Source organism: Adiantum capillus-veneris, chromosome 19, assembly GCF_014529385.1.
Source record: "Adiantum capillus-veneris isolate H3 chromosome 19, ASM1452938v2, whole genome shotgun sequence".
Taxonomy (NCBI): domain Eukaryota; kingdom Viridiplantae; phylum Streptophyta; class Polypodiopsida; order Polypodiales; family Pteridaceae; genus Adiantum; species Adiantum capillus-veneris.
Genome location: NC_140949.1, coordinates 56,158,549 through 56,302,727, shown reverse-complemented (window position 1 = coordinate 56,302,727; position 144,179 = coordinate 56,158,549). Strand labels below are relative to the sequence as shown.

The 144,179-nt window shown below is 44.5% G+C and overlaps 1 protein-coding gene across 1 annotated transcript; it reads left to right on the top strand.

Annotated features, from left to right (window-relative positions):
- The first annotated feature begins 43,783 nt into the window (after positions 1-43,783).
- LOC147434061 (nucleolar-like protein) lies at positions 43,784-120,882 on the top strand. The gene is made up of 4 exons (XM_086490678.1): positions 43,784-43,972; positions 93,612-93,793; positions 120,169-120,290; positions 120,371-120,882. Exons 1-4 carry the CDS (start codon positions 43,851-43,853, stop codon positions 120,482-120,484), a joined length of 540 nt encoding a protein of 179 aa, XP_086346804.1. The 5' UTR covers positions 43,784-43,850; the 3' UTR covers positions 120,485-120,882.
- The last annotated feature ends 23,297 nt before the right edge of the window (positions 120,883-144,179 follow it).

Genomic DNA, 144,179 nt, shown 5'->3' with positions numbered 1-144,179 from the left:
TGGTTTTGCATCATTAATTTAGATGCATCCTTTCTATGGCAATTCCAGCATATATTCACACTCAAGGACACTAGAAAAGGTGAAATCAATTATGAAATGAAGTTTCTAGCACACTATCACCTGCTTTAGCTCTACCTAGTACACCCCTGCACCAAAAAGTCCAATTACATTGGACATTTGAAAAATCCAAATTAATGTTGCATAGACACTTGGTTTCACAATATGTTTTTTTTTTTTAAATCCTAAAGGGAATTCAAAGCTTGAAATGGCCAAAAAAGGGTGTCCACAAGGATCCATGTAAAATAATGTTGCAAAACCAATAGGTTTTAGTAAAGTTGTGCTTCTTAAGTACCCTTGGGGGTAGATAAGCCTACAAGGGGCAAAAAAAAGCCTGGCCACAAGGGCGCGCAAATGGCCCATCCAAAACTGATGGATGGGCCATTTGTGCCCCCTTGTGGCCAGGCTTTTTATTGCCCCTTATAGGCTTATCTACCCCCAAGGGTGCTTAAAAAGCACAAATTTACTGAAATTACATACAAAACTTGAAATTACAAAGTCATTTCATTACAAAGATAGTAGACACAGTAGACACAACTGTTGATCATATTGTCATTGGAAAGTTCAATCATTACAAAGATAAGGGTGTGCAATACAAAAAGAGGGGTAACTTCGGCTAATGCTCGAAGTCTCGTCGCAGTCGACGTGCAAGCTGCATATCTTTTGGCTGTATTGTCACTCGCTTTGCATGTATGGCGCATAGGTTGGTATCTTCCAACACCGAAATGATGTGGGCCTCTGCAGCTTCTTGAATAGCCTCTAGCGCTATTGCTTGCATTCTATACTGATTTCCATAGCTTTGAAGCACCTCCTTCACAGTGCGAGCAAAGGGGGCGCGTCCAATCAAAAGCTCCGATGTCTTCTGGTAGTGGCGGATTTCTGCAAATGCCCTTGCTATTTTTCGGCGCCGCTGCGGTTGTCTTGGGGGCACTTGCACATTTCCTGGCGGGCGGCGTTTAGGCTTCTTGAAAAACTTAGACTTGCGCCTGTTTACATGCTTAGGGGCTGGTTCTGCAGCCTCTTCTGATTCTTCCTCTTCCCTTGGCTGTAGATCTTGTTGTGTGGGGAGAGCTCCCTGGCCTCCAGGCAATGTCTTCCCCCCAACGCCCACCCGATGTGTGCGCGGTATTTTTTCTCGCAGCCATGGTGGCTCACTCTCTGATTCAGTGTCTGTATGGACCACTCGAGTCCTGGATGGTCCTGCTTGTGATTGGTGGCATGACGGCTGCTCCCTATCGGACTCTGTAGTTTGCTGGCCCTCTTCCTCTCTCCAGCGCTGGGCACGTTGCTTCATTCTCCTTCTAGGTGTTATATCTTGAGGAGGTGGAGATTCAACAGTCCTCTATGACTCTCGTGCCCTACCACCATGCCCACTACCAGATGAGTTCCTGGAACGGCCAGGCGTTCGTGGCTGTTTTCTTGTTGTTAACCCTCACGGCTCACGGACACCCCATCACCTAGGACGGACGTGTATTATGTATTTGGTAGAGTCAGGTACCGGGCTTGTCGAACCAATAGGAAAAGGGTAAGAGTGATCGCGGATGAGAGGCGCACTCTAACTGGGACATTCAAGGGATTAGTTGGCTAAGCATGGACGCCCAAGTGTGAATGGGGTGAGCTCATATAAAAGCCAACTAAACCTAAAATTCACTCATTCTCTCATTTGTGCAAGAGAAGAGTGCTCTTGCTCCACCTCCATCTCCATCTCCATCTCCATCTCCATCTTCTTCTTCTTCACCTCCTTGTGTGTGTGTGTGTATGTGTGTGTGTGTGTGTGTGTGTGTGTGTGTGTGTGTGTGTGTGAGAGAGAGAGAGAGAGAGAGAGAGAGAGCGATCGAGCATTGCGGCGGCACGATGGCGGTGAAGCGGTTGAGCGTGACGTAGCGGCGTCTCCTTCTTCTTCGCGACGAGGAATCCTCCACGGCAGGAGCATAGAGCGGTGAGTGACACACCAATGCCCTCTTTTGAGCTTACTAGTTAAGCTAGTTGTGTGCTTGGAGCCGTCTGTGGCTCGCACACAGTGTTAGGCAAGTCCCTTGCTTCGACAGTGCGGTAAGGAGTGCACATTTTTGGCGCCGCTGCCGGGGAATCGCCCTGCACTAAGCCCAAGAGGCACTTTGTGCTTCTCCTATGAGTTGTTTGTAGTAGGAAAGAAGAGGAAGAGGAAGAGGAATGAGTTATTTTTCTGCAAGTTGTTAATTTTTGTATTGTCTGCAAGTTCTGTGATTTCTGCATAATGTTGTGTTTTCTGTTTGCACACAGTCTTTGCACAATTAGTAGTCGTTAGCTTGTTCGCAGTGAATGAATAAGTAGGTAGGCAGTTAGCAATTTTTGTTTGCACACAGTCTGTACACAGTTTTCTATCAAGGTTTGGCTGCACACAGTCTTTGCACAGGAAGGTAGTTAGAGAGGAAGTAGGTGGACAGTTAGCCCACTGTCAGTAAGCAGGTAGATTAGTTAGTGGTTAGCAGCACTGTTAGTAAGTAGAAAAGGTAGTGAACTGTCTGTGAGCTGTTGACAGAGAGGTTAGGTAGGTGTTGACAGTGTGTGTGGCCAAGAAAGGGTCATCTAAACCGCGCGCGATTGTCGCCTCAAAAAAAAAAAAAAAAAACCGAAAATGTTTAAGCGTGAGTGACTGGGGGGCTACACTAAAATTTTGATCGAGATCGGGATCATTTCCCCAAGTCCAAGCCCAAGCCCAAGCCCAGGCCGAGGCCTCAGTCCTCAGTCTTCTGAGGCCTCAGTATTATGATATATACTAGACTCACTCTTATATATATACCCTACCCCCTCAAGAGGGAATGAGAGCATGTGGGGCAAGTCCTCCACTCTCCTCCCTTCTCTTCCCACTTACACACTTAGACTTTCTAATTTGGGCCTAGTTCCCTACTAGAAATTGACGGTTTTAGGGATTCTGAGGGCATAAAGTGACCAAACAGAGGGTTGTAAAGCACGGCACGTCCCTCTGACCGAGACGCTCGTTTTGAGCTATCATACATTCTATTCTATAGCTGGGGCAGAAAAAAAGGACCAAAAAATCAAAAAATCAAAAAAAATTAAGAAAAGACTTGGGTTGCAAAAAACCCAAAAATACTAGGTGAGCAGCCTTCACGGGCACTCACTGACACTTCTAGGGGATCTAAGTCATATGAACCTACGCTCTGGACGAGTGTTAGAGCACGAGCATATTGTTAGTGCCTCCATTTACGTGGGCACCTATTATTCCTCCACCCTAGGTTCTGGACCTTCGGTCGGGACTCAAGGTAGCGCGACCCAAGATGCTCATATCGCGTCTATTGATTCTTCCTCTAACTACGAAGTCATGGAGGGGTATCCTACACCAAACCCTGATAGTTCAAGTCAAGACATGCATGCCATGGGCCCACGGCCCGGGTCCAACGTGTTTAACCGCTTAAAAGAGACCCTTAGTAGAGCTACTCGCTCCGAACATGCGGTTAATGAAATAAATGAAGGGAGTGGGAAAGTAAATTCGTCATTCATGCCTAAAATAGAACCTATGCTCCTTGAGAGTGTGCATGTGAATGTTCCATCCACAGCACCTCCTGATCCTTTAGGACTATCTCCCTCTGAGGTTCTACTACCCGATGGTAGGAATCTTGCCGAAGTACAAGAGATCGAACGCTATATGCAAGCAACAAGGGAGAGGGAAATTGAGAACCTATGAAGGCTAGAACAAAGTCGAGCCCTGAAAGCAAAGGCTCCTATGACAACAATCATGCCAGCCGAGCAACCGAGTGCTCCCAAGGTAGCAGTCACGGAGGGGCAAACGATGGGGAGCAATAATGCTTCCACTTCGAGGGAAACCTCCAGCACGCCAGGCCTAGATGGGATATTCCTAAACGAAAATTGGGAGTATGACCTACAAGCAGAAGCTTTAACTGATCGGTACACAGGACACACCTATCATGTGGGTTGGTTAGATGTTCTACAATCCACATCGGGTGCTACTAGCATAGATGAGCAACAACAAAAAGTCTGTGATGTCCTCCATAGGTTTGTCGAGTTAGAAAGACAGAACACAAGGATCAACATGCCTTCAACAGGCCTAATGAGATTCTTGGATACGGGAAAGGCCAACCAACCAACCCTATCACAAATGGAGACTCCCTCAGTGAGCCCCATTGATCCTCCATATGTTGTTTCGCCAGGAGCCTCAGTACAATCTGAGCCCACAAGTGGCAGCTTTACCTTCCCAGATCTAGCTCATCTTTCTCTTAATGACACTACGGCTACCATGCATATCCCAGTGGTGAGCATGACAAGAAGTACACCATGGAGTTCATTTGTTAACACTGCGCCGATGCCTAGTAGCACAGTGCCCCCAACTATACCTACATGTATGTATCAATCATGTGCACCTGTCGTACCTCAGCCTCATGTAGCTCCTACACCTCCGATTATTCCAAGAGCTTACAATCCACAATGGCATTATCCAAGCTCTTATACAAGTGGAGCCATGCCATTTAGTAATAACATGCAATATCAGGCACCCCCTATGCCTAGGGCCACGACTGTAAACTTTGGACCACCGTCTGGTACACCACCATACGAAATATGGGACCCAAGAGCCGCGCGTATGCCAAGGCCAAGGCCAACTCCCATCTCACATGTGGTTCCAGGAGCACATACACCCATTATATCTGCTCAAATAGGATATTTGGCAGCATTTGCTCAAACTATCGGTCGCTCTATTGCGGAAAACATGCGTAGTACACCTGATAGAGAGCCTAGGAGCAAGGCAGTTTAAGTAGCTAAGCTCACACAGAAATTCAGTGGAGACGGAGATGCTAGAAAGCATATGGAAGTCTTTGAACATGTGTGCGATTCCTTGGAAGAGCACAATGAGCTACATAAGTGTAAGGCTTTGAGTTTGACCCTAAGCGGAAAGGCTGGAGATTGGTATAGAACCTTAAGAGTAGAAGAGAAAACGATCTACTCTACTCTTAGGAGACTGGTCTTAAAAGAATACATACGAGAGGGAGTACTTTGGGGTGTAGCCTCTCAGCTCCAGAAAGCCCAACGAGAAGAAGGTGAATCCGTGAGTGACTTCATTAGTCGCCTAAAGAATTTGAATTCTCGATGCAATCCAAATGAGCGATTCAACAACAACCAATTGCTCGATAGATTCATTAGGGGACTACGACATGAAAGTATCTATAATGGCCTAGTCATTAGAGGTATCACTACTTGGGAAGCAGTCACCATGAATGCAATCCAATTGGAGGATAATTTAATGATTGCAGGAGAAAGAGTGTCCGCCGAGCCGAAGTCTAGTAGCTCGCAAGCGTCAGGGCATGAGCCAATGAAGATAAAGCCAATCGTGAAAGAGCAAACGATATCTGAGATGACTTTGGCAGATCTCACCAAGGCCATCCAAGAAATCCTTAGGGGTAATCGTGCTCCACAAAACACTCATATGTATCCAAGAAGGGAGCAACAATGGTGCTCAATTTTCTTGGGCCCACATACTACGAGTGAATGCCCTACTTTCAGAGTAAAGTTTAACGGGACTTGTAACGCGTGTGGTAGGTATGGCCATCAAGCGAAGGATTACCTAATGCTTAAACGCATCATGAAAAATAGACCACCTATAGCTTGGGCAGACTCACCTCGAGTTCCTGCATTGATGCCTACCCCACCCATGGAGCAATAGTTGTCATTACAACACATGGTCCCTAGAACCCAAAATGTGGTCCAAACCACACAGTTGCCACCTCCAGTGCTAGGACCGCAACCCCCTCATCCAAGAGTTACACCTATGAACCAAATAGGTTGCGAGTCATCTAGTACTTATGTAGATTGCGAAGAGGACATAGACTCTAGTATCACCTATGGAGTCGACATGCTTGAGGAGTGTCCCATGTACTATATGGAAGACCATTGGGGACAAATCAAACCGGTATATCAAGCTACTGCGCTAGCAGCAAGAGGCCAAAACATTAATAGTTTTGCAAGGAGACCACCTCTTCAGTGCTACGAATGTGGTGGACCACATCGAGTAGCTGAGTGCCCCATTAGAATGCAAAAGAATTCCGCACTAATGCAAAAAAGTCAAGGGAGTGCATTGGCAATGCCAATACTCACTTGTAATCGTTGTGGCATAGATCATTTGATCGCACAGTGTCCTAACAATCCAAACGCACCGAAAATCACACCATTGAACTTAATAGAGATTGTTGATGGGACACCACCAACTATAAACATAGCACCAGTGAATGCACTCACACGGTCGATGCTCCAAAAGCAAAATTACATCCATGAAGAGAGATATGCTGCATCCATTGGCCGAGCGAGAAAGAAGAAAACACAAAGAAAGAAATCCCTTAATGCTTCTAGCTCAAAACCTAGCTCAAAGAATAACATAGGGACAGGAGAGGATCCCGTGTATATGAATGACCCTGAGGATGACTCAGATTCGATAGAGACCACGGAGACCAAAACTGTTACTACAAAGGAAAGAGCCAGTGAGGAGGATCACGACAGGGAATTACGACGAACACCAAAAGAGTATTCAAAGTTAAACTACCCAGTTGCGAACCCCCAAGATAAGCCACGAGAGACAAAAAATGAGGATTGCAAGAGAAAGATTGGAACCTATCCAAACCCAATAGTGGAAATTGAACGAGTCCAACAACTGAGGGGTTTGGTGGAAGAAACTCAACGAACATTAGAACCTGAACCCAAACATATCCAGATGTCGGACACAGTGTTTCCCACACAAGTTCAACCTCACAAGAACTACAGGCCGTTAGCTATACCCAGTATCATTCGGGAAGAGAGTGAGGGTAGGACATCTGAAAGTGGACACACACCTTTCCTACTAGAGAGAATGTTTGGTGAGGGAATGCCCGACCCCCTTGAGGAAGTGGAGATTCCATCTTCACCATTCTTTTGTCAGGGTCCTACGTCCCACAAGATGCCATTAAATGTTGCCAAATTGATGGATTTCATGTCTTCAGAAGTTAGAACCACCATCATGTCCAAACTATATAAAGACCCCGAGCTAGTCTCAGGTCTTCGAGCCTTCCTCAATGGATAATTACAGGCCAGATTACCACAGTTTGCACATATGAACAAACCTGACTCGGTAATGAATTATGAGGAACATTTAGCACCACCATCTGACCTAGCGGGACATGAATCTGTAATTGAAGTACCCATTAACAAGTTGGGGCAATACTTTGAAGGTGATGAATCTAATGCTACTCTACCAATCACTAATAAAGGATTAACTATAAAGGGGGTCCTTGACGGTGGTGCCGGAGTCAGCATGGTGACAAAGAGTTGTTAGGAGTCTATGGGGCGACCTCACCTTGAAGCCACAAGCGTAGTGGTAAAAATGGCTAATGGATCTATTGTTACGCCTATTGGAATGCTAAAGGATCTCAGAATCAAGGTCTTGGGACACAAGGTAAGGCAGACTTTCATTGTTATGGATTTTTCCAAGCATCCTATGTCATTTGAGATGATCTTAGGGCGTCCATTCATGAGGGAAGCAAAAATGGTGCATGACTGGTCCGAAAACCACGTCTACTTACAGTTCCAAGACTCTGTCATTCGAGTTGATCTTTTAAGTGGTCGAACGCATCCTCTAGGAAATAAATTCATCATTGATAATCGATCAGACACAACAATTCACTCAGCATTACAGTATTGTTACATGTGTAACGAAGACACGGATATTGGGGAGAACTCTCCTTATATGGATATCATACCCGGAATGGCTGAGTCAGACAATGTCGATTGGGTGCACCTAGCGGCAACTATAGATACATGGGGAGCTAGAGGAACAACCTGGGTAACACCAGATGGGGAAGAGATACCACACATTGCACCAGTAAACATGTTAGGTGTAGCGCATGTAACATCCGATGATAAGAAAGATGCACACCTACCTGAGAGTGAAACCGATGATTCCTCAAAGGCTTCAGGCCAATACACATCAGAAACGGAATCTCAGGGAGAAATGGATTCAGAACCTAAGGAAACATCGAGTGAACCAAGTATAGAAACTGAACACTCAAGGCGTAGTACGACCATCTATGGTAATTTATATGAGAGTGAAGAAGATACAAGCGAAGACCTATCAAGCGAGTCGAGTTCAAACATTTACCAAAATCAAAACCTTAACAAGAAACAAAGGTCATATAAGAGACGACGATATCGAGCAAATGTGAGAGCTAGGATAAACAAGGAAAGATCTACTGCAGAATGGCTTAGCTATCTAGGGGCATGTGATGCTCATCGAAAGCTAGTAGACAATTGGGGTGAACATCTCCGGAGTGTCATGTGGTGCAGCCCGCGACCCATTGACCTCGCTCAATTGGAGGTTACAGAGCCGAAATTGAGTCGAACTATAAGAAGACGTCAAAACTGAGAGTTAGCTCAACAACAAAAGGAGGCAGAACTAAAAGAAAGGTCTATGTCAGGACAAGAGCGTGCTGACTTACATACGGCTCCTGAACATTTTAAATCTTATACCACGGGGGAGCGAAAGGTTGTGTATGCCAAAGCCCAACGAATACCTACCAATGGAAGCAGTGGAGTCTATGATGGTCCAGCGGTAGTTAAAGAGATAGAATTAGCAGAACCAAGTGAGGAGTCTAAACCAGTCTTTATTGCTCAAGACCTTACCGAAACTGAAGAGGCTGTACTTAAGGAGCTCCTCAAGGAATACAAGGATATCTTTGCTTGGACATATCATGACATGAAGGGCGTTCCACCTTCTGTGGTGCAACATACAATTCCCATGATCAACACTGCTAAACTCGTCCAGCAACGACCATATCCAATGAATCCTAAGTACGCCAAAATTGTACAAGAGGAGATTGAAAAACTTATCCAATGTGGATTCATATACCCTATTGAGCACTCAGAATGGGTTTCTCCAATAGTCATTGTGCCAAAAAATAATGGGAAACTAAGAGTGTGCGTGGACCTCAAGAAAGTTAATGCAGCCACTAGGAGAGATCATTATCCCTTGCCATATTCAGAACATGTGCTTGAAAGAGTTGCGGGCAAGGAAGCTTATAGCTTTTTAGATGGGTACTCTGGTTACAATCAAATCACAATTGCATTAGAGGACCAAGCTAAAACTGCTTTTATCACAGAGTTTGGAGTGTTTACATTTCGTGTTATGGCTTTTGGCTTAACGAATGCCCCTGCTACATTCCAACGATTAATAAACACTGCGTTTAAAGAATTTCTAAGGGAGTTTTGTGAAGCTTTCCTAGACGACCTTTGTGTTTATTCTTCTTGGGAGAAGCATTTGTTATATCTATGAAAAATATTTGAAAGGTGCAGATTTTATCGCATCTCATTGAACCCTTTCAAATGCCAATTTTGGGTTAAGCATGGAGTCATTCTAGGGCATATAGTGTCCAAGAACAGGATATCCACAGATGAGAGTAAGATTAAAGCCATTGCCGATTTGCCACCACCTACTAACTATAAAGGAGTTCAAAGATTTATGGGCCATGTTGGTTATTATCGAAGGTTTATTTTAAACTTTGCCGAGATAGCGCGTCCATTGTACAAGCTTCTTATCGAGTTTCACTGGACAGAAGAATGTCATCAATCTTATGAGTTATTAAAGAAGGCCCTAATAAGTGCTCCAATCCTGCGAACACCGAATGTACCTTTTCATGTGCATATTGATGCATCAAATTTTTCTATTGGGTGTGTTCTAACTCAACCAAGAGAACATAAATTGGACTACCCTATTAGCTTTGCAAGTCACCAATTAAATGATGCCGAGATGAACTACACTACTACAGAGCATGAAGGTCTAGCTATGATTTACGTAGTAAAGAAATTTCACTATTACCTTCTTGCTACCAAGTTTGTGTTTTATGTTGATCATCAAGCATTGCTATATTTGGTAAACAAGCCGTGTTCCACAGGTCAAATTACACGATGGTTGTTAATTCTTCTTGAGTATGACATCACCGTTGTTGTGAGGCCTGGGAGGAAACATGTCATGGCAGATCAGTTATCTCGTATCCCTAATGGCGAAGCTTCTACGGGGGTTGATGATGAATTGCCTGATACTCCTTTGTTCATTGTTGAGACAATGCCTGAATGGAGTGAAAAGATTGTTAACTTCTTAGTTAATGGTTTTCCACCCAAAGAGCTGCGAAAAGATATAGCTCGAAAAGTAATCAAGGAATGCGAACCCTATTGCTTACTGGCGGGAACTCTCTATAAGAGAGGAAAAGATGATGTTCTTAGACGCTGCGTCCGCGAGGATGAGTATTTATATATTCTACAAGAGGCACACATGGGCGTAGCTGGTGGTCACTTTTCAGGAAAGTTGACTGCCCAAAAGATCTTACAGTCAGGCTATTGGTGGCCCACTCTGTTTAAGGATGCATCACTTTTTGCAAAGGGATGTGATGAATGCCAACGCTTCAACAAGCCACAAAGAAGGGATAGGATGCCTCTACATCCCATCAAGGTAACCCAACCATTTGAAAAGTGGGGCTTAGACTTTGTAGGACCGATTAGTCCGGCTGCACGTAACACGCAATCACGATATATCATTGTGGCTACCGACTATGTAACCAAATGGGCTGAAGCAAAAGCAACACGAAAAGTGGATGCAAAAACAACAGCTAAGTTCCTCTTTGAGAACATTATCACACGTTTTGGATGCCCCTTTGAACTTGTGAGTGACAATGGAACTCATTTTATAAATGAATTAATAAAAGAACTCACATCAAACTTCATGATATCTCACCACAAGTCTACACCCTATTATCCCCAAGCAAATGGCCAAGCTGAGAGTACCAACAAAACTCTCATCTCCATTTTGACAAAGACAGTTGAGGCTCATCGCACTGATTGGGACCTAAAGCTTACATCAGCTTTATGGGCTTATCGTACTGCGTATAAAGTTGCTATTAATTGCACACCGTTTAAGATGGTGTATGGCCAAGAAGCAGTTATGCCATGGGAGTTTGTCATTCCTAGTCTTCGAGTAGCTTCTCAAGAAGGTTGGGATGGTAACCCCTTAGTGGAGCGATTATATATCCTGGAAAGGCTAGATGAAGAGAGGCAATTAGCTGTGCGAAATGCTCTAGTGGAGAAGGATAGGAGAAAGAAGTGGTTTGATAGCGTTTTAAAGGATAAAGACATCAAGGTTGGTGATAAAGTTCTTATGTACGGGGTACGTAATGAAAAGAAGAAATTGAAATACGCTGGTAAGGGACCATATCGAGTGTGTGAAATTACCCCGCAAGGTACCATTCGTGTGGAGACTCTAGATGGAGTTGAAACCATTGGATTCCTTAATGGGAGTAAATTCAAAAGATATTATGATCCTCTAAGCCAGGAAGAGTTGCAAGCATTCCATCAAAAGAAGGCTGCCAAGGAACAAGCAGAGCTTAGAAAAATCCAAGCAAGAGTTGAGGCTCGAGAACGACAACAACGTCTTAGACGCCAACGAGAGGCTAATCTGGGAATCACGCAAGCATTTTTTGAGGACACAGATGACGACTCATTAGAATCCGAGCCATCGCTACGATACCCAATTGAGCTAAATAGCCCCTATGGGAAAGTACTATACAATGCCGTATTAGATACGGGAGCTAAACACAATTTGTTATCCTATGGATTTTGGTGTCAATTAGGGAAACCAACCCTTCCCCGAGTACGATGCAAGTCAAGGGCATTAATAAAAAGAAAACTGCTATTCTTAGAGTCCTTCAGACCCCTGTTGTCTATGACAATGGAAGCATAGTGCAGAGGTTTCTAGTCATGCCCGCGGGAGCTATGGAAGGTAACGTAAACCTGGGACGCACGTGGATGTTGGCAACCAAATGCACTATTGATTGGGATATTGGTAGTGTCACAACGCGACCACCAACTCTTACCCCTATCATTCAAGCAAAGTCACCTACGTTGCAAACTCTAGCAAAGTTGAAGGATAGCCAACATTCACAAGCCAAGGTGGTTAACTCGTCTTTGCCGGCTACCCATGAATCTAGCACTTCAACACTTGTAGTTGCAGCAAGCAGTAATATTGCAAGTACTCAACCTGCACGACCTAAGAGTACATATCAATGGGTCCCCAAGGCCTTACTTCCAACTACCTCAACCCTCCCATCCATTTCAAGAAAAAATTTCCCTGGAGAACCAAGAGCGCGCTTAAGGAGATTCAAGACCAAATCACGATGGATTCCAAAACGACTATTAGAAGCCCAAGGCTACTATGATGGAAATGAGCAAATTTGGGTACCTAAACGTAAAATGTGTCCTTCCCTATCGACAACAAACCCATATGAGTCAAACCGTGTAACACTAAAGCCAATGGCAGACCGTGGAAAGGGAAAGATCACAGAATGCTACACACCTAGTCCAGAGCTAGTTTGGGCTCCAATTTATTCCACCTAGCTCAGGAAGGGGGGAGTTCCATGAAGCTTCTAGCTCCTCATGTAATACATCCATAGAGGTAAAAGCTTCTACACAGCCTCCGCCTACAATAGTGGACCTCTATGAAGCTACAAAGGAATCCACACCTTCCAGTGTTCAAGAATCACCTAATGAACCACTTCAAGTTCAATCCTGGGAGAGTACCTTACCACCCTTGCAACTCGACGAGGAACCTAAGGTAATAGAAAACTACTGGCAAAAATCTTCACCTATAACAACTTGGAACAACTAGTTTCAAAGGGTGACGACATCATTTCAAACGATATGATCTACCCAAGGAAGGGGGGAGTGTTTATGGACATCCATTATTCACTTGCTTCCCTCTCAACCTTTCTCCCTGACCTCTTAATCTCCAATCTTAGGGAATGTATATATAAAGCCTTATACTCACAAAAACAAGATAAAAAAGTAAAAGAGCAAGAGCCATAACACAAATCATAAAAAAAAATTATGCACAAGAACACGACCCTTGTAATATTTGCACTCTAACCATCATCTATTTGCGTGTACAGATATGGCTAGTACGCTAGAGTCATCCACTCCAACCTTGGGTGAGAGGTACCCTCGTTACTTTTCCCAAATATTTCACATGGTCTTTCCAGTGCTTGCATGTGAATGGGATTTGATAGGTACGCTAGCATGTGAGAGGAATTTTGAGGAGTTAGAATGGCTGATACGTCTCTTGACCACGTATGATCCATACTTAGTAGAGAGCTTTTCTCCCATTGCACAAGCCTACCCTTTTGACCAAGATGACTATAGGTGTCTAGTGACCTTCTTAGTAAACATGGGCACCTATGATGAAGAAGAAAATTTACAGTACTACACGAATGGCACATATGGTCTCATGGATGATGACTTTGTTTATCTCGACGACGAGGATAGGGGTTTAGCCTTAGGGTTTCCTCCCAACCTCTACAATATCCTATTCCCTTGACTCTCTAGGGGGAGTGCAAATAATTAGGTTAGGGTTCCTTATGTTTTTTGTTGTGTTCAATAAGTGTTGGTACCTTTTCCCACTAATGTGCCTCCTGGAGGTATTCCTTTTGTTTCCTAGTGTGTACAGGAGCGTGTTGCTATTGATAGGATTTGGACCTTCATGGAATCTTTATCTCGACTCACTCTTCAAATCAAGCACGACCATCGACACAAACAGGTGTTTCTTTTCCATTAGCATTGCCCCTTATCTTTTTTGCATCTATGATTGTCAGCTTTAATTGTGATTGGTAGGCTAATATTCACCGCATTTGCTTAGTATCAAACATTTAATTCAATGTAATTTTTTTTCATAATCACTTGTCTAGGTTTAAAAATCAAGCAGTCTGACTAAGCTAGTTTGACCAAGTTAGGTGTTAGAGATCTTCTCTTAATACCATGGGGAATGCCTTCCTAATAATCAATGGTTACTTAGGTTCTTAATCCGATTTAGGCAGCATTGTGTGAAATGTACTAGGGATTTCTAGTGGGCTTGACCCTATTGACCTTTAACTTAAGTATTATAAAGGGAGTTGACTAGTGTGATGAGCATGGGGAGGTGTATCAGTGTTATATGACCCCCCAAAGTTACAAAATTAAAATGCTGAAAATGAACAAACAAAAAATCAAAGTGCCACATTGTAAAATCTTAAGCTGGAAGAGAAATCTCAGCTTGATTTGGTACTTCACTCACATGTATTGCCTATGGTACTAGAGCCCTAGAGGTTTTTAGTGTGGGCGCTTTTCCTTGAAAAGCAAAAAACCCAAGGCATACAAAATAAGCACACACATCAAATTGAATCACTGTGAAAAGACTTTGGGGGGTCAAAGAAAAAGTAATCAGTCAGGCGATGATTTCATGAGAAATTCCTTTTATGGTAGCTTAACTACAAGGTCTTCTAGATATAGCCTCTAGTCAGCCCTCGAACATAAATACTTGGCTCTCGTGATTAAACAACTTAATTGACCACAGATAATTAAGAAGCTTACCCATGGTATTAATATTCGATCTCTAGTGCCTTTCGACCGTCAAATTAGCGACCCCATACTTGTTTAATTTTTTACCTTTACATGTGTTTATGCATTTGATTACATTGCAATTTAATGTTCATTGCTGACAAATTGTTTGAAATTCTTTTACCAATCAATTTGTCTACCTAAAACTGCATATTCTTTTTAATCACTTATGAGAATGCAATTACTGTGCCAATGTTGTTTGATTTTGCAGTGACTGAAGAAGGCTAAGAACATTCATCTCAAATGCTCTTCCACCTCGACGAACGAGCTTCAACTCAATAGCTTCCGAGGACGGAATCTACATCAGGAAGGGGGGCATGTTAACCCTCACGGCTCACGGACACCCCATCACCTACGACGGACATGTATTATGTATTTGGTAGAGTCGGGTACCGGGCTTGTCGGACCAATAGGAAAAGGGTAAGAGTGATCGTCGATGAGGCGCACTCTAACTGGGACATTCAAGGGATTAGTTGGCTAAGCATGGGCGCCCAAGTGTGAATGGGGTGAGCTCATATAAAAGCCAACTAAACCTAAAATTCACTCATTCTCTCATTTGTGCAAGAGAAGAGTGCTGTTGCTCCATCTCCATCTCCATCTTCTTCTTCTTCACCTCCTTGTGTGTGTGTGTATGTGAGAGAGAGAGAGAGAGAGAGAGAGAGAGAGAGAGAGAGCGATCGAGCATTGCGGCGGCACGACGGCGGTGAAGCGGTTGAGCGCGACGTAGCGGCGTCTCCTTCTTCTTCGCGACGAGGAATCCTCCACGGCAGGAGCATAGAGCGGTGAGTGACACACCATTGCCCTCTTTTGAGCTTACTAGTTAAGCTAGTTGTGTGCTTGGAGCCGTCTGTGGCTCGCACACAGTGTTAGGCAAGTCCCTTGCTTCGACAGTGCGGCAAGGAGTGCACACTTGTGCCTTTAAGACATGACAGCTTCTCACATCCTTGGAGGGTGTTTTTGTTGGCAGGCGGATACTCTTTCACGGTTTGTTTGGTGTGTGCCATTTCGTTGGTAAGAGCTCACCTATTCTTAAGAAATGAGTGGTTTATGAGAGCATGCAATATTTATAAGGGCCCATTTAAAAAGGGCCATGTTCACACTAAATTTTTTAAAAAAAAGTATTATTTTTTAAATAAACATGTCGCTAAGAGTTGGACCCTGCATTCATGTTTAGTGACGCGCAGTATCCACTTTGATCCTTATCGCACTCTGTATCGCCGCCATGCAGCATGCTTGGTGGGACCTTGCGACATTTGCCACTTGTTGCTATGCTCTTGACGACTCCATTTTCGCACTTCAATAGCAATCTTGGATTGTCGCGCACGCTCCATTGTGAGCTTACGAGCAAATGTTGTGCGAAAAAACCAATTGAACATCTCCTCCAAATAATTGGATTGCACCATTCGACCACCATGTCGAGTATTTTTGAAGTACACTCCCCTTGCTCGATAATGGGACTTCTCCATGCCTTGAGTGCTAAAAGTTTCAAGCGATCCATACTTGTGCATAAAAAATGCACCATGCGCAAACAATATATGTTGTTCACATGAGTAAACGATCCACATTATTAAATAAAAACAATCCCTTGTAATGAATACACCATATAAAATGACTTACCATGTAATGTGTGATGCTATTTTCACCCCAAGAAAGGGTGAAGACCTTGGTAAAATCCGCCAAGGCTTCTTGAAATGATTGAAGTTGTTCTTCTGTTGTGCTGTTAAGGCCCATAAGCTTGACCATTTTATCAAAATGTGCCCAAACTTGCTTGCGCTTGTTTGCAAGCTCGCCATTTGAATCATTGTCGGTAGTAGCTTTGCATAACTCCTTCCAAAGCTCCCAAAGGTTACCTGCCTGCTGGTTGGAGCTGTTTTGAGCATCATATCGACTTGGCTTTCCTTGGGAAACTTTCTTCAAAAAGTGTCTAGCTTTTTGTCCACTCATTGACACTTGTTGAGCAATTTCATGGGCCTCCCCTGTGTTCTTTGCAGCAATGATAGACACATTTCCACCGTGACAGCTAATGGAATTCAAGAGTACCTCCACTCTTTCGATCGCTTCCTGGGACTTTTCCAACGGTTTCATCGTAAAAGCATAGTCAATGTGGAGCTTCAATAGCCTATCAAAAATGCGCATGAATACGTGTAATGTACAAAAATGTACATTTGATAGAGGAAATCGAAAGATTGGATTCCAAGCGTGGTCCTTTTGATCACGGTCTGGGGCATTGAGCATGGGACATCTCAGAATAGACGCTTCCCATTCTCTACCTTCATCTCCGACATCACGACAATCTAACGCTTGTTCTGCATGCCCTTGCCATGGAAGCATGGATCCGGCCTTTGCGGTGCTCTTATGTGATTTTTTTCCATTAGGTTTGTACCCTCGAGTGCAAAATGGACAAGGGATGAGAGAAGAAGCCCCTTGTTTGCAGCCAAGCAAACACTTTATGGTCTTCAAATCCCCACCTAAGTGCCACTCCACATCATAACTACCAAAACCCTCAATCTCCAACTTCTGACCTGCAATTTGGGAGTGTATTACTTCTGTGATCCATGGAGTTCTCTCAAAAATCCATGAAAGTACTCCATTGGTCTCCTTGGGCACCTCAATAGCACCCAACCACCAAATGTCTTTCTCTGATTGCACGTTAAAAGATGGGGTGGGAGATGGCTCGACTGAATCCCTTCTCTTGGTTTGCAGAAGGGCCTCGTTCATTAGAGTGACACTTAGCCTCTCTAACCTTCGGCCTTTCACTATTTGACACTCATCGAGTTTCAGCACAAAAGCGACTTTTGTGCCAAGCACTACAAAATAAATAGTGCTAAGACGTTAAACTTTAGAGTCTATGATAAGAATAATACCAAAGAAAAAAGTAAAGTGTGTCACCTTCTTCAGGTAACTCGTAAAATCTAAGCATGGCTTCTTGAAGCCTTCTAAGATCCACGAAAATATTGTTCCACATTGTGTAAGGAAAGCCCTTCTCCGAAGGTCTTATGGATTGTTTCTTACCTTTTCCCCTTGTCTTTGTTGCGCACGAAGCATAAAGGGAAGTTGGCATTGTGTCCTCAATGTGTAGGTATGTCCCAATGCAGGAGAACACATCTTCGTTTGTGGCCTTCTCTGCGAGCTTGACCTTGTGAGGAACGGGAAATAGGTTTTCCACAATGCCATGTTCTTTGAGGGCATCCTTTAGGAGTTGGAAAATATCCTGATATGCTTTGGTGCTGATTCCAGCCTCATCACAAGCTTGTTGAACGTCATCATCACTAACCACATTTCTTAATTTATGCATAAGGTCCTTGGTGACTGCATCCTTAATGTGCTTACCTCCAGATGATTGTAAGATAGAAATCACGTCCTGGGTATTGAGACAACTAGTGAGAAGGTTGACTCGATCATCTTGGCTTGTTCCACCGCATGCCTCCTGGATGAAGTTTCTAGCAACAAATAAACATAAATGTTAGAAATAGTGTGAAGTAAGAATGCATCATGCAAGTGAAGACCAAATAACCTTGTGGCTGTAACTTGTCGTTTGCGTGCTCCTCCCGAATGTGCAAGAGTTTCAATGGATGAATACGTGCGTTTGCGTTCCCTTGCACCAAGGGGTGTTTCTTTCAAGTATGTGATGGTGTTGGTAAGCTTTTGGATGTGGAACTCCTTTTCTTGCATTTGTTGTTCAAGAGTTTTAACTACCCTCTCCAAAGAGGCAACACTCTCTTGTAATGTCGTCGTCTTGAGGTGAAGAGCTTGACATTCGTGCATCCACATATGCAAAGAAGCACCTGCACCCATACACAACCGCTTGCAATAGCCTAACAAACCTGCTTCTCCCCTCCCAAGAAATTGAAGAAATGTGGAAAGGCTATTAAACGGTGGATGGAAGCGGCTTATAGGATCGTAAGGGTACAAATGGCCATCCACCCAAATGTCAACATTGGTCTCACAAGCGGTGCGACGTTCCTGTGATGACCTTTGATCACCTTCACTAGTGGTCTTCGGTGCAAATGCCGTGGGTAAGCGAATATGTATGCTTTTGGTGTGCGGAGTACGTGGTGGTGGAAGCAAACCATTTGTGATGTCCGTGAGCACCATGGAAGCTGTTGCGTGAGGAAGCAAATGATGAAAAGATAGAGGGGGAAGGGTAGAGAGGTTGAGGAAGATGGGAGGAGAGAAGGAGGGAGGGGGGGGAGGGAGAGATTGGGGAGGAGGAGGAAGGTAGGGGCAGGGAGGGAGAGGAGAGGAGAGGGAGAGAGAGAGAGAGAGAGAGAGAGAGAGAGAGAGGAGGGAGGAGGGAGGAGGAGGAGAGAACAAAATGTTTATTACTTTTTGGGGGAAAAGAGTTTTGAAAAAATGGACTTTCTAAGCTTGTGGGTTAAAAAATGGGTCAAAACATGATTTTTGGATATGTATATATGTTGGGAGGGAGTTTTAAGTTAGAAACAAGTAAAAATGTTTTTTTTTTTTTAAAGTCAAATTTTGTCTCTTTGTGACCCACGTTTTTGCTGATGTGGACACACCCCTATGCTTCCTTCACTTTAAAAAAAGCTAGAGAGAGAAAGTAACCCTTTAGGTCCACATCCTACATTTGTCTAAAAAAAAGGCTAGAAAAGCCTACTCAAAACTACCTTCTTCAATGCCCTTGCCCCCTAAACCCCACACAACATTAGCCTTAATCCCTAAAAATTAGGATTCCTTACAAGGCCCATGCAAGGTTCATATTTCTCCTAATGACTGGACATGACCAATACTTTTGCAAGAGAGAGAGCTAGAGAACTTGACAACAGTTGAGGACCCGATATATGTGGATCCGGTCCCCCTACCAATAGGATTTTGTATTATAGATTCTCCCATCAAGAGAGACTTGGTACAATACAATCTTTGTGTTCCTTCTGACCTAGGTGATGCAATGAAGATGGAAAGCTCCATGCATCACGAGCGCCCCCCCTTGAGTAGGGATCGTGTTGACTTTTGAGAACACCTTGAACCCCTTGAGCACCTTGGCCATGGAGCCCCTTAGCACCTTAATCATTAAGCACCTTAGTCAGCAAGCACCTCAAGCACCTTAGTTAGCAAGCACGACAAGCACCTCAAGCTTGGGCAAGGTTCCACCTCAAGCACAACCCTAGATTCCTAAGTTCAAAGGACTTTTAACACTAACCTTTGGAGGTCTTTAATGAATCTAACCCTAAGGTCTTTAAGCTCCATTTGGTAGCCTTTCTCTTTGACATACCCTCTCTCATTTGGACCCCTTTAACCTTGGCCCCGTGTTGAGATAGATCCATAAGCACATGTCTATATTCTAATTCTTGTTCCCGTTTATTCTTCCACATTAAATGATTAGTTTAATATGAGAATATCATTTGGGTTGGTTAAATATTAGGTTTTATGACATTATCTCTCTCTTGAAATCATAGTCATCCTCAACCATGAGGTAGAAGAGATAAAGTCTTAGTCATTAGTCTATGTTTCTTAGCGAGTGGAGGGTCCCTTTTTACCCTACGACATCATTCCAAGATGGATGAATAATCCATTTGGGGCTTGAAAGACTCAGCTGCCGCAAGTGTGTCTGCTCTTTAGTCCATTTCATTCTCCCAAAGTAGAAAAATTATACTTGGTGTTTGAGAGAGGTCGTCACACAAACATGATTCTAAGCATGCATACTATTTAAATTTGTGCACAATAAAAAGAGAATTAGTCTTATAAGGCAAAACCATTGGTCATTTAAAAGAAAGATGCACATTTGCTTACTCTAATGTAGCATTGTAAGCATTGACAAGGTTCATACTATCCTTAAGCTTTATTACTTGTATCCATCTAGCATCTTCAAAAGGATAACTTTTTAACTTAATTACCATGCCGTAGAACCTTGTCTTCATGCCGGAGGATAGCTTCGGGTTGTAGCACCTCTTCTTGGTCTTTGATTTTTGGAGGGTCTTCAATAATTGGTTCTCTTGGTGGCTCTCCTTTGTAGGGCTTAAGTAGGCTCACATGAAAAGCATTGTGTATGAGCAAATGGTTGGGCAACTTGAGTTGATAAGCCATCTCATTGATTGGCTTCAAGATTTGAAAAGGACCATAGTATCTTTTTGCTAGTTTAGCATAATACTTTTGATGGCGGGTAGATTTTTGTCCGTCGTTTGCCTCAATCGAGCCTTTGGAAACGTAAGTAAGACCCAATCATTTTGTTTGAACGTCAAGGCCATTCTGTGCTTATCAGCACAACAGCCTTTTGCCTTTGTTGAGAGATGGATATAGCCTCCTTAATCTTTTGGAAAGATTCTTGTAGGTCACGGATATACTCATCAACAGCAAAGATCTTCCCGTGTACTTTAAGTAGCAAGGGACTTTTAGGTCTTCCCTCTATAATCTCAAAAGGTGCCTTTCCCGTAGTAGTATGGACCATATTATTGTACGCATACTCTACAAGGGGTAAGTAATTTTCCCATTGTGAGCATCGATCTAATTCTGTAACATAAGTCTTTAGTAGATCAAGAATCGTAAGATTGGCTATCTCCCTTTGGCCATCCGTTTGTGGGAGATTGGCCGAAGAGAAATTCAATCTTGTACCTAGATTTTCAAAGAGACCTTTCCAGAAATTATTGGTCATGCTAGGATCTCTATCTGACACGATAGATGTTGGTGCTTGAAAATCTGAGATATGAAGAGGGTTTCCATTTAGTGTGCATTAATAGTCTTTTTGATAGGAATAAAGTGTGCTTGCTTGCTAAACCTGTCAACTATTGTCCATATTTCCGTATTTCCATGGATAGACTTGCATAATCCAAAGATAAGATCCATGGATATTAATGAATTAGGGATTGGCAATGGCTGGAGTAATCCAGGTTGCTTCCCTCTATCATACTTGGTCTTTTGGAATACCACACATTTTGAAACATACTCTTGTATGCCTACTTTCATGGTAGGCCAATAGAAGTACTTTTCTACTCCTCGAAGAGTAGGTTGAATGCCTCTATGTCCCACATAGGGAGGAGCATGGGATTTATACACGACTTTCTCACAAAGAGAGTGGGTAACACATAACCTATTTCCATGGAGAAGATCACCTCCTGCAAGGTGAATGGTTCCTCTTTGTTCTCCAAAGCAAGGACTGACATTATGTCTTTAAAGTCACGGTCACTAGCATACTCATCTATCATAAAAGGTAGATCATTGTGAATTGCTATAGACACCGCATTGACTTTTGGTCGTCGTGAAAGTGCATCGGCCACTTGATTGTGCTTACCAGCAATGTGAGCAATATGAAAATAAAATTTCGAAAGAAAATGTGCCCACCTCATTTGTTTTTCAAAAAGCTTGGTTTGTGTCATGAAGTACTTGAGACTTTGTGGTCCGTTCGCAGAATAAATAGAGTCCCCATAAATAGTGCTTCCATGTGTCTAGGGCATGTATAGAAACTAAAAGCTCTTTTTCGTATATGCCTAGGACTTGTTCATTGGCATTGAGCCTTTGGCTCTCATATGCTATGGCATGCCCTTCTTGAACCAAAACTGCTCCAAGGCAATCACCCCAAGTATCACATTGGACCTCAAATGGCTTGGAGAGATCCAGAAGTATAAGGACTAGTTGGGAGGTAAGCTTTTCTTTGAGCTTGTCTAAAGAATTTTGCTCCTTAGTAGTCCATGGGTACTTAACGTTCTTCTTTGTTAAGTCATGTAATGGTCCTGCTATTTGAGAGAATTTTGCTATGAAGCATCTCTAGTATGCACACATACCAATAAAGCTTCTTAGCTCATGTAGATTCCTTGGATTAGGCCATGCTTTTATTACCTCCAACTTTGATGGATCCATACGGATACCATCTTGAGAGATAATATGACCTAAGTATTGAATCTCTTGAAGGAAAAATTCGCTCTTCTTTTGAATGATAAAAAGCTTGTTCTCCCTCAAAGCTTGAAAAATTACTTACGGAACACTCCGGTGAATTTGCGGTAGGGTCTAAAGATTTTCTTCATTAGACGATTAAATGTGGCTGGTGCATTACTCAGGCCAAAAGACATGATTAGATATTCATAAAGACCAAACGTTTGTACGAAACGTGATCTTTAGGATATCTTCATTCACTATCCTTATTTGATGATAGCCGCTTTTAAGGTCAATCCTACTGAAGTAGGTCAAACCTTGTAGCTTATCACACAGACCATCTACCTGCGGTACGAAAAAATTGTTTTTGATATTGATATGGTTTAGCACTTGATAGTCCACACACATGCAGTATGTACCATCTTTATTTTTCACTAAAAGGACTGGATAACAAAAGGGAGAGGAGCTAGGCCTCACCATCCCTTTTTCTACCAATTTTTATACTTGCCTCACGATCTCCTCTTGTTGAGCTTGGGAAACTCGATAAGGAGGCTTGTTAGCCGGTGAGCTTCTTGATAGGAGCTCAATTCGATGGTCATCATCCCCGCGGTTTGGAGGTACGTCCATAGGGATATCATCGATGAACACATCTTGGAATCCATTTAGAAAATTAGACAAGTCTATTCTTCTTGATTCCTAACACTTTGCTTTGTTAAAACATTATCCCCGTAGGTGAAGTAGCTTCCCTTTCAGGGAACTTCATGTTGGCAGCCATGTGGTTGAACCATGGTGCCCCTAGGATAACATCCTCATGTTGGAGAGGAGAGATGAAAAAGTCTTCTTTGTATATAGCTTTGGACATGAAGCCTCAAATTCCCAATCAAGGAGTAACAGAGGCTTGCTGTCCCTTGAAAGCTCCATCGGCAGTTACAGTATCTCCCATCTCGAAAGATTGAATGCCCAACTTAGGGGCCAAGTCCGTTGATATGAAGTTGTGAGTAGAGGAAGGGTCAAACAAGATGAAGTCATCATGCTCCCTTAACTTTTTCCAAGAATAGGAGAGAGGTGATCCTTTGCAATGAGTATCCTCTTTTGGAGCTTCGATTGTGGAAGCTCTAGGAGTCTCATTGCCGGCATTCCTCTTGGGGCAAGAACGATAGCCATGTCCTTGCTCCCCACACTTAAAACATTTGTGGTCCTTACAAAAAGCTTCAAGCTCTTTATGAGAGAGTTTATTTTTACCTTTGTAAACTCCTTGAACTGATTGTTGTTGTTGGAATTGCCTTGGGAAGAATTTTGGGCAGTTTTTTTCCCCTTTGCATCACTTTTGCCTTTGCTTTCCAAGGGCTTGGTATTCCTTCTAGCCCCTTGTTGGAAATTAATGCGCAAAGAAACCATAGTGTGGTGGATTACTTCAGTGATAGAACTGTTGGAATTAGGGTTGCAGAGAAACGCACACAGCTTGGAGAAGACGAAGGAAGCTCAAGGCACACAATAGAGAGTGTGTTACTTAGTGTGCAATGGAAAGATGGATAGCCCTAGAGTGATGGGCATATATACAATGCACAGGGGAAAAAACCTCCTAAAGAGGGAAAAAATGCCCCAACGGTCCTAGTGTGCTCACACACATCACTACCACATGTATATGGTAACAAATCCCCCCTGGAATGATGAGGTGAACGAGAGCTGGCACATGAGTAAAGGGAAGTGCCATGCCCTGAGGACATGATCAATCCACAAAGGGGAGTAAGCCCAAAGCTTTGTGGAAAGCTTCGAGTCTCTCATGAGACAATGCCTTTGTGAAAAGATCTGCAAGGTTGTCCTGTGTTGGCACATAAGCAAAGCTGATCTCTCCTGCTGAGAGCCTCTCCCTGACATAGTGGTAATGCACCTCAATGTGCTTTGTGCGTGCATGAAAAACTGGGTTCCTCGCAACTGCCAATGCGCTCTAACTGTTAGAGTAGATAGTGTTGGCAGTGTCCTGTCTAACACCCAAATCAGCCATAAGGCATCTGAGCCATACACACTCAACCATAGCTGTGAAGAATGCCTTGTACTCAGCCTCACAACTCAAAGTGGACACAATAGGTTGCTTCTTGCTCTACCATGATATACATGAACTGCCAAGCATGAAACAAAAACCACTTGTGGACACTCGCGTGTCAAAACAACCAGCCCAATCTAAGTCTGAAAAAGCATGTAAATCAAGTGGTAATGATCCCCCCTTGGGATAAAACACGCCAAGATGTAAAGTGCCACTAAGGTAGGGAAAAATCCTCTTGACATCCTGCCAATGCCTAATTAGACCCTTGGCTATGCATAAATTTGCTGACCTATGAGACTACAAACTGAATATTTGGCCTCGTGTTGCATACATAAATGAGGCATCCAACAACAGTTTGGTAAAGAGTGACATCAGCAGGATCACCAGCGTCATGAAGACTCAATTTCAAACTTGTTTCCATGGGAGTGGCAATAGGTTTGCAATCCTCAAGTCCAAACTTACATAGCAATGTCTCTATGTAACTTTTCAGACACAAGGCAATACCACCATCACACTGCTTAAATTGTATACCCAAGTAATGATGCAATAGCCCCAAGTCTTTCGTCTTGAAAGTAGCATTCAAATCAACGTTAAATTCAGGAATATGTCTTTCATTTGGTCCAATGATCAGCAAATCATTGACATAAAGAACCACAATGAGAAGTACATCACCCACGCTTTACATACAATGTGTTTTCTATTGGATTGTTACGAAAGCCTTGTTTGACCAAATGAGTGTCGGCTTTCTCATACCAAGCACGTGGAGATTGCTTCAACCCATACAAAGTCTTTTTACATCTTCACACTTTGTCCTCTTGTCTTTTCTTGACAAAACCGCAAGGCTGTGTTACATAAACTTCCTCAAATATGTCACCTTTCAAGAAAGGAGTAACAATGTCTGATTGATGTACATCCCAACCAAAATGAGCTGCCAATGCACATAGAAAACGCATAGTAGTCATACGACAAGTGGGAGCAAAGGTCTCTTCATAATCTATGCCTTTTTGTTGTGCATAACCCTTTGCAACAAGTCGAGCCTTATGGCGATCAATCTCACCATCCGCTTGCGTTTCAACTTGTAAACCCACTTCGTACCAATGGCTTTTTTGCCAGGAGGCAAATCACATAAAGTCCATGTGTCATTTTCTATTAGTGCATCATATTTTGATTGCATGGCAACTATCCAATTTTCTGAATTCTGTGCTTCATCAAAAGACAGGGGCTCCTCAACATCATGTAAGCTGGACACAGCCAAAGCATAACAATCTGATGCATAAGATGCATGGCAAGAGCTTGAACAGGTATGACTAGACAAAGGTGCATCCAATTTACTATCACGCAAAGTGTGCACCATCCATTTTGGCATACCTCTAGCCTGCTCATTTTCATCCCTTTCCTCATCAAGTACATCATGTACATCTGCATCAGTAATAGGCTGATCTGTAACATTTTCAGAAACCCCCATAGGCTATACATTTGCCTCATTGGAACTTACATTCGTATTTCCAACAGTGAAAAGAGGCAACAAAGTGTCATAAAATGTCCTATGAGCTTACGTTACTGTCCCTAGTACATGACAGCAACGACTGAACAGAATCTTCCACAAACACTACATCCCGTGAAACTAGAATTCGTTTTGTTTGCGGATGATACAACCTGTAACCTTTACTTTCAGCACTATAACCAACAAAAATACATTTGATAGCCTTATCATCCAATTGTCTACGCTATGTTTGTGGCACCAAAGCATATGCAAACGCATGTGCTCAAGAGAAGGCTTTCTATCATGCCATGCTTCATATGGAGTAATAGACTGCAAAGCTTTCGTAGGACACCTGTTTAGTACATAAGTGGCACACATGATGGCCTCAAGCCAAAAAGAATGCGGCAAAGCTTGACTTTTGACCATACATCGTGCCATTTTCGTAAGTGACCTATTTTTCCTCTTAGCAACACCATTTTGTTGAGGTGTATAAGGCACTGTACATTGGTGTTTTATCCCACGACTAGCCAGAAATGCATCGAATTCATGAGACATATACTCCCCCCCTCGATCGGAATGGAGGGTGCCCATAGTAAATTTCGAGACATTTTCAGCCATAGCCAGAAATTGTTTGAAGCACATAAAAACTTCGGACTTTGCTTTAAGCGGAAATACCCATGCATGCCTCGAGTAATCATCAATGAGAGTCACGAAGTAAAGGTAATTGCCCAAGGACAGAGTTTGCATGGGCCCACAAACATCACTATGCAAGGGCAACCTGCATGTGGCCCGAACTGAACCATCCTTTGGAAACTTTTAGAACGCTACATCTTTCCCAAAATACAGCCTTCACAAACATGTTTGACAGGTGCTTCAAGAGGCGGCAAAGAAGCAACCATAGCAGATTTCTGCAAATTGGCAAAATTCAGATGACCAAAACGTGCATGCCAAAGTTTTGCATATGAAATAGCCCTTGAATCTGCAACTGCATTTGCAAAATTTTGTCGACACTTGTCATACAAAGTGAGCTTATACAGCCCACGGCACAAAAGCCCAGATGCAACAATTTCATCACCAAAACTGAGATCATGAACTGTACATCTATCATCCACAAATTTTACTACAAGTCCAAGTCTAGCAAGTGCAGATACAAACAAAAGATTCTTGTTGATCCGAGGTACATAAAGTGCATCGACAAGTGTGAAGGAACTGCCATTTGCAGCAGTAAGCACGATCTTTCCAACTCCTGAACCGAATAAGAGGCATTGTTGGCACAAGTGACTGAATTCCCATGAGGGACAGACTCGAGAGAGGTGAACAATTCACGATGTGAGGTAATGTGCTTTGTAGCACCACTGCCGAAATACCACACATGTGAATCTGCAGCATCTGACAAGCATGCATCATGGATAGCGGGATTGTAAGTGCACTCTGCACTAAAAGCCCATTCTGCATCAACATCAGCATCACAATCTCCTTTCACAAAAGACTCAACAATGGCTGCATTTGTAGTGGAACCAGCATTTGCAGTGGAACCACCCTCTTTCTTCTTAGCCTCTTTGGCCTTCAACTTAGGACACTACTTGATCAAGTGATCATTAGCTTTAGAATAATGGCAACGCATCTTCTTTTTGCCCTTATCAGTAGAATTTCCATATGAATTGCTGCCAGCAGAAGCATTCATTAGGAAATTTCGGAGGTCATTTGGAGGGCCTTCTAAGAAAATGTATTTTTTGCACTCTCTCTCTAGAAAAAATGGCAAATAAAAGAGCTGGGTCTTTCATAGTAAAACTTCAAAAAGTGTACTTTAAGTAGATTCCTTACTCCTCTGAACATTCGTTCGTAGTGATTGAGGGATAATCCTCTTTTTAGTTGCATTGAATGAACAACGTCAATACGGAGGGAATGAGGCTAACATGGAGGGACGAATCCACAGCCGCTATTCACTTTCCATTAAACCTGCACATTTGGCTAATTGCGCACTCCTCAAATGGCACAAATGTTACCCACAAACGAGCCAAATATCACCTTCACATTGATTTGGACAATGAGTACCAACCATTGATTAAGCGCAGTAAAACAAACACACATATACCTCCCACCTCCATAGACACGCTCAGAGCTCAAGGAGCTAAACACATAGATATCTGGACGAGAGGCTCTCTCTACCCTAAGAATCCAATAACTAATGCGTCTCCACCGTTTGTCAATCCTACAAGCTTATTGACCTTTGCTGGTGATGGAGAAAACGGCCTTCTGGGTTATTGTAAATCACTTACAAGAGAAGCTGGAACTTACAAGAGCATTCTCCAAGCTCAACAATGTGAGATTGTTCGCCTTTCACATTTACATTCTACAGATCAGGTTACCATTTTGCAACATAAAACAGAGGTACAAGAACTGAAAGGAAAGGTGCGAAGTTGTCAAATGAAGGACACCATCTTGGGTGGTCGTATCCGAAAGAAGAAATTGCGCAATCTTGAAACATTGCAGGTTGCATCAGGAGGTCTCAAGAAAAGAATCCGAGCATTAAGGTGATGCTTCTTGGTTGGCTACATTGTCTTAGTTAAGTAATCTCTTTGTTTTTTCTTGTTATGCATTGTTTTCATGTGCCTAAATAGTGTTAGTGAAGCAAATTTTCTGTTATTTACTTATGCATTGTCTTCATGTAGAGACTCAATCTATCCTGACAAGGAAAACATTGACCCCAAAGCCAATATAGGAAAGAGATTGAAGCCACTTATAAGTAGAAGCCTGGCAGCAGATATAGTACATGACAAGAAGTTTAAGGTTCTACAAAGAAATGTAGTGGACCGCTTTATTTCAGAGAACTCAGTGCCTGCAAAAGAGATACAAGGCACACTTGATTCACTTGGTGTAAGCAAAAGAGGATATTCGGCTATCCAAAAGTCTGTCTCATCCATCTTTGTTAGGAAGGGTATAAAATCCAAACTTCTACCATCAGCCTCAAGTGTTTGGAAAGAGAGGCTTCAGCTTAACGAGGCACAGGGAGACTATCTTGGACAGCCCTTTCATATTAAAGCAACTTACAGTGGCCATGGAGCGAACATGGCATATGATGAGTTCAACAATATTTTTATGGACCTGCGGATACTACAGAAGAGAATGGTGGAGTTTTACAACATCACATTTGAAGAGTCACGTGGACTATTACATTTTGTGTTAAAACTGGATGAGTGTGAGCTTGTTAAAGAGAAAAAGCTAGAGCGTGTTACTATTACTTTAATGAATAGAGCCCTCTCAAAGTGTCCCAGTGATGATCCTTTATATTTTAGTGTTCAATCAGAATCTAACATATGGTGGCTTGGTGCGTTTGAGGTAAGCGATATTCTCAAGTAAGCTCAAATGTTCAGATCTACTTAAGTCTCATTTATTTTGTGTTACAGGTAAAGAAAGAAGATCATGAGATTCTATATTGGGTGTTCCATCGAACTAATATTCCGGAGCTGATTGATCGACAGACTAACCAGGGAGAGGTACTACGTCTAGATGGAAGGGGAGACTTTCAAGTTCAGTGGCATCTTGCAGGTGACCTTAAAACATTAAAGTGCATGTATAATTGTGGAATGGGTGCAATGGCAAAGTCACCGTGTTTGTTCTGCATGGAGCCTGCAAAGGTCATGGACCCAAAGTGGTGGAGAAAATCTCCAACACGTCACATTGAGGATCCTGCTTTTCGACCAGTTTTGAAAATACCACTTGTGAATGTCCACATTTGTACAATGCATGCCCTTTGTAGAATTGTAGAGAAATTGGTCTACTTATACATCGGGTTTGCTTGGAAGATTAAGAACTCTGCAGAACGACAAGTAGCCTTGCAGTGCTTAGAAATGGTACTGTCGGATATGGGGCTTCATGGTGGCAATGTGAAAATCCAGCGGGATGAAAAGAGATCAACTGCTGAGAAGGATGTCCCATGCAAACCATCCATCGGTGGGGTGAAGGCACGGAGGTTTTTATCTAAGCCCCAAGGTACAAGAGATCCAAAGCTAACAAAACATGGAAAAATATATAACACATCTTATGTTAGCAAGGTAGAGTATCAGAGCTGGAAAAAGCTACATATTGCAGCCAAAGACCACGAACCAACTACTCGTAACGCGAAGGCTGAGGTTTGGCGATCAATAGACATCCTATTTTTGATGTGCGACAAAGATGACTGGTCACAAGGTGATATGAACAAGTTCAAGGAAAATCTCAACCTTCTGAAAAAATCATTCAAGACAGCATGGACAGACACCCAGATTACTCACTACATGGTATTATAATGTATTCTTTCTCTCTTATGTGCAAATATGTGACTGTAAAACATTCTAACTAATTTGTTTTCATATCCAGCACATCATCTTCAATCATTTGCCATATTTTATACAGAAGTATGGGAACCTGGCAATATGGAATACCCAAGGGATGGAAAAGTCTCATTACATGGCGAGAAATGCTTATTTCAGGCACACACGACATGGTGGCTCTCGAATCAAGGCTAACAGTTTGAGAGAACTATTTGAATGGTTCTATCGTAGAATCATTCATCGAATGCAGGCAAAAGAAGTCTTGGCAAATTCAGCAACAGCACAAGCCATCAGACATTTACAACAACAAAAAGCTAAAAGATCAATGGCATACAACAACTCCGGAGCTCGTGAAAGTCAACGAAGGTGGAGAGAGACAATGGTGTATGTGAATCACAAGTGGAGAAAGATACTCTGAGTGGATGACATTGTACAAAATTTATGTAATACATGATCTTATACAATTGGTACTTGAGCTGTATCAAGATTTTGCAGGTTCAATTTTGTTTTTTGGCACGTCACCCTTGTAATGAATCATGAGATGTTTGCCATACTCTAAAAGTTCATCTGGGTTTTGTCTACCAAGAGCTAGTGCCATTGCTGTGTAGGTGTAGTAATACGCTGCCCGACCACCTGTATAGCCTGGGCAGTAACCAAAACAATCTCTAGCAAACACTTTGTCCACAAGAATGACTTTATATGCACTTTTGGGCAGCACCGGTCCACCCAAGAAGCGTGATAGTGTCTTGAATGTGTAAGTTGCTATTGAACCCTCTTGTGACATGGAATTGTGAAAAACTACTATCGGCGACTCGCAGAGCTTTGAAAGGTACTGTGCTAGGGCTGCATCCCTTCCTCGATACTCTCTTGTCCGGCGCCGAAGGAAGTCATCCTTGTCAGCAATCCAAGACTGCACATACAATGTCAGAAATGACACAAACAGAGAGAGAGAGAGAGAGAGAGAGAGAGAGAGAGAGAGAGAGAGAGAGTTACCATGAAGCTCTCATCCTGCAGAAAGAGGTTTTCTTGCCACAGGTCTACAGATGTAGTTGACCCCTGACCTGAATGGTTAAACCAATCCTCCACTTCTTTGTTACTTTTCGATGGTCTTAGGCTTTGTCTTATTGCTTGGAAGGTGGCTTCATCAGGTAGTGTCTCCTTGTATTTTTCAGCTTTCTCAAAGCATCTTCGAAGGCATTCCATTGGATTGCTGGATGTTTCCATTGCCTCATCATCACTACTATCCTCTGAAACAAATCCACTCCTCTCCTCTTGGACTCTGGAAATAATAGCTAGGGAGAAATCCTCCCTTAAATAAAACACACTTTGCACATCATGTAAGAAGATATAGGTCCTGTCTCCAATCCTGAAGTCAGGCACAGCTGGCAACATCATCTGAGCATGCTTCTCAGTGAAGTTACTGACATCCAATGGAAGTTTGATTTCTGTGGTTTTCACAGAGAGCATCTTACTTCTTTGTACTTCAATTGCCTCAACCTCAAGGTCGACTGTGTCTTCAACCTCCTCGACTTCTTGCATATGAGTTGTCTCCTCGCATTCCTCATCTGGTGCTGCATCCTGCTCCTCTAACACCTCATCAGGATTCTGCATGAGGAATCCAAACAGGCTGTTGAGGTAAATCATAAAGCCAAAGGCTTCCTGAATGAGTTTGCATTCTTTTTGGTGCAAAGGGCAAACTGAATGTCGGCAAGAGGGTGGTAATTCCCTATACTTCTTCACTCCCTGTCCCTTTCCACCACAGTCATTTAAATGCACAAGTGTCATAGTAGGCAGAACAACCCTTCCTACCTGCACCATCACTTCAAACTTATCTCTGTAGGACTGCAAGAAATTACTGTGCTGAGCTAACAGGTCTTCAATGTCAAACTTTGGATTAAACATAGAATGAACTAGATCATACTTGTCCCCAGCACCACAAGATGCTGCAAAATCAAACAGCCTCTCATCAGTTGCAGCTGGGTCTTCCAGAGAAGACACATCCTCCTTTTCTTTACATTTTGTACTTTCTAGCACATCTGCATCATCTGAGAAGTCTATATTTCTCTTTCTTGTATTTTTCTTGAGAAGTACTTTACAGGGCACCACACCCTTGTAGGGTGAGGGATCTTCTTGCCCTGGTGACCTCTCTGATTGATCTTCACCAAGCGACTTTTCCTCAGATATGTCCCGACAAAAGTCAACAGTTCTTTTGGCAGATACATTAAGCAACTGAGCCTGCAAAGTTTGAAATCCTGGCACAAGCTCTGGATCTGGTTTCAGCCTCTTCTGCCTACTGGACCTTAATCCTATTCATCAAGAAACATAACAAGTCAAAACCATGAGGAAACATGATAATTCTGCCAAAACCAATCCATCATGATCTCTCTCTCTCTCTCCTGATAGATATAAATATATCTATAAATATAAATAAATAAATAAATAAATATATATATATATATATATAGATATATATATTCATATATATATATACCTGTCTCTCACCAAAGCACAAACAGAAACACACCTAGTCTCTCTCTCTCTCTCTATCTCTCTCTCTTTGCATTTGTCTATTGGACTAAAGGCGCGCGAGGAAGGAAAAGTGGCTTTTGCAAACCTCTCCGCGCGCCTTAAGTACAACTGAGAGAGCAATAACAATACTAACGGCGCGCGGAGAGAGTTGCAAAAGGCACTTTCCCTTCCTCGCGCGCCTTTAGTCCAATAGACAAATGCAAAGAGAGAGAGAGAGAGAGAGAGAGAGAGAGAGAGAGAGAGAGAGAGAGAGAGAGAGAGAGAGAGAGAGAGAGGTTGTGTCTGTGTCTCTGTCTATGGAACTATGGGTATTGAGGTGTGTGTGTGTTGTTCAACACACACACACACACACACACACACACACAATTTGTACCAACTGCTGGAAATACAGAGAGAAAGAGTGAGAGATCACCTTTTTTTGGTGGGGTGTGCAGGAACTCAAAGAGAGGTGTCTCCTCCATTGCTTTTCTCTGTGTCAAGCGGACTCGGTCTTTCTCCCTCCCTCTCTCTCTCTCTCTCTCTCTCTCTCTCTCTCTGAGAGTAAGGACTCCCTCTTTCTATCTCTCTCTCAATCTGTGTCTCTCCCTCTCCCTATCTCTGTGACAATCTGATCACGCTTTCTCTCTCTCTGTCTCTCTGAGACTCTCTCTCTCTCTCTCTCTGTGACAATCTGATCACTCTCTCTCTCTCTCTGTCTCTCTAAGACTCTCTCTCTCTCTCTCTCTCTCTCTCTCTCTCTCTCTCTCTCTCTCTCTCTCTCTCTGGCTCTCTATCTCTCTCTCTCTCTCTCTCTCTCTCTCTCTCTCTCTCTCTATTCTTCTCTCTCTTTCTCTCTCTCAAAATCACACTTATAACGGATACACATGGCGGCGCCCCACGTGTCACTATAAATTAAAATATATTTGCATGCTGTCGCACGTGTAGTCATTATTGAGACCGTATACTTTTTGTACGCCATATAAAGCGGTCAAGAGAGAGAAAAAACACACCTCGTGAAAGAGAGTGAGTGAGTGAGAGAGTGAGAGAGAGAGTGTGCAAGAGCATCGCCTGCGTCTCCGACAGCAAGGCCACGCAGCGACATAACAAGAAGGTCTGCTTCTCCCTCTGCCTTTGCCTAAATCTCTCTATCTCTGTTTCTGTCACCCACACACAAACACACAGACGTACATCTTTAAAATACAAACACACACACACACACACACACATACACACCCACACACACACAGACACAGATACACACACACATACACACCCACACACTCACAAACACAGATACACACACACACACACACACACACTCACAAACACACACACACACACACACACACTGACAAACACACACACTTACACACAGACACACATCTCAAAAATACACACACACACACACACACACACACATTCTCTCTCTCTCTCTCTCTCTCTCTCTCTCTCTCTCTCTCTATCTCTATACCAAAGGCGCGCGTAGAGAGCCATACCGGTAGTGCATGTGTCTATGCGCGCCGTTAGTACTGTCCATTCAATAGAGACAGAGAGAGAGAGAGAGTATGGGTGTGTTATTTTACCCTATACTAACGGCGCGCGGACGTGCTTGTTGAGGTTAAAAAGGGGTCCGTGCGCGCCTTTAGTAATGTGGATTCTCTCTCTGTCTCTCTCTCTCTCTCTCTCTCTCTAGTTATATATGCTAAGCTATAGAAAGGAGAGAGAGAGAGAGAGAGAGAGAGAGAGAGAGTAAGAGAGAGAGAGAGAGAGAGAGAGAGAGAGAGAGAGAGATTCATAGAAAGAGAGAAGGGGATTGAGACTCTTCTTTTGGTGTATAGTAAGATGGCTAGAACAAAAGCCACCGCAAGGAAGGCAGGCAAGGGTCCAGGATTAGCATCGAAAGCAAGTGGTAGATCAACAACCCCAAAGAAAAGACTTGGAAAACCAAATAAAATTCTGAAAGGGCCAAGGATGAAGAAGCTCCAAACCTGCATGGGACTTTTCAGAGAAATCAGAAAGGCACAGAAATGTGTAGATTTATGCATACCAAAGCTGCCCTTCCAGAGGATGGTGAGGTCCATATGTGATGAAGCTACCTGGGGCACCAAAAGGTGGAAGGTGGTGGCATTAATGGCTCTACAGGAAGCAGCTGAGGACTTCCTACTGGAGTACTTCAGTGACATGACCATTGTTGCAGCCCATGCCCACAGGGTTACTATAATGGACAAAGATAGTGAGACATTGAAAAGAATAAGGTGGAGGTATGACAAACTGCTGGTCCCCAATGTCTGCAAGGATAAGAAAATGAGGGAAATTTTGTTATACCCCCCGGAGCTAGTGCCACAGCTCACAGTTGTAGATGTCACACATGATGTGAATACAAGGGCAAGGGCAGAGACTATTGCTCGCCAAACAGAGGAAATGAGGGAAGCAGAGCTTCAGGAGAAAGCAAAAGTAGCAGTGGAGTCCCAGAAACAAACAGAGTGCAATGTGACCCTGTCTATAGAGGCAATGAATCAAGAAACTCTACTTTCAATGAAGAATGGTTTGCTTGCAGAGATACCATTTGTAGATGGAACCAGAAAGCTAGCTCTGGAAAAGGTGGACATTGATTTATTGCAGAATCCAGATGCTCAGATTTCAAATACAATTATCTATGCTTGTCTTAAGTAAGTGTTACTATCTTGCTAGCTTTGAAAACTCAGATAATAGGTTTGCTAACTCAGGTAGAGTCTCTGCAGCCTGATCAAAAGTCAACTCCCATTGCACACTCACACAGAGGTGTTTCTCCTTGACCCACAAATGTCTGTAATTATTAGACAAAAGAATAGTCCATCTGGGACCTTTGAGAGCTGGTTTCGCCACTGTGCTATGCTGGAAGTTACTGTGATCATCTTCCCATATGAGAACAACCATCACTGGAGTCTCATATGCCTTGATGTTGACCAACCAGCAGTGTGGGTGTTCAATTCAATAAAAGGAACCCACCCTGAAATTAGGCTGTAAGTGTTTTGTGTCAGAAAGTGTTTATTATAGATATCCATGTAAATTTGAAGCCTCATGCTAACATCTTGAGATTGCTTTGTGCAGTTGTATAAAGAGGTTGTTGCTTGCCTATGGCAAGCTATGTGGAAGGTATGAACTATACAAGGCCCCAATCAAAGAAGTACCTGTCCCAAATCAAACCGATGGGAATTCTTGCGGCTGGAGATGTCTTCTCCGTGCAGAATATGTCCTGCAAAGCTACTTTGCATTAAAACCTTTCATGACTAAGGTACCCATTTGGCAATTCATTCAGTTAGTTTTGGTTTAGTCTATAAAAGAATTCTCATCATGTGGTCTTTCAATTTTGCAGAGTGCTTTAAAAAACTACACATATGATTATTTGCAAAGATACCGGGTAAGTTTAATACAACACCTGCTTACTATGTCTAGCCCTAGAGAGCTTGAAGATAGCGGCTTGGATGAGCGCACTATTGATCTTACAAAACATGACGTGCCACCACGACAAACCCCTACATCCGATACAGTGGAATCGCATCGGGCTGAGGGTGTCATATCAGCAGAAGATCAAAGAGTCGAGGATGAGGAAAGGACAAATGAGCATATGGAAGCTGCTAAGGTTCAACCGGAGGAGACAATGAAAGAGCCAAGTCAGCCAGTGGAACAGCCAAAAGAGCCTATGGCTGAAACCCAAGATGAGGAAAGCAGGCCTATAGATGAGCAAAAGGATATGGATGAGGAAAGCAGGCCTAGGGATGAGCAAAATGATATGGATCAGGGAAGGATGTATGAGGCAAGCCGATCAACCTTGAATCAGGCAGAAAGGGCCATGGGAGAGACCCCTGATGAAGATTTGAATGATGACTATGAAGATAAAGCGGAGGAGAGCAACAACGACATGAACACTACAGAGACCCAGTATGGACCCTTGCTACCTGTAGATACGGTTGTTCCGGTAATGTCTATTCAAGTATGGCAAAATATGTTCAGCTTCTAACTACTTATATGTACTTGTCAACTTTTACAGAGGTTGATTATCTTGGACGTCAATGGATTGCTGCTGATGAGGGTGCCTCTCGGTGACAGAGGACCCTTTGAGGATTTGCAAACGTTTCGGATGGGAACTTGTCGAGTCGTGGTTCGTCCAGGAACCAAGGAGTTTATTGAGTTTCTTCTTCCGCGCTTCAGAGTTGGCATATGGTCTTCAATGCAAAGGCAAAACTTATCGCCACTAGTTGCAATAGTTTGCAGTGTATGCCAAGCTCACACGTCAGATTTTGCCTTTTTGTATGATCAAAGAAAATGCGTTACCGTTGAGGGCCACTACCACCCTAAAAAACCAGGATTACCTCTTTTGTACAAACCGTTTAGCCAAATCGGTGTACCCTTTGATGCAACTAATACACTACTAATTGATGATACTCCCGAAAAGGGAGAACTAAATCCGCCGGGAACAACTATCTCACCACCTTCTTTCGAGGGGCATTCCTTCGATTTTTACCTTGAAGACATTCTGATTCCATACTTACAGAAATTGTATCTCAGTCCATTGTTCACGGACGAGTTTGTACTTTCTAATGAATTAAGATGATTCTTCTATCTGTCTTTGTCTTGTCTAACATATATATATATATATATATAGAGAGAGAGAGAGAGAGAGAGAGACAGAGAGAGACAGAGAGAGATTTGACGTGGTAAAGAAATGTATTTCAAGCACACTTTTTCACAGGGCACAATTGAAAAATGAGATCAATAAACTTCATGTCTTGAAAGTCATTTGTATACACTTGGGTTTACAAGAATATCTGTTACATTGACACTACTTCAACCCGACCATCCAACTCTTTGCACAAAATATCTTTTTCTCTTCGCCGCATCACCTTACGGCCAGCTAAGAAAAAGGAAAAATCTGATAGTTCCTTGTCCATTGACTCTTCAATGATGTCATTTCGCAAATGCTGAAGACTGCATAGCTCCCTTATTGTAACCACCAATAGTAGGCCATTCTCTTTATCAATCACTTCCACATCCATAGTAGGATTATCTTCCAAACCTGCAGAAACTTGGTCCATAGGAATGTACTTACCGTTTAGTATTTGTGATCGCATATACCAAAATGAGAGTAATAGTGATTGGCTTGCAATCATGTACTTGACAACTAGAGTATCAAGCGCGACCTCGCACCGTAAACCAATCTCTTCCTTTGCATACCATCCTTTGTCAAGAAGTTTGTCACAGGATGACTGCTGAAATGACTTGCACATGAACATAGTTTTTGTAACTCTGATGTTGTAGCTATGAAACATCTCTATGAAGAGTGCAACAGGACAAAAGTTTGCAATTCTAACCAGTTTGGTAGGAATAGAGCTATGTAGAGACCTTTGTATATCCTTGTAGAGCTTACTTCGCATTGCCTCCACCATTGTTTCCTCGGGAACTGGCCAGTCCACAGTGTTCCAATCGGTCGGTAGAGGCAGTTTCACCAACATGCCATTCTTATTCCCTGAGCTGAGTTGGTAAAAGTGGTCATAAAAAAAGATTCCCTCATCAGCCAATCTTTTGCTGCTCCTCTCTGAGTACTGTAGAGAACCAATATGGGCATGTACAACATGGAAGAGGCCTATTATGCACTCCACAGGCTCCCATTGCTCATAAGAAGAGGGATAAACATCTGCAATATATATAAGAAGAGTTAAACTAAGAGTATCAATAAGTACAAATGACAAATCTAATGTAATTGAGTTGTGAAGAGTAGAGACATTACTCATAACAAGCGGGAGAAACATTGCAAAATATATAAGAAAAGTTATAATGAGAGTATCAGTAAGTTCACATGTCAAGAGTACTTACAATTGCAACGTGGTTGATGTATATTTGATACATTTCCACCGTTTGCTATAACCTCCGGATGGGTAAACACATGCTGAACAAGAACTTCCTTTACAGATCTTTTGCCGATCTCAACTTTGAAATCCAACACCCTGGCCTTCCATGCTGAGCGGTAAACGTTGATACCACTAGACCTCTTGGGTCTTCTTGGTTGCATGAGGACCCATGAACCTTTGTTTATCCTTTGTCCAACCCATTGGTTGTCTGCACTTATTGAAGCTGGTATTGTAATTGAGGATATGCTACTACTTGGCATTCTAGGCAAAGTGCCGTTGTTGTTTGTTGGTGTGAGAGACAATAAACACCTTGAGGCTCTTGGGCGAGAAGACGTGGATGCCATAACTCTCAGAGAAAAGCTTTAGTGGAGGGAGATTCACTTTGAAAGCATTCTAATGGAGGGAAAGTGTTTTAAAATTCCAATATCTTGTGCGGGCTTAATGGTCACCCTCCAGTACGTTAATGACCATGAGAGAATATCAGAAGTGGGACCACACGCAAGCACCTAAAAGCTCGGTAAAAGGAAGGAAATTACTATCTAGTTTCGTGAAAGTTTTATGCTATTTTCCTATTTTTTGAGTCTTTCCAGGTACTTTCCTACGTAACGTAGCCTTCATGCTCATTGGACGCGCTCTATTTTTCTCTCTCTTCATATGGCCCTCCAAATGACCTCCAAAATTTCCTAATGAGGAACATAAGTTTTTCCACTCGTAGCAGCAGAACCATAAGAAGTGGCTGCATTGCTGTTACCACCCTTTCTTTGAGAAGCAATAAAAGCCTGTTTAGCTGCAAGCTGTCTAGTCCTCTTTTTTCTAGAAAGTGACTCTTGCAACAGCAATGTGCATAATGCATCAAACTTGACAACTTCTGGATTTCCTTGGGTCATAAGTCTCCAAGTACTAGCAAAAGTCTGGTAAGGCATCAAGAACAGTCTGCACAAGGGAACTGTCTGAAATGACTTCACCTGCAGAAATAAGTTGCTCATTGATATCCTTGACACTAGAAAGGAAAGTATCCATATCATCTTCCTTATGCATAATCTTCGACTCCAGCTCTTTACGCAGCAAAGCAATTTTAGCCTCCTTGCGACTTGCATAAAGACCAGCCAAAATATCCCAAGCATGTTTTGCAGATTTTGCTGAACGAATGTGAGGAACAATGGTGCGCTTCACAGACAACGCAATCGATGCATGAGCCTACGCATCCTTTACATCTCAACGAGCTTGTTCTGATGTAGGCAAAACAACTCTAATAGCAGCAATCCTTGCAGCAAGACCTGCAACATCCTCAACATCGCATACATCCTCGAAACCAGGACGTACATCAATGCCCTGCACAATGTTCCAGACGTCCTTTGACACAAGAATATGTTGCATCATATAAGCCCACATAGGGTAATTGTCCCCATCCAACATGTCCTTAGTAGCAAACATCTTGAACACATCTGTGTTGTTGTCAACCATGGTGAATGTTGCACCTGATGTGAAAACTGCCTGAAAATAGGATAAACGAAGCGGGAACAACACGTGCTATAGCACAAACTGTAGAAGACGGTAAGGCATCTGTTATGCAAATAACGGTACCGACAAAAATTCTTCAGAAAATGATAAAATTGCCTGTGCAGGCCTGCCTATTGTGGAAACGGAGGCCGAAATGAGCCCGAATCAGAAATATGAGCAGACTAAGCTCTACGAGTTATCCCAAAATATTTGTCGACCTGCGAATGCTTGCCAAACCTCACTGTAATCGGAGAAAGTGAGCAGGCGTGTGTTGGAGCAGCTGGCGACTACCCCCGGGAGGACGTAGCGTGCTCTGTTACCAATTATTGGAATCAGGGTTTCAGAGAAACGCACACAGCTTGGAGAAGACGAAGGAAGCTCAAGGCACACAATAGAGAGTGTGTTACTTAGTGTGCAATGGAAAGATGGATAGCCCTAGAGTGATGGGTGTATATACAATGCACGGTGGGGAAAAACCTCCTAAAGAGGGAAAAAATGCCCCGGCGGTCCTAGTGTGTTCACACACATCACTACCACATGTATATGGTAACAAGAACCAGGTTGTTGGGAGTTGATGTACTTGGCCATCTCTTCATGTAATTTTGCACAGAATTGTTGTTTTTGCTTGACAAAGTCTATCTTTTGAAAAACAATAGCCTTAATATGTGAATCCCAAAACTTGTCTACATATTTGTGGATAGACTCGTTGAAGAGCAGCTTCAAACTCCGCCATTCGGTAAGCACTTTGTCCTTTGCATCGCTTGCAAGGAATTGCTTCATGATGGAAACTCGTAGAGTTTTCCATGTGTTTGGGGCTTCTCCGTTGCCATGAAGGATAGCCCACCATTGACGAGTAGATTTCTGGAAGTGCATAGCTACATGGCGTAGCTTGAAGGACTCCATGAAGCCCTTGTCTCCAAAGGCCGCATCAAATTTGTGGATGAAGGCCAATACTTTGTCTGTAGCACCAAAGGTGCCATTATAGGTGAGAAAAGAGATACTCTTTCTTCCCTCTTTGAACTTCTTAAGCTTTTGGGACCTTCGCAATGCAGAGTAAGATTTACGATGTCCTCTCCTCTTGTATTCTCTAGAAGAATAGCTATTGCTTTCATCGGAGGAGGAGAAAGATGAAGAAGAAAGAGAAGAGGGTGACCTCTTTTTTGCCTTTTTCTTCCTTTGTTTCCTCTCTCCCCTTTTGGAGTGACGAGGAGAAGGACTATGAGTTGACCATTTCCTCTTGGGAGGAGTTGGCAACCGTCTAGACCGTCGTCTTCGTGGAGCCACATCTTTAGAGGAACTTAGGGATTCACTTCTTTCTCATTCTTTGGATTCCTCCTCTCTTACGGAGAGAGTGTTCTTTGGGAGTCTCATCAAGAGGCCTCCTAAGCTCTCTCTCCTCTTTAAGAGGAAGAAATCCCATAAGCATGAAGTTGCTGGGTAACTTCGGCTTGCAAAGCAGGGTTGCCCATAGCTTGATGCAACCTAGTAATGAGATAATCAACAAACATGGGGGCATCATCATTAGCACCTTCATGTGAAAAATAAAAGTTATCAATGTTCATTCTACTCTCTTGGTTATTGTCAGCCATGCTAATTACATTTATGTATAGAATTACTTTGTGCTTTGGTACCCTCAAAAACCTTAGTTGCTACTCTTCTTTACCTATGAAAATCAGTCCTCAAGCAGCCACACCCGTGGTTTAGACACTATTGATTTGCAAAGACTAGTGGAGAGGTTCTAACATTGCTCGGTTGATTATGGTTCCTGTTGAGCTTTCTCGTGGCTCAATAATGATTAAGCCAAAGGCAAGCCCCGAGAGACTCCACTATTAAGACTATAGTTTCCAACGGTTTACCTTGAACTAAGTCCTTCTCAACCAAGATAATAGATCCCTCTCCCACTTACCTATTGCAATGAACAGGTCCAACCTTTCATGGACAACTGCAGGACCTCCCTTCTTAAGCAAGAAAAGAGAAACCAATAGCTATGATACCAATGTAGTGGAAATGGCCAATGAACTTTGAGAATAGCGAAATTAAGAGAATTAGAGTGAGCATTTTCATGAGACTACTTTGAAAATTTAGAGGGTGAACTTAATTAGTTGTAGCAACATAGCCATAATACTTAATTAACTTGGCATGAACAATACTTTTGCAAGAGAGAGAGAGTTGGAGAACTTGACAAATAGTTGAGAACCAGATTTATGTGGAGCCGGTTCCCCTACCAATAGGCTTTTGTATTATAGATTCTTCCTTCAAGAGAGACTTGGTACAATACAATCTTTGTGTTCCTTGACTTAGGTGGTGCAATAAATATGGAAAGCTTCATGCATCACGAGCATAACATAATCTTTATAAAAGCATTAAACATCCCCGGCCTTAGTCCCAAGGCCTCAAACACCTTCAAAGGTGGAAAGAGCTAGCAGAGAATGAGGGTAGGGAAAAGGAAGAAGAAGCATTCATAGGAGAAAGAAATAGTTCCTCACTTATCATCACTCTTCTTGCTTAGCATAGCATAATAGCATAGTAATCAAGATGAATAGATGGCGAGCTTAAGCATTGAAGCATGGCTCTTGGTTGGATTTGCATTCCATAGCCATGAGTGTTGGTGTAGCTCTCCATATCAAGCAAAAGGAAAAGGCCCTCTCTACCTGTGAAATTGAAGAAGATGAAGGCATGAAGAGAAATCCATGGTAGTGGAGAGAAACAAAGGGCGTCCTCCGATTTGCTGTAGGGCCTCACGTCACCCCACATCACACTCTACACTCTCTAAACATGAAACTTGCCTATAGTAGACATTAGGCGCATAAACTCCCCAAGGATGCTAAGATGATACAAAGCAAGAAAATAATCCCTAAGCACATGAGGAGTTACATTCTAGAGAAAAATAGGAATTATGGACCCAAAATGATAAGCCTTACGCCTTCAATTCCCTCCACAGCTATTCTACCTACCCACACTATCTTTTTGGTTGATAAACTGAAAGCAGCTGCAATTCACGAGCACCACCACTTCAACTATCAAGTTTACCAATAATCAGTGACGTGGTTTTGTAAGCTGCCTTAAACAAAATCCACAAATTTTTTTCCTATTAATAGCAAAAAAAAGCGAACAAAACTTTTTGCACTTTCGACCCCCCCTCCCCTCCCCCCCTCGTAACTAAGTGACACGGATATGGGAGGGTGGGATCTACGATGGGAAGATTGTGAGCCATAGATTTGGAATGCAGGTACCCTATATTACTTTTTGTAATCTAGGGTACGCTAAATTACAAAAGTAATAGCTGCAATTCACGAGTTCCTATTTATAGCCAAAAAAAGCGAATAGAACTTTTTGTACTTTCGAACCCCCCCCCCCCCCCGCTCTTCCCCTCATAATTAAGTGACACGGATATAGGAGGGTGGGATCTACGATGGGAAGATTGTGAGCCATAGATTTGGAATGCAGGTACCCTATATTACTTTTTGTAATCTAGGGTACGCTAAATTACAAAAGTAATGTAGGGTACCTGCATTTCGAAAGTAATCTAAGATATCCCATTTTGTGAGCGAGAGGTCTGAACAGGTAACCTCTACCACAAGAGGCACATGCCCTAACCATTTCGCTTTGCATGCGCTTTTGAAACATGCGAACGTTAATTTACTTTAAACACGTGTGCAACGACGACAACCAAGGTACCTTAGATTACTTTCGACGCGCCCGACAAAATCACGGCCCACAATCTTCCCACCGTAGGTCCGAGTCACGAGCCCAAGGTAAACTCCTTTTGAAGTTTGGACAGCATTTCAATGGCGCGATCGAAGCGCACCTACAAGAAGTCGAAGCCTACAGTTAAAGTGGGCTTGCCAAGTCGGAAACCCTTCAAACCCAGGCCCGCCACTCCGCTACCAGCTAATGCAGTGCTCAACAGGTGAGAGAGAGAGAGAGAGAGAGAGAGAGAGAGAGAGAGATCTCTAGAAACATGAAACACTGCATCGAAAACGTTCTCTAATAGTTGAGGATAACTATTAGCTAAAAGTGGATCCACAGCAGTGTGCTAAGACCCTGCCAACGTGTGTGAGTGCATGCCAACTTACCAGGGAATTCTTTGGGCGGCCTTCCTTGATCCTTGAAGGATACTCCTCCTACATCAGTTGGCCAAGTTGTTGTAAAGGTTAAAGACTTTGTTGACGAGTTGGTGTGGACTCGGGCACATCGGGGGTATAGAACTCCATCACCTAGTTTTTTTCCTAGGGTAATGGATATCCCCCTTAGTGTGCAGAACTCTCCCAATGTATCTATTGTTGGTTTAGATATGAGTTGTATGTGATGTTATGACTTCATCATCAGCTTATAACATAAGTGTAATACGTAAGTTATCTAGAGGCAACCTCATGGGACATGACTCCTTCTTTGTTCCCAAAATCTGATGGCATCTAGATAGAGTCCACAGAGCATTAATATCACGGGCACACTAGTTGTATGCGCCATGTGTGTTGTCTTCTTGACTGATCATAGGAGGCTGGTACCTATAGGACACACTTATTTCCTTATTCATAGGTGGATTATTTCCTTTTCTGGGTAGAAACTAGTTGCAGACTTTTCGAGCATTCTTTTGAAATACACATGCATCTTATTGTGCACTTTCATTGGCTCTCTCTCTCTCTCTCTCTCTCTCATACACACACACACACACATCGTCATTTTACTATTGCTAGCATCTACTTCATCTAGCCATTACTTGAATTCTTAAGTTGCTTTTACGTGTGTTTTGTTTACATTCCATGGCTTGTTACAATAGCAGTGTGCTTCTGCCCGGAAATATAAAGATTGGGTTTCTTTAAGAGGCAAGTGCTCCACTAATGGATTATTCATAGCTTGTTGAATGTACACCTTCACAGTGGGCCCTGTGCTTTGATACTCTGCTTGACTTGGTATCTCCTTGTGGCTCACTATATCTATACTTGCAGTGTTTCTAACACTGATGCAGTGGCTTGACTTAATGGTTACATTTTTAGCAACTTTTTACCTGGTGTGGATTTGTTTCCTACGGGAAGATTGGATTATTTTCAAATTTGCACAGTATTGGAGAAATTAGACCCTCTTCATATTGGGTTTGTGGGCTTTAGTCTATGCCTTGGTTTATACCATCCCTAGTCTACTAGATGCTTAGGTGGTAGGAATCATGTGGTAGCATGTAAAAAAGGAACATTATAAGTGTATAAGCTACCCATAAGGGCATTTCTAGATGGTGTGGATTCACTTAGACTTAGTAAAAGGGTGCATAAAAGGGCCTAAACAAGTGCCTGCGAGTTCTCTAGTGGATCTGGGCTGATTTGGAGCCTCTTATGATGTCATGTATGATGCCAATTGAAATGCTTATTCTAGCTCTATATAATGAGCCTCTTTGTCCTAACTTTCAATCAAGTTAGTTACATTTTTGTGTCTACACTCTATTCTAATTTCCACGAAGTGATCAAGCTTGTGATCAGCATGTTATTACCATGGATGCAACACTCTCTAAACCTCCTCAACCTCTACATATGGTACTAGAGACATCAGAGGTGATTAGCATCTCTTATTCATCCCTAAGATCCCTATGCTAGATCACGTGGTATCTCTCTCCTCTTGCCATTATGATTGATTCCAGTTTCTTTTGCATTTACATGTAGGTTGCATTTTTCATTTCACTCTCACTAATTGCTTCTCTTTATGCGATATGTACACATTGTGTGCCACTACCCACATTAGGGTGTAAACTAGTGAGGGGGAATATAATAAAGTTTTATTTCTTTAGAGTTGCCTCATTGTTTTTACTCAACCTCCTTTAAACTAGCTCCCATTTGGGCCATCAAGCTCGGAAATTGGGCTTCATTCGCCTCCTTAATCATTTGATTATGTCACGTAACACATCCAACCCTATGTGTCCGTGGACAAGCTACAGCATGACCAGGGTTCAGTTCAGTCAAGTCAGTCTAGAACAGGAAGTGTTCTTGCACTTTTGTGAGTCTGTTCGCAGACCGTGCATGTCCAAACACTTAGATTAAATGCATATCCTCTGGTTGCACATAGCCAGTACCATCAGAATCCATTAGGAGCATTTTCCAGTGCATTAAACCTATTTTTCGTATTTTTGACATTTTTCACTTATTGTTTTTAAGTGACTTTTGTTGGGAACTAGGTAGGGCAAATTCAATAGCCAAGTATATAAGCAAACCTAGCGCTAGCACTTTCTCACAGAAGAGGCAGCAGGAACTTCGCCTTCAACAGGCACCTTCTCAACAAGATCCCCCACCGACGGTAAACCTAGCGTTTTCAACCATTAGAAGGCCTAGCGTTTTTGCATGCAATTCAGCCCCTGGCGTTTTTGCATTGCAGATCAACAAATCCACAGCAAGGCACAACAGATCCACAGCAAGACACAATAGACTCCCTAGCGCTAGCAGATTTCCACAGCAGAGCCCAAATCAGCCCTAGCGTTTTCGCATTAGCTTGACACCTCAGCGTTTTTGCAAATGTTCGCGACAAAATCAGCCCATAGACCAGCGTTTTCAGTTTTCAGCAGTTAGAACCCGTAGAAGAAGTCCCAAACCTCGCAAATCTCACCTTCCCGCAGGAGATCCTTGCCGCATGGTTAGATCCAACGTAGTTTGCAGTTTCAGCCCGGAAAACACAGATTTCAGCATCTTCGTTTTCAGCGCGTCGTCGTTGTATCGTCGTCATCGACGTCGTTACCGACATAGAGTTAGAATTCAGCAGATAAAGATTTGCAGATTTCAGCCATTAGCATTTTCAGATTTCAGCCGTCTCGTCGTCCTCCTTATCGTCGTCGACTTCGTCGGCAAGTCCAAGCATTGTAGAGATTTGTGCAATCGATAGTAGACCGCTTTTGCCATAGAGAGTGGGGCCTTCGGAGGAGGGTTTGACAACATTTTGGTGTCGTATTCTTCTCTCTATATCTCTCAGTCTTAGCACCTTCATTCACAGTGTTCATCACTTTGTTTGTGTCCATTGCACTCTCACATTAAAGGAACGGAAGGCTCTCCCTTCCGTAAGTAAAAGGTCCATCGAGCACAGTTCGGAGCACTCATCTTGAGCAAAGTTCAACATTCACTTCCGCTGCACCTTACATTGGTATCAGAGCTTTGACAGTGTTCTGTATCACTCAAGGAAAGAACCACATAATTTTTTTTGCTTGTTGCGGTCGCACGTAACCCAATTTCTCTTGGGTGCGTCGATTCCTAATCATGTTTTGGAAGAGTGACAGGAAACCCAAGAAAGAAGGGCTTGTCCAGCCTCCCCTTGTCTCTCTTTTCACTCATTGAGAGCGGACCGTGCACTTCGCGGCCGGCCAATCGACGTGAGGTGGGAAAAAGCAACCTTGGTGTGAGCGCAAGGCCGTCAAGGGGTGCGCCTCGCAGGAAAGAGAAGAGCTCGGGTGAAGAGAAGATCCTTCTTAAGAACTCGAAGACCCTCAAGACCCTCAAGAACCTAAGAACCCAAGAACCAAGAACCACAAGACCCCAAGTTCCTCGTGAACTTAAGAACCCAAGACTTCAGTGGATGGTCATCACCCGAAGCGGAATGGATACTTCGCATGGAGGTGGTGAGCATGGGTGTGGCAAAGAAGAGTTTTTCCCACCAAGAGGTTTTTCCGACCCTCCCCCTTCTCCATCTACGCCAAGGATTGCACTAACTCCTATGGAGGCTTTCGACAAGATGATGATGGACAGGAAGTTAGAACGCGGAGCACGAACAACAAAAAGAAAGGCCGACTTTGAGCGTGAGCGCGAGCAAGCACGCTTGGAGGCCGCAGAAAGAAAAGCAGAAATACAGCGTGAACACGAAGAAAGAATGGCAGCCATAGAGCATGAGCACAACGAAAGGAAAGCCGCCTTGTTCCGATTCTTTTCTCAAGTGCAGACACAGATGCAAGAGATTTGGGAAAAGGAGACTCTCTCAGTCTCTTCTTCTCCAAACCATGACACATAGGATTTGCATGATGATAAGCACGATGAATTGAATGATAATGATAAGCATGATGATTTGGATGACAATGACAAGCATGATGATTTGCATGATGATCAAGATGTGATTTCTCACAAGCATGATGATTTGCATGATCAAGATGTGATTACTCACAAGTAGGATGATTTGCATGACAAAGATGTGATTGTTCACAAGGATGATTGTTTAGTTGATGCTTTTTCTAGCGAAGCTAACCTCGTTGCAGATTTGATCAATCACAAAGAACCGATCTTGGCTTTCGAGTTGAGGTCCACAGAACCCCCACAGGAAGATTCGATCAATCACGAAGAACTGATCTTGGCTCTCGAGTCGAGGTCCAAAGAACCCCCACAGGAAGTTTTATGTGTACGAATGATTAGTCAACACGCATTGTTCGAGTGTTTCATTCGTGATGCTTTCCTGTATTTTAGTCACCGTCCTTATGTGATCCCTTTTCACAAGCATGACATATTGCACGATGAGCACGATTCACTCATGAATGAGCATGGATGTATGCGGATTTCTTATGAAAAGATGAAATGTTTGCATTCAAGGAATTCACATTCCATGTCTCTTCCTTGGCATGACACAGTTACAGAAAGAGCACAAGAAGGATTGAGCATCAAGCATCGGCATTTCCATTGTGATTTGACAGAGTTGATTGATTTAGATTAGAAAGACAAGTTTCGAATCCATTGTTTGCGTGTGTTTGATGAACGGTTTAGCACTCCGTCTATATGTTCATCTCCATTGCATGCACAATCTTTAAAGAAAAGTAGAATTTTTCCAGTCGCTTTACATGGAATGGGTATGTTCATGTTTTTGTATTGGAAGTGGTTTCAGGAATCTTCATCCTTGGAGATTCTTAAAGAAGGTAGACACATGACCATCGATGAAGTTGAAGCATTGAAGGAGCCACATAAGACTGTCGCTTTCGGCGCGGCCCAAAGCAGCAAGCGTTGCAGACCTTTATGAAGTTCAAGTATCGCATGACCCACGTATCAGAGTGGGCCGGCAAAGAGTCCTTTCCAGGATTTCGGATGCTATTGGCGATCTCCCTCGATGCCATACAGTTCAGTACCAGTACCTCACTTTGAAAAGGAGGGGATGCCACGTGACACATCCAACCCTATGTGTTCGTGGACAAGCTACAGCATGACCAGGGTTTAGTTCAGTCAAGTCAGTCTAGAATAGGAAGTGTTCTGGCACTTTTGTGAGTTTGTTCGTAGACTGTGCATGTCTAGACACTTAGATTAGATGCATACCCTCTGGTTGCACACATCATGATCATCATCAGTACCACCAGAATCCATCAGGAGCATTTTCTAGTGCATTAAACCTATTTTTCCTATTTTTGACATTTTTCACTTATTATTTTTAAGTGACTCTTGTTGGGAACTAGGTAGGGCAAATTCAATAGCCAAGTATATAAGCAAACCTAGCGCTAGCACTTTCTAGCAGAAGAGGCAGCAGGAACTTCGTGTTCAACAAGCATCTTCTCAACAAGATCCCCCATCGGCGGTAAACCTAGCGTTTTCAGCCATCAGAAGGCCCAGCGTTTTTGCATGCAATTCAGCCCTTGGCGTTTTTGCATTGCAGATCAACAGATCCACAGCAAGGCACAAAAGATCCACAGCAAGACACAATAGACTCCCTAGCATTAGCAGATTTCCACAGCAGAGCCCAAATCAGCCCTAACGTTTTGCATCAGCCTGACACCTCAGCGTTTTTGCAGATCTTCGCGACAGAATCAGCCCATAGACCAGCGTTTTCAGTTTTCAGCAATTAGAACCCGCAGAAGAAGTCCCAAACCTCGCAGATCTCACCTTCCCGCAACAGATCCTCGCCGCACGGTCAGATCCAACATAGTTTGCAGTTTCAGCCCGGAAAACGCAGATTTCAGCATCTGCGTTTTCAGCGCGTCATCGTTGCATCGTCGTCATCGACATAGAGTCAAAATTCAGCAGATAAAGATTTGTAGATTTCAGCCATTAGCGTTATCAGATTTCAACCGTCTCGTCGTCGTCCTCATCGTCGTCGACATTGTCGGCAAGTCCAAGCATTGTAGAGATTTGTGCAATCAATAGTAGACGGCTCTCGCCATAGAGAGTGGGGCCTTCGGAGGAGGGTTTGACAACATTTTGGTGTCGTATTCTTCTCTCTCTATCTCTGTCTCAGCACCTTCATTCACAGTGTTCATCACTTTGTTTGTGTCCATTGCACTCTCTCATTAAAGGAATGGAAGGCTCTCCCTTCCGTAAGTAAAAGGAACCCTTGAGCACAGTTCGGAGCACTCATCTTGAGCAAAGTTCAACAGTCACTTCCGCTGCACCTTACAGATTAAGTAGTAGTGTGTGTGTGTGTGTGTTTATACCCTTTAAAGCCGAGCATAATGCCATAAAGACAACTTTTTGAGTCTCCTCCACAAGAAACTCACGTGGGCCAAATGGTCTAGCTTACTAAAGGTAGAGTAGCAGACCTGGAGGTCGCGGGCTCAAATTGACGAACTTTTGGGTGAGGCAAGTGGGGCGGACTTGAATTTTGGCGGTGAATTGTATTGAAGTAGTTTTTGGATCTGCAAGGGTACTTCACGGGCAAAGCCGTTTGAGTCATACTTGGACGCGATAAGGCCTTCAAAGCAGCACATTTTCTTTTTGGGTCAGCCAACAATTGTTCCTGCACTTGGCTATTTAACTAAGGACTCCACCTAAGATGGATTCCCAAGGAGTCTCCAAGGAGTTAAAAACGCTGGTTGAAATCATTTTGGGAAGAGGAACCTCATGCTAAAATGCGCCTTGGAACAGGCAAAGCTTGAAGCTGTTGATACCATGTGAGAGTGCGCGTGTGCGGAAGCGTGAGAGAGGAGAAGAGAGAGAGAGACAGGAGACCACAAACGCAAGGTGTGAGAGGAGGGGGCGATCAACCTCCCATGACTACCATCAACCACAAGACCTGTCAGTACATCAGATGATGAAAGTGGGTACTCCCCTGGCCCCATAAATAGGTGGCCAAGGGGAGGTAGGGCAATGCCAAATAATATCCCCCACAACCCAACCAGAAAATGATATATGGAAATATATGAGGGCGCTCGGACAAAGGTGGGCGGGGGCGGCCTCAAACTCGAGCGGCCGGACCAAGTACAACCTAGACTATGGGTGGCCAGCCTGGAGACATACTAACCGTACAAGTATGTCCTAGACCTGTGAAGGAGCAGAGTGGTGTAAGTCAAACATCCGAGACTCTGCGTCTAGATGCTCTCTGAAGACTGGCCCTTTGAGCATTTATAAACAGTACAACTGTACAAGGGATCTCTCTCTCTCTCTCTCTCTCTCTCTCTCTCTCGCGCACTCTCACATGGTGTCAGACGCCAATTCACATGGTTCAGCAACTTCACGCTCTCCCATGAGCAGCTTCAGGCTCTCCATGGGACCAACGCTTCATCACCTGCAAAGGTCCTCTTCCCAAAGGATCACCATAGCCAACACTTTTGGAAAGCATCAACGTTTCTGCAAATCAGTCTGCAAGAAGGGGTGGGGCCAACATTTCGACAGCTTCCATCGCGAAGGAATGCTTTGTCACCTGCATTTTTGCAAGAAACATCAAATCTACTGATTTGCCTACTAGCGCTACCATTTCTAGACATCTTTGTCGCGGGAAACCCCTCCACATCCATGTGCGTTTTTTATCTTCATCTCCATTTTTGGGTTTTCAACCCATTTTCGGCGGTTTTATTGGACACTTTGTGTCGTTGACACCTTCCACAAGTTGTTGGGCACCTAGGGTACCGATCAAGCCTTTGTTTTTCAGCAAACAGAAGGTTTTTGTTGCCAACAACTGCAGCAAAAGTGGTTTGCAAATTGACCTACGTTTTTGTAGCAGGAGGGAAGTGCTCAGCTTCTGGACCCCGGATCTTGCACCACCTACCCGGCCTTGGCACTCGGTGCCTTGCCGACGAAGTTCCTCTTAAAATCTACAGATTTCAGCCATTACCCTTTGCTGTTCTCTCTGTTTTCAGCCCATTTGGGAATCAGTGACAATGATTCACCTCCCTTCCCATACTCCTCTGCACCGCTCCGGACCATGCCGAGAGCGTACAAGCACGCTGGAAATCACTAGAGAGCAGCATTTTCATCACCTCGCAGCTGCGTATTTGGGTGGACAGCAGGGACATGGCTTGTGTTTTTTACAGAGGATGAAGTCACCTCCTGCCAGGACACCATCTGATGGTATGCGGTCTCTCAGTGACTGCTGCAGTACACGGTATCTTCGACATCGGCTCGATCATCTACAAGAGTATGATCCTTGGGAGATCCATTCATTCCAACCATCATTTGGCGGTTGCGCACTCCAGAGGGGGTGGTGACTTATGGTTTGCTATGGACACACCTATGCACTCATCACAGGCGTTCACACGAGATATGGCCATGCTCATGGCATATGGGATTCCGACATTCCCAGAGAGAACACCACCATCTTGGGTGGACAGACACTTACCACTTGACCTCGACACGTCAGATCACTTGCTTACACAGGAGCATCTACATGGACTTAGGGAGAGGATCTTCAATCTCTTCTTCGACACGTTCATTGCTTGGATCTACAGACTAGAGTGGGACTTCAGTGCTTTGGACTCTCTTGGAGAGTTTACCTGCGAGATGCGGGAGATCAGGCATCATTACGCGACTACATCCGGAGTCACACAGAGCTTATAGCTTGGATGGTAGTGCAGTTGCTCTTCTACACCCCTCATCATTTGGATTGCTACCTTCAAAGTTGCTTACACTCACCCTCGGTAACCTTACAGCAGACTTAATCCCCCAACCTGGGCAGTAGGCCACTCCTAGCTCATTTACGTTGAGAACCACACCGAGTTGCGGTTTGGTGGCGTTGTTGGTGCGGATTCTGTTTTGGTTGACACTGGAGGATCGAAGGCAAGAGATACAAGCAAGAAGGCGCAGACAGATTAGTCTGGCCTTTCCTCTTCTCAGAGGATCTTCGCAGTGCACACTGCTCAGTCATACAGGATGATTACGGTGCAAACAGCTTGGTCTAACCACACCTCTTCTCAAAGGCCCTTCACAACGCAGACTCTTGAGTCTGGCTTTTCCCTCATCTTGGATTACCCTACCTACTGACAGGAAACCATCCGGTGGTGGTCCATGCGGTCGGTCGGTGACTGTTGCAACTTACAGTAGCTTCTACAATGCAGACTGCTTAGTCTGGCTGTTCTTGATTCGGAGGAGTTTATGGTGCAGATTACTACATCTCGCCTTCCTTGAGTTTTACACAGCTTAGCCACCTGGCCACACTAGGTTACAGGTTCATGCATTGACAGGCTCCAGTCATTCGCATGACGGTTCTTAGGCTTCTCCATTTTCTCTAGACAGTTTGACTACAGACACCACAGATCCTATTGGGCAGGACACTTGCACGTCTATTGGCACTCTTTTCACGACAAGGAGTTATTTTCACACTCAGTTCGGAACCTTCACGCAGTATCTTCACCCTGTATCGGCGGAGTACAGAAGTTTGCTACATTGCTCGTGACAGCACTTTACCACGGAGATTTCTTGGCGGTTGGGGCTCTAGACTGCTGCTACACTTGCGGAGTTGGTCGGAGTATTGTCTTTCAGTGGACATCGCACCAGACATCTTCATCATTTGCCTCACATCTTCGGCTTCATGTGGTTTGTTCAGCATTTAGTGCTGACAGGGGGCTTACACCACTCTACTGCTTCACAGGTCTAGGGCATACATGTACGGCTAGTATGTCTCCGGCTAGCCACCCATAGCCTAGGTTGCTCCTGGTCCCGGCCTCGCGAGTTTGGGGCCGGCCGCCCACTTTTGTCCGGCGTCCACATATATTTCCATATATCATTTTTCTGTTGGGTCGTGGGGATTTTTTTCAGGCCTTGCCCTACCTCCCCTTGGGCACCTATTTATAAGATCAAGGAGGTACCCACTTCCACATCTCACAGAGACCACACATCTGATTGTATTGGGTCTTCTACTCATGGTAGTCATGGGGGGCTGATCGCCCCCTCTTCACCATCTCTGGCGTTTGTGTCTACTCTCTCTCTCTCTCTCTCTCTCTCTCTCTCTCTCTCTCTCTCTCTCGTGCCATGGCACGTACATAGTGTGAAATAAAAACATTCACCTCACTCTTGACACTTCTCAATGTATGCAAATAAAAGCAATCATGTACATATTGTGATATATGTTGAAGCGTCTACTGCAGTCATTATCATGTGCATATCTATCCAGGGAGTCGTGGCCCTGGATGTGGCGCATTTGCATACATTTCCACTTGATAAGTTGGTTTGACAATGTACATAGTCCAAGTGTTTCATGGTGGAACACTCATCTCGCCTACAAAGACTGATGCGGGCAAAAACTACCAAAAATAGCAACTAACAAGCGCCGTTGCAAAATTGCATGGAAAGTGACCCAAAATGGTATATTGATGAAAAATGATGCTTTTTATGCTTATGCGAGTGATCCCAAAAATTTAGGGATTTTTTTGACTCTGTTTGGGATTTTTCGCATCAAAAATGGCATTTTTTGGGTCAAAAATGAGCTGAAAATGACCTAGTTTTGCTCCAAAGTGGCAAAATGGCCAAAAATTGACACATCAACTGAAAATGCCGTGGGTAAGAGAGAGAGGGCTGCTTTTTACAAAAAAGACCAGCAATTTTGCACTACTGTGCAATAGCTTCCATGGTTGCCCAATCTATGTGTGTTGCAGTCCCGTCTCTTCGCAATCTTGTATCTAAGCTTGCGAGGGAGTGAATTAGGGTTTCCCCTCATCAAAATGGTGTTTGGGCTTCAATATAGAAGCTCTTAAATCTGTGTAAAATTAGAAAATGGTCATCGTGAAGGTGGAAGCTCGAGCATTCCTTTCAACTGTTTGAAGTTACGACTATGTAATTGGGAGCAAGGCTACACGATACCATGAAAGAGGTTTGGGTTTTGATTGAGAATTGTGCATTAAGGTTTCATGGCTGAAACTTTAGTGTTTTTAAATGGTCTTGTAAAGTGAAATTGAATGTGATTTGGTGATCCTCTCATCATAATCTCGACTACGAAAACAAGCAGACTCCAAGCACGATAGGAAAGAGGGTTTGTGACTTTGCTGTCACGAACGCTCTTAGATTTTCTGTCACCCTTAGAAAGGGGTTGGTGATTCTCCACAAACGCTTTTTCACAAAGTGTTTGTGACTCTCATCACGAACTCTCACAGCCAGAGGTTTTGCACCTTCCCAGCTATACCGCACACATTCCGACATTTCTAGTGAACCCGATGCGAAGCAGCTCGAGTGGAGGCTCAAAAACTTGTTTTGAAAGGTTTAATTACAAATTAAAGCTATGGATCAACAAGAGCAACAAGGCATGCGTTTTGATCAAGGCACAATGCAAATGTTTCAAGCATTCGCCATGTTTATGCAACAACAGCAGGCTGCAGAAAGAAGGGAGGTGTCACCAACGAAAGCCCTTCAAGCTATTGTGAACAAAATGGACCAATTTGAAGGGAAGGATGTCACAAAGTTTCTTCATGGTTATGTAAAGGAGATGGAGCTACAACGGGTTCCAGAGGTGGACATGATTCGTAGTTTTGAGCTTGTTGTGGTCCCCGAGATTAGAGACCATGTAAGGGGAATCAGGAAGGAGCATGGAGAAGATTAGGAGCAATTCAAATTAGCCCTAAAGGAGGAATACTTCATGGAGGACTCTGAAAGGGTTACAAAAAGGACCTTCTTGGAATGGGTTGCAAAGCCAAAAGAAGGACTTTCCATCACCATCTATTGAGAGAGTTTGAGCGGTGCTTTGCTCAACTCTCAGGAACAGAGCGGGCTACTTTGGATAGTGAAAAGACCGAATTGTTCCTTCAAGTTGTAGGTCACGAGCTCCAAGAAAAGCTAGAGCTACTCCTTGAAGACAAGAATGCAGAACAGGGTCTAAAGGATGAGTGGAAAGAGGTTGAAGACGCAGTCTCATTGCTTGCTAAGAGGCAACGTCGTAGGGACAAGATGGTGGTGAATGGCACTACCTCTCCTCCTAGCACGTCAGAGATTATACCAAAGCCTACTGTTGTGAGTCCAAAAGGTGATAATTCAATGCTTGATGAGCTTGTTAAGGACATGCGAGAAATGAAGTTAAAGCTAACAAAGCTTGAAGAGAAAGGACAACCTGTTGCAGGACAAAAATCCCAAAGCAAAGAAGGATTTGTGCACAGATGCATATGGTGTGATGGCACAGACCATGGCAGAAGGGATTGTGATAGCTTTAGTGATGCCTTAAAAAAAATCTAGTGTTTTTTAAGGATGGCAAGATCCATTTGCACGAGACAGATATGCCATTAGGAACTAACTTTGGAAAAGGAGGTATGCGGAAGTTAGTGGAGGATATGGCAACTAGTCATGCTATTTCTGCAGTGGAGGCTACTACCTATGGAGCAAAGATAGAGCTAATTCCAAAGAAAGTATTAAAGTATACTCCAGATGATTTTGAGGAGGTTGATAGCTTGTGGCCATATGCAGTAGCCTCAGCCGAAAAAGGAAAGGTAACTAAACAGGTATTACATGAAGCCGGTGATTGCATACGCAATACAACAGGTTGGGATGACTCTATGGACTCTTTATCAGTGCATGCCTATCTTGCAAAATGCTATAATAATGAAGCAATTGTGGAAGAGAAGCGCAGACGTGAGAATGGAGATGCAGGTCCTTCTACTTCAAAGAGGGTTACAAGAGCTAGTGGAAGAAAGGATCCAGGACCTTCTTATGAGGCTCCACTACATGTGCCTCCTCCTCCTAAGATTCCAATGGAGGAGGCATCTATAGGGAAGAAGAAAGAGCAAGGAAAAGCTAAAGCAAAAGGCCCTGCATACAAACTACAATCTGACATTGAAGCTGCCACAAACTTAAAGCGAGTATTGGAGGAAAGGATTTTGAATAGCAAAGTTGAGTTTACCTTGGGTGAGGTTCTTGGCATTGCTAAACGCGAGTTTCATGAAGAAATTATAGACATCATAAAAAGAAAGAGGTAAACTCTCACTGAGTCTATTCCTCCACAGTCTAAGGGTGAAGGGGAGTCACTTAAGGCACATGGAATACATGTCCAAGAGAGTGATTGTGATGAAAGTGTGGTAGGATGCTACCAGTCTTCTCGAAGAGATGCACATGCTAGATTTGCAGATGATGATGATGATGATGAAGCCTCCTATAAAAGCCACTACTCCAAAAGTCATTGGGCAAGAGCTACAACAAAAACTTTAGTCAAGGTGGGTGATCTTGAGGAGCCATATGTTGCATTGATAGATCATGGCTCTGAGATCAATCTTATGTCCAAGAGTCTTTACATGAAGGGTAAGTGGCCGATAGACACAGACCATGGGTGGATGATTAGAGCTGCAAATAACTCATCAGGACAGCTGTATGGGGCTTGTCCAAATGTGAAAGTGACGATTGGTAATGTGAAGGATGAGCAAAATTTCTTTGTGCAGGAGATGTCTACCTATCCTCTTATCCTTGGGCAGCAATACATCACAGCCGTTCGCATGGAAACAAAGGTCTTGGATGATGGTTCTGCTTCTGCTAGGGTAAAGGGCAAAGATGGGAAGCGAGCTGTGCAATTTTTGATTGTGTGTGTGAATCACGAGAGGAACCGCAATAGTCTTCGTGAGTATCCTCTACCAAAAGCAAACAAAGAGTTCAAAGAGTACAGGGAGACAAGGGGTTTTGGCCATGTACCATTGTGAAGTGGGATTGCAACGGTACAAGAAGAAAAAGATTCTCGCCTGACCCAAAGCGAGAAGAAGCTTTTTCTACAGGTTTCCAGGGATTAATAGAGCATGCGTCAGTATGTTTTTTGAAGCTTGAGGATATAAAAAGAAGTGCGCGACAATATGTATATAGTGTACAAAAATACATGAAAGAAAATGGTTTCATAGAGGATAGTGAATACATTTCAGGTTTTTTTGAACAAGTTTCTCATGTAGATACTATGCTTGAGCTTGAAGCTATAATGGATTCTAGCATGCAAGATGGAACCCACATTGTGGAAGTATGCTCTATGGAAATGTATGATGTGATTGAGGCTTTTGAAGATCAGAAAGGTTTCAATGCTAATGAAGGACCGGAAGTGCGTGTGGAGACCAAGTACAAAACGGTGGCAAAGAAAGTGAGACCAGTGGCCTTACCTTTACCATCAGATTGCAAGAAAAAGCTAGAGCAAGCTTCTTTGCAACCGAGACTCAGGGATCCAAAAAGAACTGGACACAAGTTCACAATGATCCCTAAAAGAGATAAAAGTTGGCTGTGAGGAGTTTTTAATAGAAGAAGAGAAGAAGAGTTTTAAAGAAATGCTTTCAAGACATGGTAAGGCTTTTGTTTTCCAGCCACATGAGATAGGGTATGTTGATCCTAATGTTGTTGCACCTATGGTGATCTTCACTATCCCTCATGTACCTTGGAATCTACGCCCAATTCCGGTTTTGAAAGCACATTTGCCAAAGTTAATAGAACTACTCAATGAAAAAATTAGCATGGGTATCTTGGAGCCTTCTTGTGCGCCATATTAAAAAAAGTGGTTCACTGTGCCTAAGAAGAATGGAGCTTTGCGGTTCATACAAGATATGCAACCTGTAAACGAGGTTACCATCAGGAATGTGGGTACAGGACCTATAGTGGATGAATTTACAAAGGCGTTTGTAGGAAGGTCAATTTACTCAATGGGAGATCTCTATTCAGGATACGATCAATTTCAGCTAGATGTTGAGAGTAGAGATCTGACAACTATGAAAACACCTATGGGACTGATAAGGATGTGTATCTTATCTCAAGGAACAACAAATTCAGCTGCACATATGATGAATGGGATGAACAAGGTTCTACGTGACTTCATACCTCAAATCACTATGCCATTTTATCTTTGATCTTCCGAGAACGCAAACAGGAAACAATGGTATTTGGACCATTATTTGCAGATTCAGCAAGCAGGCTCATTTTATTCCTGTCAGGAAGAAGATAAAGCCAGATCAGATGGCACGCTTGTTTATGAGCAATATTTTCAAGTATCATGGCATGCCACAGTCGATTGTTAGCGACCGTGATCCACGCATGACAAGTTTGTTCTGGAGAGGCTTGTTTGAGAATATGGGCACCACGCTCAAATTCTCTTCGTCATTTCATCCTCAAACAGATGGGCAGTCAGAAGAGGCAAATTCTACTGTCCTAGATCTGCTGAAGTGCTATGTGTGAGAGCATAAAGGAAAGTGGGAGCAGTATTTGCCATTGGTGGAGTATGCATATAATAATACAGTGCATTCATCAACTGGCAAGGCACCTTTTGAGATAGTTGAAGGTGGCAAGAAAGTTCCTCCCATACTGCATACAAAGGACAAGATATTTGAAGCAGATAAGTATGTTCAGGACATGGATGAAATGTACAAGAAGGTCAAAGTGGCTTTAGAAAAGACTCGAGCAAAGCAAAAGAAAGCAGCTGATTGTCATCGTCGTGAAGTAGTATATTCACTTGGTGCGTGGGTGCTTTTACGCTTTGAAAAGGCAAGGTTAAAGAAGATGAAGGGCAAGGAAAGACTGTTTCCAAAGCTCAGCATGCGTTACTATGGGCCTTTTCAAGTGTGCGACATAATCAGTGATGTTGCATATAGGCTGAAATTGCGTGACAGTTGGAAGATTCACAATGCGTTTCATGTGAGTCTTCTCAGACCCTATGTGGGTGATGTGCCAGAAGATATACCAGCTGAAGATCAGCCGGAAGTCGAGGAACTTGACGAGATCTTGGTCCCGGAACAGATCTTGGCACATAAGGAAAGAAAAGTGAAAGGCAAGGTTGCTAGGCGTTACTTGGTAAAGTTCAGAAACTATCCACCAATGGATGCTAAGTGGATGGAAGAAGGTGAACTTGCAGAGTCACCAACTGTGTTATCACTTTACCTTGAAGCCTTCGATTTGCAACCTACCTTGACCCCTTGAGTTTCAAAGCTACATGGATTGTCAGTATGACAATGGCTTCTGAAACAAATGATGTACATGGTATTTAAAGTGAGCTCAAATGAAATACCTGTTACATGAATGTTAGAGCTGTACAGATTGTCAGTTTGGCAATTGCTCTTATGGAATGTCCAAAAGTTTGGTTAGTGCTATAGAAGTGAGTATTTCTTGTCAGTTTGTCAAGGATACAGTAATTGCTTCTATTAAAGAGTACATGTGTAACTGCATTCTTAAACTGTCGGTTTGGGTATGCTCGAAAGTGTTACGGGATCCAACGTGTACTATAAGACAGTGGCAAAATGTGTGGCTACCATTTTGTCATTGGAAAGTTAGTGACTCAAAGCAATGGCACAGTGCGAAGCTACCACTATGTCATTGGGATAGGTTTCACACGCAGGTAATACATGTGTCGACAAGGTGTTGAATACACTACGGTTGACAATGAGCATGTATGTGTCGTACATGTGTCGACAGGTGTTAAATACATCAGTGTTGACTTTAAGCATGTACGACATAGATGCAAACGAAGACGTTTGAGATTTCAAGAGGGGGATATGTCACCAGCGTGTGACTACTATCTATCCTTTTTGTTGATTTCTTTCTTATTATTTATTTACTTGCACTTTTTGGAAACACCCCTCGGGAAATCTAATTGCCCTGCATTGCATAGCTAGTGTGGAACTGTTCAGAGGGAGTCCACGCCTGAGGGCAAGAGAGCACTAAGGTTGGACAAAGACTATGGTTAGCCAAAGTGGAGTCATGACTAGCCAAAGTGGAATCCTTTGCTACAGAGGCTACATTTCAGTTTTGGGTGTGGCTACAGTGTACAAAGGGGGTCGGATGACCTAGAAAGATACAATGGCAGCATCTCCTAAAATTTAGGGAACTGCTATTTTGGGACCTGAAAATGTGTTTGCGTCATTACCTCCGGAATGACAAGGAGAACATTTTCTTACTCTGCACTGAAGTCAACTGGGCGACCGGTTGGGAGATTTTTAGGCGGAAACCCCGAAACGGGAAAATGCTTGTAAATGCGCCAAGTGGCACCTTCTGGTGCACTTTCCTCATGCAAGAGAAGGTGGCGCTAAATTTTAAGCTGGGAGAGGCTCATTTTCAGATTTTGTCATAGGTTAAGAGCTATGGAGTGCTTGCTTTTCCTCCTATGTACAGTGCGGTGCCAGGAGTGATGCCCTACACGCTACGCACTGCCCTCTCTCTCCCCTATGGCAGTATGTTATGCCCCTCTAGTGGGCTTTTCATTTGACCAATGTACAGTTGTGTGGGTTCATGCGCGATTGCCGAGGCAAGAGCCTCTTGCACAGGTACTAGATTAGCTAGCGGCTAATCCCCCGCAGGTACAGGTAAATTCGGAGAGGTTTCACACCAGACATCTAGTCCGATTCAAAGGGCAAGTAGCCCTACAGGTGTGGGAGCTCGAGGACTTGCTACGGATGCGACCGGCACGCAAAACAGAGCCCGAAACAGTAGATTACAGCCTGCTGTGTATTTTTGCAGGTTTAGGGTTTTGGCCCTAAACGGTCCCTAATACCCCCAGGAAGTTCGGGGACGCGAGGGGACCGCTATACAGATGATCTGGCACATTTTCGGGGCTGAAAACAGAGAATTCAGCGTGCTGCAGATTCTCGCCAGGTTTTGCAAAGTGCCCATATGCGTCGGGAAAGTCAGTCAATGCGTGGGAATACTGACTGTGTAGTGTCCTAGTACAGTTATGTTGCCGAAATCGGGCCGGAACAGTTGAAATTCAGCCGAGTTTGTGCGGGGCAGCTTGTAGGGAACCACAGCGTTTATTCCCTCTTTTGAACAATAAAGAAATACCGAAAGGGGCGCCTAAGTTAGGGGCCAATCTGGTGTCGGTCTACTCATACAGGTGCAATCTAGCAGCCTGTATCCCTCTCCCCTTTGTTGTGTCTTGAAAGTACAGGTAAAGTGGGCGACAAATTAAATGGGTGAAAGCAAATAAGGTTTAAAGTCTAAGGTCTACCGCCCTTTTTGGATTGAACAGGCCGGTTTCATCGAGTGATGACCATTCTGAAGTCGTGGGTTCTTAAGTGCACGAGGAACTTGAAATCAAAAATTCGATTTGAACAACGTGCTCGCTACTGCCTTCGCCCCCCCCCTCCCCCCCCTCGCTGCCCCAAACCCGCCCGCCCCCCTGCTACGCGCCTCATTCCCGCCATAGTTACCAGGAACGGGAAACCGGAACGGGGAACGCGGAACAGCAACTGCCACAAAATGCCATTCCCTGTTACGGGTACTCACGTTTGAATCACGGAACGGGGATTCGGAACACGAACTTAGAATGGGAACGGGACACGGAGACCTGAAAACGGCCATTCCCTGTTACTATGATTCCCGCCCGCTGCCCCATCTCGCGCCGCCACCCCCCCGCCCGCTGCCCTCTCACGCCGCTACCCCCCTCCCCGCCCGCTGCCTCTTGTGCTTCCGCCCCTTTGCCCGCCTTATCCCCCCCCCCCCCCCCCCCCCCCCCCCCCCCCCCCCCCAACACCCCGCCCTCCTCTTTCCCGAAGTCACCCTACAATTGGCTCTGGGGCATTGTTCTTTTGATAGTGCTCGGCGCGCTCGATTGCAGTGCCCTTTCTCTGTTTGCTTCTTCGCCACAGAAGTAGACACAATTGGAGACTCCAGCTCCGCCACAGAGGGACTCATCAGAAGCCCCCTCGCCCGACCCCGCTGAGCCCACCATTCGACTTGCTCTTTCAGCGAGAGAGAGCAAGCGAGCCTAGCCGCAGAGGTAGAGCGCTTGCAGGCGACTTCTGTCATCTGCAAGATTCTTGGCACTCGACCTAGCAGAAGAGAGCTGAGTGACCTTCTCCAGGCCCGCCTTCTCGCAAAGGTGGGCAAGATCTTGGACGTACAGATACTCGGACGAGGTTACTAACAGATCGAGTTTGAGACCTCCGAGATGGCGTCCAAGGTCATCGCCATGAGTCCATTGACCATCCGAGCAGCACGAGCCCACTTTCGACAGTGGAGGCATGGTTTCGACCCTACTACGGATGTTCTAGTAGAGGAGGCAGACATCCCCATCTCCATCTGCTTTCCGGGTTTGTGGAGGGAGTACTTACCACTTTTATCCAGGATAGGCTGAGCCATTGGGACTATCCTGGAGACACCTCGCACGGCAGCCTCAGTAGCTGCCAAGGCAACTGGCATTCCCTCAGTTTGCGTTTGGTCAGAGACACTCACACGCTCCCGAAGGTCATTCTTTTGCCTCGGGTGAGTGGGGGGTGGTTTAGACAGTGTCGAGTATTCGGGCCTCCCGAACCAGTGCTTCATTTGTCGACAGATGGGCCATCTTGCGAAGGCCTGTCCACGGAGGAGGCCTTGACCTACACCACAGACTCAGCCCCAGCCTGCAAGGGCTGGCCAGCAGCACCACAGACAGAGACACGGCACACACATACAGAGCCATCCTCTGAGCCTGGGGCTCCAGCGGAGGAGGGATGGCAACAGGTCCTTGGTCAACGACGACAGGGGCCACAGCGACAGCCTGGCACTCAAAGTGGTCCTCAGGTGCCTACTCAGCACCAGTGAATTCTAGTTTGGTCCTCTTGAGCAGGATGAGGTCCCTGCTCCCGCCCCCACCCCAGCTTCACCCTCGACAGCCCCTCCCCCCCCAGAGTTCCCCCCCTCCTCATCATCCTCCCCCCCGCCTCCTGCTCCCGCCGCCTCTACCTCTGCCGCTCCCCCCCCGCCCCTCTTCTCCACCGCTACCCCCTGCTCCTACTCCCCCCCCTCCCGCTTCAGTTCCACAGTTGACCCAAGGGGCAGGGCCTTCTCCGGCTGCTAGGAGATCTCTTGGCAACGCCTTTGCCACGAGTCGCTTGGCGAGAGAGGGACAGCCTTTCTTGCGACCGCTCTAGAGGTACAGACGTCTCCCGTTGCATCTATCCCTCGTGGTCTGACGAGCATCCACATCCGGGGCCGATGGGACTTCTTCGACTACGACTTTACTCGTTTTCTCGACGACCCCTCAACAGACCATGAGGGAGCATGCTTCAGCCTTCAGGGTCCATGTTCTGTTCCTTGTAGCTAGAGGGACAGAGGCCTTGGACTCGGCAGTTGGCTTCTCCTTTCCCCTTTGCGGCAGGCACCAAACTGAGTGGACTCTCGACTCAATGTTGGGATGGCTGCACACACAGGTCCTAGAGTTCTCTCACCACATGGGAGAACTAGGAGTTACAGACATGCTTCAGACTTTGTGGCCATTGGCCAAGTTTGCGGTGACACCTCCAGATACAGCGGGATGTAGACACATTGTGGTTTACTTCTTTGCCGATACACAGTGCTTGCCATGCTATATACACATCCATGAGGACTCCTGGACAGAGAGGGTTGCTTTACGTACGGCTCGCTCTGCTTGGGCTTGGGCCAGGCACTCGTTGCAGTCGCGCCTATCTAGAGGACGCTCGGATGCGGATTACTCCCCATCCAAGCCAGCCTCGAAGATAGCCCGTCTAGCTGCTGCGGAAGCATCTGTTTCTCTCGCTCCCCATGAGGATCGTCTCATGGAACGTGCAAGGACTAGGTGGGCCCCAGTTTCAGTGTCAGCGGGGCCGACTGCGTCAGGAGCTTCAGCGCTGCCTTGTGGGAGGAGAGATTGATCTCCTTATGCTTCACGAGCACTATCTATGTAAGAGCCGCATTAGACGTTGTGATCAGCTCTTGTGTGGACGATATGCTACTTTTTGGTCAGCTGCTTTTGGGCCTGGAGGCATCCAGGGTGGGGTATGTATGACTATTGCGGACTCTTTGCAGCAGGCCATTGTGGGCAGAGGGATTATTGTGCCAGGCAGGGCTCAGTGGATTACTATGCAGGTTCAGGGTTGCCTAGTGGGCTTCCTGAACATCTATGCGCCCAATGTGGCGAGTGCTCGAGCAGAGTTTTGGTCACAGATAGTTGAGTCTCTGCCGCAGGCAGAACACTCGTGCATAGGAGGGGACTTCAAGGGGACCCTTGTGACAGGATTGGTGGTAGCCATGCTACTGTGCATGGAATTGAGCTGGCAGCTTGGGAGAGGTTTTGTATGACTCTGAGGGTCTCGGATGTTTGGGAACACTCTAGTTTTGTGAGGCCCCCATACAGCCTTGCCTTCTCTCGTTCGGACCGCAGAGTGGGAGGAGTGAATCTATCGCGGATAGATCGCTTCTACACTACTGACCATTTCAGTGACTTGGGATGGACAGTTGGCATTCTGGCAGGGACCGCCTTCTCGGACCATGCACCAGTGATCCTCACAATGGCAGACAGGCAGAGGAGAGGGAGCACAATGCTTCGCATCCCAGAGAGGGTCTTGTTGGACTCTGCACTCCGAGAGCGAGTAGAGGCTCTCTGGACAAAGAGCTTGGACAGGTAGGATTCTCCTGCTGACAGAGTGGCCTCAAGACTAGCTGAGATTAGCCATTTCTTTCTCCAGGAGTCTTTGGCTCGCCGGGCTGCGAGAGAGGAGAAGCAGCATCTCAGACGGGGCATTGCTTCGTTACAGAGGATGCAGGAGCAGCATCCAAACAGTCCCTGGTTGGAGGAGCAACTACAGCAGGCTCAACATGAGCTTGTTAGCACAGAGGAGAGGCGACATGAGTTTGCTTTCCACCGACAGGCATCTCAGTGGACACAGGTGGGCGACAGAGTGACTGGTGCTTTCTTTGAGGCAGTGGGACCTCAGCATTCGCATGCCAAGGTTAGTCAATTGAGGAGGCCCGACGGGTCCGTTGCTTTTGAGCTTGAGGATATGCGTGCAGTTGCTACTGACTTTTACCGTGAGCTATTGTCTGCAGAGCCCCAGTCAGAGCGTCAGGATGCATGCAGGGACCAGGTTTGGACACAAATGCCTTGTCTCCTGACTCAGGAGATGCGTCAGAGGCTTGAGTTGTCACTTCAGCTTGAGGAGCTGCACACGGCTCTTAGGGCCCTCCCCCGTGGTAGCTGTCAAGGTGAGGATGGGTTGACTCCCAGTTTTTTCTTCGAGTACTGGGACCTGCTTGGCCCAGATCTGTGCAGTGCTTTTCAGTACATTTTGCACACAGGAGTGATGCCTGATAGCATGAGTGAGGGCTTGATCTACCTCATTCCCCAAGGAGGGTGGCTCCTTGGATGAGATTCGACAGTTGCGCCCCATCACCATCCTCAACTCAGCCTACAAAATTCTTGCCAAGGCTCTGAGTTTGAGGATTCAGCCACTTCTAGAGAGCCTTATACATGAGACTAGTTTTGTCAAGGAACGCAGTATCCCTGACAGCATCTTTACCTTTTGGGAGGCTTCTGCCCTAGCACGGCTCCGTGGTGAGGACCTAGTGATTCTTCTTCTCGATTTTGAGAAGGCATACGACAGAGTTGACTAGGACTTTCTAGAGGGCACTCTACGTAGGATGGGCTTCTCAGATGCTTGGATCAGAGGGGTGTCAGCTTTGTACAGACAGGCTCACAGTCAGGTACTTTTGGCAGGAGGTAGAGGTGATAGCTTCATGCTCACACATTCGGTCAGACAGGGCTGTCCTCTTGCCCCCTTCCTCTTTTTGTTCTATGAGGAGGCGATGAGCAGGTTTTTAGTGTCGCAGCAGGTTGGTCTACGGGGCTTAGCACTCCCTATTCGAGGAGATGAGCTATTGGACACTAAGTTTGCCCACGACTCATCCTTGTACTTAGATGGCCAGGAGGCCAACCTCCACAGGTGTGAACAGGCTCTGGAGACTTTCTGTTGTGCATCGGGCGCACTGATCAACTAGAGAAAGACAGTGGCTTTCTCGATTGGTAGTGCTCTTGTGCTCGATTGGATGCCAGGAGAGGGTTTTAGGTGGATTCCCCAAGGGACTGCAGTTCGGTACTTAGGCTGTCAGGTTGGTTTGGACTTGTCTCGCGAGCAGCAGATTGCTCCCCTCCTCCCGTCTATCAGAAGGAAGTTGTTACATTGGAGCTCAGCACGACTTTCTTTGGCTGACAAAGTAGTAGCCAACCAGGTGTTGATGGCGACTATGTGGTACATCACTTCTTACTGGATCTTCTCGAGTTCTTGTATCAACCATGTAGAGAGGCTGATCAGGAGCTTCCTTTGGTCAGGACGTGACACTCAGATAGCCCGAGCCAAAGTGGCTTGGCAGGTCATCACTCTTCCTTGTTCACAGGGAGGGCTTGGGATCATTGACCCAACACAGCAGAGCAGAGCCCTTCTTGGGAAGTTCATAGTCAGAGGACTTCTTCGAGGTGAGGAGCCCTCGAAGGAGTTCTTGCTACAGCGGCTTTGTGCTAGGGTGTCTCAGGCTGGAGGCCCCTGGCGACCTTCGACCAGATGGATCTTCACAGAGATGCGCAGAGTTGGTTTGAGCAGGAGACTGGAGGATCGTTTCGCTATGAGCTTGCTTCGATCTTGGGAGCTCTTGCGGCGAGGCCTGAAGCAGAGACAGCCTACTTGCACGGAGGAGCGCCTACGGCAGCCCCTTGTCTGGAACCCCATGGTTAGCACTCAGAGAGGCCACTAAGTTGGTAGTCGGCCTCATGTTTCCTGGGGTCCCATGGCAGCGGATCCAGCGCGCTCTTTAGGTGACTGATTAGAGTTCACAGGCTTGTCAGAGGAGGTGCAGAGTTTCCAGCTACAGGGCATGAGAGGGGTGCAGAGCATGTGCCAGGACATCTCAGAGGCAGTTCCAGCTGAGTGGCTCACGCCTCTCGAGCCAGTAGCACCCAAGTGGATGGGAGCCTTCACAGGACTAGAGGTTCTCATCTCAGTCAGGGCCTGCTCAGAGACTATTCCATCCCTTTTCTTCAAGCTTCAAGGTGGGAGACGCTTACAGCGAGTTGCAGTAGAGGCCCTGCAGGTGGCAATGTACTGTTTTCAGAGGATCCGAGTAGTGGGCATCTGTGGGAGGACTCGTGTCATCGATCCTGACCCAGCAGCTCTTGAGACTGGACACTGGAGGCTGTGGGCTTGGGAGTGTTGTCCAATGGCACGAATACAGTGGGATCCTGGTGAGTGGCTCTGGAGAGACCCTTTCTCTTCTACAAACCACCCAGGTGTCCCGTTCTTTCAGTACACTGTTCGACTGGGACATCATGTACTAGCAGCACAGAGAGAGGCCCGCTCCGCTGCAGCACCTCATTGGCAGGAGGAGGGTCTCACAACTGAGTTCTTGGCAGCCTTCTGGGAGAGGTTGTGGGACTCCAGACATCCGAGGCAAGTCACCTTGTTTCAGTGGCTGGTCGCACACAGAGCTATAGCAGCTGGGAGCTGGCTAGTGCATAGTGGTCTCTCGGCCGCATGTGCAGCTTGTGACCATCTTGTGGAGAGTCAGCGTCACTGTCTTTGGGACTGTCCTTCGGCCCAGCAGGTGTGGCTTCGAGTTCTTCGGCTGATGCCTGCTCTCTCCACGGCTCGACAGTACACTTGGGGAGCAGCGGCTTGGTCCACCCTCACGGGGCCGGCACTTCATTTTGAGCTATCTTCCACTAGCAGGATGATAGTGATGCAGGAAGGGCGACCCACATTCCAGCCTACTACAGAGCTTACTCCACAGGAGTGGTGCAGAGAGAGAGAGAGAGAGAGGAGTGTTGGGAGCTCATCAGTGGCCTGACACTCTGGTTCATCTGGCGTGCCCGTTGCTTCCGCATCTTCGAGGCTCGCCCTGTGCCACCAGCAGAGACTGTTCGCGATTTTTGGCTAGAGTTGATCCACACTCTCAGAGGACAGCTTGAGGGACTACAGGGCAGCTCCGACCGCATGAAGGAGCGCAGAGAGGCTTTCCTTCGACTCTGGCGTCCTGGGCCTTTCTACACCATGGTCCAGGGTGTTCTCCGATGACACTACCGACCACCTGTGTGGCTTTTCCCTCCCCCCATTTCTTGATTTAGCCCCATTGTACATATGCTGGTTTTTTCATTGGGAGAGTCTCCCACCATGGTTGTTGTAGCCCTCTCTTGAAGAGATGGTTGTAGCCCTATGGACAATTCAGTAACTAATAGAAGGATCTTTTTTTCGGAATAAAAAAGTCCACAAGGAACTTGGGTTCTTGGGGTCTTGGGTTCTTGAGGTTCTTGAGGTTTTCTTTCGCTTGCAATCTGTATTAGAGAAGGATCTCTCTTCACCCGAGTTCTGCTCTTTTCCGCGGGCGCACCCCTTGGCATCCTTTGCGCTCACACCAAGGTTGCTTTTTCCCATCTCACGTCGATTGGTCAGCCGCTAAGTGCACGGTCCGCTCTCAACGAGTGAAAAGAGGCACAAGGGGAGGCTGGACAAGCCCTTCTTTCTTGGGTTTCCTATCACTCTTCAAAAACACGATTAGGAATCGACACGCCCAAGTGAACTTGGGTTCGTGTGACCGCAACAAGCAAAAAAGTTCTTGTGATTCTTGTGGTTCTTTCCTTGAGTGATACAGAACACTGCCAAAGCTCTGATACCAATGTTAGGTGCAACGGAATGAATGCTTGAACTTTGCTCAAGATGAGTGCTCCGAACTGTGCTCAAGGTTCCTTTTGTTCTTATGGAAGGTAGAGCCTTCCGTTCTTAATGAGAGAGTGCTATGATCACAACAAAGTGAATGGACACTGTGCGTGCAAGTGTATGAGATTGAGAGATAGAGAGAGAAGAGAGATATGACACCAGAGACGTTGTAAAACCCTCCTCCGAAGGCCCCACTCTCGTCGGCGAGAGTGGTCTACTTATGATTGCACAAACTGGTACAGACTGAATGCATGGGACTGATGCAAGTCTAGGCTATGCCGGCGATGACGACGGGGATGGAGAAGCCGATCTAAGGGCTGAAATCTGCAAGTGTGTATCTGCTGTCCAAAAACGCTATGGGCTGAAATCTGCTGTTGCCGAAAACGCTAAGGAAAACGCTGATTCTGCTGGTCTTTAGGGCTGAAAATCTGCATCTACTGTAGGGCTGAAACTGATGGTCTTTTATGGCTGAAAATCACCTTCTGCAATGGTCTAAAGGTTGAAATCTGAGGCTGTTCTTGCTAGGACCAAAAAACGCTAGGCTTGGGGGATCTGCTCTGGCGATGGCAAGGGCTGAAAACGCTGGTGTTTGCAGATTTCCGGCGGTGATGCAAATGCTGAAAACGCAAGGTCTGGGATCTGATGGCGATGGCTACCTGATGCAAAAACGCCAATATCTGGAGTCTGCTGATGAGGGCGATGACCTCCTGCTGAAAACGCTAGGGATGGCTCTTGCATGGAGAGGGTTCTTGCTTGAGAAGTTGCCTGTTGAGCTTGGCTCCTGTTGCCTCTTCTGCCATTTAGTGCTAGCCTAGGTTTGCTTATATACAAACTTACTCAATTTGCCCTACCTACTTTCCAACAAAAGTCACTAAAAAATAATAAGTGAAAAATGTCAAAAATAGGTAAAATAGGCTAAATGCATTGGAAAATTCCCCTGAAGGATTCTGATGGGAATGCTTATTATCATGCTGTGTGCAACCAGAGGATATGCATCTATACTAAGTGATTGGGCATGCACGGTCTACGAATAGACTCACAAAAGTGCCAGATCACTTCTAATCTAGACTGATTGGACTGACTGAACCCTGATCATGTTGTAGCTTGTCCACGGACACATAGGGGGTTGGATGTGTCACGTGACAACTATTGTAGGCAAACTCTAATTGTGGAAGATACCTTTCCCAATTAGACTGCTTGTGAGAGACATAAGCTCTCAACATGTCCTCTAAAGCCCGATTCATCCTTTCAGCTTGTCTGTCGGATTCAGAAAGATCAGAGGATGATATACTCAACTTCGTCCGAAGGTGAGCAAACATGTCTTGCCAAAATCGCCCAGTGAACTTGGTATCTCGATCACTGACGGTATCCTCTGGAAAACCATACAGCTTCTTTGGTATAAACTTTGCCACTTTGGAGTCTATTGATCACAACCTAAATGGCATCATTGCCACGACTAGTATTTGGCAAGACGACGAAAAAATCCATGGAAATACTCTACCACTTGGCATCAGGGATTTCCAATGGATGTAGCAGGCCAACTTTCCTAAGGCGCTCTGCCTTATTGACCTTACACTGAGTGCTATGTAAGAGCGGATCTTTGGCCAATAAAAATATCGTCTCGATGAGAGCTTCAAGACATTAAAGCACTTGGTGACTACTACGCCAATATTGCACATTGTGGATCCTTGCAAACCATTTGTGGTTGTAACAGATGCTAGTGATTATGCCATTGGTGCAGCGTTATACCGGGATAGACGTCTTGTTACGTTCGAAATTATGAGAAGGAGCTTTACGTCGTAGTCCACGCCTTTGAGAAAATGGCAGCACTACTTGTATGCCTCTATGTTTGTTGCATGGACAAATCATCACTCCTTGCGCTATGTTTGTGATGAGGGTGATCTCAGAGGCCGGAAGGCTAGACGGGTTGAACTTATGCAAGAGTTTCATTTTGAGATCCATTACAGAAAAGAATCCAGCGATCGAGTTGCTGATGTACTGAGCTGGATTCCCGAAGTTAATGCCTTGTCTATGGCTCAAATCTCGACGGATTGCTATCTCTGTTTCCAAGGGCTATGTCGTTCCAATAGCTATTTTGGCAAGATATGGAACGAGGTCGAAGCGGGGTATGACTCGTGTACAAGCTTGGGTGGTCCGAGACCCAAGTGAGTCGTGCTGGAGAGACGAGACAATGACAATATTCCATTAGAGATGGACTATTGTTCAGAAATGAAAAAAATGCGTGCCGGAAATCGGTGAGGTTCGACAAAGGATTTTGTTTGGATGCCACGATGTTCCTAGCGTTGGGCACCCAGGCATTCAGAGAACTTTGGCATTGGTCAAGCGATATTTCTATTGGCCAAGGATGCGCTCTCACATAGAGAGCTATGTGAAGAGATGCACTCAGTGTGAAGTCAATAAGGCAGAGCGCCTCAAGAAAGTTGGCCTACTACATCCATTGGAAATCCTAGATGTCAAGTGGCAGAGTATATTTATAGAGTTCATCATTGGTTTGCCAAATACTAGTGAGAGCAATGACACCATTTCGGTTGTGTTCGATAGACTTACAAAAATGGCGAAATTTATACCAACAAAGTCGACAGAAAAAAGCCATGAGTTAGCGGTTTTATTTGTCGATCAGCTTTACAAGCTGCATGGTCTACCAGAGAGGATATCGTCAATGATCGAGATACTAAGTTCACTGGGCGATTTTAGCGAGATGTGTTTGCTCATCTTTAGACGAAGTTGAGTATGTCGTCTTCTGACCATCCTGAGTCCGACGGACAAACTGAGAGAATGAATCAGACGTTAGAGGACGTGTTGAGAGCATATGTCTCTCATCGGCAGTCTGATTGGGAAAGGTATCTTCCACAATTAGAGTTTGCCTAAAATAGTAGCAAGCATTCTGCTACCGGATTTAGCACATTCATGCTGATGTATGGATTCGAGCCTAAAACCCCTATTGCTATTGGCTTAAAAAAAGTCAAGGATCGCCAAGCTCATGATTTCTTGTATGATATGCAGAAATATATATACCTTCATAAGTTCACAATAGTCTGAACTCACAAATTATAAGAGGGAATAAAGCATAGTCACAGGGGACGCCCATTTTTGGGCTTCCCGTCCCCACTTGCCGTCCCGCCCTCTTTTTTACACTAAAAATCCATTTGAGTCCCGTCCCCCGTCCCCTGACACGTCCCTTGTGACTATGAAATAAAGCACTAGTAAAACTATAAAAGCAAGGGACGCAAGGAAAAGAAGAAAAGAAAAGAAAAAAAACTAAATCACTTTATGCAGGAAATGCTCAAATTGGCTAAGGATAGTATAAGAACGGCTTGCGATCGAGTTACTACTTATGCTAATCAAAAGATCTCCAAAGATATGCAAGAAATGCTCGAATTGGCCAAGGATAGTATACTCGAATTGGCTAAGGATAGTATAAGAACGGCTCGCGATCGAGTTACTACTTATCCTAATCAAAAGAGATCTCCAAGGACTCTAGAGGTGGGACAATGGGTCTATCTGAAGATACCCAAGGATTCCAAGACTATGCAAGATATGCTCGAATTGGCTAAGGATAGTATAAGAACGGCTCGCGATCGAGTTACTACTTATGCTAATCAAAAGAGATCTCCAAGGACTCTAGAGGTGGGACAATGGGTCAATCTGAAGATACCCAAGGATTCCAAGACTATGCGAACGGGAAAGCATTATAAGCTTTCAACTAGATATTGTGGTTTGTTCTTGATCACAAAGAAAATTGGCCAAGTTGCCTATAAACTGGCTCTTCCTTCGGATGTTAGTGTACATCCACTGTTTCATGTCAACCGCCTTAAAGAAAAATTAGCGGAAGTCGATGTTGTTGTGCATATCGAGGAAAATGTATGGCAAGCTATGCAAACTAAGTATATTGCTCGAGAACCAGAGGCGGTTTTAGATCATCGTACCCATCATTCGTGCCAAAAGGCTTATGACGAGTACTTAATTAAATGGAAGGGTCAATCTGAAAAATTTGCTACTTGGAAATCAGTTAGAGCTTTGAAAGCTCAGTGTCCCTGCTTCATTGATGAGGACATCAATGGTTCTTAAAGGGGGGAAGTATGTTATGTCCCGCTTACAGGAGAGGGGATCTAGCCTAGACGTCGTCGGGATGGGCGTTCAGTGTCCGAGCAGACGTAGTGTGAACCTGGCTAATGTAGCGAGCCATTATTATAAAAGAGAGGCCAAGGCCTCATTTGTAGCTATCGACCCCCTTTTCATTTGTAGCTATCGACCCCCACTGGCAGAGTGCCAATGGTTAGCACATGAGGCTAGGAGTGCGCGAGGTCACCTCCAGGGGGTAAGGCCGGGTGGTATAGGGGAAGTATATTATGTCTCGCTTAGAGGAGAGGGGATCTAGCTTAGACGCCGTCGGGATGGGCGTCCAGACTCCAGTGTCCAGGCAGATGTAGTGTGAACCCGACCAATGTGGCCGACCATTATTATAAAAGAGAGGCCAAGGCCTCATTTATAGTTATCGACCCCCATTGGTAGAGTGCCAGTGGTTAGCCCATGAGGCTAGGAGTGCACGAGGTCACCTCGAGGGGTTGAGGCCGGTGGTATGGGACGCTCGGTCTTACACGTACACGCCTACGTCCTCGGACGTTGGCCCAAACACGAGGGAGCTGTCGAATGGTAGCTATGGTCGGGTGGTTCGTCCGACGCGTGTCTGTAGGCGGCGGTCCGTGTAGCAGGGAGATCCACTCCGCGTGTTCGTTTCAAAAAGGAAGGCCAGTAGGGCTACCAACAGGTCACAAGGCACACGATGTGGCGTGACAAAGATGTCCACATCTACCTTCGTGTTGAACACCTTTATCCTAACTGCATTTACAACCAACACATTGAACTTTTGCATTGTTTGCCATTTTGGCTTGGCATGGTGCCAGCCTACTCACCTCTAAACCCAAACAGTGCATCATTTTTTCACTCATGACGCATATTTGTGCGCCACCATCAATGTAGATATTGGAGATGTGTTGCCCTTTGATGTGAGCATCCATCACTAGTAGTATGTCATTTAGATTCCTCCCAAAGATAGCACTATCTTTGACTTTGGTCGTCTCGTGCTAACCATCTTCGTCCATTGTCTCCTCACTCTAGGTGCTAAGTGGAGTAACTGAGGCCAGGTGATTTTTGGGCCCTGTATAGAAACATCTTGAACCAAATCATATGGTTTAGAACATTCATCCACAGAGAAATCTACAATGTCAATTTTACGTCGTGACTTGGATGGCTTTTTGCTAGATTCTCCTTTTTATATCTTTCCTTCCTTTTGGGAAGATTCACCATGCATAGCGCGCTTTACCCCCATGGCATCTACCCCTTTAACCTTGGTCTTACCTTTCGCCACTCCCTTGATATCCTCCTCTACTTTCTCCTTTTCCTTACCTTCAAGACTGATGACACTTACTGCCTGGTTGCCGACTAGTGGTGGGGGTAAGGATGGAATGAGAGGTTGTGAAGGTGGTGGTGGATGTGGTTGAACAGGTGGTGGTAGGATTTGCACATGTAGTGCTACCCTCGGTGGTGGTGGTCTTGCTCTAGGTGGTGAAACCTGGTTTTGTCTGGCTCCTCTCTTAAAATTTTGCCTCCTTGAGTGTGGGCAATAATACATGCCATGGCCATCTTCCCCACAATTATAGTAGTGGTATTCTTGGTTTTGCCTTCGTTGTCCTCTCCCTTGCTCTTGATTGCGGTTATGTGTATGCCCTTGATGCACCAAATGCACAAATACATTCTCAAGCTGAGTAGTGATGCGACTCAGCGGTTGTGTGCATGTCCTTGATGCACCAAATGCACAAATAGATTCTCAAGCTGAGTAGTGATGCGACTCAACAGGTCCTGCTCCTCTTTTGATCATAGTTACAGGGATGGCGGGTCGGGGTCGGGAACGAGGACGGGGACGGGGACTGGACGGCAAAAGTCAGGAAACAGGGACGAGGGTCGGAACAACAAAAAAAAAAGAGTTTTTTTGGCATTTTTTGACCTACACACATGCCACACACATAGAGCATCACTTTGACAACAAATTTACACTAAATAGACCAAAGAGCACGAGTCATATAGGCGGAAATGTGCTAATATAACATCGATGGATAGAAAATGAAAAGTGCAGCCACAAGGGCTCAAGAGTCAAAAAGCCTAAAGGACTTAGGACAAGCCTCAAGGATAACAAAAAGTACAAAGGGCTATATAGTAGGTAGAGTCGTAGACTCAAGAGTCTAAACTCGAGAGTCATCAATGATGGATCAAACTCAAGAAGTGCTCGCCTGCTGAATCTCCATATCACGCTCTTGGCAAGCATGCGCAAGTTAGCGCTCACAAACACCAAATCATTGGTCCTCTCGACCCCAAGGCGATTCCTCTTCTTAGAGGCAATGTGGCTGTACACACTCCATAGGTGCTCCAAGCAACTAGTGGTACATGCTTGGCTAAGGACACGAACAGCCAAGCTGCAAATGTCCGCCATCTCCTCCATAGTCCTCCCACCACAAAACCGAGCCAATCTTGTTGCGATCAACCTGTGCATCTACACATCCATAGGAGCCCTTCTTTTGCCTGTAGTTGAGTAGCTTGTCTCTAATCTTGCGCCTAGTGTCACTGCTAGGCTCAAGGCGCTCCAATGCAAGCCGCCATCCTTTGCTCACCTCCTTGTCGGTCTCTTGACGCCTTCCCTGAAACTCAGGGTCAAGCACATAAGCTGCCGCATGAAGTGGAGAGTAATATCCATTCCACCTCGACTCACACAAGCCATGAATCTCCGCATACTAAACAGGGTCAGGCACAAGCTTCTCAAGTGCCTCTATCATCCGATCCATGGCTTCGTAGACTTTGTCAATGCATGGCTGCAAGCCATCCACAACTCGAAGTAGGTGTAGAATAGGCTTGACCATGGCGTCAAGAGTCTTCACCTCCTCCCACCAAGCGGCGCCGTCGGCCCATTCTCGGCATTTCAATCCTGTTGCTGATGTAGACTCCGACATGGCCTGGAACTCATCACTGAGAAAGAGACCCCTTAAGGCTCCGCCACATGTAGACAAGCGGCCTAGCATAAGCCAATTGAATGCAAATCTTGTCTCTAAATATTTGAGCAAGGACAAGTGGCTCCTCTTTGAGAATTCATGGCGCACTTTTTGATGGTTGAGCACAAAGGAGACAATTCGAGAGGCGTCACCAATAGTGGGTGAAATCCATGACAAGTTCCCTATGTCCTTGAGGAGGTTATTGAGGCAATGCGCCATGTAAAATGTGACATGGATGCTGGGATACATGCCCTCAATAACAGCCCCTGTTGCACGATTTGACGCCTCTCCATCTGCAACCATACAAAGGACATTCACTGGGCCGGTGATCTGTCCACTCCGCAACAAGCATCTCCACGGCCTTGCACCTATCGGATGCATCATGTGACTCCACAAAGTACATCTCCCCCCGAGAGTAGGCCACCACTCCATGGATGGACCGCTTGCGGGTGTCGCTCCATCCATCTACAAGGAGAGAGACGTCTGTCACGTGACACATCCAACCCTATGTGTCAGTGGACAAGCTACAGCATGAGCAGGGTCCAGTTCAGTCAGTCTAGAATAGGAAGTGATATGGCACTTTTGTGAGTCTGTTCGCAGACCGTGCATGTCCAGACACTTAGATTAGATGCATATCCTCTGGTTGCACACAGCATGACCATCAGATTCCAGTCAGATCCCATCAGTAGCATTTTCCAGTGCATTTAGCCTATTTTTCCTATTTTTTACAATTTTCACTTATTATTTTTAAGTGACTTTTGTTGAAAAGTAGGTAGGGCAAATTGAGTAAGTTTGTATATAAGCAAACCTAAACTAGCAGCAGGAGCACCTTGCTCAACAGGCAACTTCTTCAGCAAGACCAACCCCCGCGACAACTATGGCGTTTTCTCTCAACAGAAGGCCTAGCGTTTTTGCACCAGATCAACCAACGTTTTTGCACTTGCAGATTCCCGGCGATAGTAGAACCACAGATCAGCCTAGCGTTTTGCATTTGCAAGACATCCGGCAACAGCAGAACCAGCAAAAGCCCTAGCGTTTTTGCAAGAAGACTTCAAATCAGCCCTAGCGTTTTTGGTTTGCAGATCAGCCCCAGCGTTTTGCACATTCACCACGACGGAACATCAAGAACCACCAACGTTTTCAGTTTTCAGCCTTTAGCACTCGCAGATCAAGTCCCGAACCTCGCAGATCTCACCTTCCTGCAGCAGATCCTCGCCGCACGGTCAGATCCAACAAAGTTTGCAGATTCGGCCCGGAAAACGCAGATTTCAGCATCTGCCTTTTCAACGCGGAGTTGTCGTACCGTCGTCATCGACATCGTCATCAACATAGAGTCAGAATTCAGCAGATAAAGATTTGCAGATTTCAGCCCTTAAGAGTTTTCAGATTTCAGCCCGTCTCGTCGTCGTCCTCATCATCGTCGACATCGTCGGCAAGTCCAAGCATTGTAGAGATTTGTGCAATCAATAATAGACCGCTCTCGCCATAGAGAGTGGGGCCTTCAGAGGAGGGTTTTACGTCTCTGGTGTCGTATTCTCTTCTCTATCTCTCAGTCCATACACTTTCACGCACAGTGTCCATTCACTTTGTTTGTGTCCATTGCACTCTCTCATTAAGAACGGAAGGCTCTCCCTTCCATAAGAACAAAAGGAACCTTGAGCACAGTTCGGAGCACTCATCTTGAGCAAAGTTCAAACATTCATTCCGCTGCACCTTACAATGCCATTGGTCTCCCACAAATCCTTTGTTGCTTGAGCCGCTTGCTCCACGGCAAGCTTCTCTTTGTCAAGGAGGGTGGTGCGAAGCCTCTCCGATGAAGGTGGCACATAAGCGGAGCCATATTCCCCTATTTTCGTAACCATGGTTCGAAACTATGGAGACCTATCCACACAAAATAGAGCATGTTGTGTTAGTATGGAGAGTCGAGAGTCGAGACCACATAATGAATACAAAATGGGAGATTGCAATGTGCATATGCCAAGGAAAACTCACCGCGAAGCATGGAAGGCAATGTGGTCGTGAAAGAAGAATCGGGCAACCGACCTATCCACCTCTTCCTTCAATTTAGGATTCCAATTTTCGTTGAGGGTGCTTTGGGCGATGTGCAACGGAAGAGGACGGTGTAGATGCATTTGTCTTGAACGCTTGAGATGTCGTCAAGGTTGGCTTCCCTTTGCTCTCGCGGTGTCGCCGTGGCCAAGGGATCAACGGCAACAAAACGGCCCCTCTTGGCCGCTTCCGCGAACTCATACACCGTGAGCTTCTCAAGAAGATCCAACCTCTTCTCGAGAGTTACTCGAGGGCAAAACTTCACCTCGTGACCACATTCATGAAGAAGATGGACTCGCACTTTGTTTGCACCACCCGTTCTCTTGTACGGACATAGCTTGCACGTCCATGGTCTTGCACCACCACCTTTGTCACGCGTGTTAGAGTCGACTTCATCCCACCACGACTATGTTTGCACGGCGGGCCTCCTTCGAGAAGAGCCGGCTTGAGAAGTGGAGTTGTCTTGAGATGACATGATGGTGGAGAGAGAGTAGATACGAGAGCTAATAGCTTAGAAGTTAGAGGAGAGCTTGTGTGGAGAGAGAGTAGAGGAGAGCTTCAAAGTTAAGAGGATAGAAGAGAGAGAGAGTGGAGACTCAAGGGTAGAGTGTAGAGTGTAGAAGGCTTAGAAGCCTCTAGAAGGTAGACCGTACGGCGTAGAGTCATAGAGCGACGTAGACTCCTAGTAGAGAGGAGAGCTTGAGGGAAGATGAGGCCCAAGGGGGCTTTTATAGCCTCCCAAGGGCCAAACCCCCCCAAAAAAACAAGACGTCGGCTGCAAATGACCGTTTGTTCAAATTTTGAATTTTTGGGCCGTCTGTTTTGCGTTCGTTTCCGGCCGCCCCCGGTCCCTCCCCTGCCGTCCTCGGTCCGGCTGTCTGCGACCCCGTCGGTCAGACGATTTTCCGTTCGTCCCGGTCCGTCCCGGCCGTCCCCTGGCCCTAGGGCCCATCCCCCCCTGTCCCCTGTAACTATGCTTTTGATGCCTCTTGTGGTTGGGTTTCTCTGAGCGGCTGTTGTATATACTGGGGTTAGTCGGACTGAGCTTGATTCCTTTAACTTATTGACACTTGCTTGCATGCGCAACTTCTTGTCTTTAAGGCGGGCTACTTCCACTGTCAACTCATACGTTGCAGGGAATCTCCCCTTCACCCTCTTTTTAAGCGACGACCATAGGCCTACAATGAAACGGTCCTTCTTTAAGAAATTAAGCGCTCCTTCACCTTCCTCCAATGAAGCAACCCCTCACTCCCACAAATCCACAAACTTGGATTCGTAAGTCGCATACTCTAGCAAAAATCCCTGCTCTTAACTTTGTTAACAGCTACCATAACTTTTCTGAGGTTGTGCCTCCACCAAACCTCTTCACAAAGGCAGCACGTAGTAAGTCCCATGCATCCTTGGTAGCTTGGGACAAAGCATTGTACCAAGACTTGGCCTCTACTTTCATCGGTAGAGGAAAGATTTGCAACCGTGAGACATCGTAATCTTTGTTGAAAACCACACAAGCGATGTCAAAGTTATCCAGAAAATTAGTGGTGATGTCTTCTCCCTTCTTGCCACTGAATGTGGGAAAAGAGACACTTGCCATGGTAGTAAATCAACGAGCAGACAATCATATTTATTTATTTTTTATTTTTATTTTTTTTTAATAACTTAGTGATTCATAAAGGTTTGTACATGGGTAGAAAACTTGAGTAAGAGCTAAGACGAGCACAAAGCTAGAATAGAATAAAGATGCTTACATCAAAAGAGTGGTAGTAATCAAGAATGGACAAGATGATGGGACGTAAGAATCTAAGGATTTCACCAAGCATCTCTGCTCCGAATAGAAAAACAATTTTTTGTTGGTAGAATATCTTTCTACCAATGTACACATTTACATGCATGTGCTGCAAGAAACGGAAAAGAAAGACTTCTGGCCTATTGTTATTATCCATGTTGGGTGTAGGGCAAGGCTTTGACCACTAGAGTTGCATACATGAAGTGTTGACAAGGTGACACCTTCACCATAGGCCTCTACCTCTTGTTGAAGTCCACATAATCCTCCATATTGGGTTCAAAACAGATTGAGCGAGAAAAGTCTACCTCAATCGGCTTTCCATTTTGCATGCGGCGGCGACGCTTGGGTGGTCGTACTTCACTTGAACTCTCCAGGCCTAGAGAGAGTGTAGGCACACTTGCTTCCACCAAATGCTTTAGGCTTTGTGGCGACTTTGTGGCTGATGTAGTTGACGACTCTTCTCTGACCGTTGGAGTGAAAACACTTCGTGCTACACAAAATCTGACTGATGTGAAAGTGTTGATGCGGTTCTCAAAAGCAAAACTCACCGTTCTTTCTTCACCTCCTTTGTCGGCACTCACTGACAGAATGCTTTGGTTGACGATAGTGATGACACTTCGGAGCCCTTCCAAATAGTGCTCTTTATTTGCGATTAGCACGAGCAATGCGAGATGGGAAGCTTAACTCTTGGATATGGATGACGCTACAACCTGGAAGAGGCACTTCAATGAAGGCTTTCAGTGCTTCTACAGTCTCCTCTTCTTCAGTCCTCCAATTTAAAAAATCTTGTAATCATTCGTCCATGATTGATGGCATACATCGCTACTCTTTGTTGACTGAAGGTCTTCGCAAGGCCCTCCTCAGTGGGAGCACCAAATCAAAGACGGAAGTGCAAAAAGACCGGGTGGCCTCTACAACAAGACTATGCACGATGGCCTCATCATGGGAGGTACACAATAGGGGCACCACCTAGCAAGATATGCGGCTAGGACGCATACATATACACAATCAAACATGCCTAGGAAAACGATTTCAAGATCCACGTCCAAGTGTTCGATGGGGTGGTCCAAAAACAAGATGAGAGGAATGGTGAGTGAGTGAGAATGGGCTTGTTACTCGTGCATGTAATAAGGAAGATAATGAGGTAAGGGAAACATGCAAGTATACTCACTTCTCATACCAGAGGTGACGAATCCGCTCACCTTAGAGTGCAAGTAGCAAGATGATAGGAATATAAGAGGGAGAGAGAGAGTGTGTGTATGGTGGCAAATCCGCACACCTCAATATGAGCAAAATGGAAAGAAACAAGTATAAACCATACTCAGAAGGAAGTATATCCCAAACGACACAAGGTATGGCACCTAGATGGGACGTGTTGATTGCTTGCAAAAGATGAATACAATAGGTAGCATAGGGCAAGAACATAAGAAGGGAACAAGACCGTAGGATGCATAATGGAGGAATGTGAGTTGATGGCGAGGAATATCATGAGTGTAGCCATCATTCTTCTTCCTGAAATCGTGCCTTCAATCCTTCGTTGCAAGTGTGTGGAGACATGGTGCTCATTTTGTGCATGGTGATGGTGATGGTGTTGTGATTATGTGATTAGGGTTCATGCTATTAGCATGTAGCACAAGGGTATGTATGTATAGGTGTGTGGGTATGTGGGTATGGGATACTGTGCATATGGGGTAGTGTGTGTGTGTGTGTGTGTGTAGTGTGTGTTTACAAAAGAGGAGGCCTCCTTTTATAGGCCAAGAGAGTGATTAGGGAAGAGATTATGAGCAAAAGGAGTTATTACAAAGTAACCTCAGTTAGAGGCATTCCCCCAATGAGAGAGCTCTAATCGCCTTCATCATGGCGAGCTGTCTCCATGCCACCTTCCATAGCTTGAGTCCAAGAGCTTCCTTATAATATTTGAGAGAATCTTGATAAAATAAGAGAAAATACAGCAATAATGAAAAGAAACCTATAAGAAATTGTGTGTGGAGTTGGATAATCATGACTTCTTCCCTTGTGGACACTCTCCTCTCTTTCACTATTGACTCTTATTCTTCACCTGTAGTGACCGTCGGGTAGTGACCATCAGATAGAATCAACATCCAGTGAATTTTCATTTTCGTAGGGTTTGTTCCTCTCTCTCCTTATTTCCGAGATCCAAATGTGTCAAAACCATAGCTATACAAAATAAATACATAGATTTTTTGTGATTTTCATCCATCAGGTCCTTTCTCCTCTTAGGATCCTTGAAGCCTTGCCACCAAGTGCATTGGGTAGGGCAATTTGCTAAGATGAGTATATAAGCATCACGTTGCCCCAAGGTTGGTTGGTTCAGCAATCTCTCTCTCTCTCTCTCTCTCTCTCTCTCAATATCTATTTTGGCTTTAGGTATTTATTTTACTTAATTTTCAAATCTTGGGTAGGGCGCTAAGGTGAGTATATAAGCATCACGTTGCCCCCATTGTATAATCATAAATTCATTGCCAAGGTTGGTTGGTTCAACAATCTCTCTCTCTCTCTCTCTCTCTCTCTCTCTCTCTCTCTCTCTCTCTCCATTGCTCTACGCTTCAGCATCGTCGACTTTGACATGGGATCAGAGCTCGTGGATCTATGGTCGTGGAGGAGAAAAGCACGCATGGGAAAGGAGCGGTGGCGGCATCCAAAGGAGATAAAGAGGACTCAATCAGCACTGTGAAGTAGAGGAGAAGCAACCATCAACGTATCAAAATGCTAGGAGGCGAAGAATCCTGCCAATAGTTGCTCTCCAACATTTTGAGATGTCGAAAGAACTACCCGACAACCACAACAGCTTTGGCAGCGTTTTGAGATGTTAGCAAGGCCTCTATCGACGGCGTGTTATCTCTGCGTTTTTTATTGGCCTCTAGCCCGTGAGTTTTGATACGCCCTATAGCGTTGTAGCCAAGGAAAACCCACAATGGGAGCTCTCCCACTAGAGCGTTCTGAAACGTTGTCTGGGGAAGGCATGGCCCATGTGGCGGTCAATGCATTGCATGGGGATTTGAAACACAACAAGAGTATTGTCTTGGCATGTCGAACGACGAAGGAGAACCATTACCAACACCAACTCATGCCTATGGAAAGTGGATCAGCCAGCACCCAATTAGCAACCTATGCACGGACGAAGTTCTCAAGGAAGCCGTCAATTTGTTTGGCTCGGGATTGTGAAGCCAAAAGCAAATGCACGAGTTCGCTAGAGCACAGAGGCGGAGGCAACCTTGACGAGGGTGGCGAGACTAGTGCTCAGTTAGTTGCCTCAGTACCCACAAGTCCAAGAGCCGTTGTTATGCAAGAAGACGCTTTGTTCGGCTCAGAAATGCAAAGCCAAAGGCAAAAGCAGGAACTCACAAAAGGACAAAGACAAAGGCAAACTGGACAGAGACAACGGTAATAAAGATTTGACAGAGGAGATCAGCATGGCACACGTGGTGGCGGCCACAGTGGCCACAACGCCAGAGTCCTAGTCAACTGGCGCCGAGCGGTTGCTGTAACTAGTTTCAACGAGGGGGAGGCTTGTGAGCGGCAAAGAGGGGCAAGAGAAGTTCCCTACAAATGATTTGGACCCATGTGTTGGAGTTCAAGTTAACGATGTTTGAACCCGTGGGTCAGAGTTCAATGCAAATGCATCTGGCAAGGAACCAATCAGACGTATGATGTGTTTCAAAGTTCATTGTCTAGTAAACTTTGGGCGTGATGTGTTCACAGTTCACAAATGGGGATTCTTGGATGTACTATAGTTCGATTTTCTATGAGGCAAACGATGCTCAAGATGGCATTTTTCTAAGGTAAAAGGTTGGAGGTAGCATAACCGAGGTGTACCCAATTTGAGGCCTCTTCTGGGGTGTCCATGGTAGCTTCTTCATCAACTTGGTCTTCCTACATATTTCCACTATGAGCTATAGAGATATAGCCTTTCACCTCAATGTGATCCCAATATTTATTTTGGCTTTAGGTATTTATTTTATTGATTTGTCAAATCTTGGGTAGGGCAATTTGCTAAGGTGAGTATATAAGCGCCACCTTGCCCCCATTGTATAATCATCAATTCATTGCCAAGGTTGGTTGGTTCAGCAATATCTCTTTCTCTCACTTCTATATTCTCCCCATTGCTCTACGCTTCCGCATCGTCGACTTTGACAGAGAGGACCCGGAGAACCCAAAATATCTGAACCTAGAGATGTGGCCGGACTTGAAGAGCACTGACTAACGGGCCTAATTCCTAAAAACTCAAAAGCGTGAAGGCTGTGCCATCTTCCGCGATTTTCGGATTGAGAAACCACGTGGCAGGCTATACGGATTTCTGTGAATTTTACTGGCAGATATAGGAAGATTTCCGCGCATACCCCTTTTGGTTGGAAGTGCTTTTGGATGAGAGATTTTGGGGCTTTGCTCCTGGGCATCCCTTGTATTGTTTATAAGTACTCGTGGCCAATCTTTAGAGAGCATCTGGACGCAAAGTCTCAGAGAGAGCTGGTGTTAGCCCCTCGTAGGATCCATCCTACACACGTGACATGACACAAGCTTTTGGGAGCAGATGCTTTTGGTTGGAAGTGCTTTTGGATGAGAGATTTTGGGGCTCCGGAGAGAGAGAGAGAGAGAGAGAGAGAGAGAGAGAGAGAGAGAGAGAGAGAGAGAGAGAGAGAGAGAGAGAGAGAGAGGACACAAACGCAAGAGATGGTGAAGAGGGGGTGATCAGCCCCCCATGACTACCATGAGCAGAAGACCCAATACAATCAGACGTGTGATCTCTGTGAGATGTGGAAGTGGGTACCCCCCTGGCCCTATAAATAGGTGCCCAAGGGGAGGTAGGGCAAGGCCTGAAAAAAATCCCCACGACCCAACAAAAAAATGATATATGGAAATATATGTGGGCGCCCGAACAAAAGTGGGCGGCCGGCCCTAAACTAAGGCGGTTGGACTCGGAGCAACCTAGGCTATGGGTGGCTAGCCAAGAGACATACTAGCCGTACATGTATGCCCTAGACCTGTGAAGAAGCAGAGTGGTGTAAGTCTAACACCGGCAGCTCCCCCGTGATGGGGCTAGTGTTCGAGGACGTAGGTGTGCACCTGTAAGATCGAACGTCCCATACCACCCAGCCTCACCCCCTCGAGGTGACCTGCGCACTCCTAGCCTCACGGGATAACCACTGGCACTCTGCCAGTGGGGGTCGATAACTACAAATGAGGCCTTGGCCTCCCTTTGATAATAATGGCCGGCCACATTGGCCGGGTTCACACTACGTCCGCCTGCACACTGGACGCCCATCCCGACGGCATCTAGGCTAGATCCCCTCTCCTGTAAGCGAGACATCACACTTGTCTAGGGATCATAATTCAGCCCTAAGGACAGCCAATGTTTTTTAGTTTCCAGCCACACACGATACCCTTGGCCCCGGCAGATCAGCCCAGTAGCTTCGCCACATGACCCAGACCTCAGCTGTCAGATTCCATCCATTAGCCTCGCAGACGTCGACACCATCGTCGTCATCGTCACAATCCTTAGTCTTGGCCGTCGTCGTCGTCGACATCATCCTCGTCAAGTACCACAGCATCTAGAAGCATTGTAACAAACCTTTGTGCAATCTAAAGCCTCTCTAGCAATAGAGAGGGGAGCCCTTGGAGGGGGGTTTGGGACCCCATCTGGTCTTTTCTCTTCTTTCTCTCTCTCTAGCACTCTCATGCACTTTGCACCACAATTTTTACTCTCTTTGTTTTGGTCATTGCACATTCTCTCTCTAAGAAAGGAAGGCTCTCCCTTCCTCTAGAGTAAAAGGAACCTTGAGTACTCATTGTTCACTCATTCTGACCTTACACCATCATTCACGTCCGCTGCTCATTACACATCCTTACCAGGAGGACATAATTTTCACTACAATCTGCAACATCACTCTATGGACCATGTGGAAGGCTCTTTGTGCTCACAGTCTTCCCCTACATCCACCATTTTGACAGATACTTGGACCGAGCCGCTGCACACTCTATGAAGTTAGTTGGATACTTCAGCATGCTCCTCTAGCCTCTAGGCCAACGAAACAGTGTAGATGCTTCTTTCTTCACACATAAGCAAGATCGTCAGTTCTTTTCAATCTGAAACATGCTCACATCACGTGGCATTATGCACCTCCCAAGTTGCTCATTTTACACTCATCGTACATGCCACCTCAATGTTCACATAGCCCTCACATTGTTATCTCGCCTCTGAGTGATAGGCCATTGAGCATCTCTAGAGATCTCTTTTGTACACATAATACAACCCCTTTTCAGAGAGAGAGAGAGAGAGAGAGAGAGATTGATTTTATTTACGTCTTCAAAAGGCTAAAGAAAACTGGCCTATGAGACAGATCCATGTACAAAAATGTGAATATCCTTTGGATATCTGGTATGTGCAAAATGACCGGGTAATAATAGCATCCGGTGTACAAAGTGTAGTGTGGTAAGTGACCGGGTAATAACAAAGCATCCGGTGTACAGATGTGGGGATGACTGGGTAATAACAAAACATCCGGTGTACATAAAGAGGCATGTATGTGTGTAGTGAGAGTGAGGGGAGGAGGGAGGGGGGTGGTGTGGTACATCAGCTCCATCCAGTAGTGATGGCAGGGTGTAGTATCTGGTACATCCGTGAGCCTGATGTGAGGACTCTGGCTATGCCCGCCATGTCTAGTGTCTGCTCTGCCCTCCTCTGAATATATGCTGTATGCCGATCCTTGATGGCCTGGACCTCTTGTTTGTGTCTCTGAGAGGCCCTGGAGCGATATCTTGGTAGTCATGGTCGCCTCCTAGCTCTAGCCTCCTCAGCTCGTATCAAAGTCATCCCCTGATGTGTGGATGGCTGTGGCTGCATGGGTACTCTAGCCTGGAAATAGTCTGTAAGGTGTGTCTGCCTGTCCGATCCTCCAGCTTCCCCCGTCTGGAGGGCTCTCACTCTATGCTGGTGCATCTCCACCAAGAGTCTCCCAAGTAGTCTCTGATCTAATGATGTCATCACTGTCTGTAATGAGACCTCTAGCCTGTCAAATAGAGTGGGGTACCGTGATCTGATCTCCGCATAGTGAGGGCATCTGCATAAGAAGTGGCTCTCACACTCTACCTCCTGCCTACATAATTTGCATATCTTGGCCTCGCGTGGGACTCGTGCCGCTCTGCCGCTCTCAATCTCAAGCTGGTGGGATGATACTCTGAGCTGTCCGATGGCTACCCTCATGTCATGTGGTAGATATATATCCATGTGAGCATAAGGAAATGATCTCTGTAATATGCCATCTTCGTGGCCAATGGCCGCGAAGGTGTGAGCCAAGTCTGCTCTACATGCCTCTGTATGAGCTCATATCTGACAACTATGTTCCTCTCAGTGTGTGAGAGGGCTTGGCGTGGTGCATCTGGATCATACTGTGAGGGAGGCAATCTGTCCATAGAGTAGCCGTATGTCTGAAGCCATCTAGTCACACTCGCGTACCATGATCTCTCATCCCCAGAGTCTGCTAGCCCGCGGGAGGCCTCAAGAGCAAGGTGAGGTAGTCTATCTGCCCTCATGTCTCGCAGCCTGTGGAGGTATCCCACTGTCTGAAATAGCGCCTCCACTACCATGGGTGGGGCACCGAACTCTGCTCTCACAATATCATGTGGGACTGATGGCTTGCTCCGGATCATCTAGGCAAGCAACAATATCTGTGGCCTCTCGAGTCTGCTCCAAGCCTGCTCTGATAATCTTGGGGTCCACACTGGGGCAGTGTATTGAAGAGCTGGTGTCACCAAAGTGTCAAATAGCCAGCTCTTCGTGCTGGGCTCCTCGAAATGTGTCTGATGGCATCCCCTCTCAAGTATAGCTAGAGCTGCATACGCTCGTGTGGTGCGATCTCGGGCTGCCTGTGCCATAGAGAAGCGGCCAGTCCTGGCTGTAAAGGTGATGCCCAAGTATACATATGACTCTACTACCTCAATTTGGCTGCCCTCAAAAGGAAAAACTGATCTCCTCCGAACAATGCCTGATGTGTGGAATATCAAAACCTTGGTCTTGCCAAGGTTCACTGTTACTCCTCTCTGTGTACAAAATAAGTCTAGAGCCTGTATGTGGAGCTGGAGATCCTCTTGTGACTCTGCGAGTCAAATAATGTCATCAGCATATAGCATAATATGTACTTGAGTGCCTGATAGGTCGGCGCTTGCTCCTCCTCTCTGTCGGATGTAGGCCTCCAGCTGATCTATGTACAGACCAAATAGAGTAGGGGAGAGTGGACACCCCTGTGTCACTCCGATGGTGCTAGTGATGCTATCTGATAGTCCTCATGGGCATTTGACTCTGCCTGACACTCTCTCATACAAAGCATATATGGCCCATATCATGTCCGGGGGTATCCTAAGAGATATGAGTCGCTGTAGTAGTCTCTCTCTGGGGATTGTGTCAAAGGCTTTGCGGAAGTCCACAAAGCAACAGTAGAGGCGTCTCCCTCGGCTCCATGACTGCTCTATCAGGCATCTGAGAGTGAAGATGTGGTCCACAGTAGAGAATGTGCGTCTGAAGCGTGCCTGTTCGGAGGCACGTAGCCCCTCGGTCTCTGCATATCTGCTCAACTCTGATTCTAAAACTGCTCCATAAATCTTGGCCATCATATGACCAATCATGATAGTCCTGTAGTTGGCTGGATCCATGCGGTCTCCAGCCTTATGTAAAGGCACAATAGTATGCATAGTCCAGCTCTCTGGAAATCCCTTTGCCAATGCCCTGTTGAACAGGTGTGCAATCAATGGAGCCAAAGTGTGTGTAGCGTATATAAAATGATGACCTTGAAGTTCGGTGTGGTCCGTTGCTCGGCGGTGCTATAGACTCTGAATGCCTCGTCTCACCATGTTTATGGTAAAGAGAGTGGGAGCTGTAGGTCGGGGAGCCACCGGGTGTGGAAGGGGGGGCTGAGCCGGCACTTGATAGAGTGTCTCTGCATATGCATGCCATACCGCTGGGTCCTCTATAGGCGTGGGTGGGGTCCGCTGTCTCATATGTCTCCAAGAGATCGCTGTCTCTCGACTCTGAAGTGTATGGTACACATCCCACCACTGTGTCTCCTCAAAGGCTCTCCTCTTACGTCTAGTAAGAGTACCCATCTGTCGGTGCATCTGTCTCTCAGATATCTGCCCAGTAATATGCTGTGCCCTAAGCCTTTGATATAGCTGTCTGCACTCATCATCATACCATCTATTCTGGGGCATCGTCCCAGATCGTGATGTGTCGCTGGAGTGCATGGTCGAGGGAAAGCTCTCGAGCGCTGCTGAGTGGAGTATGAAGGTGAGCTCAGTGGTGAGTGTGGAGAGTGGGGCGTCAGGGTCTAGCTGGCTGATCCCTGTGTACACATGGTATCTGTAAATCTTGGAAAGCTCCTCACTGAAGTGTATAGTGGTATGCTGCGTGGGGTACTGGGGAGGTGGTGTCGGTAAACTGGTCCTGAGAGAGAGGCTGAGATATGTATGATCCGCGCCGATGGGCGATGGTGGTATGGTAAAGGAGCGTACAATATCCATGGCCCCTGTGGAGCCTAAGATGTAGTCCACTGTGCTCTGGCCTTTCCTGCCTCCCTGTCCTGTTTTGCCTCCCTTCTGGAAGCAAGTGTATCCACCTGACATCGGCCAACGGGACAGCTTGTTGTAGATCAGGAGGTGGTGCGCTGATCCTAGTGCTAGTAAGTGTGATCCGTATCTGGTAGAGTCACTCCCTCTGTCCTCTGATGTCCTCCCTAGTCCCACATCCTCCGCCGCTATGGTATGGAGTAGGGTGGAATCATCAAAGTCATACATCTCGCATTGCCGGCTCTGTGTGTGGGCATTGAATCCACCTACAAGTAGGATCTCTCCCAATGCCGCGTAGTGTAGGAGGTCCTCCGAGAGAACCGAAAAGGGTGACTGTGACTGTGGTCCCTCCTCCTCCTCCTCTACCATACTCTCATCGGCATCCTCCTCTGGTGGCTCCTCCTCTGTCGTAGATTCGCGTCGTATCTCTATATGGTCTGCGAAATGTGACCCGCGTGGGGGGAAGTAGCACATTGCAACATGTATGGCTCTGTCTGGGGCTAGCTGTATCCTCACCCACATGAAGCAGGCCTCTACATCTCTGCTCACTACTGTGACCCTGTCCTGTAGCTCTCTCCTCACTAAAAGAGCAATCCCCCCTGATCCTCGTGATGTCCCGTGCCTCCCTGTGTATCGCCTGTATGTGGACTCCCAGTGGTAGCCCCGGACATGTGGTAGACCTCTCTCCTGGCTCTCATGTGTCTCTGTCAGCATCACAATGTCTCTGCCCTGCATCACCTCCTCGAGTCTGCCTGGTTGAGTCAATAGGCATCCGTCACAATTCCATACTCCGAGTGTGATCTCATGTCGTGTCGCCTCTGTAGTGGTCTCTGTAGTCTCATAGGCCGCGAATCCCTATGCGATGGGTTTTCCATCTATGGAGATTCGCCCATCTCTATAGAAAGCCCTCTTGCCCTCTTTCTTTGCTTGCATGATTTTGGGCATACAAAGCTTTCGATGCTCCACTTGTGTCTTGGTGAGATCCTCATCAATGTAAATGGGGGCTCCTCCTAATCCTCTCAATGCAATCCTCTTCTTTAGGAAGGTGATTTTGTCCATGAGGTCTTTGAATTGTAGCATGAGCACCCTCTTTTGAGGGTCTTTCCCTACCCTCCATGCTTTGGTGAAAGGGGTGTTGGTGTACCCAAGTTTGGCACACAATGTTCTCCCGTCACTTTCCGGTGATGATCCATGCTCCTCTTTGATACCACTTACCCTTACATTGAGCATACAGGCTTCTCTCATCTTCTTCCCCTCGAGGGTGGCATGCATCCATAGTGTCTCTTCATGCCGCTTCTCTTCCTTTACTTCCTTTGTGATTTTTTTACGCACGACATCCACCCATCCTTCCTTGGTGGCCTCCATCTTGACCTCCATGGCTTTGGTGAGCTCCTTGGTGATTTCCTCCTTGATGGCTTCCTTATCGGCCTCATGTATCTCCCCTTCTTCCTTGAGGTCTTTTGATGCCGCCACTTCTCCCTTCAAGACGTTGACCTCCTCTTTGAGTCCCGTGATTTGCTCCTCTAGTTGCTTCCGCTCTTCCTCCATTTGCTTTATCTTCTCCACCATCTTGCATACCTCGGCATTCAATGCCTTGTCGGCCTCCTTCTTGGCTTGTGTGACCGCCCTTGCAATCATCTCCTCCACTTCTCTCTTATCGAGAGGTGCCATGTCCGGTTTTTCCGTGTTGGCTTCCGGAAATTGTTTCCCGGTTGTCCCAAAATCCTGAGAAAAAAGCAGGGGGCGGAATCACTTCTTTCTTCCCATTGATTGGCAGGTGTGTTGCTGGTGTTGGGAGGGGGGCGCCACTACATCATCAGCTGGCTGTTACAGGCAGCAGTGATGGACCTCATGAGGTGGGGTGGGGGGGTTTTGGGCTGAGCAGCAGCACAGCAGATGTGTGGGCTGGCGCAGGCAAGGTGGAGGGCAATCGGCAGGGTACTCTGTGTGCCATGATGGTGGACTGCTGTGTGCTGCGCAATGATGGTTGGGGGGGGACTGAGGTGCTACGCGATGGTGGAGGCTGAGAGAGAGAGAGAGAGAGAGAGAGAGAGAGAGAGAGAGAGAGAGAGAGAAGGAGAAGAAGAAGAAGAAGAAGAGAATTTTAAAGTCATAGGAAACAAGAGACCTTAAAGATCTATCCGACGAGGAGAGTTGAACTCAAGACTTGTTATTCAAGAGGGAAATGACATAACCAATCTATCACACTTGGGTGATAGAAAGGTTATACCATTTTCCTCTTTTCATTAGACCCCCCCCCCCCCCCCCCCCCCCCCCCCCCCCCCCCCCCCCCCCCCCCCCACCCCACCCACACACACACACACACACTTGAGAATAAGAGAATATTAACATCGTAGGAAACTATCCCAAGAGACCTTAAAGATCTATGCAACGAGGAGGGAAATGGCATAACCAATCTACCACACTTGGGTGATAGAAAGGTTATTCCATTTTCCTCCTACATATCTATGTGTGTCGTTGATCCAAGAGACAGTTTCGGGCTTAATTTAGACAGGTTGAAGAATGTCATTGAGCTTGGTGATTGCTTCCTTGAGGTGTCCTCTTGTTGGTGCACCACAGTGAGTGGAGCCCCCAATCCTGACCTTGAGGCCGAGCGATTCTTGTAGTTGGCATTCTTGTAAGATTGGTCATTGCATGTATCTCGATGTCAATCTTCTTATGTGTTGCTTCATGGGATCCCTTTTGAGCCGCCATGACAGTCTCGGTGAGGGAGGCTTCAACTTCGCGTGTTTTTGCAAGCAGAGCTTGGCTCTCTACTTCCTTCGTGTTTTCAAGCTTGCGTAAACGTTGTTTGAGTCTCTCATTCTCCTCGATGAGTCCTTGGATCTGAGCGTCGAGGGTTGTGATCCTTGCTTCTTGGCAGGTGGGCCCTTCCTTGGTGTTGCTGCCACTGCAAGAAAGCTCTTGCCTGAAGTAGGAGTGCCAAAGGAAGACATCAGTGCCAAAAATAGGGCTAGTAACCCCTTCTCAAAGGCTGTTCGTATTGAACACAGAGTGATACTTGAGAATGGCTGTCTAACTTGAAACCCTGTCCAACTGTCTGATAGAGTGGTGTTTCAAAGGCTTAAAGTGAAAAGATTTTAAAACAAATGTAAGCTATGCTTGTGTAAGAGAAAGAAATCTCGCGTGTCGGCAAAGGACGCGCTGCAGGTCAGCAAACGCATAAGGCGCCTTGAAGTAGAGCATCGCAGCGCAGAGAATCTTGCACCATTGGCGAGCAGCTCGCAGAAGGGCAAGGCAGCAGGTTATGGAGCTTGGGCATAGGGAAGAGCTCGTTACTTGATACCCTCCAAACAGGGCAGTCCTCGTCCAGGGGGAGATTGGCTTTGCGCAGAAGGGCAAGGCAGCAGGTTATGGAGCTTGGGCATAGGGAAGAGCTCGTTACTTGATACCCCTTAAACAGGGCAGTCCTCGTCCAGGGGGAGATTGGCTTTGCGCAGAAACGTTCGGCATAGGGTTTGCGAAGGGGGGGAGAGAGAGAGAGAGAGAGAGAGGAGAAGAAGAAGATTCCATAGCGATTTATGTGTGGATTTTACAGTGCTGAAAGGGAAAAGATTCCATACTAACTTATGTGTCGATTTTACAGTGCTGAATGGGACGAGAGTGCAAGCCTGTTGAGAAACTACAAGTCTCTTGGAATTGTCAACAATCCAAACTTTCTAGGTGCACGTTCCAGTAGCAAGGAAACCGTGGTGTCTCAAAGCTTGCAAGTGCCCAATGCTTGTGAGGATATGGCCTCAGATGATGGAAGTGATGTTGAAAATGATGGTATCGCTGTTGCTCTCTTATATGCGATGTTATGATGATTTTGGCAACTATAGGCCTTAAATGTCTCGTCTTTGGATTGAGGTTAAGTCATCTTGCGTTTGCTTCTTGCCTTAACTGATGCGTGCAGATTTTTCAAAATACTGATGTGCTTTCATTTGACATATAGGTATTGTTTCCCATACATGTTAATTGGTGCATTTATTTCTAGGTTGTATTAATTCCCACCTAGCTTGTCTATTGTGTGCAGATATGCATGTTCCCTTCTGTTCCCTTCTTTGGAAGGCACCAGGGAAAATATATTGGTTTTATTATTATTTTTAAGCTTAGACTTGCAGACAATTTCTAGAAATTTTCAGGATTTTGGTTCTACAAAGTTAAAGTTATTCAAGAAATAGTAGAAGATTACTAATGATATGTATCTCAAATTAGGGTTATACAAGCAATAGTAGAAGATTACCAAATAGTCTTTGCCTAGTTGTAACAAATAAATAAAAGTCGAGCTGTCTTGGACCGTTGGGATTTTTATGCCATAATATCCCAATTTTGCTCCAAAAATTTGCTCAGCAAAACCAGCAAAACAGGGATAGATAGGCTGCCTTGTATGCAAAACATGGGATAGATAGGCTGCCTTGTATGCAGGACACAAATTGCTTACCCGCCTAAGGAGTTTAAATCAAAGATTATGCATGAGGAGGATGATATGAATCTCTTTCTCGTGGAAGAGAAAGAGATTATTCGTGAAAATTCCTCTATGTTGACAGTTCTTGATTCGTTGCTGGATTCAGATTTTAACTTGCACTTGGAGACTTGTGAGATAGAAAATAAACGTGAAACTGTGAAGCGTGATGGTCTTGTCTCTGCATTGTTGCAAGAGTCCGAGTCCATAAAAAAACAGGGCTAAACAGTGTGCAGTTGAAGGCATTCTGGCTGCTCAAAAGAAGACTATAAATGTTGATGCCACTTGTAATGCTTCTTCGAGCAACACGCCTATAGCATCTGATTATTCTTCAAACATCAATAGGTATGTGAAGCCTGGCCATTAAGCAATGTCCAAGCTTAAGTCTAAAGAGGCTTGCAAGACATAGGCAAATTCAACCTTGCAGATGCTTTTTAAACGTAAATTCGGCAAACGTTCTGTAGGATGGGGCATGGGCTTATAAGGCACAATATCAATGAAGGAATGAGGAGAGGAGATCAGATAAGAGGAGACAAACACTAAGAGAACGAGGTAGAGGGAGAGAGAATGACCAAGAGCAAAATGGTAAAGTAAGACCTTTTGTGTCGAGGATCAAAAGAAGAATCGACGCTAAGGTTGCCATCAAACCGGCCACTTCTGGGGCGACAAGGATTGTCCAAAAAGGAAAAGAATTCAACGGCGTTTGCAACAGCAAAACTTTGGTAATTGCCATTGACAAACTAGATACTTTTTCCTTTTATAATTCAATGATTGTTCATGTTAATGCACGTAGATGCCAAGGTTGTCAGGCTGATAAATTCGTGTTTGGTCTACACGATCTTCTCCTTGTGAAAGGGCAGATCAATGGCCAAGCCATAATGTTATATTTGACAATGGATTTACTCATAATTTTATTTCTTCTTGTGTGTCACAAGATCTTAACCTTAAGACCGTTTTCGTAGCCCGTCCCTACTTGGTTCGATAAGCGGAAAGTAAGAGCTTGGATTGATGGGATAAGGTCGTGTCATAAGTCGACCTCTGCATCCAGCCCTACCATGAAGACTTGGACTTCTGCTTTATGAGTTTACATCCTGTAGACATTATCCTAGGCATGCCGTGGTTGTATAGCAAGAAAACTTCCATGTCTATAAATTATTCATCTCATACTATATTTTCGAACTTGATGGTGTGTACCATGTGATCAAGGGTTCTCCATCCTTAGGGACCACCAATTTTGATGTAAACTTTATCTGTCATGATCCTAATGTTGAAGTCTCAGTTAGTTTTGTTAATGAATTTAATGTTGATTTTTCAATTCATTGTTAATAGTTCAAATGTTGACATGTCTTCGTCTGAGCATGATGTGCCTTTGTCTGATCATGATGCTACTAAAGATAATTGAATTCTATTTTAATGGAGTTCAGTGATGTGTTTTCTTCAGACTTACCCGATGGGCTTCCACTGCCTTGTGGATCCGATCTCGATTGCAAGATAAAGCTTTTTCTTGGTAGCCATCTCGTCTCTTGGCAACCTAGAAACCTATCGTGCGAAGGGTTTTATCGAGCCTAGTAAGCTTCCGTGGGGTATTCCTGTCCTCCTTGCCAAAAACAAGGAGGGATATGCTTTTGTGTAGATTACAAGGGTCTCAATAAGGTTAGTGTCAAGAAACAAGTATCCGTTACCTCGGATGAATGACTCATGGATCGACTCTCGTATGCATGATACTTCACCGAGATTGATCTTCATTCTAACACCATCAAACACAAATACACCCGTAGGATGTCTCAAAAACCGCGTCCTATACTCGATACGAACATTGCGAGTTTTTTGTTTTACCTTTGGATTGACCAATACTCCTGCAACTTTCTAGTAGATGATGAATGACCTTTTTTGTCTCTTTCTAGGAAAGAGGGTGGCCGTGTAATCTTGTTGGATGGCATCCAATTTGATCCCGAAAAGGTACGCCCGTGCTATGAGGAGATACTGCCAGAGCCTCTCCTACACAAGAGGCTAGGACCGTGTCAGTGGTCTTGTGTGTAGGAGCAGTTGGCAGTGTGAGTAGCTGTCGCAGTTGTGTGCACCTCGGGTCTATCTATTGGGCATGTCAGTTCTATGCCGGACCACCCTTGGTCACTTGTATGGGCAGATTGTTATCAATATGGAGAACCTTTCCCAGATCTCTCTCTCTCTCTCTCTCTCTCTCTCTCTCTCTCTCTCTCTCTCTCTCTCTCTCTCTCTCATTCTCAGATGTTGTGTCTCTTTCTACCTTAGTGATCTCTCTTCTCCACAGGTGTGCCTTGTTCAAGTGTTTGGCATTGCAAGTGTTCTAGATCGGAGTCGAGGTGCCCATCGGATCACGAGCCAGTTCTTGTCTTCATTGCATCTTCCGCTGCCACCTTTGACATGGTATCAGAGCCTTAGGTGTCACGACCACCTTGGATATCACGACCACCTTCATTGCATCTTCCGATGCCACCTTTGACATGGTATCAGAGCCTTAGGTGTCACGACCACCTTGGATGCTCGGATTTGGCTGATTCTGTACTGTTTTGGACATGATTAAGAGAGAAGAAGCTTGCTGTTTTTTTCCTGGTTTTCTCCAATTTTGGGGCATGTTTGGATATGTGGAGGCCTTGGATCCTCGACTACGATTTCCCCGTCTTTACCCTTGATTACCCCAACCTCTCTTCACCGAGGGGAACTTGATGGAGGCTTCAGGATGTGTAGCAGTGTTGGCTTCTTCTTAGATGGAGTTGTGTTACCATGCCTTCCCGCAAGGGGAGCAAGCATGCGGTTGTTGGATCTAGAGGGGGAGCTATTCATTTCAAGCTTCTTCTTCAGAGAGAAGTGATTGGACAACACCAGGATCTTCCTTAACACTTCTGGAGCAGGTTTTTATAGCTGTGTTTTCTTCGAGGAGATGGATCGGCAGATGTGTTGTGCCTTTTGCAAATGCATATCTTTCTTGGAATTGTTGACGAGCTACCTATTCGATGGGTAGCGGGTTGTTGATTCGGTTGCACTTTTGTACGAGATTGTGAGTTATGGATGGCAGAGGGGGATCTCTTTCCTTCTTGAAGTAGAGGATGCTCTTTGATTTCCCCTTGTCCATCTAAGGATGGAAGTTTCAGTTCCGGTTTTTATAGTCTCTTGCTCATCTGGTATGCAACAATTCAGGTGCATGTGTTGGAGTTGGCTTTGATAGGCAGAGGGGGATATTTCTATCTCGAGAACCACTTCTTGTTTGATCATCCGACTTCCTTGGATGAGGTTTAGAGGTGGAGCATGTGGTGCCAGACCCTTAGCCAACAATGATAATAGTTTGAGGAGGCCAGATTTTAAGGAAGCAAGTTACAACAGCGGGAGTATATGTGCTCTTTCGAGTCTGTATGCAGTTTGACATATTGTATTGGATTGTACGTACAGGTTGATCTTGGCAGATACAGAGGAGTGACGGACATTTGGTTTGATCTCAGGGAGTTTGCTTGAGTAGCTAGGTTCTTGTTGGACCCCGACGACTTCTTTGGCAAACATGATCCTTAGGTGATGACCTCTCAGGTCTTCCTATTCTTAGAAGTCCGAGTTTACTGATGGTGTGATTCTCTTGGTGTTTCGAGTTCCATGAGATTCAGGTCTTGCTATTCAGTTATAGAGGAAGTAGTTTCTCTAGGTTGTCTCACATTTCTTTCTAGTGGTACTCATTCTCTTTACAGAGTAGTGAGCGAGAGGAGGGACTTCCTATCTTGGAGGAAGCTCTCAGCTTTTACTCTAGAGCTTTCAGTGACAGTGTTTGCTCTGTTCCAACGTGGGTTGAGTCAGTTGTTACCCCAGAGCGTGTTTTTGAGGATACTTCTCTTTCAGAGGGGGCTTCCAGGTTATTGTCTTCAATCCACTTCTGATGCTTCATTCAGTGGAGTACCATGCACGATGTCTTCTAGTACTTGGTTTCCTTGTCCATTTCTTGCAGCTTCGGATATGTTGGCAGATGTTCTTATTTAGCCATTTCGGTGCTTGCCTCGTCTTTCGGATTTGTGGTGTGACGGTTGCTCTTTCCAGTGCATCCGAGCAGTAGTTCCTATGCCTCGGCTTCCAGATTGATCCTTGGAGGCTGTATCATTCAAGACACATCTACTTTCTTTATCCTTAGACTGGCATGTTATTTTGTACAAGTGGATAGTGGTCCTTCTCGGACTAGGAACCGATCACTGACTAGCGGGCATTCTTCAAAGAAGGGAGACAGTCTTCTTTGGTTCTCCCATTTTTGGTTCGAGTTTCCATAGGTATATTATCTTTTCTTTCGGATTTGCCCATCCCTTGGGTGATCGAGTTACATGGGCAAAGAATGCTGGAGAGTTATGACAATTATCCATGGTGCGAGTGTTCTCCCTTGAGAGGGGGGTGTGGACCTAGGTTAGGAGTCAGTTTGTGCACACTACTTCCTTTCATTGCTAGTGGTTCGATCTGCAATGGACATGATTGACAGTTTATTTGGTGGCTTTCTATAGCATCTTGTTCTTCTCTTGCAGAGCTTGGGTGCAAGGTCTATTGATCTTGCTGTGTCAGCTACAGTCTTAGTATTGATGTGTGTTCCTTTTGGTGGATGTTTATTCCCGATTCACTCGGAGAGGGGTGATATTCTCTCGGGTGGTGTTCTAGACAGATGAGGATCAATTACAAATTCACTCTCAGTTCTGATGAAGATCCTTTAGATATAGTTGCAGTGCATCATTTTATATGGTGGCTGGTGCAACTCTTTGGTTCTTCTTCATCGGACATATTATTTCTTAGTAGCCTCCGTTGTCCCATTCCTTGGACTTTACGTAGCAGCTTGGAGATTTTGGCATGTGGTATATTACCGGTGGTGCATATTTTCGACTCTTTCCTCGAGGGTGGAGCACCTTAGAATTGGAAATGATCCGGATACCCAAAGTCTATGCCTTTACCCTCGGGATTGATGCATTCTCTTGGAGCGGTCAGCAGCAGTACCTTGTGCAGATTTTGGTTGTGCGACTTGTGAGTTGGTTGGCTTGAAGAGATTCTTGTGATAGCTGGTGTCATGCTCTCTACTCGAGACATGTTTCTCTCGTTCTTTAGATCTGTTACCGTGCTAGGAATAGATACGACCAGAGCCTCTCTTACACAGGTTGTTAGGGCAGCCCACGTGGAGACCGTGTCAGTGGTCTCCTGTGTAGGAGCAGCTGGCAATGTCGGGAGCAGTTGCAGTTCTGTGCACCTTGGGTCTAGCCATTGGGCATGTCAGTTCTATGCCGGACCACCCTTGGTCACTTCTATGAGTAGATTATCAACATGGAGGGCCTTTCCCAGATCTCTCTCTCTCTCTCTCTCTCTCTCTCTGTCTCTCATTCTTAGATGTCTTGTCTCTTTCTACCTCAGTGATCTCTCTTCTCTGCAAGTGTGCCTTGTTCATGCATTTGGCATTTCAGGCGTTCTAGATCGGAGTCGAGCTGCCCACAAGATCACGAGCCAATTCTTGTCTTCATTGCATCTGCCGTTGCCACCTTTGACAGATTGGTGACTCTTACTCTCTTCTATATGGATGATCTTGTGATAACAGGTATCCATGAGTAGCACATCCACTGTTTTATGGAGACTTTGGCTAAGGAGTTTGAGATGATAGATCTTCGCTTGCTTCACTACTTACTTGGACCGGACATATGGCAGACAGAGGGGGTGCATCTTTCTCTCCAAGGTCATTCTTTGCGGATGGAGTGATTTAGATTGGGGCAAAGATTCGGATGGACGATAATCGACTATAGGTTACACCTTTCTTTTGGCTCAGGGACTGTTTTATGGAGCAATAAGAAACAACCTACAACTACCTTATCATCCACAGAGGCGGAGCGGAGTATAGGGCTGTTTGCAGTGCTATATATGAGTCAATGTGGTCATGAAGGCTACTTTCAGACATTGGCTTGCCACAACATATGACCACGATCTACTTTGACAATCAGAGTTGTATAGCCATTACGAGGAACCTGATTTTCATGCTTCAACCAAGCATATAGACAATTTCATTAAGTTCATGAATCATGAGAAGACCAAGGATGGCCTATTTGATTAGAGTAGGTTCCGACAACGCCACTCTTATCTTCACCAAACCTCTACCAAAAGCAACATTATCCTCTCTTGCAAGCTCCTTGTATTGGTTTCTCGTTTGGTTCCTCATCGAAGAGCTGAGAGGGGGTGTTTCAGTCTAGTGGTGGCTCCAGCATCTCCTAGGAGTAGATTAGGGAGTGAGGGCTATTTTGTGGCTTTGCTCAGCCATACTTGAGATAAACGTACTTTCTCAGCGGTGCATCCACGGTTCTGCCCACGGAGGAGACCGGCATGAGGCAGGACCCCTGTTCCTAGGGTTATCTGGGGTCAAAGTCTCTAGTGTTCTACATTTTCAGTTCTAAATGTGGGCAAATATGTTGCTTTAAGTGACTTTACACATTTATTAGGCCTTGGGTATATTTTACCAAGTCGTGGGGTTTTATATCTAGGTAGGGCGTTTTTCTGGTTCCCCTATATAGGCAAGTACCCCCTTGTACTCTATGTATATCAATATGGCAGATCAGTTAGCATTTGGATCACTCTCTCTTTATCTCTAGCTTTTTGAGTTTCGTTTTTGTTTCCTAGTGTTTTCTCACTCTCTCTACTAGCACGCTTTTGCCTACGGTCTATGTATCTCTTGCTAGCGCTCTAGTTTCCTTGTGCTTCCCCCTCCCCTCCTATTTGCAGCTTGTATTGCAGATTGGCTACCAATGCCAGTTTGGTGGCCGGTAGGTGATAGGATGACGTTTTCAAGGAGATTTGATGCGATAGATTGGAGATCCATTAGCTGCTTGGTCGTGAGAGGAGGTTTACTCGCGGTTGCAGACGAGATCATTAACCAATTCACCCTTTTGTGTTGCACCCTTGATAGAACTTCCGTTACTCTATACATGAGAGAGAAGCTATCGGTCATCCATGCTTTGAAAATTTCGCATCCGTACCTCTATGTAGTATGGTGTCCGCTTTGTGGTATGGATAGACCACCATTTATTGAAATATCGTTGTTTGAGGTCGCAAGGCAAGGTGGGCCAAACTCATGTAGGAGCTTCATTTTGAGATACGCTACCGTAAGGGCGATACAATGTGGCGATTGATGTTCTTAGTAGATCTCAGAGGTGAATGCTATTTCATTCATAGAAACCTCGATTGGCTTCTTTCTTTCTCTCAAAGGGAATTGCCAAACATGTTCTCACTTTGGTGGGATTTTGCGACGAGTCCAAGGGGGATTATGTATCTCGGAGAACAATGGAGGTCGGATACCCGTAGATTGGCTACGGAGTGAGGATGCAGAGAAGTATTCTATTCGTGGTGGATTAATTTTTAAACAAGGTAGAGTACGTGTGCTTGTTGATGAGGATACCTGCAAGAAGATTTTGTTTGACTACCATGATGCTCCGAGTGTTGGATACTCTTGGATGCATCGTACTTTGGCCTTAGTGAGCTGATATTTCTAGCAGCAAATAAAAACTTTCGTTGATCTGTATGTGCAGGAATGCGCACAAGTGCTAGCTTAATAAACTTAATCTTAGAAGCCTCTTAGGCTATTACATCCTCTGCAGACAAGAAGTGGGCTAGCATTTCTATGGACGTTGTAGCTGGATTTCCTCGGACCAACCATGGTCATGATGTCATTGGGTCGTCTTTGATGGACATTCGAATGATGCCATGTTTCATTTCTACTCGCACCACTGTAAAGAGCTATGATTTAGCTCAACGCTTTGTGGAGCACTTATATAAGCTCCATGCTTTGCCCAAAGAAATTTTCGGTGATCGTGATCCCAAGTTCATTTGTATTTTTTTGGCAAACGTGTTAGAGCATTATGTTTACCTTTCAAATGCTTTTCCTCTTGCTTGTAAGCTTTCATGTCTCATTTGCACTACCCGTACATGTGCAAGATTGGGAGTTCAGGCACGCATAGGGTTTGCACCTACACTTTGTCCATTTCATGCCTGCTTTGGCCATTTTCCTCTTTTAGGATGAGGTTTCTATTTTTTTATCGCGGTAATTGATGGAGCTATTTGCTTGACCTTAGCTTGGCTCATTTATGGCCTAGGTTTTTTTTTTTCATTTTCAGAGTTGCGATTTGGAATTATTGGGCTCACCAGCCTTTGGTCCTTCTCTCTCTCTCTCTCTCTCTCTCTCGTGCCATTGTCTCTCTTCGGTTGTACACTCCAAAATGGTATCAGAGCGAGGTGTGTTCCCATGATGTGCCATTGCCCTCCCTATCTTCTAGCGCTATCCCTCAGCCTAAGAGTCCCTCTCCTTGCCCTTATGGTTTTTTTTTTGCACCATTATTTGACTGTGGTTCGTTTTTTAAGACAGGTGGACCAATGTCTTTGTTTAGTAATGCATTGGGCTTGCAATGGCTTGCGTCGAGACAAGGTAAATACAGTGGGTTCAAGAACGCTGAAGATGTTTTTTTCCTGAAACATACGGCAGCCTCGGTGATTGCTACCCCTAGGCTTGCTTTGCCAACTGGGGTCTTTCCTTGTCGGCTCCATCTTTTCTCGGCACCGGTGTGTTGCTTGAGTTTACCTTACCCTCTCGTGACTTCGCCCTCGGCTTTGGATTCAGTGTTTGCAAATATCTGCCGGGTTACCCCCTTCCTCTTTGGACCTTTTACCAACACCTTGTACGGGATCGCTGCTACCATAGGCTTTTACCGTGCTCACAACCCTCCCCCTCTTTTGTTGCATGTTGGTGTGGACAATCGAGAGATTCTCTGCCTTGTTTGTCTACGACTTCCCGACACCCTTGGTGTAGGATATGGTTTTGCAACAGGCACTTATTATGTGCCTTCCACTACTACGTTTCCCTGTGTGATTCTCGCTCCCCCTTCCTCGACTACTACCTATCCACTTGGGACTTGTTTGGCTCCTAGATCGGTTTTTTGTATGATTGATCTGTGCCTACTCTTGGCACATCATATGCTGCTTTTGGATATGCTTCTCTTTTGAGTATCCTTTGGCATGTGGATGCATGCTTGGTATTCTAGTTGTAAAGGTTCTCTAGCCTTGCCTTTCTTTGTAGAGTGGTACAAAATCACTGAACTTTAAGAGAGAGAGAGAGAGAGAGAGAGAGAGAGAGAGAGAGAGAGAGAGAGAGAGAGAGAGAGAGAGAGAGAGAGAGAGAGAGAGCACACGGTGGAGTTCCGCGGCCAGATGCACCGGCCCCAAAGATTGGCGCCTCTTTTAGTATTTCTTTATTATTGCTCACTGCAAAGTACAACTCCCGAGGGTCCTCTGCTCTCAGACTCTACGTCCAGATGCCCCGAGGGTCCTTATAAACTTACAAGGGATGCCCAAAAGCAAAGGCCCAAAAGAACTTTTCCCAAAAGTGCTCAACCCCCAAGAGCTTTGGTCCCAAAAGCTAGCGTTGAAAATTGCAAAAATTGCGAGCGTAATTTGCGAAAATCCGTACAGCCTGCCATGCTAGTACATCATTGCGATTTGGGGAATTCCGTACAATCTGCCACGTCAGCTATTTGTACAGTCTTGCCACGTCAACAGTCAATGTGTTTTACGGGCATGTCCATCAGAGTTCAAGCCTTTTGAGTTTTTTCAGGATTGGGCCCCATGGTTGGTGTTTGGAAGTTCTTCTCAGTTAAGCTCTTGAGTTTATCTTGCTTGAGTTGCTCTTGTCCACTTAGCCATTTCTCTTCCGGTTGGGCAAGCCACATCATCACTTTGTGACATTCCCCCCCCCCCCCCCCCCCCCCCCCCCCCCCCCCCTCTAAAAAGAATTGTAAACGCTCTTGATGATGCCTGCAAAAGCAGCCAAAGGACAGAAACTTTCTTCAGTTGACATTGACTCTATGTACTCATGCATGAGACTCCACCAATCCAGCACTTTCACAAAGACATCAGTCATTGATCAATCCAATTTCTGTCGAGGGTCTCACATACAAATCTTGATCATTGCAACCATTTAGCATCACATCCAGACTGCGCTGATCTCTTCATGGATGTCTTGATCTACTAAATCTTGTAACTATCAGATTCATATCCTTGCTTTTCACATTTTAATCAAGCAAACCATGCCCATGACCATCCCCACAAGACAGTACATCTACATGGCATGCAGCTCACAAAATCACACACTTAATTCACATTGAACACCGTGTTTTCAATCATTCAATCTAGCCATCTCATTCCGTACCGAACTCTTGATGCACCTAGATCACTGTGCAGCCATCTCATCCTTCGGGTATTGAAGTACTACGGGTACTGACGGGTGCTGAGGTACTAGTGCGTATTGAGGTACGGCAGGGTATTGAGGGGTGCTGAGGTACTGATGGGTTTTGTGTCTACGAGGAGGAGGAGGAGGTACTGATGGGTTTTGTGTCTACGAGGAGGAGGAGGAGGTACTGATGGGTTCTATGTTGACGACGACGATGTACTGAGGGGTCCTATGTTGATGACGATGACGACGACAACAAGGTCTGAGGGGTTCTATGTCGTCGACGACGACGACAACGAGTCATTAAGGGGTTGTATGTCGACGACGACGACGAGGTAGTGAGGGGTTCTATGTTGATGGTGAGGACGACGATGACTAGGTACTGTTGGGTTTTATTTCGAAGACGACGACGACGATGTCGAAGCTAATGGGCTGAAATCTGAAAATGCTCTTGATGCTTGTGGCTGAAACCTGAAATCGATGGGAATGTTGATGGGAATCTGCTAATGTGGCGAGGCTACGAGCTGATCGGCCGTCATCGTGGATAACGATGGCTGAAAACTGAAAAACGTTGGAACTTCATGAATAAACCTGTGACTAGGAATTACACTTCAAACAAACCATGGCTTGGCAGCTAAAGGACTCCCAAGCAAACAATGACACCCTGTTGGCCATTTGACCTTTGCTCTATTGAAGTAACCTGAGTTGGAGAATACATGGGTTGTAAACCAAAAGCATCAAGGTAAGGCTGCAATACATTTGATGACTCTAACGGTTCACTTTCTTTCATCCACTCTGCATCCATAGGTGGATAGTTTTTGAACTTCACCAAATAACTGTCTTGCAACTTTTCCGTTAACATTTCTTTCTTTTGGGTTGTCTCCAGAAGACTCGGTTGAGTCTTTAGCCTTCTCTGCATTTCATGACCCTTGGGAAGCTTCAGGATAGTTTTTGAACTTCACCAAATAACTATCTTGCAACTTTTCCGTTAACTTTTCTCTGCATCCATAGGTGGATAGTTTTTGAACTTCACCAAATAACTGTCTTGCAACTTTTCCGTTAACTTTTCTTTCTTTTGGGTTGTCTCCAGAAGACTCGGTTGAGTCTTTAGCCTTCTCTGCATTTCTTGACCCTTGGGAAGCTTCAGGAGTCGCTTTTGCAAAGGACCTCTTCGCTGAATTTTTCTTTGACCGACCCCCCTTTCACATTGCCCTGGAATCCACTGTGTTCTCCCTTCAACAAGGCATGACCAGTGTTGGCAACGTCCATAAACTGAGTAAGGGTGGTCACTTTATTCTTTATGCAATAGTTCCTGAGCCCTTTAGGCAGCCCATAACAATACTTCTTTATCGGCTCTGTTAGTGGCACATCCTGTAGGAAGTTACTGAGAGCAATGCTTTACAGAACTTCCGTTTGTACTCATCTAAGCTTTTGCAAGAAGCCGCATTGAGTTGGTGCCAATCCGTCATGACATCGGCTTCAAATTCATTTGACAGCCAGGCGATGCAAACATTTGCTTAGAGTATACTCATGTTGCCGGTGCCTGTCCTTGGATCAACAGTGACGTGCACCATGAACGCGCATTTCCTTTCAAGAAAGTGGCACCTTTCTTGACCTTGGAGGCCTTTGTGATTCCCCTCTACATAAACTGTATCAAACTGCTTAAGGAAAGTAAGATCGTCAAAGCCGCTGAAAGTATCAAACTTCACAATTGCACCACCTTCCTTGTATGGTTTTGACTTTTCCAGCACTCCCAAATTATCGTAGGGAATTGTCTGCAACATGGGTAGAGTGGTGGGGATCATTTGTACCCCTTGGCCATTGACATTTTGGTTCCCTGGTGCCATATGTGTCTGCTGGTTGAAAAACCAGCCATACCAAAAGTGCAGCACCCCAAACTGCCCTGATTGCATTTAAACCCTTGTTGAAGGCCAATGTTACCATACATGGGGTTTGGCATCATGCCTTGCATACCCACAAAGACTGTTCTTGGCATGTACTGCTAGACTGCTAGTTTCTAGGCGCATAACCGGCCATGCTTTGAAACACAGATCTAACCCCGAAATACCGAGGATGTACCATGGGTGGTGGGAAAACCTGACGCATAGCTTGGAAATTAGCTCCCTCTTTATTTAAACCAACATTTGGACTCCAAAAGGTGGCTGGCTGAACTGGTAAAGCCTGTGGAATAGGCGTCCTAACCACCTATTAATGGACATAAGGAATTTTCCTTGGAGCCCCAACTGACTCCGCAACATGCGAGTGCTCCGTGTTGGGACGCATAACGGACCTGGGCTTGAGCCTAGAATCATTGGGGAGCGGCTCTTTTCATGCCTGGAATGTCGGAACGCCGTTCCGGCCTGCTGGGAGTGGATGGAACGCCCCGGAACGGTTGCCGTTCCGACAGGTTGCCTTAAACTGGAGCAGACGGGGGAATGCCACCGGAACGGGCTGAAACGGGCAAAACCGGCCAACGGTCATAAACGAGCAGAATTAAAAAAATGGCTCACAAGGTTTCCTTGTATTTTGTGCCACCCCCTCACCCCCTTCCTTCACAAAGCTACCAAGCTTTCAAGCTCTCTCTTGCTCTCAAGTTGAATCAACTTCTCAAGGCTCTCTCTCTCTTGCTCTCAAGCTCTCAAGCCTCAAGCTCTCAAGCTCTCAAGCTACCAAGCTCTCAAGCTCTCTCTTGCTCTCAAGCTGTCAAGCCTCAAGCCTTGAAGGCTCTCAAGGCTTCAAGGCTCAAGCTCTCTCTCCCTTGGGCTGGACTCTCAACTTCTCAAGAAGTGAAGTCTCTCTCAAGCTCTCTATCGCGATTCTCAAGCTTCTTCATCCATCATTCCATGGCCTCTTCCTCTCGTACAACCCCCTCCGTTCATGCGGGCAACACTCAAAAGGCGAAGGAATGGTCGTGGTGGGATGAAGTGACCTCGGAAGGCACCTTGTCGGCGGCGGGAGGTTCTCGTGCATGCGCATGCAAGTTATGCTCTTATACGCGAAAAGGGGGGCATGACAAAGTGAGGGCACACTTTCTTTGAGTGCCGGGACATGAGGTGAAATTTTACACCAACGTAATCATTGAGAAGAGGAAGGAGCTCGAGGGAAAGGATCGGCAATTCGACTATAAAGTCACGCGTGCACGCAAAGGTATCGACCCAAAGACCCTCATTTTCCCTTCTTCCTCTCTACCCGGTGCCGGTGCCGGTGGATCTTCATCGGGTCCGTTTCGTCGCCAAAGGACCCTTGCCACCTCTTGGGACCCAAAGAAGAAGGAAGAGGTGGATGCGGCCGTGGCCCGATTCTTCTATCACGACCATATCCCATTTGTCGCGGCGAGGTATGTTTTATGATTTATCAATCTTCTCTCTCATTTCTTCCGTTATCGTCGTTTCCGCCTTTTTGATACTAACCTCTGCTATGTTTGATCGAAATAGGTCGGAGTATTGGAAAGTTATGGTGCAAGGGATAGGAGAGTATGGCACCGGTTGTGTGTCGCCATCTTTAGAGGCTCTCAGAACCACTTTGCTCGATCGAGAGAAGGCTATTATGGAGCAAGCAACACTCAATATTCAACGTCTTTGGGCAAAACATGGCCTTTTCCTCATTGCCGACGGGTGGAGCGATACAAGGAAGAGATCTATCCATGGCCTCGTCGCATACTCGAGTTGAGAGATGTACTTTGTGCACTCTCATGATGCCACCGAGAGTGGCAAGTCCGTCGATGTCCTCTCTGCAGAGTGGACAACGGCCATAGAAACGAGTGGTGAGCAACACGTGGTGGCCTTTGCCATAGATGGGGAGGCATCAAACAAGGCAGCAATAGCTATTATAGAGGGCCACTATCCGCATGTGACAGTGTGCTTTTGCATGTGACAGTGTGCTCTTGTTGCGATAGACTAACCCGATAAGGGGGTTGATTTGGGGGTGAGCTTCCAGGAATGAGTTCTATGTGATGATCTTCAGGTCTTTCAGGTGGAAGCTCATCGGGGAGTGTATCTGTGAAACAATCTTGATATTATTCCAAGAAAGTTAGTCGTTGCTTATCAACTTTGGTTAAAGAGTCATCACAGACATCTCTCTCTCTTGCAAGAATCAAGTAAGCAGAAACACACTTTTTCATTTCTCTTTTAGCAGTAATATGACTGACCATAGGTACTGGCCAGTCACCTGCATCTGCAATTACATCATAAAGTTGATCTTTAAATTGCAAGGGCAACTTCTTATTTACATAATCTGGTTGTGGATGTATGCGGTAATGCCAACGCATTCCCAAGATAACATCACAACCTTGTATAGGAGCTAAAAGGAATCACTCCTTATCCATATACTTTTCAATTCTTACGTTGAGTTCTCCATGTATCGGAGTAGAGTTCGTCGTTAAGCCTTCAAAGGCTGATCCTGCGTTGATAGGAGTTCCAAGGCGATCAGGGGTGAGATTTAGCCTTTCTGCAGTGTGTAGGGAGATGAAGTTGTCAGTGGAGCCTGGATCATAGAGAATGAGTACTCGCTATCCATTCAGGCTTCCTCATCCTTTTAGAAGCTGCCTCTTTCTTTTGTCTTCACAGGTATTGCCTTGAACATTTGGAACCGAGTTTGATGATGGAGGAGGAGGAGGAGTCAGTGGAGCCTGGATCATAGAGAATGAGTACTTGCTATCCATTCAGGCTTTCTATGGCCTTTTTCGCCACAATAAAAGCATTTTCCTCTTCCATATAAGCCTTTATTTGAGAAGGAGAAAGAAATTTACTTTTCTTAACTCCCTCTGGCTTCTTTTCATTCTTACCAGTTGGCTGTTGAGGCCTCTTTCGAGAGAAAGCCTCACCCTTATTGGAGTTGGCTTTCTGCTTTGCATGATAGGTGCTATACTCTTGTTTTCGAGGAGTACCTTTAGAGTGGAGTCCCTCAGCAATCAACGTTGACTCCATCATAATCTGCAGGGTGTCATGTGGGGACACTTTCATGCTTCTCTGGAGAGGAGTCTGGAGACCGACTTCAAATTTCCGCATCTTCTCCTCATCAGAGATTTTCATAAAGGGAGTCACTTTCAAAAGGACTTCCCAGAACTTATCAACATAGGTACTTACAGAACCATGCTCTTTTTGAGAGAGCCAGTCCCAGTCCTTCTTCACGTCCTTCTGAAAGTCTGGAGGGAGGAATTGGTGATAGAACTGCGTTTTGAATTCCTCCCATGTCGTCGGTTGCCGTCCTTCGAGGATCATGGTCAGCCACCAGTTGCTTGCTGTATCTTTCAAGTACATGCTGACATGACATAACTTCGATCGTTCTTTAAAGTTGTCTTGTGCAAAGGCAACCTCGAATTGCCGAACAAAGGTAAGAGCTTTGGGGATGTCACGTCGGCCGTTGTAGTATTTGAACTTGATGTCCTTATGCCCCGCCTTGAAGGACTTCTGCTTCTTTTTCTTTGAGTGATGGTGCGAGCTCTTTGACTTGGATATTGCATGCGAGTCTTTGTGAAGAGGAATGGCTGGTTTCTCTTTGCGTTGTGGAGATGCCTCCTTCTTTGGTGGTTCTTCCTCCTTTCTACTTCCAATCGAATGGTTAGGAGAGGAGAGGTATGGGCCATTTGGATCGCGTATAAAAGAGATCTCTGGATTTTGGGATGTTCCAGTCTGAGTCTCTTTTTTTGGCTCAGGCACATACCGTTCAGGCTTTGTGACCTTCTCCTTCCCCTTTGCCAGGGGGTGGAGAAGTTGCTTGACTTCCGGCAATGCAAGTGTTGCTTGCATTTCCGCCATCTGTTTCTTGAGGAGAGCAAGCTTGTCTCCTTGTCCTGCCATGAGGACCTGCCAAGAGTCATCCCTTTTTTTTTTTAGAAAAAAAAAAAGAGGACCTTGCTCTGATACCACTGGCACAAGACAGGAAGCGTTCTTATTCAAATTGACAAGACTTATTAATTTTTAGATTTTCACATAAAAGAGAGAATGCTTATCAAATCTTGACAACAAATTGGGGACCAGAAGATGGGCTGGTCCCCCCCCCTTAAAGAGAATCTTTATTAATGGGGAAATCTGTTCATTACAAGCACATAAACCGGAAAGTCTCTCCCGTTCTTGATCTTTAAACTGAGAGAGAGAATTAATTCTCTCTTTCTGAGAGGAAGCACAAGGCTTGCCTCTTGCTTCATTTTCTTAGCTGTTGGACCGTAGTCCCTACTGCTCTCAAGGGTTTCACAAACCGAGCGGGCTAATCATGCTTAATGAAATCTGAAAATAAAGATTTACTTGTAGTAATTTTCTTACCTTCTGCCTAATAGACTGATTTGAGAGTTTTTCTGCACTCTTGGTTGATGGAGACTCCTCCCACCTTGTAGTGCATCCACAAATAGGCGATTTAAGGAGGCTTGGTGGCTGAAATTTACTGATTTAAGATCTTCAATGGACTGTGTTTTCTTGGACAGCAGCTTCTCTTCTCCTCAGCTTTCTCCTTGTATGAAATAAACACTCGTTCAAGTCCTTGCTTCATTGGCGGAAATGGGGGCTCACACCATGCTCTCATTAGGGCAAAAGAGCATGAGAGAGAAAATTATGCACACACACAACGAAGAAGTCTATGTGTGTGAGAGAGAGAGAGACTCACCACCTTCTTCCTTACCTGTGTGTGTACACACACAATACTCAAGAGAAGTCTGGTGTGTGAAGGCGGGAAGGGCTCTCACCACCTTCTTGCTTGGGTGTGTGTGTGAGAGAGTGCTGAAAATTTCAGCCTGTTTGGGCTTTCTGCTGAAAATTGTATATTTCTTGCTGCTCAAAACCGTGAATCTTTAAAGGCTAGAAGAGGGGCGATTTATACCTGCATGAGAAGAGCAGCTCGACTTGGGTCTTTTGCCAAATGGGAGAAGGCTGGAATTTTCCATGAAAGGCTCCACGTTGAGGCTCGAAATCAGCCCAACTGGCTGGAAGAAGTGAATCACATTTTTTGCTTTATTTCTACACTTAAAAGGCCTTAGGCCCATAGTAACATGGGACGGCGGGTGGGGGTCGGGACGGCAAAAGTCAGGAAACGGGGACGGGGGTCGGAACGGCAATAAAAAAAGAGAGTTTTTTTGGCATTTTTTGACCTACACACATGCCACACACATAGAGCATCACTTTGACCATAAATCCACACTAAATAGACCAAAGAACACGAGTCATATAGGCTGAAATGTGCTAATAAAACATCGATGATCGATGGATACAAAATGAGAAGTGCATGCCACAAGGGCTCAAGAGTCAAAAAGCCTAAAGGACTTAGGACAAGCCTGAGGCCTCAAGGATAACAAAAAGTACAAAGGGCTATGTAGTAGGTAGAGTCGTAGAGTCAAGAGTCTAGACTCGAGAGTCGAGTGATCAATGATCATCAAACTCAAGAAGTGCTCGCCTGCTGAATCTCCACATCGTCGTCGTAGTCGAGGTCGTCAGCGACGTATGAGGGCTCGGGAGGCTCGCATTGAGGTTCGAAATCCTCCTCTAGCTCCTCCAAAAGAGTATCAGCCATAGATGGATTCTCTTGTGCCATCTCCCACTCAGTGAAAGGATCTGCCTTGTGTGTGACGCTCTTGGCAAGCATGCGCAAGTTAGCACTCACAAACACCAAATCATTGGCCCTCTGAACCCCAAGGCGATTCCTCTTCTTAGAGGCAATGTGGTTGTACACACTCCATAGTTGCTCCAAGCAACTAGTGGTACATGCTTGGCTAAGGACACGAACAGCCAAGCGCTGCAAATGTGGGCCATCTCCTCCATAGTCCTCCCACCACAAAACCGAGCCAATCTTGTTGCGATCAAGCTGTGCATCTGTACATCCATAGGAGCCCTTCTTTTGCCTGTAGTTGAGTAGCTCGTCTCTAATCTTGCGCCTAATGTCACTGCTAGGCTCAAGGCGCTCCAATGCAAGCCGCCATCCTTTGCTCACCTCCTTGTCGGTCTCTTGACGCCTTCCATGAAACTCAGGGTCAAGCACATAAGCTGCCGCATGAAGTGGAGAGTAGTATCCATTCCACCTCGACTCACACAAGCCATGAATCTCCGCATACTGAATAGGGTCAGGCACAAGCTTCTCAAGTGCCTCTATCATCCGATCCATGGCTTGGTAGACTTTGCCAATGCATGGCTGCAAGCCATCCACCACTCGAAGTAGGTGTAGAATAGGCTTGACCATGGCGTCAAGAGTCTTCCCCTCCTCCCACCAAGCGGCGTCGTCAGCCCATTCTCGGCATTTCAATCCTACTGCTGATGTAGACTTCGGCATGGCCTGGAACTCATCACTGAGAAAGAGGCCTCTTAAGGCTCCGCCACATGTAGACAAGCGGCCTAGCATAAGCCAATTAAATGCAAATCTTGTCTCTGAATATTTGAGCAAGGACAAGTGGCTCCTCTTTGAGAATTCATGGCGCACTTTTTGATGGTTGAGCACAAAGGAGACAATTCGAGAGGCGTCACCAATGGTGGGTGAAATCCATGACAAGTTTCCTATGTCCTTGAGGAGGTTATTGAGGCAATGGGCCATGCAAAATGTGACATGGATGCTGGGATACATGCCCTCAATGATAGCTCCGGTTGCCCTATTTGACGCCTCTCCATCTGCAACCATACAGAGGACATTCTCCGGGCCGGTGATCTCTATGGTGCTTGTCCACTCCGCAGCAAGCATCTCGGCGGCCTTGCCACTATCGGATGCATCATGTGAGTCCACAAAGTACATCTCCCTCCGAGAGTAGGCCACCACCCCGTGGGTGGACCGCTTGCGGGTGTCGCTCCATCCATCTACAAGAAGAGAGACGCCATTGGTCTCCCACAAATCCTTTGTGGCTTGGGCCGCTTGCTCCACGGCAAGCTTCTGTTTGTCAAGGAGGGTGGTGCGAAGCCTCTCCGATGAAGGTGGCACATAAGAGGAGCCATATTCCCCTATTTTCGTAACCATGGTTCGAAAGTATGGAGACCTATCCACACAAAATAGAGCATGTTGTGTTAGTATGGAGAGTCGAGAGTCGAGAAGTTATAACCCATTATGAATACAAAATGGAAGATTGCAATGTGCACATGCCAAGGGAAACTCACCGCGAAGCATGGAAGGCAATGTGGTCGTGGAAGAAGAATCGGGCAACCGACCTATCCACCTCTTCCTTCAATTTAGGATTCCAATTTTCGTTGAGAGTGGTTTGGCGATGTGGAACAAAAGAGGACGGTGTAGATCCATGGCTCTTGAAGGTTCGAGAGATGTCGTCAAGGTTGGCTTCCCTTTGCTCTCGCGGTGTCGCCGTGGCGGAGGGATCAACGGCAACAAAACGGCCCCTCTTGGCCGCTTCCGCAACCTCATACACCGTGAGCTTCTCAAGAAGATCCAACCTCTTCTCGGGAGCTACATGAGGGCAAAACTTCACCTCGTGATCGGGTTCATGAAGAAGATGGGCTCGCACTTTGTTTGAACCATCCGATCTCTTGTATGGACATAGCTTGCACGTCCATGGTCTTGCACCGCCACCTTTGCCACGCGAGCTAAAGTCGACTTCATCCCACCACGACCACGTTTGCACGGCGGGCCTCCTTCTAGAAGAAGCGGCTTGAGAAGTGGAGTTGTCTTGAGATGACATGATGGTGGAGAGACTCGAGAGAGTAGAGCTTAGAAGTTAGAAGAGTTAGAGGAGAGCTTGCGTGGAGAGAGAGTAAAGGAGAGCTTCAAAGTGGGTAGAAGAGGGAGAGACTTGAGAGTGGAGACTAGAGTGTAGAGTAGTCAATGGTCATGCTTCAAGCTTGAGCAATGAGCATTGAGTAGAGAGGAAAGCATTGATGATTGAGACTTGAGTAGCTTGAGCCTTGAGCTTGAGGGAAATGGAATGAGCATTGAGACTATGAGTATTAAGAGGCCCAAGGGAGCCTTTTATAGCCTCCCAAGGGCCAAGGCTCCAAAAATATGGCAGTTGGGGCTGCACAGATCCGTTAAAAACGGTAAAAAACGGGCAAATTTTTGAATGGACCCCGTCCAACCCCGGCCGTTCCGTCCGACCCCGGTCCGTCCCCCCTGCGACTCGCCCGTCCGGTCCGAATTCTGTCCGTCCCTCGGCGTTCCCTTCCGTTCCCGGCCCGGTTACGACTGTCCCCCGGCCCTAGGGCCCTTCCCCCCTGTCCCCTGTAACTATGCTTAGGCCTGTTCACACTGAAGTGACCATTTATTAAAAATGGTCACTTAAGGCCATTTGACCACCCCTGCATTAAATGCACATTAAACAGGCATTTGAACACTTAAAAATTAACAAATTATGCAGGGACTTAACCTTCAAAATTCATGCATAAAATGACGGAAACATAGACACTTAAAACACTTTAAATTTATTACTCAGGCGTCCCCGAGAATTAATTAACTGATCTATTTTCTAACAGAAAATACTTTCATTGCTTACGAAAACCCATCTTCATTTATGTGCTTGGTCATTCTTGCGCGCTCTTTACTGTGTCCGGTTGTTTACATTGCTCGAACAACCGGAAAATTCTTAACGGTCTTAAATACCGTGGTTCATACCCGTTTTTAAATACAGTGGATCCACAAATTCATACGTGCACATCTTAGTCATAAAATCATTTTCATAATTCATAAATAGCAATTCTGTGCTAAATACAGTGGATCCACAAATTTATATGTGCACATCTTATTCATAAAATCATTTTCATAATTTATAAATAGCAATTTTGTGCTAAATATAGTGGATCCACAAATTCATACGTGCACATCTTAGTCATAAAATCATTCTCGTAATTCATAAATAGCAATTCTGTGCTAGACTAAGTAGTTATAGCCGATCTATCAAGTCGTCCATTTGCGGGAGCGGATACTTATCTTGGACAGTGAGCTTATTCAACCCCTTGTAATCCACGCAAAAGTGCATGGTGTTATCCTTCTTTCGAGAAAGTAACATTGGCGCTCCCCCCACGAGGATTTACTACGCCGAACAAAACCCCTGTCGAGATAATCCTTTGAGCTGCCGTTGAATCTCGTCCTCCTCGGTTTTACTAAACTGCTAGGGTTGCTTTGAGAAGGGTTGACTACCGGCCACCAACTCAATGGCATGATCTACTCCTCTGGAAGGTGGCAAGAGAAGAAGTATATCATTGGGAAAAACATCCTTGAAATCAGTGATGATTTTTTGGATCAGTTTGGATTCGTCGGAATCCCGAAGTTCAACAGAAGAACATGAAACATTTTTACGAAATGCAGTGAAGAAGTACCAAGCACTAATGAATCAAACCAAGTAGAATGTACACATTGATAAAAGTCAACATCAGAAGACTTTGTATCCTTATACATTTCCAAAGTAGTAACAATTGGTATTGCAAAACCATTATGTACAGAAATCTGATTACGAAGCGACACAAATACATGAGGCATGTCCTGTTTAACAAAAACAAGAGAGTGATGTACATAGTCTATATACAACGGGTCTTGTTTATCACAAAACCATGGAATTCCGAAAACAATATCAGCTCTCTCGAGGCGCATGATGTGGAAATTTAGGTTATCTTTGTAATCAGCTAGCTCGAGCGACAAATCAAGAACCATCCGATTCCATACTTCTGTATCCTTGCCACGAGCCATCTGCACGCGATACTCCTGGTCATTGTCTAGCGTCTGCAGGCATAGGTTCTGCACCAATTTTGCATCCAAAATTGTGTGAGCTACCATTATCAAGGAGTACGGTCACATCGTGATCATTGATCTTCCCGGGGAAACGGAGAAGATCGAGCTTATCAAACACTTTGGTGCTAAAAGTACAATTAGTGCATGAATTGTGCGCTAAGTGATGGATTTTAACTTGAATTACATTAGAGTTACGTGAGATCTTGTGAATCTGAATCGAAGGACGACCTTGCGGTTTCTTGGTCTTGCTTTTGGGGCAATCTGTGATTTGGTGGCTCGTTTGGCCACATCCAAAGCAAGCCCCCTTTTCCACTCCATCAATGATAACAACATTCTTGGTTTCTTCTTCTCTTGAGAAGGTCTCGACGGTGATTGGGACCTTTGCTGGAATCGAGGTCGCTTCCTCGAAGTGCCCTCGCCGGATTGGTGGTTTGAATTTATTTTCTTCTCATAAGTTGCCCCATTTATTAAATAGAACATCCTTGCCTTAGCCACAACATCCTCGACGTCAGTTGGTGCTTTATCTTTGATCAAGGCCCAACGATAGTCTTGATACAAACCCATCAGGTACATGTGCACATCATGCGTGGAATCCACCTTGCAGAAGATGAGCGCTTTTTTCAAAGCTGTTGTTTATTTATTAAAAGACAGTTTTCATCGATGAATGACTTTGCAACTTTGCATAAGCTTTCAAATGGTCCAGTTTGACGAAGACTTTCTTGAACTTCACACAAAAATAAATCCACGTTGTAGGCTTCTCTGTCATCTCGTGTCACAAGGCGGGCACCACGTGCCAGTAGAAAAGAACAGATTGAACAGACTTTTAGCACTTCAATGACAACTGAATTGAAAGAGAGAGACGACACGCGACACAGTGGTAGAATTCCACCCTAGAGAGTATTGGGCCCAAACCTTGGCGTCCCTTTCCATATTTCTTTATATTGCATCAACACAGTACAAGCCGGTACTCCACGCTCTGCACCTTCGTCTAGAAGCATGTGAGAGAATGAGCCCATGGCCTCATATTTAAAGGCCCTAGGTCCAAAAGCAACTTACATGAAAAGCCTTCAAACTCAAAAGCATTTGATCCAAAAGCAATGCCCACAAGCTGCCAATGTAAATCACGGAAATCCGTACAATTGCCACGCCAGTAGCCAATGCAAAACACGAAAATTCGTACAGTCTCCTACGTCTCATGTCAGCGCAGATTGCGGAGATCCGTACAGCTGTTGCCACGTCATCAGCTCCACGCAACGCTGTGTGTGTGTGTGTGGGTTCTGCTTTATTTATATGCCTTTATGTCACTTGGGCCCCATCGGTTGGGATCTCATAAGTTGGTAGGACTTCTTCTTCTGCTGTTGCTTGTTCTTCGTAGGGTTTAGGCCCCTCGGCCGTGATTTGAAGGTTGGCTTTGCTCTTCAGTGACTTGACACGTCAGCAGTTTGTGACATTCCCTCTTCTTGAAAGAAAGTAATCGTCCATGATTACAGCATATCTGCAAAACAACTCAAGTCAGCTCAAAAAAATTTCTGAGGGTCATTTCGAGGGACAATTAGTTTGCTCTTTTTTTGTTAAGGAGTTGGCTTCTCCTTTCGGCTCTTTTGATCAAGGAGTTGGCTTCTCCTTTTGTCCGGATCGGAACTCTTGATATTCTGGCATAGTAAAATTAGCCATCACACCCACACCCAAACCGCACTGACCTTCCACGGGTGTCTTGATGCACTAAAATTACATACCTAGGCAATCTCATCCAATTAGGAATATTCAGTGGTGGTTGACACATCACAATGCAACACAGATGCTCACATATGCATGTTACAAGACATACAAACATAAAATCGTCGATAAACACTCCCCCCGCAAATAACCATCCAGGTCCGGGCCATGAGTTGTTCAACGACTCCCTCATCACTCCTTCCGCAAATAACCTAAAAAGGTTCGGGCCATGAGATATAGAGGCTGTTTACAACCAAACGCCCCCCCATACTGCAGCATGCGTCATTTGGAGGTGTTGAGAGCATCGATTGCTCAGACTTCTTAATACTCCCCTCGTAAATAACCACAAGGGTTCGGGCCATGAGTAAAAACAACACTTTTCAAACATTCAATCCCCCGCAAAATAACCACGAGGGTTTGGGCCATGAGTATGAATGAGCAAGCATTCTCAAACATCATTTGTCACTGCTCCACCCGGGAGTAAAATCACCAATTATTGAAACCAGTATTAAAACCAGAGTCAAACAGTTCAAAGCGGCACCAAGACAGGTTTAAAACAGATTCAGAAATGTACGAAGTGATTGAGGCTTTTGAAGGTTTCAATGTCAATGGAGGACCGGAAGTGCGGGTAGTGACTACGTACAAAACTATGGCAAAGAAAGTTAGAATAGTGGCCTTACCTTTGGCATCGGATTGTAGGGAGAAGATAGAACAACTTCTTTAAAACCAAATCTCAGGGATCCGAAAAGAACTGAACATAAGTTCACAATGGAATCTCCAAAAGAAGTAAAGGTTGGCTGTGCAGAGTTTTTAACACAATAAGCGGAGTGTTTCAAAGAAATGCTTTCAAGACATGTTAAGGCTTTTGTTTTTTAGCCGCATGAGATAGGATGTGTTGATCCTAGTGTTGTTGCACCTATGGTAATCTTTAGTATTACTCGTGTACCTAGGAATTTGCGTCCAATTTTGGTTCTAGAAGCACATTTTGTCAAGGTTGAAAGAAGTCAATCTTGCCTTGTTAGGGCAAACGTTTGTACTTGGTATCAATAAAGTGCTGATTGTGGAGCACATGTGTGGTCCTTATGGTAGAAGGCCTTGTCCAACAAAAGTGGACGGAATCAAAAACATGAAAGAAATATGTACAACAATAAGTGCCCTGTGAAGATTTTTGGGTGCATGCATTTTCTATCCTTATTGAATACCACATTATGCACATGTGGCAGACCGTCTCTATCGATGTATTAAAAAGGCAACCTTGTTGTCCTTGCATTGAAGTCCCCCATTCTCAAGTACACCATGATATCATCATCCATGGTCACATATGGCGATTGCCCACATGGCTAGCTTATTCAGAGGTAGAAGATGCAGAGCAGCATATGGCAATGTAAAGCGGGTGACAATTCTCTGTCTGAACTCTGATCCACATATAGCGAGAATGCTCATTCTTGTGTACTATCTGTATGATAGGATGTAGCTCCTACTTGTAAAGCATGACAACTCCCGACCCTCTACAGTATTCCCGCTAGCTTGTTTCCTTGCCACTGATTCCCATTTATACCCTGAGACTGCAGGCAAATTCCTTGTCTTACATTCATGAGTTTTTAAATATAAAACAATATCTCGTCCTTAATCCACAAGCTAGGATTGTTAAAGACCAAATAATTTTTGTGCTGCACTCCAGGCTCGTTCCTCTTCTTCGAGGCAATGTTACTGTACATACAAGTGTAGTAACCCAACCTCCCACCTTGTGTGTTCTCTTTGAGAGTGTTGTCTATGTGCAGTGCCTTCATATGTTTAAGTGAAACAACAGGGATATTTTTGGTTTGCTGCCTGTTTCCTTGTGCTTTGGTGTTCAGTCTGTGTCTTGATCTGCTTTTGATTTTTAAGAGATTTTTCTTTTTTGAAAGAATATTTTTGCTATTTTATTGTAGTAGTTGGTTTTTGTATTGAATGTGAGTGTTGAGGCATCAGAGAAGTGCTAAGAGAGAAATCTCAGTGCAGAGCATACTTCCGTTGTCAATGTTGCTATCACTCGAATACTTTCTCGACTGCATGTCATTCAAAGTATTAGCTCTCACTCATAATGTCTTGTATTTCAATGGCTTGGATTTTAAGACCTGAAAAGTGTCTTGGGGAAAAAGCGACGTGATGGGGAGCATGCGCCTCTGAAACGCTTGACTAAAATGCAGAGGGTTTATGTAAGCCGCCTTATAGTGAAGCACAAGGATGATTACAAGGTGGGTAAGAAGTTCATAAGTGCGAGTGTGTAGTGATTGTCAATGCAATCATGACTTACTGTGATCATAAAATTTGGCAGGCAATGGCAAGGGACCTGAAGCTTAACAAAATGCAACATCCGCCAGCAGCACTGGAGAAACTTTGCAAACGTTTTGTAGCATATGAGAAGCTGCCCAATAATGAAAGCAGTTGATGTAGTTTCTAATGATAGTTTGTCTGTATAACTCTTGAGAGCTTCAAGTTTTCCGGTTGGGAATCCTCTACTGGCATGACTCGACATGCATTCGTGTTCAACCTGAAGGTGTACCTATGAAACAGAAAGGTGAAAGTGGTGTGTATGAAGCTTGATGCAGCTATACAACCAGCTAATAGAAATACCTGCCTTGAGAAGTCAAGAGTCTGTTAACAATGAAAACAAATAGAAGAAAGACCATCTGTTGGTGGGCAAAGGAAAGGCTCTCAGCTATATGGTGGACAGAAGCAAGCTTGCTTGCTGATGATAAACTCATGATTGCACGTGTGTTTTCCTGAAGCGCCAAATTGTCTTCATATCCTTGCACAAGCTTTGAATGAAAATTTTTCTTCAATCAATATGCTCATAGCTTGTGGTGTGCATGCAGGTAAGTGAAGCATTTTTTTCCATGTGGTAACATGCATGATGTTTGCCATGTGGCTGAAAACCTGTCTATTTGAAAGCACATTCATAATTTAAAGTATGCAAATTGTCATTGAGAACCTCTCTTTCAATAGAATATTGCCCTAGGGCAGCACTGCAAAGTGGGTACACCTAATCATGGGGCCCCCAATCACTTTTAAGTCATATAGCATGCTTCATAGTGGTAGTTAACTAGGTCTACTAGTTTTAGACATGATATCATACTCTTAAGTCATTTTGCAAGTTATGGACATGGAAAGATGTATATTGAAATGGTACGGAAGTGTTCTTGTGGCGTTGAGAGCTACTATCCTTCTGAGTTGCGGGTGTACTTGTTGATTGTGAGTGCCTCCGCTTGCCGAGTGCCTTTTGTGCGGCCAGCTGACACCTGCAGAAGTATCCTTGCTAATGAGGGTGCATGTAGCATGGTATCAACACTAGCCCTTGGACGTGCGACAAAGAAAAAGGTTAGTAATTGTGCTCTGTGTGGATGTGCTTGTTTGATGAGCTCTCCTCTCTTGTACCAATGTTGTACATTTCTAGAGTTCCAAGAGGATCCCTTATCTTCAAGTTGCATGATCCGTTGTAGTGGCCCAAAACTTTCTTGAAACAAGGAGTGGTATCTACCTAGAGTATGATATACATCTGCAAATGCAATGTCACTTGATTTTTGGCTCCTTTGTAGAGATATCAAATCCAGTGCTCTTGCTCTATCCCCTCATATCAGCTCGTCTCTGTCATTGATTGATATCATGAGGAATGGATTTGTCCACTTGCTGTGTGTAACCCATGTGATAGTTAGGTAACTATGTAACTTGGTTGGATAATGATTACATATGTGGAATGTTGAATAATTCAACTCTAATGGTGTGTCGTCTTTGTGCCATTGGAAAGGGGTGCAATTGAGGCCCTTTCTACGTCTTTGTCTCACAGTGTATGTTGTAATTGTAGCGTAGGGAAATCTAAGTGTTGGGTGGTGTTAAGTACTCCATTCCAAGAATGTCTGATACTTAGTTGCTAGCTTCATGGAGGTGGCCATTGTCTCTCTAAAGGAAGTTTCCATAGTTTATTGAGGAAGGTGGTTTTGGCGGATAGAGATTACTTGCATTAATAGTGACATAAATGGATTAATATCCCTAACTCAATAATAAGCACCAATGTAGATAAAATGCACTAGGGTTTCGTTAGCACCAATTATGTGTACGAGGGAGCTCTTTATAACGACGTAGATGAGCTAGTGGACAATGTGAGTGGCATCAAGAGGTGCATTCGTTTTGCCTCCACCTTTAGGCTTGTGATAGAGAGTAACCTCTTGTGATAGACAGTCTGTATATTGTCGCAATAGGCCCAATCTATATTAATAAAAAGGTATAAGCAGTGTGCTATCAAACCAACATTAATGGCTACACAACGAAAGAAGAATGTTGCTATTGCCACTTCCAATGGTTTTGCCAAGAGCAAGCCTACCCTTGCAACTCCTTCAAACAAAAATATGTTTGAGAAGTTTGGTGATAAAGTAAGAAGTTTTTTTGTTATTACTATAGGAAAAACGATCCTCTTATTATGAAATGCCCTAATTTTAAGGGTAAAGAGGCTCAAAAAAAGAGATGAATACAACCGTTGTAGATAATTATTCCAATACAATTCGAAGAACATTGTGCACAATGCAAAATGGGCTTTTACTGCACATTGTTAGTATGACTCATGTCTTCATGGCGCATGTATATATGTGGATCATGTGTTACGTTGACTTTTTCTCTGCTTCAAGCAATCTCTCCTTATAGCTAAAAATGTATGTGCTTCTAGTGTGACATTCACTTTTTTGGCAGTTGTGGGATAAAACACCATGTATGGTGCCATATATCTCTCAACAAAATGGTGTTGCTGAGAGTAAAAACAATTCGCAGTGGCGCAATTAAGCACATTACGTCTCATCATGTTATGTTCACTTTTTTTGTGCTTCATGCAATTTATCCTTATGGTTGAAAATGTATCCGGTCCTAGTGTGGGTACCCATTGTTCTGAATTAGGGAGGAGTATATGTCTTAATAATTCAATGCATTTTTGGCAAGTCGTGGTATGAAACACCCAGTATAGTGCCGTATACTCCTTAGTAAAATGGTATTCTCGAGACGAGAATCAATTCACTTATGGAGATGGCACGATGTATGACCAAAATCCAAGGTTTACCACATGAATTTTGGCTTGAGGCTATCATGTGTGATGTGTATGTACTAAGCAGGTGTCCCACTAAAGCACTGCAACTTATCACTCCATAAGAGGTATGTTATGGAAAGAGGCCGTCCATTGGTCACTTATATGTGTTTGGTTGATTAGCTTATGCTTTGGTGCATGAGCAACAATGCAAAAATTGGATGATAAGACCGTGAAGTGTATTTTTTTTAAATAGTCTAAAAAGCAACGGCTACAGGTTGTATCATATGCAAACAAAGCGTATCTTGATTAGTCGAGAATATGCAGTTCAATTCTTGTTAGCATGTACCAAGCAAACATATATGAGCTCACAAAATGTATGTGATACATTGGGAGTACGGATGTAAGTCCCATCGAGGTACATATTTAGACTATGTAGGCTTCAAATTATGTTATAGATTAGCCATTTTTAGTTGTAGATTTAAAAGATATAAGTGGTAAGGATAGGGTTGAAAATGAGCAGTTTGGAGGTATGCCAAATGGTTAGTGCAAACCTTGCATGATAATAAATTGGGTGCACTTGTGTTTAGTCCTACTTGTATAGGTTTTCAGCATGCCTCTTATGCATTACATTGTTATGTTTTGGAGGTGTCTTGTATGTATGCTGAGTAAAAATCTATATCATTTTATGAAGCACAAAATTCAAAGATATGATTGGTTGAAATGCAATATGAGTATGATGCTATGGTAAAGAATGACACACGGTCTGTGTGACTTGCCTCTTGGAAAAAGGTGATTGGTATTAATTGCGTCTTTATGTTACTTGCCTCTTGGAAAAAGGTGATTGGTATTAATTGCGTCTTTATGTTAAAATGTAAGCATGATGGTAGTGTTGATTACTTTAAAGCGAGACTTGTGGCAAAAGGGTATGCTGAAGGGAAGAGAGGGCATTGATTTTGATGAGACTTTTGCTTCACTTGTTGAATGACTACTATTCATAGTGTTTGTGCATTGATAGCTCATATGGAATGTACATCAGTTGGACGTAAAGATTGCATTTTTTAATGGTGAATTGCATGAGGAACTTTATGTAGCATATCTTGTGGTTTTGTTGAGAAAGGGCAAGAGAACAAGGTGTGCATGCTTAAGAAGGCTTCATATGATTTGAAGCAAGCTCCACTTACTCGGCACAAAATTATTCGTGCTTTTTTGGCTATACATGGTTTTCAAAATAGTCCAACTGAGAGTACGCTGTATGTCAAGCGTGGGGATGATGTATTTCTAATAATGTACTTTATGTTGATGACATGTTTCTCATGAGGGATATATTGCTAATTTCAAGGCAAATTTTAATGCCTGTATTGAGATGTTCTATTTGGGGCTTTTTTTGCATCATTATTTTGGCTTTGTATTGTAGGAAGTATTATCTTGTGTTAGACAAAGTACATTGAGACATTGTTGTGTAGATTCAATCTTGAAGATTGCAAGCCAATTGCTAATCTTATGAAGACGTGTTTGGAGCTTCATTTTCATGATGCTCAAAACTACTTTGATGTCACTCTCTATCAACAGGCTATTGGTTGCCTCATTTATGTTTGCATATTACGAGGATAGATGTTAAATATGCATCCAAAAGTGAGCACATTTATGCATAACCCAAGGTCTTTGCATTGGAAGGAGTTAAGCGGATCTTTCATTACTTAAGTGACACTATAAATCTTTTTATCCCAAGGGGAAATTATTGCCGCCCGATTTACATGCTTTTTGAAACTTGGATTGGGCTAGTTGTTATGATACACGAGTGTCCACTAGTGGTTATTGTTACATGCTTGGCAACTCATGCATATCTTGATTGATTAAGGAGTAGCCTACCATGACCAATTTTAGTTGTGAGGTTGAGTACAAAGAAACTAACACAGCTAATACTGAGTGCTAACTCGGGTGTTGGAAACCAATCTACTACTACCACGATATTCACTAATATGCAGAGTGATGTTGCTAGGAACCCACTCTTCCATGCTTGCACAAAAAACATCAAGGTGTATTATCATTATGTTAGACACAGAAAAATTGGAGGAGGTCAAGTTGGCTTATGTACCCATGTGTGATAATCCTGCTAATCTTTTCACAAAGGCTTTGCCTCATGAGAAGTTTGAAGCCTCCCACAAAGCTTTGGGCTTACTCTCCTTTGTGGAATGATCACATAAGGTGTGACACTTTCCTACACATGAGTGCCAGCTCATGTCCACCACATCTCCTAGGGGGGATTTGTTGCTATATTATGGTAGTAATGTGTGTGAACACACTTAAGACCCTCATGGCACTTTTTTCCTTGTTAGGAGGTTTTCTTCCCGTGGCTTGTATATGCACTCATCACTCTAGGGAAAGCCTATATGTGTATCAATACACTCAGTAAAACTATATTTTGTGTTGTATGCTCTTGAGCTTCACCTTCATCTTCTTCATATTTGCATGCATTCTTGTAGCTATATTTCTGAAAAATACTAAGTTCTCATGCTTGGTATACTTGTACATTGTTCTTGACAGAATCCTTTAGAATAGTAGATTAGTATGTGATTTTTTGGATTTGGTTCTCCATCAACTAAAAATTTGTAGGGAAGAGTACAAAAAAAAGTGCCTTACCCTCTATATAGAACTATAAAATAGGAAACTTTATGATATTCCATAGAACTTCCCCTCCAATCTAATTTCAAAAAGGAGAATAGAATGCAATATAGTCTCCTAAAAAGAGAAACTACCAATTGAGATCTCTTTGAGAAATTAAGAAGAGGATCTAGCATGTTTTGATCAGTAAGACAAGTGAAAAAAGCGGATGACATCTTTACATCTAATTTGTATATCATTGCCTTTGTCTACTTCTTGGGGTCTCATAGTAGTGTAGATGCCTTAGGCTCCAAAGGTACGAGAGCTTGACATTTTATTATTTCTTTTCCCAATTGAAATTCCACATATTTTGGATAGAATGGAGAGCAAGAGAAGAACTTTAGACTTTAATGGGGGGCCGTAAAGAGAAGCTTCCACCTATCATATATAGAAAGGGTGGGTGCCAAATTTGTAAGTGATGAGAGAAAGTGGGTAAGCTCAATGGAAAAAGAAAAAAATATAGTCAACTATTTTGCAATTCCCATGGTTTGAGCATCCCATGAAAATTTAAATTTTGCTTTCTAACTTTGTTTAACCTTAGTCTTGTAATCACTAACAAGTATCCTACTTGCCTTTGAACTTTCTGGATATTATTTGTGAAGCTAGAATCTACAGTTTAACACCATGTTTTTTGTGCATCCAATCTTACATAAAACTCATCAATCTTCCTTTCAAAAGTTTGTCATGCATAATGTATCAAGAGTATAAACTTATCACCAAAAAACCATGTAAATGAGATTATATATGCTCTAGTTGGGAAATCAGATATGCTTAATTCAAATTGACAAAAAATTTCAAAGTTATATTTATTTTTGTAGTTATATCTCTCGTATGAAAATGAAAATTTCTAGTAAGTGCAGTTTTGAGATATAAGAATATATCCTTCTTATAGTGTTCATAAACAACTATAACTTTTTGCTAATGTATTTACTTGGATACCTTGCATGTCTATATAATGCAAAGACTCTTTAAACTATACAAATGAAAAAAAAACTTTGTACGTAATTCCATTCATGAAACTTGTGTATTGGACCCACATAACTTAATATGATTTAATACAACATTAACATAATTTTTTATTGAGTAAAACATAGAAAGACATGTGGGGCTAGTATAGATAGGCAACCTAAAAGTTTTTCCTAGGCCTTGGTATTTTTTTCTAAGCTTATTATACTTTATTTTTGTATTCATTAAGTGTAGTTTTGTGCAAGCACTTTGTATGGGCCCAATTATCTATCATGATAAGCTCCAAAGTATAAGGAGGAAAGTTCTAAAAACTCTATGATCATTGCATAAAAGTAACCAAAAAAGAATTTTGGAGAATCTTTTCTAAATTGACATGTCAATTTATTCAAAACCTTGAAGAAAGGACACTTACATGTCTAGTATTGATATCAAAATAGTGTTAAGAATTAGCTAGAGTTGTCCCCATTCTATGGATCCCTTCCGATATTCCATTTAAACTTTATCATGTTCTACAAAAAATTTAGGGATCTTAAAAAACAACCACCACGTGTATAGATCTCGTTTGAGGTTAGGTTAAGTTTGAGGAGGTTTGTTTGAGTTTAAGTATTTTTCAATGTGATTAGAAAGTAAACTCTTCCCCTTAAGGTTTGATCAAGTATCTGCTAAATGAGCTAGTGATAATTGGGGTGTTCCTATACTTACAATGCGCACCTCCCTCAGTTTTTCCACCACAATATATGTTGCACAATTTGTAAGGCTCCCATATGAGGAGAAACCAATGGTGCACATATATTTGGTGGATTCTAGCTTTGCACGCTGATGAGATCTTTATTTGTGATTGTGGATGATACGACGAAAATTCAGGGCCAACTTTGGGGACCCCGATACTTTTTATTTTTTGGAAATTCCTTTTTGCCGGAATATATTGGCCGGACGGTGGCCGAAAGACAATAAAAAAATAGCCGTCCGGTGGCCGGTGGTCCTTAGCCCGGTAGCCGGATTTCAACGATTGATGACTGAGTTCTAGGCGGACTTGCCTACCCAAAGGCGGCTACACCTGGGCACATGGGAGAGTCCTACTTGGACTTAGCTATCTAAGGGTGGCTATACATGGGCTTTTAGAGGCTCCCTTACATCTATATAAGGAGGCCTTCTCCATGAGTATTTTTAACACTACATATTAGAGCTGTGCACTCTAGACGCACATATGCACATCCTTGTTGAAAGATTGTTAGCCCCTTATCTTTCCTACTTGATCTTGTTGTCTAAACCACCATCTAAGTTCTACCTTGAGAGCGCATGGGTGGATGCCACCATCACTTTGTAATCGTGTGCTAATCTAGAGTTTTGATTTTTCACTAAATTAATTTGTATCATATCTCTCTCTACTCTCCTTGCTACTAGATCCTTATTGTATTCCTCATTTCTTACATGGGGGAGTGGGATGTTTGGGTCTCTTTTAGTTGAAGTTTGATTATGTGCCTAAACAATAAGATAGTCCATTTTTTATCCAATTGATTAGTAACTTAGAGCTAACTTATGATCCTTCTTGAGAATCTTAACTATTTTAAACTTCCTTTTTCTTTTGAAAGCCAATAAATTTCCCATGTTTGCGCTTTTTTGCATTAAAGATATCCTCATCCGCAAAAATTCATGCAAAAGCTTGCTAGCTCCTCCAATTTAGATTCCAATTTCCTCCAACACAGCATGTAGTATATTGTGGATATGATAAGAAACTAATTGCTTATTATCACCCTTCGTGGTATGGATAATGAAAAACCTACACCTCTAAGACCCACATGTCAAGCTTCTCTCAAAACTTGTTAAAAAACCAATCACATCTCCCTACATGGCTAAATTTGAAGCCCAAAAGTATTCCCAATAGCCTAAACACCTCTCAATCTAGTGGTATGTGTAGGTGTGATCAAGAGTCCACCATGGAAGGGTGGTATCGGTTGATTTATTTTCAAATTTTGGTGGTTTATATGGAGATGGAAGCTAGACATTGAGAGCCTCCCAAAGGTTTTGGAGGGATGTTCTCATTCATTAACTAGCAAGGCAGCAAATGTCATCCACAAGTTGATAGAGATACGTCTCGTATGTAAAGTTCAAGAGAGTGAACCCATGGATTAGGGCCCCTATTCGTTTTCATCTCACAAGAAAATTTAATCTATTCGCAACAATCTTAAATAGGAGGGGTGTTAGAGGACAACTATTCCAATATGAAGTTTCTTTATTTTTATGTTTATAGAGTCAAAACAAGAGTGCTACATGGCACAATCTAAGGTCTCAAGTTCCTCCTTATTAGGACACAATTCCTAATTGGTGGCTACTAGGGGCTAGTATGTTGGAAGCCTAAGGATGTGGATCAAAGATAGAGGGAAGCTGACCTAGGAGGTGCACACATAAAAAAGGGTTCTATATATAGGGGGCAAGGCTTGACTTTATAGGGAATTGGCTGGGTAAAGCTTCAATTTTCACGTCCACCTCTCTCTTCATGCAGAGGGCTTGCATGGTCTAGTTATGGAGGTAATGATCTTCCTTGAATGACAAGGGTATTAGAGCAGTAGGTTGAGATCTCTTTGCATCCAAGGTAGTAGTCATGATACATGTAGATATGTATGACACAAAGACATATTAGGCCCCACATTGTATGCTAAGTGGTGATGATATTTATGTTTGGGATGATGTCTCTTGGACTAGACTTGTGCCATGGTATGCCCGTGCCAACATGGGCAAGCAGAGAAGTTTTTCATTGTTTTAAATAATTGTAATGTCAAGGAAAGCCCCTAAATGAAAATCATGGGTGAAAGCAAGGGATGGTGGTACAAAATTGGTTGTCCTTGACACCACCTAGGCTTGGTGGGCTCGTGAGTAGAACAAGACTAAAGTAAAAGAGGGCAAAAGGGAAATAAAGGAGAAAAATCAAATGCAAAATTCTCGGAGGTTTATTACTTTAGTATTCCTTTTTAAAACATCCCATAACAGATCAACGTGGGTGCAAGATGTGGGTGGGAATCTCATTTTTCCATGTTCTCTCTCTCTCTCTCTCTCTCTCCCACCCTCTGTTCTCTGTGGAGCACCATATCCCCCCCCCCCCCTCTCTCTCTCTCTCTCTCTCTCTCTCTCTCTCTCTCTCTCTCTCTCTCTCTCTCTCTCTCTCTCTCTCTCTCTCTCTCTCTCTCAGCTCATGCTAGTACCATATCTACAAAGACATTGTTGGAACTTGAGCATGATCCCTTCAACAATCTCAAGTCAGGGATATCGGCATTTATAGAGGGTACTGTAATGGGAACCATGAGCATTTATGAACCTCTCAGCAACAAAGAATTTTTGTGGGGCTATTGGGCGCAAAAGAAGCGTGAGCAACAATGCAAGGAGCACAACCCTGCTAAGACAACTGAAATTTCTATAACCAGACCAAGGAACAATATATGCAAAGCCATGGCTAGAAGTTGGCGTCGACAGACCCAAGGAGTAACAAGAATAAGAAATTCTAGACCAGCTCATGCATCATCAACCATTTTCCAAGTGGAGGAGTTCAGATGTGCAATCAAGTATTCTTTCCGAGGTTCACAACACATTGAATCAGCTGAAAGTACCCCACTCATCAAGTGAGATTTTTGTGAAGAGAACCTCTTTGACAATGATACTGAGAAATGGTGATCAAAGGACAACGTCAGTGAACCAGTCCAAAATTGCTGTTGTCTTGGTGTTCATCGACAAAATATAGCGGCAAATGCAGTCAACTGGATATGAAGGATGAGGATGAAGTGTTGCCACTTATTGCTTGTCACAAACAATTGCCTTTGCATACAAGTATTACAAGTGAAACTAGAGATTTGGTGATCACTTTTTGGAAATCCGAGACGAGAGTCTCACCTAACAAAAAGGATATTTGCAAGCATAGCATCGAGGCAAAATGCGTCATTAGACATCCATACATCTTCTAGATGACTCTCAGGTAATATGTTTTTCCTACAATGCAATTCTGGTGGCCTTGATTTTTGTTGGATTAGTGCTCACAAAATTTGTAGTCTTTAGGCGGCATTCAAGTTTGGATGTACAGTACCAAATTGGTATTTTTTTTTGCTAACAATCACTCTAGGACAAACAGTACCAATTTGGTACTTTTTGGGAAACAATCATTGTAGGTACCATTTCCCAGCTCCATAGTACCAATTTAGTGCTTCTTTGGATTCTGCATGGTTCCCAAGAGGATGCACAATACAATTTTTTGGTTGCAATGCCCGAAGGTATGGATGCACATTCTCGATTTGGTACTTTTGATTTCCACCCAAACTTGGTAGTGTAATATCGAATCACGTTTTGGAAACAAATTTGGTGCCTTCAGTATATCCTGCAAAGTATGGCAAACTAGAAAGATTGTACCAATTTTGGCTCTTTTATGTATCTAGAAAAGTTCTCAATTTGGTACTCTGGATCCAGTTTTTAGTTATGCAATATACAGAAAAGTATCCAATTTGGTATTATGCAAGTTACTTTAGGTGTGTCTACATACTACCTAAGGGGATCCACAATACCAATTTGATACTTTTGGGAGCTTCTTACACTCAAATGTATAGTATCAAATTGGATTTTTGGTGCTTTCAATGTTACTTGCAAAGTACCTTGAAACAAGATGCATAACACCAGTTTTGAAGCTTTTTGGAAAATGGAAAGTACCCCATTTGGTACGACTGAATTAGATTGACACTATGCAATATGTAGTAAAGTTTTTGTTTAGTGCTATGAATTCAATTTGGTACTATGAAGTGGAAGAAAATGTGCCCAAATTGGTACTATGCAGGGTGCTTTGAGTTTGCCTGCATATAACAAGTTTCATAGTCTCAATTTGGTACTTTTGGGCATCACTCACACTTGGTAGTATAATACCAAACTGGGTTTGAAAGCAGATTTGGTGCCTTCAGAGTATCCTCCGAAGTACCAAACTGTATACATAGTACCTTAGGGGATCTATAGTATCAAATTTGGTGCTTTTAAGCAACATAGTACCAAAGATTATATGCAATTTAATTCTTTTGGGCACCAGTCACTGTAGGTAGTATAGTTCTAAAAACAGAGTATCTGCTTTTAAGGGACTTGCATAGGTTACATAAAACCGAATTTGGTGCTTTTCTGCAGCCAATTTGGTACTATAGTCTGATTTCTGGCAGTACAATGCCAAATTTGGTATTTTAGAACGAGTTGGTGTTGTACAATACCAAATTTGGTACTGTAAACTGCTTTGGTGCTGCTTTACTCTTTTTTTGTAATATTATGAGCTCTAGCATGGATTTTTTTTCTTACAAGTGGAGCTCTACAAAAGATTCAAGAGCTATCCTGTGGTGAAGTTGTCACTTAGGTCCTATGAGACACTCAAACCATTCTTTGTCCAAAAATTGAAAGAGCGCTATACGTGCTACTGCGTTTACCATATCCTGATGGTATAATTCAAGGATGCTTTTGATCAAATGTGCCAGAACAAGTTTTGGCATCATGCAAAAGAGCATCCATGTACATGATCCATTTGTGGTACACATAGTGCCGCAGGTCATTGTTTCTACAAACCAGTTAGTTTTTCAACACATACGTAACTTGTTGGATTCCATGTTGTGCCCTCGCCCTACAGATCATGCTTATCATGCAAAGGGATGCTTGCTTGGAGAGTGCCCTAGATGTGGTGTAAGAAAGTTTTCATTCTGCCTAGACAAGATTTCAACAGATAGCAGGGAGGTGATTGTTAAGGTATTGAAGGATGTGGGCATTGGATAGGATAATGTCGAAGGAAAAGAGACAAATAGAAAGGGCTTGGTCATGGAAAGGATGAAAATTGAAACTTTCGTTTGTCTTTTTTCAAATCATCTGAAAATCTTCGTCAAGCATAACTTTATGTTTAGGTGGCAGGCCCAACAATTTAAAGACTGCTTGCTTAAGTTTCCCAGAGACGTTGTGGTTTCTGTTGTTGATTTTGCAGAGAATTACAAATTTAAAGTGCAGAACGAGATCCAGTCCATGCATTGGTGGTCAACATAGGTAACAATACTGGTGCACATCTCTTATATCAAGAATTTAGTAGGAGCTATTGAGAAGACTCTGCCTTTTTACATATTGGATGATAAGCTCCATGACACTCTCTTTGTTCAACATTGTTTTATGCTGCATGACAATTGGATGAAACAATAAGGACACATTTTGCGTTATCATTGGGTATGGTCAAATGGTGCCGCTTCACAATTTAAGGCACGATGACCACACTATTTTGTAGCCAGATATTATCAATTGACAGGATTGCATATGATGCATAACTTCTCTACTTCAGTACATGGAAAAGGAGAGCACGATGGTGCAAGTGCTATTATCAAGAGAACTCTTACGCATGAAGAGCTAAAACTTGATGGGTTGGCCGACGAAGTGTGTGGATGATGTGGCCAATTTTTTGAACACGAGGTTTCAACCAACAAGGGAAGGTGAGAGTGTTGGCACAAAGAGGTGTTTTGGTTGGTTTCACCAAATGAGGTGCCGCGTTCTCCATTATGGGACTGCAAACCAATTGCAGGCTCTTGCTCATTCCATTGTATTGACGACTACTCAATGCATAATCCATGGATGTGCATTTTCGGACATTGTCATGCTTTTGTAATCCATGCGTGAATGGGCAATGGAGGAGATGCACTAATAAGCAACACATTGAAGAATGGAAATATGTTTCCATCGAGCCATTGACAGAGCCGATACAAGATGAGGATGAGGATGATGAGTAGAGATACAATTATCTAATTTACTCCCTAATGAGTTAGGATTTAAGCATGCCTATGTATGAAGGAGACCCTGAGGTGTTGAGCCAATTACTATCCATTGGTGACCCGGGGCAGTCACTTATCAAAAGACCCCTATATCACGTGCGTTCAAGAGGTAATTAATAATACCCCAATATACATACTATGCTTACACTGTGAGCCTATTTAAAAAACCCCACCCCCCTCTGTATGTATACATTTTTATACATTTTGGTCTTTTAATAATCCTCTCCGGTTAACTCACGTGATATCATACACATTCTAAAAGTGACCACCCCGGGATTGGCGATAACTTTGCAGTGAAGGTAGATGAGGAGAAAGAAGACTTCTACCTTCTAAAGTGTACAAAACCCATGTACTAGGCACCAAGCGTATTGAAGGACCTTTGGCATAACAAGATCGTAAAAGGTGGAATTCTAGTTGAGGGTTTGTACTATGCCTAGGTTGATGGCAAAGTTGATACATATACCCTATTGAATTAGAAACCACCGGTGATGATCTACTCCCATCTAGTTAGAGCCATACGGTTCCCCATGGAGGCTATCCTTGGCCTGCATAACCACTTCAACCTATCCTCAGAGATATATGAAAATATCTACAATAGTATGCCATATGAAGAAGGAAGTGGGCAGGAGGGGAGCCATACAATGTTTACCCCAACTACAATTTTAACAACAACCAACATTTGTAATTCTCTTGAATAGAGTCTTACTTGAGATCAGCACTGTCTAATGCCATTTTTGTGTTATCAATCTGGTACTCTACACTACCAAACTTTGGTACTCCATAGTAGCAAGGTTTGTACTCTACAATACAAAAATTTGTTGTCGTGATTTATATTTTTTAGCTGAATGTTGTGTTATTGTAGCAATAAATTTTGATACTGTGTTTTTTTTGTGTTAAGCTGACTGCTATAGTACCAAATTTGATACTCTATGTTACCATACCAAATTTGATACTCTATACTACCCATGTTTGGTACTATCTGCTACCTTTACAATAATTCAGTTGCTACTGTGTTATGCAGTGCCAATCTTTGGTGGTAATATGCCACCAATTTTGGTACTGTAGTATCAAATCTTGGTACTGTGCTAAATGGTTTTAGCTGACTATTGTGTACAGTTCTTATGCAAGCAGAGTTATAAAGCCCATTGTTACTGTGTAATAAGAACCCTTCTGTTACTCTGAAAAATTATCCCCTTCCTCTTTCTTTCTCATCCTCCCCTCCCTTGCTCTCATCATCTCTCTCCCCTAGCTTCTTGTTGTCCTCTTCCCTCCTCATACAGCCTTGAAGAGGAACTACTAACCTTGCAAATCCACTTGTCACTAACTTCAAAGTACCAAAGCGGTAACAAGAAAAAGTATGTGTACAAAAAGATAAAGTGCACTAGTAAAATTTTTCAGGGGACCAAGATACATGTACAATGATAATTTTCATAATTTTCATGAAAATGCCAGAGACAATGTTCAAGATTACAAAATCCTTTACACATCAGGGGGTAAAAGCGGTACTAATACCCTTCCAAAGATACAAAGTAGTTGGCAACGTACAAGGAAATGTCATCCTTGACATCAAATAAGGGGGTGCGACGACTGTAAGAAATGGGGAACTTCTCATCTAGCCACCCACAGATCCATGGAAAAATGACCTCCATAAGATACTTCGGCTTTTCCGGGTCGTAATATTTTGGCTCATATGAACAAATGCCACAACACAAGTGGTAATCATTCTTCAAGGACTTGTATCTCGTGTTGTTCACAAGGAGGGTGTTTGCTTTATTGAACTACGGATGCTTGCAACACACTCTTCTTAGGAGCTTTAGAAAAATAGTATTGTCACTGAACTCCTCCGAAATTGTTGGCACATCTCTGAGTGTGGGAGCCCATTAGGAGAAAGTTGGACTCACTTTTGGGCCTTTCAGTTCTAGAGAGAGAGTGGCACTCGACCAATGAGGAAGAGGCTAACGTTACGTTGAAAATTGACATTTTGGAGTCAAGCTCTTTTAAAAAAAAGGGAGGAAATTTTATTTTGGTTAATCAAATTACACAATTTCACGCTTTCAAGGCATAAATGCCGTAAGTCGTACTAACTATGTACCGAGGAATTTCAGAACTTTCATTGAAGACTCTATCTAGTACTTTGTTCCCGCCCAAATATGACTTTGAGTAGCTCTACTTCCCTCTCAAAACTTCTTCCCTTTTTTATATTTGCGCTAACCTTTCTGTGTATTCATTCTACTGCACACCATGTCTACTTCTCGAAGGCCTAGCACTACCATTGACTCTGTTAGCATTTTTAACAGTTATACTAGAGACGATCAAGCATGGATTCCATCTCGTATAACTATCAGAAGTTGGGTTCTACTGCAAACTAGGAGGAGGAAGAGGAGGCAACGCAATGATTTCGTGGAGGCTTTCAAGGGTCAACTTAAAGAGTTTAAAGTGTGTGCACAAAGCAAGCGGGTGAAAGAGGTCCTCATACAACATGCTTTCCAACATGCAGACTTAAGGTTGCAAACATCTCCTCCAAGTTTTCCAAGGCATCGACCCAACTGTAAGTTATTTCAGCATCTCGCTTAGTGCATGATTATATTCGAATATTAAGTGGTGGATATCATCTTTGGTATGTTTCAGATATTTATCCATCGAATAGGACAAATTGGCAACCAGTTGAGAGTATAGTTGGGATTTTTGATGCTTTCCATGCATTTATTTGTGAGCAAATGTACCGAGGAAGACAACACAAGGAACTTGTAGATAATGGAATTTTCTTTTATGATATGTCATATGTGGAACCGAGAACTTCCATTGGTTGGGGTCGTGTAGCTCCTTTGTCACTTCCATCCTTTGACAGCAAGGATTGGTCCCTGCCTACTTCGCAAACTAGTGAAAGCTTCAGGAATAAGTTGTTTCAGGATATACAAAAGTCCCTCAAGTACTCAATTGCCACAAAAATAGTTTGGCTCGCAGTATTTATGCCTCTTGAAGTGTTTGTAGATTTTTTCTTCGATGAGCAAATAAGAACTACCGCAACAATGTTCATTTGCAAGTCTGAGAGCTGTTTGGACCTTTTAGAATATAACTGGGATAGGAAACAATCACAGAACAAAATCTGTATTTTGCAAAAGAAGTCCATAATTTGCAAGTTCATTATAAACTCTCAAAATTTCTTAGTATCGTTTTACTATATTAGATATCATCTTCTTAGTGGGCAGCTTATTTCACTCGACCAAGATACAGAGAACCGCCTCGAGAACAAACCTTTATCAATGGAGCTCTACTTTTGAGACAGCCTACTTACTGTGATGGAGACAATGTCAAGCACAACTCTGGCACAGCTCAGGATAGATTTTACATGTGAAGAACTTCCACTTTTGCCGGAATTGTATGCATTCAGTCTCAACAATAGAAAGGTGCTTACTAAATCGATAAATTTTGATTGTCTTTAATACACTATGACTGAATCTAACTTTTTCTTCTTTTCAGATTCCAAGGCGCAAGGAGAAAACAACATTGTGCAAGGAGTCCATAACAAATACACTTCACTTAATTGCTTCCACCGGAAGCTAGGTCACATACCTTGTGCACGCAAAGAGCTTTGATGCCATGCAAACCATGATGTACTCTTCAAAATGACTAATGCAGAGATATTTTTTGGCGGTCAAACAATGTTTCAAAAGTGTACATTTTCAATGTTTCAAAACTTTACATATTGTGTTGTTTCTGTCAAGAGTAATTTGCTCCCTTTCCCAGCTACTGTCCTCTCCCCTGGTTTGTGCCAGTCGTCCCCTGTCCTCTCCCCCGGTTTGTGCCACTCGTCCCTTGCCCTCTGCTCCGGTTGCTGCTACCTCTACCTCTGGGGACGCTGGTCTCGGGCATCCTTTCGCGTCGCTTGAAATCATGGGCCTCTTCCATGGCTTCCCATGCTTCTTGCACCTGTGAAGCTTCCCACTGTTCTTGCTCTTGCCGTCTACATGCAACCCATTCCTCTACTTCTGCGGCGTCCGCATAATATTGGTGTATTGCTTCTTGCATATTTCGAACTTCTTCTTGAGTCTGATTGTGGCGTTGGGTCATTTCGTTAATGCGAGCCTCTTCGAACTCGTCAGCTCTCGCCGCTTCCTCTCTTGTGCGTCTGTTTACCTAGATTATAATATGCTGGATGGCCATTACAGAAAAATGTCGCACATCGTTGTTGGTGTAGTTATGTAATCGAAGTTCCTGTAGAAGCGTGATACAGACATCTATTGCTTTATACATACGTTACAACAAAGAATAAAACAGTAGATTACTTACGTTCGGTATATCCATAATTTGACTGATGAGCAATACGGCATTTAAACAGGTTCGCCAGCCACATGCGTGGGCATGGTTATCCGTTCGTGCTTGACTACATTTCCTAGATCATGTTCTAACAAAAGATGCTCTACACAACATACAAGTTTTTTCGTGGCACTACATACATAATCACTTGAGTCAGCAACACATTCCAAAGAGACACTACACTGCTTTCCAAATGTACCCAAATAGACCTTACGTTTTTACACGACTGTGAAACGCCCTGCTTTGCCCGGAGTTTGCGTAGTAAACAATCTTAGCTTCCATGTCAAATAACATCAGACTCCAATGATCACTACAAAGACACCATCAAAGATGAGGAGAGATTCGCAATGCAAGATGTTTTTTACAAGGCAAGAATATACTCACGATTGATTGTACGCAGTGAGCAGAAAGCGCGCTAGATCAAAGTTGACTCTGCTAAACCAGTTCATCAGACTCAAAAAAGAAACTGAGTTGTTCTGCAGATAAGGCGATATCAACGGATCTATTACGTATACTTTCTCTTGAACCTCAGGGGGCAGAAGCGAGATAGCGTGGCTAAGATGAAAAAATGGCAAAGATTAGACTTGAACACCAAGTGAGTCAATACCGAGCGAGTGGGGCAGCTATCGAATTCCATACGCCACTGATTCACTTGGTATTGACCATTGTCTTGGCTGAAATGAAGAACTTGACGACTACCTTAAAGACATGGGTCAATACGGAGCAAGTCAGTGGCGGATTCCAATTCCATAAACAACTGACACGCTTGGTATTGACCCATGTCTTTAAGGTAGTGAACCATTATAAAGAAAAACTTGGCAACTGCCACAGAGACATGGGTCAATACCGAGCGAGTAGTACCAAAATTCAATTTCATTACCCACTGTCTCGCTTGGTATTGACCCATGTCTCGGTAGAGACCCATTTAATGAGCATAAGAATTAAAGAGCATGAGAATTACCACAAAGCAACATTGACGACCTCATTTTTTGTGAGCGAGTCGGTGAAATTACGTATGCACATGAAGTCTACATTATCGAGGTTGGTAATGCAGGCCTCCTCTGACCTTGCAAGCAGCTGTATGTGCGCATGCAGAGGCGCTGAGCTCAAAAAAATTCTCAACTCCTCTTCATTCTCCTCGTTGATTTGCTCTAAAATAATTGACTCATCCGATACATTGGATGGCCCTTCTGATGCAGAGCCTTGCCCTTCCCTTTCTTGAGTTGGCTCCCTGGCTGCCTCAGGCTCCTCCCTAACAGCCTCAGGCTCCGGATCATTTTCCTTCAATATTGGTTGCTCCATAGACGCCTCAGGCTCCACCCTGACCTGCTCTTGTCCCTCATCATCCACGATGGGTTGCGGATCCTCCATGACTTGCTCATTTTGGTGTCTAGCTGGATCCTCGATAACTGTCTCTGTTTCTTCCATGACTGCCTCGGGGTCCACTCTGGCTTGCTCTTGGTCCTCTACGGCTATCTCACCCTACCCATCTGTGTCATTTCTCTCGACCCGTGATCGGGTCCTTCTGCTGTTTGTTTCAGCCCTACACGTCTCTGTCTGTCATGCACGAGGATGGAGAGGGGGGATGTTGAGAATATCCATGGTTCTACTATCCCGGATTGGTACTGGCTGAAGCAGCCCATCGTAGCGGAAACGAAGCCTACGAAGAGTATCAAAATCCCGCGGCATGATAGTGACCTGATGTGCATGGGCAGCCAGGATATATCCATCGCTGAAGAATTCCACGAGGTAGTCCTCAGCAATTTTGTGAAGGCAGAGGAGTGCACTGCTGGCCCATCGCATGCCGACTCTCCACTGCTCGCAAATATCCCGCACTACTCATTGGAAAGGGAGACGTGGAATAGCAGGTTGAACGTGTCGTTTTATCCTGCGCAGCTCTTGCAGTACACCTCTGTACGCCTCATATCGGCGTCTTCTTGCTTGAGCATTCAAAGATTCACCTGTTGCCCTCCTAGCGCATGCCTTAACACGAGGCATCTCTACAAATACAATAACACCAAAAGACAATTCATTTGTCAGCACAAGGGACTTCAGATTTAAGGAAAGGTCAGTACCAAGCGAAAAGATGGATAGGAAAGAGTTGCCTTGCCTTATTCGCTCGGTAGTGACCTCAGAAAATAGTAATGGTAGACATGAATTATATGTTCAAAGGTCACTACTGAGTGAATAGGTGCATAGGAAAGAATTTGCCTTGCCTTATTCGCTCGGTAGTGACTTCAAAAATAATAATAGCAGATATCACTTACATTTTTTGAGATCACTACCAGGCGAACAGGTTTGCAGCCTCTGCAAAAAAATACCTTATTCGCTGGGTGGTGACCTCAGAAAAGTGTACAAGCAAGCGAACAGGTTTGCATCCGCTGATACAAAATAGCAATGTGAAGGAGATCTTAAATTGATGCGGTTCTAACTGTCATGTCGTTCCCTCCGATCACCTCCCCTAATATCGGGGGGATGATACCATTGATTATCTCTCCCACGTCCACCTCTCATGAAACCTCATGGCAGTACCACCCTCTCATGAAACCTCATGCCCAGGCTCTACTTTTTAGGCTTGTCTGAAAGTCTATTTAAGAAGCAGTTGTTTCAGAACCTCCCTCAGGGTTTCGCAGAACAACTAAAAGAAGCTTAGGATAGTGGCGATGCCTTTCCAAGGTATACTCCCGCAGCGCCAGCAACACCGCATCCGGGCCCTCCTCATGAGGTCCCCCCTTGGCCCTCCCCCGATGTTACCTTTAATGTTCTCGACCGACACAGCTCGAGAGTGGCTGTTGTCAACACGGGAGTCAATTCTCGAGGTAAGTTGCTGGTAATTCTTTGCTTTCTGCTCCCAATTTCCAAGATCCTAGTTTGAAGAGCTTACTTGCTAAATGCTCTGTGCAGGATGCTAGCCTGAAGCTGCAGCAAATGCTGATCGTCAGGTAGAGGGTATCAATCCTTAAAAACTCTCTGGAAGCAAGAAGGCCTGAAGACATGCAGCGATTGCTCGCCGAGAATGGCTCTATGGAGGCAATCATTAATTGGCTTCAGGGAATGAAGGATGAAGTGCTTGAGCTAGCCAGTAAATATGAGGAAGCCATTAACTTTGCAAACATGCTTTGCGAAGAGATAAGCTGGCTGTGAACCCTAAACCCCCCGAAAATTAATAGGCCACTCTTTGTAAAGTCTGAAGTGTTTTCTAACTCAAACCCGGTGTTCAGTTGTAATTTTGTTTCTTTCTTATAAAATCAAAAGGCGTATTTTGCAAAAGAAAGCCCTAAATCCGCAACAAGCAAGGGTTACCTTCCCCTTATTTGCTTAGTATTGACCTCTGTACTATCAGTCATCACTTAAATTTTCTTTTGGTCAGTACCAAGCGAATAGGACCCTTTGGACTAGGTGACCTTACCTTATTCGCTTGGTACTGACCAACTACAGCAAATTAAAGCGCACGGGATCGAAATCAAAAGGCGTATTTGGCAAAGGAAAACCCTAAATCCGCAACAAGCAGGGGTTACCTTCCCCTTATTTGCTTAGTATTGACCTCTGTACTAGCAGAAATCACTTAACTTTTGTTTTGGTTAGTACGAAGCGAATAGGGCACTTCGGACTAAGTGACCTTACCTTATTCGCTTGGTACTGACCAACTACACAAAATACAAGTGTGTAGAAGGGTAGTAAGTAGCATACCTCTTCACTGTGTGTAGAGTTCCGCGTCGCTGAAGCACTGCAGAACAAGAGTAAGAGAAGGAGGATGCACGAGAGTAAGAGGTGATGGAGTTTGCTTACCACGTAGCGTCGATGGGGGTAGAGTTAATTAGAATGATGCGCAGTAGAGGACGGGAAAAGAGGTAGAATAGTTGAAACTTGAGATGTTTGGCAGGGGTAATGCCTCAACTTAGAATGCTTACCTCGGGGAGGGTGACAACTTCACTTATGCGCGAGATTGCAGTTGGTAAATCGTACTGCATGGGAATCTGAGACCATTTAATACTGGTTGTCCTTGAGAGCGTAGCCCACGTGCCTTTTTGAGTGATCGTTGAGGGTCAGATAGACGCCAATCGCCCTTGCAGTCGCCATCTCCATCTCCATCTCCATCTCCATCTCGCACCTTCTGCCTGGCCAGCTCTCGTTCCTTTGCCTTTTCTACGCCCTTCCCCTTGGCCAGCTCTCGTGATCCCGCGTTTAGAGTCAGACGCCGATCGCCCTTGCATTCGCCATCGCCTTTGCCTTTTCTGCGCCTTTCCCCTTGGCCAGCTCTCGTGATCCAGCGTTTAGAGTCAGACGTCGATCGCCCTTGCATTCACCATCGCCTTTGCATTTTTTGCGCTCTTCCCCTTGCCCAGCTCTCGTGATCCTACGTTGAGTGACCTCCACTGGGTCGAGTCCTTTGCTGCCGCGTCGCCATCGCCATCGCCCCCCTACTGGTTCTTGCTGTCGGTGGCCTACATCACCATCCAACTCGGCGCCATTGGATATTGCAGAGACAGGTTCTTTCTCCCTGCCTCTCCCCTTCCTGTGTGTTGTTAACTGTGTGCGCACCGAAGCCATTGCGTTAGGGTAAAAACGCATGCATGGTTGGAATAATTACTCATTATGTGACCATATCGTATTCATGGTTGGAATAATTACTCCTTATGTGACCTATAGATCTATCACTGATAACATAATATGCTCTATTCTTATCCACCTGTTCCGAATGCCACAAGACAGAACCAAGCGAATAGGACCCTTCGGAGATTCTTGGGGGCCCTACTCGCTTGGTATTGACTCAACTAACGTCACCACTTATGACATTAACGCACGGGACATAACCCGTCGATATGACATTAGCCCATGGGACATAACCAAGCGAATAGAGTTCTTCGGAAATTCTTGGGAGCCCTACTCGCTTGGTTCTGACTCAACTAACGTCAACTCTTATGACCTTAGCACACGGGACAGAACCAAGCGAAGAGGGTCCTTCAGAAATTCTTGGGGACCCTACTTGCTTGGTTCTGACTCAACTAATGTCACCTCTTATGACATGAGCACACGGGCCGAACCAGGCAAAATAGGACATTGAGGGGTACTCGAGGACCAACATTCGCTTTGTTATGACACCAAATAGTTTTGGCTTGCTTTTTCTTTCAGTCATGGGGATCATAGTCCTGGAGACAGACGTGAGCGAGGATACATGTGAAGAAAAACTATTCACATTCTTATATAACGCCCGAGCTCATCACCGTGCACTAGAACTATCAGGAATGTTCAATGCAGAGTTTTCTATACAGAGGATTATAGATTGCTCCTTTGAGTACCTACAAAACCATTTGCAACAGTATGAGGCAGTCACTTGTGACAATTCCATGACAGTTGATGGCATGCGATATGTGCACCCTGCCGACCTTGACCCTGACAAGAGTGCTTCAAGGAGACTGAATCGCTGTCTTGAAAAGTGTCCCTCCAATGCACTGCTTGTACAAGACAGGTGTATGAAGAACTTCAAAAAATGTCGCTTATTAGAGTTCTACCATGGGTTTGTCTGTTACTTATACTTGCAGACGGATGGCGAGTCAGAGACTTCGCAGTCAACAACTTTCGGTAGTTGTCCATTGGCGGCGGAGGAAGAGGTAGAGGATGTGGAGGTGCAATTCAATCCAGAAGAAGAGCAGGAAGAGGTACTAAAGGAAACCTTTGATGCGGGCTTAACTCTTGTTTCTCTTGCGGATGCAGCAATAGGGTGCAGGCAAGAAAGCCCAAGTATGGAAGCGACTTTGCCTCTCAATTGTGCTCCCAGCTTTGCTATGGTGGGCGACACCCACTATATTCTGCTCACAGATATCATGCATGAGCTCAATATATGGGAGGACTACTGCCTAGCGGCAATTGCAAATTTTTGTGAGGTAGACATGGGGTTTGTGGACGATGATGTAGTGGACCAATATCTTATTGCTGACACAGCTGTCCGCGACTCACAGTTCACTTCAGGGTCGCAACTGATTAAAGATACGTTCAATGAGGCGAAGTCCGGAGAGGCCGATTTGCCAACAGATGAGCAGTTTGAATTGACAACAAAACAACTCGGCTTGGAAAACATGGGTAGACACGTGGCACCCGAAGATCATGTAATGAATAGTCAGTCTATTCACTTATGGGGGAGGTCGATGCTGGAAATGGACGAGAATCAGATGGTAACTTTTGTCGAGCATTCAGATAGTATTAGAGATGGCCGAGTGATAAAATATCATGAACATTTTTTTTTTGCTGCCAGGTGCTAGTGTATGACTATAGTTTCCTTAGAAGAGCGGGAGGCTCACGCCAAGGGCTTGTCACTGGAGTCCAAG

Bases quoted from the DNA above. Each gene is read 5' to 3' on its own strand.
- LOC147434061 (XM_086490678.1), top strand. From the start codon at position 43,851: ATGGCGCGATCGAAGCGCACCTACAAGAAGTCGAAGCCTACAGTTAAA. The intron at 93,794-120,168 runs GTATCGCTGTTG...TTGGATTTTAAG, and splicing joins AAGTGATGTTGAAAATGATG to ACCTGAAAAGTGTCTTGGGG. The intron at 120,291-120,370 runs GTGGGTAAGAAG...AAAATTTGGCAG, and splicing joins AGCACAAGGATGATTACAAG to GCAATGGCAAGGGACCTGAA.